This window comes from Hetaerina americana, unplaced genomic scaffold, assembly GCF_022747635.1.
Source record: "Hetaerina americana unplaced genomic scaffold, ioHetAmer1.1.p SCAF_2, whole genome shotgun sequence".
Lineage (NCBI taxonomy): Eukaryota > Metazoa > Arthropoda > Insecta > Odonata > Calopterygidae > Hetaerina > Hetaerina americana.
In genome coordinates this window covers 53,118,167-53,262,345 of record NW_027286763.1, presented here as the reverse complement: position 1 = coordinate 53,262,345, position 144,179 = coordinate 53,118,167, and the positions used below count along the sequence as shown (strand labels likewise).

Genomic DNA, 144,179 nt, shown 5'->3' with positions numbered 1-144,179 from the left:
TCTTTGTTAGCCGGAAGTTTTTTTTCATGTTCACGGGCATATTTATCTTTATAGTTATCTGTTTTCACGTTTATAGTAAAGGTACAGAGACTGTTATTCTTATCACCTGTTAGGTATGGCTGTTGATAAAAATTTGTATTTAAAAATTTATTATTTTAAGTGACAGTAAGAAAATATTTAAGAATTCTGTGATCATTAGAATTTTAAGAAGAAATGGTAAAGGTATTCCTTATTTTTAAAAGAGGCAAACATTCTTAAGAGTGTACTATAAAAACTGGGAATACTAGATGATGATTCAGAAGCAGGAATGTGATTCATTCCCCGATTGTGCAAAATTAATTTAATTGAATAAATAATTTTATTAATTTTCATGAGATTAATTCGGTTACTCGGTGATGAAGAAGCATACAATTACGATCGTCAAAGCTTAAATCTAGCATGAAAGAACGGGACTGGTATGAGAGGTGTACATGTGCCTTATTCCTTGAGTTTCTATCTACTCTATTTTACAAAAACGCACCCATTCCTCTTCATTTACTGAAATTGGATATTTATGTGGTGGCCATTTAACTATTTTTACCATAATACCATCATTTTAGCACATTGACATCTGGCATTTTAGGAAACGCCAAATACCGAATTAAAATAATATTGATGCAAAACATTAGTCAAAACATACGTCTTTGTGTTTTTCCTTCATGATTCCTGATTAAAATCATAAATAAACATCCAAAAATAAATGTATTATATGAATTCATGTTCTCCCGATCTTAATGCAAAAATATAATTATAGAAATATACGAGTAGCCACTTGATTAAGAGGAAATCAATTTACAGGCCTCCCCAGAGAGTTGTAACGATGCAGGGAATTCACTCATTCAATTTTGTATTATCGTATTGGAAGCACGGTATTTTATTTTTTAGCTCAAAAATGTTACATATTTTTGTTTTTTCCCATGTATCTACTTTTTTCTACGTGGCTGAAGAAAGAGTGGTGTGAATTGGCCGATATATTGGACTCCCAGATCGTAAAATTAGGCATCTTCCTATTCACCAACCTCTACACCTAAATTCCTAATTCGGGAGGGGTATTAAAATAAATCTCCTGACAAAACGTTTTCGCTATAATAACTCTGACATAGTCCTCTTCCTTTTTTATTTCCAAATTGTTTGAGTATTTCAGAAGGTACAGTTTTTTTATTTGGTGTGCCTTTTGAAATTTAAGTTAAAATTATTTAATCATATCATGATGAATTGTAGTTGAAACCAAGTTCTCCTTCATACTGCAGTCCCTATTTAATACCGAGCAAAGCAAGCTTGCCTAAGTTAATCACCAATGGTTTCTTCTTCATATTCTCACCACTTTACTTAAATCTGTTTTGTCCTCATCGAGAAATTTCGGGTCCTGATTCTTATAACTGGTTTTAATTTTCCTTTTTACTTGTAGCCATTTTTTCACCATCTTGTTAATGGATTCTTCCATTTGGTGTCTCTTTTATTTCACCTAATTTTATTGCTCTCTTTAATATGTTTCCTTCACCTTATTGATTTCTCGCGTAAATATTTTAGTTTTGTGTATATAATTGTCTCCAGATACGTATTTCCTTCCTTCTCCTCCTAATAAAACTTCCTTTCACCCGACTCACTTCCCATGTTGACCTCTGAATCTATTTTTATTCCATTGTTAAGTTCTTTCCACTTTTTGACTACTATTCTGATAATCTTATTCTTGCATAGAATTTGATTTTCACTACCCCTTAACTAGCTTTTAACTGATTCTTTCTATTTCTTACTTTATATTTTCATCAAAGATTCTCATTCTGCTGCTTCCTCTTTCCACATTTTCCATTCGCTTAAATTTTATTTTGCATTCCATGACCAATAAGTTATAATTTTAACTCTTGTCCACCCCCAAGGAACTAGGCGAATTGAATACATTCCTAAATTCTCCTAGTTGATATGCAGTCCATCACATGTCGATCTGTATCTCTCGGCGTTTCCAATGTTTCCCTACATCTCTAATGGCATCAAAACCAGGTGTACAGGGTCACATCCAAAAGTAGTAGGACTGATTTTCTCCGGCGCGAACGGAGTGGTGGAGGGGGGTCTGCCTGGCAGGGTAAGGTGTACGGGGCTCTTAGCAACAGACCGACACCAACCTCAGTCGCCTGCGGGCTGTCGTTGAGTGAGGACACCGTTTTTAGTGAAGCAAGTTTTTTGTCCGCGTCGAAAAACAAAATGAATCTGATTTAGAGCAACGTTATTCCGTGAAGTTTTGTGCGAAACTCGGGAAGATGGCAACTGAGACCCTCTATATGATCAAGCAGGCTTATGGGGACACTGCCTTAAGTCGTTCCACAGTATTTGAGTGGCACAAGTTGTTTAAAGAGGGTAGGGAGCTCGTTGAAGGCGACCATCGCTCCGGACGGCCGTCGACGGCAAGAACCGGCACGAATGTGGACAGAGTGAGGACACTTCTGAACACAGACCGACGCTTAACCAGTGAAGAAATTGCAGACCCGTTGGGTCTGTCTGCATCCAACGTCCAACGCATTATTTCACAGGATTTGGCCATGCGCAAGGTGTGCGCCAAGATGGTGCCGAAAATCGTGCCATGGCGCGCTCGTCGTCAGACAGCTCCTGGCCAAATACGGCTTTGCCACGTTGCCGCACCCGCCCTATTCTCCCGATCTGGCACCACCGGACTTCTTCTTCCCCCTGATGAAAAGACAGCTCAAGGGACGACGTTTTGACTCGATAAAGGCCATTCAATAAGGGCCTGTAAGTCAATATTAGCCTAACCTTGGTTCTACAAGAATAATTTGTTTTCTCAGCGCGTTCATTCTTTGTTCCTTAACTTTCCTATATCAATCCGTTCTATCAATATTCTCATCAGCGCGTTCAATCCCCCATCACTATCAAGTGTGTTCATTTAGGTTTATGTAAAGTAGTCTCAATTATTTTATGAAAGGGATAATAGGCCATATCAAGTAGCCACTACTACCCTGGTACTACCTGTCAGCATAAAATATGCAACTGGATATCTAATACATTGAGTGGATCGTGTTTTTATTCCCTAAGGATTAATGCTACAACTCATCTAGTCTATGTATACAACACTCTCACCATCACCAACCCATATTAACTTTCCCTCCCCACACTATAAGTAACTTTCCAACTAATTTTACGCAGTTCTGGTATATCAACACTTCCTTTCTCTTGCATTTTTCAAGTTATCTAAACTGTGCCATTAAGATCATTCAAATGTCCAGTGACCCTGTTCAAATAGTTATAGCCGTCATCAGTATACTCTTTTCGACTGCTATCATCACAGCTGTTTGAGAAGAATAGATATCTTGTATCAAAATCTGCAATACCCGATACATTAGTGAATAGATTCCGGTGGGAGCTGCGGCGCGTGGCACACTGCTTACTTCAATGTGAGTTCTTTGAGAAACAATTAGTTCTTTATGCTGCAGTGAATTGAGTTCGGTGGCAGCCAGAATTCATTATGCTCTTATTGGCATCAATCGTGATTTTCTTGGAAGGTACATGAGGTAGTTTGCCATTGTCCACTTCAAATTTCTTTTCGCGTGACGCCAAAATACTGTTTCAATGGGTACAGGAGTATGTGTAGTCAGTTTCCTTCAGTGCCAATTGACACTGCGTGTATGACATTTCGTCTGGCTCCTCGTTGTTGATCTATTCGACATGAGTTGCCCGGTTAGGAGTAGTCGTCATTTCTCTCAGCAGAAAGTTTCTAGGTGAAGCATGTGGTCGTGCATGACTAAGTAAATGGGAAACCCAGAGTGAAGTCTCTAACAGCTAGGTGGCATTAAAAAAGTATAAGTGTCCACGTGTGTTTAACGTCTCCTCAAAATCCATTCGAAAGAGTTCAACATCGACATTCAATGAAGGCTTTTTATCTCCGTCGGAGGAAGTTTCGCCGGATAGTTCTTTGAAATGTCACGTTTTATAATGGTGTGGGAGGTAAAAATGGTGCCTTTCCGAGATACTTCCTTCATGATGCGATATAAGTTTCTCGCAATACTTAAAGCACAGTCGCAAAATTAATTACAACGGTTCACTTGAAGATGAATTTTAGCGACGTTTTTCCACCTTCTTTATAGATCGCAGCAATCATAGAATGATTACAACACAGCGCATTTGCTGCGATAATATTTTTCTAAGCAATGGAGAACGGTGCTCGGATTTCGCGAACTCCTTGTGGAGTAAGTTAAGGGCTAAACTAGAATAAGCGCAGTGCAAGAGCATGGTGAGTTAACAAAAGGAGGATGAAATTGGTGCACTGTACAAAAATGTAAAAGATCTATCAGGAAATGATTAGAGAAATCCGCGTAAATTATTCCGCGTACGGCCGAAAAATTATTGAATGTAACAAGAAAGATTCGAGAGAGGTGGAGGGATTACATAATATATCTTAATGGTTGAGATCTAAGGCCACTAAGATATAAATAGAAAAAGAATGTGACGTAGACTAGGATATCTTAGAATCAGATATACTTGATTGCAAGATAGAAAGGGCATTAAGGGAATTGAAATCAAATAAGGCCAAGGCCATCGGGGTATTTCCGCGGAACTGCTTAAGGGTTTAGAGAAACGTGGAAGGAAGAGTTTTTATGGGCTTATTCATTTATGAGGGAGGAATTCGGCCGGAAGATTTCGCCAGATCAGTGTTAGTTCCCATCCCAAAAAAGGTAAAGGCAGCCATACGTGAGGACCATAGAGCAATTAGTATGATTTTTCAAGCAACTAAAGTGGTACCCATAATCATCAATGAGAGGATGAAAAGGGCGGCGAATAATTACTAAGGGGATGATCAGTTTGGGTTCAGAAAGGGGTGAGGCACGCATGATGCCATAGAAGTAATAAGATCACTAAGCGAAAGGGGCATAGAATTAATTCAAGATGTATATGTTTGTTTCATAGATGTCGAGAAGGCGTTCGATTGGGTAGATTGGGTATAATTAATGAATGTATTACAGAAGATATAGAGTATATTTGGAAGGATAGGCGGCTTATTGGTAACCTGTACTGGTCTCCGACTCTTTAGATGCGGTTGACGGATGGAGAGTCGGGACGGGGAGTGTTGAATAAAGAAATAAGGGAGAGACGTCCATTATAACCCGTGCTTTTGAACGCACATGTTGAGTAAATGGTAAAAGAGGCGTGGGAAGAACTGGGGATTTAATGAAATTCGGCGGGAAATTGAAAAAAATCAGTTATCTTTGTTGATGATCAACCTTTAGTTAGCCAGTCAGCCAAGGGATTACAGTCATTGCTAGATGCATTATAAAATGGCGTGATAGTAACGGAATTAAAATAAATATAAGCAAAACAAACTTTTGAAGTTTTCTAAAAGGAGAAAGGTTACATTAAACGTTAAAATAGCAGGGCAAAAACTAGAGCTGATGGAAAAGTTGACATACTTATGAAGTGTCTTGGACCAAGATGGCCTTAGCAGTAGGGCTATAAGAAGAAGAGGGATTCCTTATGGCAAAGAATCTTTCACAAGGAGAGAATTGATAACTGTGACGTTAAATAAGGAGGTTAAGAAAAGCCTCGTTTTATTTAAAGTGTGGTTTTGTACTGTGATAAAACATGGTTGTTGAAGCAGGATAATAGAAGAAGATTGGAGTCATTTGAAATGTGTCTGTGGAGAAGGCCGGAAAATATAACATAGAAGAATAGGAAATCAAATGAAGAAGTACCAGGCATAGTAGACAGATGATTGTTGGAAGAAATTCAAAGAAGTCGGGAAATAAGGGTGCAGAGCATTTAAATTGGCAACAGAATGCTGAAGACTGATAGAGGGGAGAATGCTAGGCATGCAAGGTAAGAGGAGGAAAAGAAGGAGCATGTTTGGTGAAAAGAAGGGATGTAGACAGCATGCGGAATTAAAGAATAGTATTTGCAGTTTGTGTCGTCAGGTTTTGTTTTGTTAGTTGAGGCTGAGAAATGAAGGAGTGTACAGTCTGTGTCTATTCAAAATCTACCTTTAAAGAAAATGGTATTCTACCAAATATAATCGAAGAATTCAAGTATAGAGTGGGTATTGGAAAAAATCATGCAAAAATTTTGTAACTTATGTAATGCGTTATGCTACACCTTCCTGCACATAGCATTTATTGTTTCTAATATTTCAGAACTTCAAATTTCCCAACCCTTTCCATATAAATCCCTAGAATAGCATGTCTATAACCTAAAAATGTATCTCGGTCACGTAATAAGAGACTATAAGGAAACGAAAATTGGGGATCGCAAGAAAATATTATATACAATCAATCGCGGCTGAGTGCATTAATTCACTAACTTGCGTAAAATATACGTGAATATATCATTTCAGCTGACGGATTTCAAATTCACCTGCCAACTACCGTTGACGCACGACTTTTCAAACTGTAAACAGCCGCGTAAGTCAAAACTGACCAGAAACTGAAAGAGCTGTATCCTTATTATAAACTCCTAAACCATTATATGAAACATTAAATTGTACCTTTCTTGCTGCGCATTCTCAAAAGATCATTAAAATATTGGTCATAATTACATCGGTCGCTTGTCGTTCGGGAATTTCACAGTTAAAAGGCACCTTCCTTTAGCTCGAGTGCCTGCTTAAACTCCTTATTATCATTATCTCCTCGCACTCTTACGGTGACTCGAATTAATGAACACATTTGCACCTCTTACGAACTATTATCCAACAAATACACATAATCTGTAAAAAAAATCTTCATCCCACTAAAATATATCATCGCAATTGTCCAGTAGCATGGCTGGTTATAATGAGAGCACACGCACAGCGATTCAATATGCACAATATGTTATTGAAGCTAAGCTCCTATGTTCCCAATACCGTAAGACATCTTACGAGTATTCCTTTGCACCAATATAATCTACATTCATGTGTACTTGTATACGCATGCATGCAATAAGATTACATGTCGTCATAGCACCTAACTTCATTACCTTCTAATAAAATGTACGTCCTGGAGAAAACTAGTTTGAAGAACTTGATTTTGCGTTTAGGAAAATTTTGAAAACGGAGCTTTCTTTTTAAATATATAAAATAAAACATTATCAATACATAACCTAAATTTATGCTGGCGAATAATGCTTTTATCTACAAGGATACTCGGATTCACTAAGCAATACTCAGTAGCTCGAGAAAGACGTTGGAGTAATCAATACCCAAGAGGTAAGTTACCAGAAAAAGCTCGTAGTACCTGTAGATATAAGAATTGCCAACTGTCAGACCCTCTACATAACCTAAAAAGGGGTTGACAGGAATTAAAATTTTGTGAAGTGCTGAAAGCCATAGTTTTGAGCAATAGTTTCAAAGATATTGTAACAAAAAATGTAATTCTAACAAAAGACTTCTCGATGATTTAGTCAAATTTTGAGAACATGGATTTTTAGTAAAGATACATTAATAATCCTCAGCCATAGGTTTTAGCTCCAAGATCTTCATTGATGACTGTGCTTGAATAATTAAAAGGTGTTAATCTTTATTCAGTAAAATGTTAACATCATTGAGTAAAGATAGAAATTTTCATGCAGTGAAATATTCATCCTATCCCAATTATTATAACGTGATCGATTTCACAAAAGAGTGTGAAATGTGGGCTGAATTATGGGTAAATATTTAGAATTTAAAATTTAAAGTAACAATTTGTGTGCCTGTGTAATCGAATCTCAGTTTAAATGATGAAATATTTTGTTCAAACATGAATTGTGAGCATTTAAATCGTGTCATTTCTTGTGATCTGCACATACTCAGCTAATTGTGACTCTCAGTAAATGCCCCGGCATTGAATAGGATAGGCTAATTGGTTCAGAATATTAATTTTGAGCATTTTTAAAATTTCGTGGTCTTTCAAATTGAATGAAAGAAACATTGATCATCTATCATCATTTTGTGAAAGAGATTAATTGCAAATGACGCCGAATATTAAAAGATAGTAATCTTTACTGATTCAAAATCAAAATATGGGTGCAGCCCAGTGCCCATTCAATCCACTAACTCATTTGGGAACCGAAAGAACATTTAATTAAATTGAATTGAAGGGCATATCAAATGATTTAGTGTCAATTTCAATGGGCTAATTACCTGTTATCAATGCATAAGGACGCTATCTGAAAAGCATGCGAGCTCATAATCCCATCACAATTCCAGTAATACTGCAGTAACTGGAAAGCCTGTTTTCGTCATTATGATTTCCTTAACTATCGAAACATTTTATAACCTGACTTTGACCTTTTTATAGATTGCATTACCCTGGATTGAAGCGAATGTTTTTTTCCAAAATTTACCCATTCACAAGGGTTTTATTACAGAGTTTTGAGTACCAACTCCGAAATTTCACGTTTTATGATAGTGCATTGACGTAATCACTAAAAATGAACTACGTTATAGTCAGATTCGGAGATAGAGTTTGATAGAAATCCTGCGCATTCAACGTCCGTTAAATGAAAGAGTAATCGACGTAATATGGTAATAAATACCAACCGCAATATTTGTATCACTGAAAAATAGCCAAATTTGTAAAAATACAATACTTTCTTGTTTCTCATTTCGTCGATGCGACTATAAACCACTGGTGATTAGCGCTTAAAACCAGTGGTGGCGCTTAAAACAAATCTTCATCTTTAAAACAATAATACTTCGACTTTTTTGGAATATTTATATTATAAGTCATAAAATTAGTTGTAATTTTGTGAGCGATTGGATTCTATACGTACCTAACAGGGTTTTTGCGCCTCATTATGCGATTGTGTTCAAGATTTTCATTAGTTGAAAACAAGTAAATAATGTTTGTGATTATGTTTGAAAATATTGTGTGCGATACACGACATCGCCCTTTTAGGCCATGTCTGAACGTCTTCCCATACCGAGCATATGGCCTTTGTATGACAGAGTAATTATTGTTAAAACGTGTGCACCAATTTTGTGCGATCATAATTTTTGTATAAAAAATAATCTACCTATCTATAATACCAGTATCTCGTACTACTATATTTCTTGCTGCCTACTACTTATAATCTGGCAAACATTAATCGCTGCTGTTTTCACTTAAGGACTCAGCTCGGAAGCATACACATATATTATTCCAGTGCTGCTTTTTGGAGATGATTTTATGAAAAATACTAAAAGTTGGAAGAAAGTACGTAGAAACCATAATGTGGTTCACAACCAGTCTTTGCATAATAATTTAAGGACAGAAAAATTTATCCAGAAATTAACGATCCGGAAACTTTTAGGAAATAAAAAGATACGCCATTTTAATGACATGTCCTTTGTCCTACGATTACATCTATCATCACGGTAGTAACTGTTGTAAATAAAAACCCTAGTCATGAAATGAAGTGGCATTGATCATGTTTTTGTAATTCTCTAAACTGTCATGATGTTTTCATACCACGTATGAACACAACGGCCAATAGACAAGTTCAAGGCCTCGTAGCATTCCCCTCCCTTTTCCACTCAGGTAGCATTCACCATGTTGCCCTCATAGTGAACACATCTTAAACAAGTCAAAAAAGACTAAGGTGCATCTCCCGTTTTCAGATTATAACTCTTGCCTCACTTCTCCATCATTGTTTGTGGAACCCCTACCAGGAGCCGTTTCTGAGTTTTTCTGGGCATAATGTACACTTAAATGTAAAATAATATCATATGTTTAATAAATATTGAATCAATTATTTATTCGCATAATGCATTGTACAAAAGTTTAATATTATATTATATTATTAGCTTAATTTATATTGTATATGTCGCACAAGTTTCCTTGATTTGACTTCAGCACTGCTGCAGTGGAAAATTGAAACATGTTCAGTTCACCTACGCCTGCTTTTGATGATGAAAATCTCTTTCAACGAAGGTGTTTCAATTAATACTTATGAAGCAGGAAAAATTCACATGTGGCTATGTCTAGACCGCGGAGGTTAAGAACCTTTACACTGCATAATCTGGACTATGAGGAGGCTGATGAGCGCACTTTATATTGATTTTCGCGAAATATTCAGCAACAACCTTTGTGATGCGCGACCGTGCATGATCTTGGTGCAGTATCCAGCCTGTTTCTTTGAAATTTGACCTTTTACGATTGATATGGCCTCGGAGAATTTTCAATATATTGCTACATTATGCTCCATTTACAGTATTCTTTGCTGGTACGACATGCTGATTCACCATTTGCTGAAATTCGGAAAACGTTATGACCTTAACTTTCCCAATAATGGCAACAACTTTTTTACTCTCGCAATTTATTATGTAAAACTTTAATTTACGGTTTTAATATTATCTCAATACTTTTTGGATTATTTTTGCCGTTGGTGATACCTGAAATTTTCGCACAGACCTTTGCTATTTGCTTCTTGGGGTCAAAATGATATAGCCAGGTTTTATCTGTACACAATTTTCAACTAAGAAGAAACCTGCACGCAAAAGTTCTCTTGTTCGGGTATGAGCAGTGTTCGAACCCACCGTGCATAAAAACGTCTTAGGTGCAATTTTGGTGTTGCCAACATGTAGTTTGTACCGGTGGAATTTCTAGCATATTTCATATTCCATAGTGTTGTGACATAGTATATTTTATGTCACAATAAGAGCAGCGGTGTTAATGTTTACTTCCGTAAGAGCAGTTACTGGAGCCTCGGGTCCACCTTCCTTTGAAATTGAATAACCTCCCTACTTATATATTTTTACCATCTTCAAGCTACGTCATATAGAAGAACACACTTGACATAAACCTCCTAGAGCATTACACGTGCCTCGGCTGACGATTTTTTCAGGCGAGCGCAAAACTTCAATGCCGTGTATTGCTCGTTGCGGGTGCCCTTCATTGCAACCATAACGCAAACTGAACATTTTTCAACTATCCACGGCTGCTGCTGACTCCATGTAGGAGTTAAATCACGGAAACTTGTAAGACCTATGCGTCAGAAATTCAGATAACATTATAATAACAAATTAAATTTTTACTCGATAAACAATTCGAATAAAAATATGTGATTACTCTTTATTAAACAGCCTTCATAGTTTGCTTTCCAGAACCTAATTCAAGCAATTCTCAGTAGAGGAAACCACCAACCAGAAAAATCAACTCAAAGTTTGATCTGACAGGTGAGGTTTGATTTCACTTCGCACTTCAAGGAGAGTAACCTTCATACATCAGGATAGGGAGGTCAGATCCTTCCCATATACTACTTGCGTTATCCCAGAAAGATTCGGTACCCAAACCATCAAAGAGGTTAAACACTCTCTCCACTAGACTACCAAGCCCCATAGAGAAATCATACAATATGTATGATCGCCTTATATACATAATTGCATCTTACAATGAAGATTGAGCATGAACCTCAAAAGCAAGATAATAACCTTCTGTCGTAACAAATTACGAACGTCAACTATTCAAATATTAGGTATAAGTGAAAGAAATTTAATAAATAAACCTCATGAAATTTTATGTTTATATGCGGTACACTTTCTTTAGATAGTGTGAATCCTTACTGGCAGGCCTCGCCAGTGATTTTTCATAGTTTCCTCATCTTCTCTACTTGTCTTCAAAAATCGTTAGAAAAATGGAATAAGCACATAAAACATACTATCCGTGGTAATGAGACTTTGTTAGAAAACTTTATCCGTTACGTGAGCGCTTTCCTTGGAGCGAGAGGGTTAAACAAATGCCAAATTAATTCATAAAAATATTCATGGCATACGACAGCGATTTCCTTTGAAAACAAAATGTAAATTACGGAGAAAGTTCAAAGATGATATTCAGGGATATGGTATTCCAGTGGGTATAGGGTTGAATTACTGACCGCAGCCTGGACCCTCAGCCACTCCCAAATTTGTGATTTTACGGGAACCAGATCTTCACGGGAAACCATAGTTTTTCCCTGCCCTGATGTGTAAATTTCATACGCCGTCGGGCTTAGCACTAGGCAAGGTCTACCCTTAACGATCAAACCGACCTTCTTGATCACTGTGGTTATACTGAATTCTGATATTAGATCACACGATAATATTCCCAACCCTAGCGATAAGACTTGCATATACTTACGTTTTCAAAATGTGCAGGTTAATGTCCCTAACATATTCTAGTAAACAATACCCTGTATTCATGCGGCCATTTCACTTTAATAGTAACTGCATGAATATGTTATGTAATATAGAAGTTTTACATTTCTCACCTCTACTTCTCTTATGTATCTGTTATGGTATAAAAATGTACTAAATTTAATTATGCCAACGCGTTTAGTAACTGTGTGGACATGCACATTTTTTAAAGATCACTTTTGAACTTTGTTAAAATTATGGATATACGTATACTAGTACAATTTTCTCTTTTGGTCTTACCTTTAGATTGACAACACGAGAATTCACAGCTCTCAAAGACCATTTCGCCACTTCCGTAGTGAAAGCATCTGAAAACATAAAGAATTATGCATCAGGAAAATTTAACGTTCAAAAGAATGTGATGATAACATTATATAGTAAATACTATTTATAATAGTTATAGTAGTCCCGTGTTAAAAACTTAAGTAATGAATTTGGAGCTGCATATTTGAATATGCATAACATTCTACATTTAAATGAAAGTACCATACTTTTAATGATCCACACAACATCCGATTCCATAATATCCGTATTACACAAATTATATAATGAAGCATCTAACGTAACTTTCAAATCCTTACATTCAATTACACTTAAATCTTTTTTTATTTTGGTTATAAAATATCTATACTTATTTATATACCAACAATAATCCATTTAAAACCACATCATTCAAACAAAATTCACATAGTCTAGAACGTAATAGGTAACTTCAATGTACAACTGGAGCTAGGTAAAATATGACTTCTAGCACAATATTTCCCAAAGAGACCGACCGATTATTAAAAATGCGGTGTATGCGGCAATAAACCCATTTTTTTGAGAGTCAATCGGTAGTTTCAAGTATATTTTGCTTAAATGAATGTGATTTATTTAAAATCAATGAAAAATTCTCATTTTATTTTCCATGTTTCAATTTTGTTTTTAATTGTTCATATTTGCCTCTGCGGGTGCAAATACATCTCATTGAAAAGCCTTACTTTCTTTGATTGGTCGATGATTACATTCTCTGTATGGCTAATATGTACAAAATTATTAACTAAATTCAATTATAAGAACAAGGTTCAAGTCATAAAGCTGATTTAACATTTTAATTTTAAAAGTCCGAAAATCATCGTCACATACAATTTTTATTCTTGCAGTGCAAGAATGTGTATGATGCCTTTCCCTTAGTATATTCAAAAAATATTTATCACCAAGAAAAGATAAACGCAGGTTTTCCCTGACTACACAGTAAGTGTTCTGTATTAAACCCGCTACCCCTATGAAACTAAATCTTTTAAAAACTATCATTATGTTAAATATATGTCAAATTCACAGGTATCCATTACTAATGAAAATAATAGTCGAGTTTTCTTATATCACCGATAAACAATAGGAGTCTGATTGACTTGTAAAAAAAATATTTTAAATTCCCATTGCAAATATGACTTCCTTCCCAGACGGTACCGTGAACTCGGTAATTTATCCAAATCAAAACGAAATAATGAAAATTTATGTCTGACCTGAAGTTATACCTCACCCAACATTCATCTTGGTCATCAGTATGACCTTACTAGAACCATATTTTTAAATAAAGATCAGTCGTATCACCTTATATGTGAGTGCATTTCAAGATCAGGAAAGCTGCTAAGTGTTCTTATCATTATAGGAAATAATTCAATCTCTGGTATTCCATCAGTTAGTTTTGTCCTCATTACATCCTCTCACAAAGCAGATAAATGATATCGACGCCCTCTTTCACTCGAGAGTCGCATGTCATCTCCCCAGGGTAGTCTATGGAAAATTATATGTGGCGTGGGGTCCCAAAATTTTGGGTAGAGGAATATATCCCATTTTCCAAAGCGTCCATCTCTACTATCTCCACGACAACAAGACCAATGCATTTTGTTGAAAGCGTTACACGAAAAAAAGGGCGAAACAACTTACCAATACGCAACACAGGGAAATTTTGACACATAAACTGTCTCTTCCCAAATATATGCTTGTACAGCCATAAATAAATAACTTGTTAATGTGTCAGTTAGAGTATTATTCTGACTAGATCATTGCCAACATAGCCCTCGGATCCTAAATAGACCTTAATCAAAATGGGTTCAGTACCTTGAAGAATGTTTCTCACTTATTGAATCTAATGCTGCATTCAAGATTTCACCAAAATGCCTTATTTATCAGTTGAATTAAGCATGATTACACTTTCAGCATAGTTTTAGGATAACTGCAGCAGCTAATATGAGTTGTTTGGTAACCGTTTACAGTGAAAGAGCAGCAATTCATTTGCGGGAGTTAAATTCACTCAAAATAATGCAATTCTCCCACATGAATCAAGGAGTCATAACGATTATCGCGTTCAACACAGCATATTGAGTGCAAATATTCCATTGAGTCAGCCTTTTAGTCTCTTCGGTTTGCTGTAGAAATATACCATTTCTGTATCTAAACTCGTCGATCGGCGGACTCGTGTATTTTTCTTAAAGTCGTTGGCATTTAAAATCCTAATATCAATTTTTTTATCCATCAATTCATCATTTAATTATCAATATTTATCTCCTTTAATTTCTAACGCCCCGTCCTAATTATCACCTGGTGAAATGTATCTTAAAATAACGATAGCTTCCTGGGATACAGTTAATGTATTCTTTAATGATTTTCGTCAAATGAACATCACATTTTTTTAAAATTAATATCTAAAACAAACTCCCGGTGAAACCGATGCTATGAATGCAAAAATAATAATCAAACGTTGAATGAGAGACTAAAGGTCCATAATTTAACAACCAATGCGTTGTTTAATACGCATGTGCGTGCAATACCCAAGAAACATCACCGCAAATTTCCATTTACCAAGCGATGAATATTCGTTTGAATGTATATTGGTTTAGAACTCAGGCATAACTAGCAACTCACTAATTGCGTCGCACGAAAATTGAATTGACACTTCATTGCCGTTAATGCTATTTCATTTCAGCTGTTTCCATTAGTGCACTATTAATCGAACGTTTTAGTAAAATTACAAACGCCTATCAGTCATGGACGCCCAGGGAGTGAGGGTGAAAAGCATCGCATTGCAGCAATTTCAATATCACCTCAAACATCAATAAAATCGTGTAGGATGCTATGTGTATAAATACCCGGGAGTTGAAAGAAATGTATTACGATTGGATTGCGTTACGGCCTTTTAAGAGAATTAGTGGCAAAATAGTGCACTCACAATAGCTTGAAAATATTATTTTGCAACTAATTAATATTTCAAAAATTAATATTTAATCGGAATGAATTTTTAAAAAGAATATTTAATTGTAAACGAAGCGTATTTCACTTAGTTTTTCTCTGTCCCGTTTTTTCTTGTCCATTCCTTTTTCGATTACAAAAATAGTCCCAAACTGTATATTTAGGTATTTCCATTTTGATTATTATATGTGTACATTAACAGTGATGCACGCATATTCATCCGCTCTTCAAATCAATTTATAACAGTAGTCGATTATAAATTTACTTTACTTTGAAATTTGCAAGCCATCTATCGTAGTACTATGGGATTCAATCATTGCTAAAATATTGGATGATATTAATCACTTTAGTAGCATATTTAATATATGTTGTCCTGTTTTCACCAACGTTAAGCAAAATATTTTTCCTTGATTAATTAATTTTATTAAAGGATATTTTGAAAAATTATGTAGGAGTCAGGATATTCAGTTCAATGTGTCAACAACGATGTGCTTTTTTACTGTTCTTTTATTAACTGGGAAACTTGGCTCTCAAACTATTATTTGAAAAATATTCTTCTTTCTGAAATATTCCAAAAACTCTCTCTCCTATAAGTGTGATCAAATTTTTCCTTAACAATATTTCTGTAGAAGGTAAATAAAAGTTCAAACAATACTACGGAAAGAACAGTAACTGGACACAAATATGCAGCGTTCCTGCCTCCGGTAGTGGCTGTAAAAAGAGCAACAGCCAGCAGATTCCACATGCAAGTCGTCAAAGAAACGAGCACTCTCCTATGCTTAGGGATATATTTAAAATTGAATATTACGCAAAAATTGGAGATATCACGCCTAATATCTGACAAAACAAATGCCTATTCATTGAAAATATTTTACAGTGAAAACACTCATTCCCTGCAAAGTGCAAGAACAAAGTCACTTGGTAGAGTGTGCGCAAAAATGCTTTTCAAATTCGATCATTTTCTATTTCCATAGCCAAATTTCATTGTAGACGATTCAGATTCAAATGTAAATCAAATAATATTCGACGAACCAAAAATGTAGCGTTGGGGCCTTGTAAGTAGAGCGTTTTGCTTCTGAACGGAGGGTCTAGGATTCAAATCCTAGGTGATGCCATTGTACTACTTAATCAGAAAGTCCAAGCGATCCCATAATTTTATTACTCAATTTCCATGAGAAATCGAATGCTGACATTAAATGAAACCGGGCCCAGTATCGTGAATACGAATGGAATTTAATATGCCGGCTTAGTTCGGGGTGAGCTCTACTCCCTGCTGTCGAAAGCAGCCTTCAGTATGATTAATGTAATAAATGCATAATGCCTTGTGTGATCATAAATATTTTTTAAATATATTAAATTCAATCGTAAATTATCTTCAATATCAAAACTGATGTTTACGTGAAAGAGTGTAAGAAATAAATAACCGAGTATTAAACGAATCTTTAAAACTTTCTGAAGATAAATAGTCTGTGATTCTTCATTTGACATTTTGATTCATATCCTTATTGCTTCATGAAATTCGGATTACGATACGAAACCAACTCTGAAATGGATTTTAAGCAGAATTGTTCTTCGTAGTGTAAAATGGTCATGGGTCAATGTCATATGCATTCTGTGACAGAGTGACAAGAATTTCATTCTCAAACAATCAGTAATACATTGTGGAAATAGAGAGAAACCTTAATAAATAAAGAAACACTAAATAAAATGTATGAAATCAACACTGCATCAGCCAAGGAGCGTATAAATAATTAGTATCAGAAATTTAGATCGTGAGCCCCAATGAAGCAGGTTGCCTATTGCATGTCTCGTTTTATTACCCTATAATTTATTCTGTGGTGTACAGCTCTTCTAGTTTTCCTTTCAAAGCCATTTCATCTTAAATTTCGTGTAATTCCATTGAGGCGCTACATAAATTTGAAGAGAAAACAAGATGTACTTCCTGATGATCGTGAATCCATGCCATTTTTCATAGTGCACTTACGGGGATGACGTCAAACACCACTCTTTGGAGCCCCCCAGAGAGATCCCCCAAATGACTCCACATATTCATCTTCCCAGAAGCTCCTTCCACCATCTCCACCCCCTCGCCCACTTCAATCACAACCGCAACCAATAGAGACTGGAATTGCGTAATAAGCCAAAATGGCGGTACGTTCTCACCTGTTCGATGCGGCCCATGCAGCCGCGTAGCAGTCCTCTCTTTCGTATTTTATTTCCTTTCCTCTTTTCCTCTCTTTCTCGCCCGAGTCAATTAATCCTGAAGGGCGGCACTGCTGCAAGGGAAGCCGACATGACAACCGACGGTTCACTCGCTTCCCCGTCGTCGCCGGAACCGAATAACACAGCCGATGCGACGGGTCCTCCCTCCTCCCCCCCCTCCCCCTGGGCCCCCACACTTTCCTCTCTCCTATCACGGAGCCGAGGCCCAACTCGTTCCGAATTATTTTTCTGCACCCCCTCCCCGTACCCCCTTTCCCGGCGAATGACACCCCCGTTCCCCTTCCTCCTCCTTCACTCGCGGTGGTCTTCCCCCGCGGTCACCATCCGTTTCGACTGGGATCCCCCGTGTGTTATGTTTGCTGGTGTGTGTGAAAGTATATATATATATATACGTGTGTTCGTCCGTCTCTCTCTCTCTGTCCACCTCGCTTCCCGGTCCGGAGAGAGGGTCGCACCCGGGATTTTCACATCCGGAATACAAAACAAGAACAGAAATCACTCACTTTCCCGTCGCTCGATCGCCTACGCGATCCGACGGGACGGGTTCGGTCGAAAAAAAAACCCTTGCTGGGAGTATGGGAAGAGCAAAGGTGGAGTTGACTGGCGTATGGTGGGCGATGGGGGATGAGGAGGGATGAAAGGGGGGGGAGAAAAGATCACCCGAACGTAACACGCAGCGCGAAGATGTCGGTGGCAGTTCCCCGGCACACCGGCGCTCCTTCCCGTGTTTGTGGGGGAGACAGAGGGTGGGGAAGTGGGGATGCTGTGAGGAGGGAATTAAGGGGGCAGAGAAACTATTGACTCGCCTCCGAAAAGCGAGTTGCACACTGAGATGTCGATCTCACGCCCGCCCTAGGGGGCCCGGAGAGATCCGTACTCCAATCCACACTTCACACGCTTCCCGCAGGAGCATCCATGACCCAGCTGTGGATATCTCTCCGGGAAGGCCGGTTCTTTATGGGGGAGGGGGAGGCGGAGATGGTGCGAGTCGTTTCGATATATGGTTTGGGGGGGGAGGAATTTCGTCCTATGCGTGCCGACACTCAGAGACGGCAAACCCTGCGGACTCGGTGGGCACCACTATTATCACCTTCGTCGTTATTTTTGTTTGTATTTTGTTTTAATATGTAGCGACGAACGGATCAAAGCGGGAATCGTTCCACAGCACGGGGGAATCGAGAATCTCAATGTTCTCGTCGGCACTGGTCACCGGTGAGCCGTCAGTAGAAAGAACAAGAATAAAGAAGCCCTTTTTTCCCTTTCCTCCTCCGCTGATGAGCCGGTGGGTTTTTGCTTCCCTTTTGCAAGGTGTTCCTATGGGATTAAGATCGACACGAACAATCTTGGGTTATCCCACCACCGGTCACTTAAATCTGCAGCACTCACTCTCTTCTTCTCTCGAGCCGCCGCGGTACAAAGCAGGTCGGCAAGGTGGTAGGAGAAAAGATTCGTCCGTACGCGGAAAAGTAAACGGGTTGAGGACGAACCGTGGGAACGAATCTTATTATAAGCGTGGGAGCGGTTGCAAACTGACTTCAAACTATCATCTATTCACTTGAGCTCCAGAGTTTCGCGCGCCCCAGTGAGGCGAAAAACAAGTGAGGAACACAGCGCACTGCGATCCTCTTTCTCTTTATTTCTATATCTCTCTCTCTCAAAAAAAACCTTGCTTCCTTAACCCCTCTCGCGCTTCCTTCTCTCCCTCTCTCCGCCGGAGAAATGCCGCATAGAGAGAGAGAGAGAGACAAGTAGCTCTCACGGACGCGGCTGAAATCACATCTGGAGCATTCCAAAAAAGACTCCCGCACGCCGGAAACGGAAGCTATCAAAAAAACCTCTAAGACTCCTTTTCCACTATTCCCGCACACTATCTTCCTCTACCTCTCTTTCTCCTTGTCTCCACCAAACTCTTCCTCTTCTCTCTTCTATTCCTTCACCGTACTTCTCTGCTTCACTGCCTCGAACTCACACGGATCTTCCGATTCGCGGCGACGGTCGCGGGGATACGAGGGTTGGAAAAAATGTGCGTCGCGTGGATGCAAAACGGTCACAAGACCCTCTTCGGACATTCGCCGCTTCCACGGTGAGGTGCGTGGGTCCAGGAGGTGGCGGTGGTGTCGCCGGAGCTCTGCCGGTCGCGGAGACGGGATTTGCAGGGCCGCTCCATCGCCACGGAGGCGCCCCGGTGTCCGCGCGGGGGATGTCTGCGGCAGGCGACGACGGCCTGGGGAACGGAGGCTTCCTCTTCCACTTCACCCGAGGAGGCGGCGAGCGCATGGCCCGGTGACCCTCGCGGTCGCCCTCTCCACCTCCATGGCCCCCGAGGGAGGTCTCCAGAGAGACGATCAACCCACCTCCTCGCCCGTCACTCTTCGACCCTCGGACCACGGCACTCGCGGGGGTATTCGAGAACACCGGTCATATTATTTCCGCTCACTTATCTTTCTGTCCGACTCCCCTCTCTCTTACCCGAACCTTTTTCCCTTACATGTATGGTCCGGGAAATCACCCCTCACAGCCTTTCTTTTCCTTCTGTTTCTTTCTTTCCTTTTCCCTACCAAGTCCGCGTCACGACTAAAACTCTCAAGTCTCGCATAGCGCCGCCGACACCGGTCCTAACCCCTTTCTCCCCTCCATTTCCCCACCACTCTCTCCCTTCGCCCCCTCTCCTTCCCCTGTGACTCCCCCCACGAAACCCTCGTAGCCTCCACGTCCTCGAACCCCCTCACCGCCAGGCATTCGATTCCCTCGACCCCACCCCTCCCACCCAACATCTCCCCTCCATAACCCCCCTCCCGCAAATCAACCCCCCCTCTTCCCCTACCTTAACCCTCCCCCGCATTCGACCTTCTCCCCACTCCTTTCCCCTCCGTCCCCTCCATTCCCCCCACCCCTCCTTCCTTTCTCCCCGCACACACACACCCCCCACTCCTTCCCCCCAGAGCCTCCCTCCCGACGCCACCCCACCCTCGCCCACCTGCAAGCATCGACCAAGAGACCAGCCGTCGGACAGACCGAGCTGCGCTGAATTATTCACGCCCCCTCCACCTATCCTACTCCCTACGCAACAAACCCACCCTCCCACCCCCCGCGCTTCCAACCCCCTCACGCCTCCTTTCACCTACTATTCTTACTATTCACTATCTACCCTTCTACCAATTCTCCCACCCCCCCACCCCCGGACCTAAATATCCTTCACGCCCCTGAACCCACACCTTTCCCCGCCCCTTAACGGTGCCGCGTTCGCATCATTTTTTTGGACGCCTTACCACCCCGCCGTCATACCTACTACCCTCAACGCCCTTCCGCCTCGCGTCATAACCACCTCCACCTCTTTAAGATACCGCCTTCCCCAAAACATCCCTCCCCTCTCGTAGAAGTTGCATTCGCGCATACGACCCTGCTGTCGAAGTGCTTGTCCCTCGACACTGAGAAGGAGTGCTTCGCTACCATGCGATGGGAATGCTCTCCTCTCATCCAACTCCGAACCTGAGTTCCCCCACCCGCATTGAAATAGTTTACCTCCCGTGGTCCTGCATCTCATCGCATCCCTGAGGAAACTACGAAAAACACTTTTATGCCAGAGGATAAGTGATTGCATGCAATAAATAACATGAAATTCCATGCATGGCCCGCGATATAATTATTTTAAAAGGAAACAATCATCTTTAAATTCCTTGATTTGACTTGTTCAAGAAACTTTAAATCGATTGTGTTACAGTTGCGACCTATGAAACATACTTGTTTGTTATTAAGAAAAATCTCGATGCACATAAGCCGTATTTTTTTATTTAATCTTAAGGAACGTCGTACCATTGTTTCTCGCGTGACAGCAGTGGCACTCGCCAATAAATGAGATTTAAACTGCAACGGGTAACTGTGAGCTTTAGGCACGCGTGAAATCAAAGGAGACTTCTCTTCGCAAATTGATCGATCGATAACTATCAATCATCTCATTCATTTACCTTTAAAGAAGGCAAATAAATTCCATTAAGCATAATTTCAAGAGATTTTTCTCTCAAGACCCGAGTCACACACGCGAAATGAAAATTTGAGTTCTCTCTAACATCTAGGAATCATATGTTTGGCATTTTAAAGACGAATGGCGTTTACCGAAACATCACCCTTTCAAGATAGCACCTAAGGTGAAAAAGATTTGCAATCATTGCCCTGCACTAAACTCCCCTCAACCTCCTCATTCGCCTCTCTCTGTCCCACCTCGCCAATCACTTCCCTGCTTCCTATCACACCTTGTCACTCATTTTTTGTTTAGTTTGACTTTCTCTCAAACACTCACGTCCATGTTGTCCCACCGGCGGCCCTCTCCCCCGTCTCTTCGAACCCTCCTCCCCTCACGCCGCCCCCGCCCCCTCTCCTCGACCTCCAACCTCTCCCTCCCTCTCTCTCCACCTCCATTCCCTCCCACCCTTCCCCATCCCTTCACCTCCCTTCGCAACCCCCCTCCTCTGCAGCTTGCCCTTCCCCTTCTCCCTACTCTACCCCCCTCTCGTGCCCTTTTATCCCACCGACACCCATCTCCCCGCACCGCACCCGTCCATCAAACCCCCCTCCAGTATACACCCCGCCCCCTGATGACTTCAATGCCACACTCTGCGCGTGCGTAAGGGGATAACGAGTAGGTACTGTGCGATTTACTCGGATGCCGCCGGGGGACTTAAAAAAAAATAAAGGAATAAAACCCTTACCTGTGAGCCCACGCGGTGTACAGGGGGAGGTCCGGGATTCGAGCGGTGAGGGAGGGTCGGGGTGTGGGGGATTTAGGGCGAGAGAGGAGGAGAGGGAGAGAAAGATGGAGGGAGAGATCAACGTAGACGAGAGGGTAAGGGTGCCGTAATGGCTGAAATGGAATGCCCTCTTTCCTCCACTCGCCCTATTCACTCTTCTCTCGATTGGGATTTCCTTTTTTTTCGCATCTCCTCACCTCCCCTTTCCTCACCTCTCTCTTTCTCTTTGTCTCTTGCTCTTTTAATACACCCGTAACCAAATCCGTGCGCGATCGCGGTGGTTCGGAATTTTGATTGCGGGCGTCGGAAGAGAGGGGGGGGAAGGGCGGTGAGTAACCGAAAATGTGTCCGTTCCTTCTTGCCCAACGACTCCCGTGGACGGCACAAAACACGACAAGCCCCGCGCTCCCCTACTGGCTCGGGGGGATCCTCCCCGAGGACGTTTCCACGGTGACAGGTTAACACTCCTGCGCAAGGGCGACTTTTCACCGAGCACGAATTCCTCCGCATTTTACGTCACTGGAACGGAAGGCGCTACCGTCTGGGGAGACGGTCGTGTAAATGTACCCTCCGGGCGAAGTTTAGTTTCAATATAACAGATAACTCTCAACGAATTAGGTATTTATGTGGGAAAAACATCCAAAATCATTTAAAAGACATTGAAGTTAAAATCCTTGGAATTTCTAATGTCTTCATGTCCGCTTATGACCCCTTAATTTCAAGGCTGAAAAGGTTAGAAGTCGGGGTAGGGAGATTCTAGCGAATCTTCAGATATGGCTAACCGAACCTAATTAATTACTTGGCTAGTTTTGTTGAAATACAGGTGATATATGATAAGTTTTCATAAAAAAGGATGAGAACGATTTTTTTCCATTAATAAAGTAAGAAGATAATCAATAATGAAGAAGTAATCTCTAAAACCAAGCCTAGCTCTTTCAATGGACCAATGCAAATAAACTAATAAATGAATATGGTTATGAATAATATTCATTTAAATTTAAAAAATGAAATTATAAAATTTAGTGAGCTGTAAGACTAGGAGAAACCTCAGGGTACTCGTGTATTTGCTATTTTATTATTTTATTTTTTATTTGCAGACATTTCCCTCCCTTTTTCAGATGGAATACACGAATTAATTTTGCAGCGCAATAATGGAATCACTTTTACGTCCTACTTATTAGGAACCGACAAAGCAGTTTACATATCGTTATTTCCAAAAGTATTTCAGTATTATGCGGCACTGTTAAATATTCTCGCAGAGCCGTGGTAAAGTGTATAAGGTATATGAATCTGAATTTATTTACATTAAAAATATAAATCATGAAACCTATATTATCTATGAATCATTAATCCATATGATGCACTTCAATGCCCTATAACATAAATTATCCTTCAGAGTAAAATGTTAGGCTGAAATTAGAATTTTAAAAAATTCTTATGCAATAGGACAGGGTTTCTCACTCTGTTAATAATTGTACGTATAATCATTTCCAAAAGCTGCAGAAAAGTATTCTTCTAGCGATAGAATTCCTTAGCTCCCATTTTAGTTTAAAAATTGAATCAACATCTTTAAAATGTCAATAACACCGAATTTCCGCTAGTTAAAAATTACATTGGAATCTATATTTTAACTGTTAGCGTTTTATAAAAATATGATATGCAATATTTAGACTCCGAAAATTAGATAGTTAGGAAGACATAATAGACGTAAGAAAGAATTTCCATTTCAAAGCTCCAAATTTTATTCAGTAAAAGATATTTTACATGTTTTTCATGTTTACTTTTATTCACGTCCTTGCAAAGTCTATCATACTAGGCGACATTCAATCGACCAAGTCTTTCACATAAAAGAAAGCATTCTCGATTACCTAAATCCAGACAACTTAACATCTATGAATTCCAACTTCAAAAGTTTGCATTTCACTGGCATATCTCCACTTCTTTGCATTCAAAAGGTGCAAAGATTTAATTTTCGTTTATTATTCATTAAGAAAAAGAAGAGTTAAATTGTTTGCATTATTTTTAGTGAAGAAGTGTATTTTATTTGAAGAGAGAAATGAAAACAAAAATTACTAAAACGATACTTTCAGCTGAAAACGGACAAAGTTGAGTTTTGCTTGACTCTGCGAATCAAATCGGTGCCCTAAATGCCATTTACCTAATTCCGTTAGAGTTAGACATCACATGTGACGGGGCTAAATCATAAATGCCATCCTCCAAGTTGTTAATGTAAAATGGTTTATAAAAGATGAACACTCTTTTAAAAAATTTAATATTGGGAAAATGTTTCGACTCTTTTATTTGCAACTTGAGATTTTTTCCATGCTAAATGTACATAGCGTCTAAAATAATGTAAATCTACAGATTTCCGCCTTCGAGTGTCACAATACTCAAAGCTGAAACGTTGCTCATAATAATCACGCCCAAAAACTACTCTTAGATCAATCTTTCGACATTGTGATCTCAAATTTTATCATTTCTCATAAAATTCACCTTTTGTAAAAGAATCAGTAGTGACAGCTTTATAATCTACATAATTAAATATGTTAGTTTGAATACGTTCAATTGCTATCAAGGTTATGATCATCAATCCGTACACTAACGTAGCGATAATATTAATAATGCCTAAATTATTCAGTTTCAATTTTTAATTTTAGAAAATATTAATGCATTAATTTTTTAAATATTGGATGAGATTTCATATGAACTAATACAATAGGAGAACAATAATGACACAATTGGTTGAAGGAATATTAATATATACTGTTATTTTTTATAGAGAAAGAATTTTACATACTGCAATGAATCCAATATGTATTTTACTTTTAGGCTTGCCACTATTTTTTCCTCGTGTACACAAAATCTGCGAGATCTTTATAAAAGATATTGTAACGGTCAAATTTCACTTCCTTTCCTATTTTTCAGTCTTGAAGTTTAAAACATCAAAGTAATATCTTCCAAAGATTATCTTTCTAAAGTATGACGATTGATTCAGTGCATCATACAAAACCAAGAAAAATAAAACAAAGGGAAATTCTGTATAGAAACAATATTTTCCGTAATAATTCGAGAAATTCGATATAAAATCTGAATCTCTATCTCTAATATCTTTTCGCGTGACTAATTTTCATGAATTGTTGCCTAAGTTAATCCTTGAAAGTCCTTTTCTTATGTCTGCATATTTGAGCGCATTATTTAAAAGTCAAATGAATCATTTTATAAAAAAACGACGAAGAATATCAAAAATTTGTATGAAATATATTTTTTTAATAAGTACATTAAGTTATAAAAACAAATTTTAACGCGACCTACCAACTTTCATTTCATTGCATGTTCTCAACTGCTGAAATATAATTTGTTTCCAAATTTGATAAGATTATTGGTTTTTTCACTGAGTGTTCATCTTTTTAAAAGTAAACTTTTAGAATGTACGAGGGTCATCCGGAAAGTAGTACCCGTTCGTGCCGCATGAAGTGCTGACGACGCGAGTAGCCGCTGGACGAGGTCAGATAGCTTCAGTGGCTTGTCTGCCTTCTCTGAGCCAAGTTGCGTGACGCTAGCATTGCCTGTGTTGTTTCTGTGATTGTTTACAATGTTTAAAAAAATTGAGAACGCCGCCAGTTGTGAAGTGAGGGCAGTGATTAAATTCCTCAATGCAAGAAACGTTCGCCCATGTGATATTCATCGCCAATTAAAGGAGGTGTATGGAGACAATGTAATGGACGAGTCGTCTGTTCGGCGGTGGTGTCGCAACTTCAACATGGGGAGGGGGAACACACACGACGATGAGCGTTCGGAGAGACCGTCTGTCATTACAGACCAACTGGTGAGCTCAGTTGACGAATTCGTGAGGAACGATCGGCGCGTCACAATTGATGACATCTGTGAGCATTTTCCCAATGTTTCTCGAACAATTGTTCATGAAATTGTTAAACACCATCTGCATTATGCAAAAATTTGTGCAAGATGGGTCCCTCGCGTATCTCAATGAGCTGGCGGCGAAGGACTATGCAGCAGGAATACAGAAACTTGTCACACGTTATGACAAATGCCTTAATTTGCTTGGAGATTATGTTGAGAAGTAGTTTAAAGTATCCTCTTTCAAATAAAATTTTTTATGTTTGTTAATATTTACTTTTGTGTCTTTATTTCACGAACGGGTACTACTTTCCGGATGACCCTCGTATCATTATGTAGTTTTCCAGATTGGTATCATTTTTATTTTATGCTAATAGATATATTTAATAGCATATAAAAAGCAGTGTGATAAAAAAAATTCGGGGAAAATTATTTTATAGATGTCAATGCATAATGAAAGTGCTTATCTATTTGATTGGTAAACAGAAAATTAATATGAGTAAATAGACAGATTTTCTCAGATATTACTATCTAACTTCAGAATAACAAGGAGGGACATAAGAAGCAAGTAGTAAGAACAAAATTGGTGCATCGAACTCACTTTTTTGCATCTCAACTTTTTGTACTATCATTCTTAAATGTATAAACGAACGCTATGACTTTCAAGCACAGATACAAGCAAATCTGGATTATGAAAATGTCAATACTGATTAGTAAACAGTAAAAGTATGCATCAATATAACAACCCTTGAAATAAGGTGTAACAAATTCACTGGTTCATTGGCGTTCGAACTCTCACATTTCCATAATTTTCTCCGATTCATCAATAGGTCCGGGTATGCTAAGTAAGCTCCGTCAAGGGCAAGGATGGATCACCACGTGATTTCCCGATTAAATACTGAGAAGATCTTTTTAAATATAGCATTCTCTTTTCATTTAAATGTTTACATACTTCACGAAAGCACTTATGGAAAAATATTTTAATTTTTCCACTATGTTGCCAAGTATGCAAATGTAAGGGAAATACGTTCTTAATTTCAATGTGTTCAATGTATATTCAATAAACTTTCACAAATTCACGACCGACTATCTTAGTTTTCTAGGTATACGTAACCTCATCATCCCTATCCCTCGTATAACCACTTCAAAATTGTTTTGCTAGATAATGTGATTCGCAAATAAATATGTCCATGTATATCGCATATTACTATCAAGAGGCCCAAGAAAGATGGTCTGGTCCACATAAAATGGAGACGAGAAGTAAATATTACCAAGTAAACGTATAATCCGACCTAGGTCATTCATCAGCATTCTAATGGGTCATTTTAAAGAAAAATAACAAGAAAAATCTTTGATTACCGAGGAGGGATTGAAATGGTCGTTTCCGGATCCTTAAAGTAACACCATCGCTCGAGAGTTTATGAAAGAAAATGTACGTATTGTATCTGGTCCAGTTTTTAATAAAAAGCATTCGTCAAAGCATAATTTGAAAATACACGGGTGTAAAAGTAAAGTAAGCTTTCTATTTCTCATTTGTTGGTCATGTCACGAGAATTTTCGATCAATCTCAGAAAAAATTGATCAAATAATTGGGTACAGCACAAGCTTCCCGGTTCGTGATACTTACAGGGCATTGGATTAACGTATCTAGAAACGCGAAGGCCAAACACTTTACGAACGGAACACGAAGGCTGGAATAAAATTATTGAGAAGTACGAGTATAAATATGTAACGTCCGAAAAACATTTGGTTCTTCCTTTATATTTCCCTCTGCTCTAATTCCAACGATCTGTATGCGTGGATTGATATGATACTATATTGAAATAGTAAGTAATTATGAAAAAAATATGAATCTGTCAAGGCTATTCAACCATAACGATGTAACATCTGTAGATATGTACGACTTTATAATTAAACAATAACATGTTTTAGTATCGCCATAAATACCTCGATATCTTATCGACATATGTATCTCGATCTATTCCAGCAAAGAGCCGAGTAACTATGTTGAAATAATCAATAATTAGATATGTAATCCGTTTTTGAAAGAATACAATAAAACTTGCGTTTGCAGCTCATTGCCAAATTCTTCGTGAGCGAGGGTTTCTTCTAATTGCCTAACCTGATAAACGAGAGTCTTTCGGACGTTCCTACTGTGAAGTTTGGACGCTTCAACGTCCTGCAAAATTTCATTACGGCACAGAGCTTTAAATGCATCCCCAAGTTAACCCTACTTCATGATTTTACCAAATTTACCCGCTAAAATTTCAGCTTGAGGAAAAGTTAACAAATACAAGGTGAGTTCAATAAATAATGGAAATTTGAGTTATTTGGAAAGAATGTTATTTATTAGTTTATATTATATTACACCCTTCGAAGTAATCCCCATTAAGATATTATACCCATACGCCAGCGCTTTTTTCAATCCTCGAAACTCGGGACTCGATATATGTTAAATCTTTTACTCTCTCATCGGTGCGTTTTTAATCTCATCTACATCAATATGTATGTAAAACGACGGCTATTTAAGGTGCTCTATATTTTGGAGCAGAAAAAAAGACACACAGGGCCATGTCTAACGAATATGGAGTCTGGGACATCATTACAGTGCTGTTTTTGGCCCAAAATTCACGCACAAGCAGTAAATCGAGTGCAGGAGTTCTAACGTCGTGCAAAAGCTTTAATTATTGCACCATAAATACAGGCGTTTTTTCGTGTATCTTCACGCAAACAGCGTTGAAATTGTAAGTAGAACTCTTTAATGATCGTTTGACCTTGTGACAAGAACTCATGGTGAACTATGCACCATGCAAAATTACAAAATTCCCGTTATATTTTAACACTCCTCGTATTGATCGAGCTTTTTAAATTTTATTTGTTTCTCGGTTATTTATTCTTAATGTCCAAACAAAATAGACGCTCTGGTATTGCGTTCGCTTGAATTTTGTTTGCCAGAATACTTCGAAGGAATTTTTCCTGAATTGTATTTTCTCCTGGCTCTTGATGTGGTACAATACTCAAAAACGTTTGATCTAAAAGTTTAATTGAAAAAATTGACCGTGATAGATCGGCCTGACCCTCGAAAACAGAGTGATGAACTAGAATGATGATTGGGGGTCCCCGATCTCGCGACCAGAATGTCAGGGACTGATGAGTGAGCGAGTGGCAATGAGATAAAATGAGTACGATCTCCCATTCCATCCCTGAAGGCTTGATATAAGCGAGCGTACGGGAGAGGTGTAGTGGAAGGATTTGGGCGTGAGAGAAGACGAACGAGAAGGTGGTACGGAGAAGAAGGGTGGATCTCACGCACGTGTGAGAAGATGACGATCAGGGAACGGTTGGCGGGGCGTGATGGGAGGGATGGCCGGAGTAGCGAGAGCATGACGGCCACTTCCACCACGACCCAACCAATGGACTGGAAATAATTCTCTCCTCGTGTTTACCTGAACTTGCTCCACACACAAATACCTAATGCTGCTCCTGACTCTTGAAATCAGCCTTTTCGTAAAGCAAAAGAGATCCTCGCAAGAACAGATAACAAGCGTCGAAAAACACTACCAGGAAGATTTCAACTCTCATGCGAGTAGGAACTGTATTATAACCTCATGGCATGACAATTTTTCTGGATCTCTGTGGGCGTCGAAATCATTTTCGATTCATTATTAATGAATAAATACTTGCAGAGCTCAGAGTTGCGGGAAAAATTGAAAAATTCAATTTAATGTCCTCGAATACTGTGCTACTTCTGTACTAACTTTCATTCACTTCTATTATCATAATCAATAAAATACTGAGCCACTGAATGTGCTCAATTTATTTAAATATCCTTCTTTCCATTGTCATCATAAATACCGTATTCGAATAATACTTACTATCTCGCTTCCTAAACAAAAGCTATCGAGTAATTGTGATGATTTATTGAATACGGACTTGAAACTTATGAAATGTGTATTTAGCAAATGTGGAATTGCTTCAATTTCAAATTTTTCGAAGCTTCATATTTTGGAAAACTCAGAAATGAAATGTAAAAACAAAGGAATTAAGATCTTGACGGAGATTACATCGTTACGTAGTTCAGGAACTACATGTATTTCTGTGGTGAAAGAGGATGATCGTAAATTAGAGATATTTTATATGTGGGTATAGAAAAGGACTGAAAATGTTAACGGAAGGGGAATGAAGATAAACAGTAAATGGAAGGGAAAGGAAGTAGGGGTAAGAAAAAGGAAGTTGGGGAAATTCGAAGAAGACATAAAGTTGATGGAGGATATAAAAGATAACCGGATACTCAATGCTGTGACAGAATGGAGAATGCTAAGAAAGGGGAGGAGAAAATGATTCATATTAAATGAGGGGTGGGCAGAAGTTAGAAGGATTTGAAGAAGGCAATCGTGTAGGGAAAAGGCTATTTTTATACTTTCAAAAGTTTTCCAGAAAAAATCTTAAGTTGTCAGACCTACCTCTATACACGGTAGACCACGAGTAATAACCTATAGTAAAGTTGTTCTTGTCGTTCACTCGAACTTAGGCAGTTATGTGGCGAGATTAAGGATGTGCTCATCCTCTGAGTGTATACTTATCATACATCCAACTTGCAGGTTGAACCATATAGGCACTTAGAGAACTATTTAACTTTAATGCCCAAAGTTCTTCCCTCGAACCTTATTCACTGTTTTTAAAATATCCAAGCTGAGTAAACAATAATCCTTGTCCATGCTAAAATTATTTACTCGAATTCCCGATGTTTTGATTCACTCCAAAGAATTAACCAACAAACTACATGCGTGAAAACATATGCAGAGAGTTGACGCTGAAGTTCTCTATCGAGCATACAACTGTTACCTCTCTTTCGTAGATTATTTTCAATGTCTTTCACCGCCAAGGAAAAATTTAACTTTGCCTTTGGTTTATGAATTCTATCAAGTCACTTGCTGACTGTAACTGCCTCTAATCGATCACCAACAAAAGAGGAAGATATGTATTAAATCGTAGAGAAATTCAGATTAAATACGTTCGTAAATTTAAAAAACATTTATGCTAGTTAATCATCTCGAATGAAAATGGTTGATGATAGATAAAATAATAAATAATCGAGTAGTTTTCTCATTACTTGCGTATTTTTGTGCGCTATACACTGTGCTATTTATATGCTTATACGTGAGACGAATGACCACAAAAGCTAATCCAAGCAATATAATATTATCAAAAGTTAATTTTAAAAACTATTTGATTTTTCCTCAAAAACAGTTGGCTCTTACATTGATTCGTAGTCTAGATTTTCAAAATTTGTTGGGATTAAAAAAATTTTAAATAACTAAAATAACGAACCGAAACCGAAATTTGGGATTAAAATACCGAACGAAAATTTGGGATTAAAACGCTAACCAAGATATCTCACTTTCCCAGAAACAAATCCATTGTGGTATATTAACTCCAAAATGACATCTCATTGAAAGCGAGGGTTGTAAATGAGATTTAATGCTTGGATAATCATCTCATTTGAAATAAATATCGGTTATACTTTAACTTTTAGTGTCATGGTATCGTAGATAACATTTAAATCATCCTGGAAAATTCTTACTTTTTATAGAATGAGTAATTGTTGCTTATTGGCAGGTACTTTCTATGACCCGGCGTCAATATTTTCAGAGTATTTCAAATTAAATGCCCATATGCTATCAGGGATGCGTACCCTTTAGTATAAGATGCTAATGACTGCGTTTTAGTGTTCAGGTGTGTATTCACACTATAACTTCCCGCGCCTTCTTTCCCTAACTTTCCTCTTCATTTTTTCCTTCTTCCACCTTGATATTATCTAAGATCTAGCGCCTGCATCCCCTGTTTCCTCTCAAAGCCATTCCTCCTCGGGCACTCAACCCTAATCATGTCTACCTTAGCCAGTACCCACCTATCCAATACCTCAATCTTTTCTAAAACATTTAGCTCAGTAGGCAAGTACCTTACACTCCGGGTTTCTTGGTCATGTCCTTGTTCGATTGCTCTTAGTCTCCGTGGGCATTTCTCGACTTTTCAGATGCATTCTTTCATTAATAACTAACTCCTCATGGACATCCAATTCTCTTTATTACATGAGTCGAGAGAAAAAATTGAAACAATAGGCCAGGCATCATAAGGAGGCTGTTTTCATGCAATAAGGAATTAACCATGCCCCGCACTGAGTCTCATTGCAAGTGTACTCACGGAATGAACGCAGGCAATTCCTTTCCTTATGCATCGTACAATTAGTATAATATTCGAGCTACTTGTTAACTGCTGAATAAACTAACCATTAGGTTCAAGCCATTTCCAAAGACCGCAAATATTAGTAGGTTAGCTTAATCGATAATATTATGTGTCACAGCTGGCCAAGTGAACTAATGTAAGGCCTTACGAAAAATGTATGTGGCTATTTTGAGCAAAGGGGTTATTTGTAATGCTTCTCATTTTTTCCGATTGTGATTCCATTTGTAATGTATAAATATCGTCCAAACTATCCAATTCATTATATATATGAACGTGTGTGGGCCCAGCGGAGGGGATTCGTGATGTAATTAAACAAATATTCTTGAAAACTCAAGCGTTTTTATTGAAGCAAACGGAAATATTTCATTCCGAAGTGGAATTCCGTAGAAAAATCTACATGATCATTTTGAAAATATTAAACCTTTCATAATAAAGTCTGGTTTTATTAGTGACCAGTTACCTATTGATATTTCGGTCTCTTTGGTAATGAATCCTTTCTCGTAAAAAGATTCTGTTTCCATTAGTTAGGACGGGTGATGTGGAACAAAGTCATATTAAATGTTTCTATGACTATAAACTTCTCCAAATAGTATTATGGCATAATTTGAGGAATCAGACGATCTATATGTTTACGTATTTCTTTGTGCCGGTTTCACTAAGTTACAAGTGGCGATTTAGTTTTCCAGGAGGATGCCGAGGGAAACGATTAGGTGCAATTCTTCTCAACAGTTTCTCTAATTTTGTAATTTTGAAGAGCGATACAATCCCAAAATATTTTTACAGGGCACCATTATAAATTTTTAGAGAAAATAAGTAGTAAAAAGTATTTTGAACCGAATACTTTGAGTACATATTCTCGCAGCAAACCCTATACATTATGCCTAAGAAATATATAGATGTGTAATTTTCATTTTAACCTTGTCTCTTGCTTAGCATTTGAATTGAACGAAGTATAAAATAAAATTCGACAACCGAGACCTTATCACAATTGCAAATTGCGTATGGAAGGCGAAATCTAATTTATTTTTTTAATAAACTTGTCTTGCAAAATAAAATCGTATTTAAAAAAACATCAGGCGGCCGAAGATAGATAAATCCCCTCTATCCCACGCCATCGTGAGGAAGGCCAAAGGGGGGCAGAGGGCTTAGAAGAGCGGGGAAGTTTCGAGGAGGGCCATCGAGGGCGGGAGAACGAGTCGGAGACGACGGAGAGGGGCAAGGAACAGCTGGAACGATGGGTGTAGGGAAGCGAATGATGGGAGGGAAGTGGTGGGCATTGAGGAACGAAGTAACAGGGGGAAGGGAGGAGAAGGAAGAGGAATGGAGAAGGGGAGTGAAAGAGGACTGAGAGGGAAGGGAGGGGTCAGGCTCCGGAATCCGCGACGCAGTGGGAGGGGTGAACGAGGCGAGGGAAAGAAGCCCCCACCGCGGGGGGGATGATGGCATGGAGGAGAAAAAAGGGTTGAGGAGCGGCGAGAGTGGAACGGGGGAAGGGAAGGGCAAGAGAGGGTGTTCGGAGAAGGGGAAAGGAGGAGGAAGAGGGGTGGGGGGCCAAAAGACGGGGTCGTCACTGAGGGGGTCTGGCGCCACCGGGTTCCGGCAGGGGGGCAGCAGCAATGAGGCGAGAGGAGACGGGGGTGGGGCACAGGGGATGGGTGAGCGTGACGTGGGAGGAGTGACGGAAACAGAAAGGGAGTGAGTCGAGGAAAAGACGAACAAAATTCGACGGCTGGAACGAGGGGAGAGGGGAGCGACAGGGTTCTCTTTTAATGGGAAGTGGGAAATGTAAGCGCCACTCGATTTATTTGCTCTACCATTTCTGTGTCACGCAATGATATACCCTACACCCTCTCCACCCGCAGAGTTGGCAATTGAATGTACATGCTTCTTAAAGACCCGTTTTACTTTTGAGAGGTATTCATAACTAGTCAATCATAATCACCTTCATTTGTCCTCCCTCCGCAAATTGAATTATCTTCTGCTTAACATACAACTAATGAACGATGATTCTTAGAAGTCGGCCGCCGTACTTCACTGGAGAAACTTCTTATTGATTTCTCATGAGTTTAATTCTCTATATAAAACAACTAGTGGCCTCCGTCCAGATTTGTCTTCTATTTTCCTTCTTTCATTTTTCCAACCAAAAGTGTTTTCTTAATGTGCGGCTAATCCATTAGTTTGTTGTTTTCAGATTAAAACTCCAGCTTTTTCTTCTCCTTATTTGCTCTTCTTTTGCTTTCATTATTAACCTTAACAGTTCACTTTCTCTTCACCATCCATCTCAGCAACGCTTCGAAAGGTTCTTGTCCTTTATGTTTTCATTTCCAATGACACAATTGTCTCATTCATACGAGTTCCTGACACCACTAGGATATTGGGAAAATTTTAATGGTCTACTTAGATGAACAGATACCATATTCTGAAGCTAAGCTTACTTCAATTGATGATGTTAGATGAGAAAATGTAAGTGAAGAACAGAGAAGGATCTAAGACTAACACGTATGAAAGAGGTGCGCATCACAAATACAAAGTATTCCAAAGAAATCGATTGGGTAGTAGGGGAAAGGATTTCAACTGACAGCTGCAAGAAACCAAACCTCTTGTTGACCAAGATGATCACTACGAAGATGTTCACAACATCATTGGCCCTTTTCATTAATATCCTGCCAACGGTTAATTAAAATTTCATCATTCCCATACAGAATGTTAAACCATTGGCTTGCAAATATCTACTCTATACTTTGCAATACATTACTTTTTCTACAGCGGGTTATAAACCGACGACACGCCGCACTTCGATGGCATCCGAGGCATCTTCCGAATGTCTTCTCTTCCAGTCTTCATCCTCTAATCCTGTTCACTCGGGGTGGCATCATAATGGTAAATAAAATGTTTCGAACATTGAATATTGTTGTAAGACGTCTCCTAACCTCAAAAAATATCTAATCAAGAAATATTACTCAGCCAGTCATATTATTGTCGTGACAATTCCAGCTGCTGCAATTAATCAAGCCAATTAAATTAAAAGGAAGGAAAATTTCTTTATTTCAGTTTCCTTGTTTTCCCACTGAAAATTCAACCATACCGTCAAATTCTATTCTGAGTCAATAGGTCCTCATCCAAACAACCCTCTAATTCAAGAGAGTATTTATACATTTTTTTAGTAATGGTTCAAGAGATAATATGGTCAGAATCAGTTTCAGCCAGAAAAGGTAATTACTAATTACGAACAGAGAGAGTATATTTTTTTTAATTGTAGCAGTCAAAGCTGCCCTAGAGTTTTGTGATATGCAGGACCTGTACATGTTTTTATTTTTTTCAGTTTTACTTAAAAATTTCATTGACAATACCATGACACCATAGTGCGTTTGCCTCCAACAAGTTGGTTCATAAATAATTTGGATTTTAGCACTGCTTTTAATTTTTTTTGTGGAAAACTTTGCCAAATCATCCAGAAAAACATTTAATGTGAACAAAAAATCGGCAGAGAGGCAGATTAACATGCTTTTTCACGACACTAATTCACCTTTATCCGCTGCTGGGGAAAGAGAATGTTACAGAGTTCAAAGGGATGAACCAGGTGAATAGCAGAATGGTTATTATTTTATCTGCAAAAGTATTCATGCCTGTGGCCAGTCAAGAGGTCATGCATATTTATGTGAGACTCCATGCATATCCGAGCGAAATTGAGCTCGAACGAGTTCACGTAAATCGATGACAGTATAGTTTCTTTAATTTATTCTGGGGCATGCTTGAATATTTCCATTGTTCACGCACGGTTACGTCGCTCACTTGCGGAGGGTCAAAGCAATTTTCCCGCTGAATGTGCACATGAGTCTTAACGTGGCCTAAGGCCATGCACAAACTGATGACCAGTCGTGTGAGATATTTGGCGAGAAATGCGAGAGTAAACCGTAAATAAATGGAATAAAATGGGCTGTCAACACTGAATCCAAGAGAAAGGTGTTCTACACCACAGCAACTGCTCATTTAGGATCTCACGTAACGCCTCATCGCGGATTTTCAGTTTTTAATCAAACCTTAGAGTTATTCCAATAGCTCTTGATCGTGCATTGTATTTCCTTTTAATAATATTTAATACTGATGTAATCACAACAAATTTTATTTGTTAATACTTCCAGTGTCGTTGGTGGGAAGAATTTTTTAATAATTCAGTGGTCAATTTTTGGCTTGAAAATTAATGCTATAACATAGGAAACAATGTCTGAGATTACTTATTGAACGACAAAATCAAAAAATTGTAGAATCTTTTTTAAAAAGTTATCTCAAGCAATTCACATCGTAATTTGCATATCTCTCATGCGTTGACTCGGGGAAATTTCAATAACCGGCAAGATGCCCTGAATTCCAGGATTAGGCAATACTTTTAGCGCTGAAACTAAAATTTGATACTAAAACTTGATTGAATTTGCAAAAATATAAACAAAAGGTAGGAAAGATACTAGAAATTCTACAGTCGGCAAACATCAATGGCCAGTATAGGATGTAGTCCAAGTGAATGTGAGAAGTTACTGACTTTGTCTTTAGAAAAATCTTCAAATATGGAAAACTTCCTGATTGTGAGATATTAGAAAGGATCCGGCATCGGAGAAGGGAAACCGCAAAATAAAAACACCATCTTTTACCCAAGGAATGATGTTATTGATTACGCCTTATTCATACATCCCAGATACCACTTTGGCTGAGCATTTCCTGAGAAATGATGGCTGTTTATGGAAATGATAGCCCGTCATATGACACAGTGGTGAAGTGGAAAAGGAATTGTCAAACTGACCACATGTCCCTCATAGTCGATCCAAGAAGTGGAAGACCATCATTCACATGGCCACGATGCCGCCACGGTGAAGAAAGTGGAGGAATATACTATTAGACCGAAAGGTAACCATACAAATGATTATGAATGAGACTGATCTTATTTATGGCAGTGTGTGGAAAATTATTCAAGAAGAACTGCAATTATCAAAGGTATCAGCACCCTGGGTTCCACGACTACTGACTCCTTTTCTGAAGCAGGCACGGCGCGACCTGTCAAGGGATATGTTGAATCATTTGGTGCAAGACGAAGGAGATTTTTCTGATCACATGGTAACTATGGATGACTCTTGTATCTATCAATATGATAAATAGACCAAAGACATGAGCAAAGAGAAGAACCACAGTAACTCACCTCCCCCCAAGAAGAGTAAGGTACAAAAGTCTGTAGGGTAGGTCATACTGTCCGTTTATTGGGACTGCCATGGAGTCATCTTAACGCACTACCTGGAGAAGGGTTCAGCCATCACTGGTGCTTGTTACTGCACACTGCTGAAAAAAATGTGTGGTGCTCTGAAAAAAATACGACGCGGTATTATCACCAAAGGTGTCCGTCTTCTTCCCGACATAACACCTGCTCACTCATCTCGAGGTGCGGTTTTAGAATACATATTATGCGGAATTGAAATTTTGCCACATCCGCCCTATTCCCCCGCTCTATCGCCCCAAGTGACTTTTTCTTATTCTCAGAACTAAAAAAACCATTGGAGGTTCGGAGATTTGACAAGCAAATGGCTCATTCGAGAGGTGGGACAATAGTTTTCGACGTAATCTGCTATATTCTACTACATGTATGACGGTCTTCGAAGTGGGAGAAAGCAATAACTCTGGATGGTGACAATGTAGAGAAGTGTTGAGAATAACAAAATAAAAATTGTTTCTATCTGGATTATTTTTTAGAAATAAATTTGATGTCCGCCCTTGTCTATTTATGTTGACATTGTGGAATCGCATGGTCACGAATTACCGTCACTACGTAAAGTATGACGTCCATCATAAGTTGCCATTTGTTTCTATCCTTCTAGCGAAATTGCGAAAATTCCTGGTTGAGGGATTTAAATTGCTAATAATCACTAGCTGCTCGTAACAATTGGGATTACCTAGAAAAAACGTTTCAGAGACATTGGTGACCCAATTTATTTAACTTACAAGCTTTTGTGGCAATAAACGTCTCTGTGGTGGAATTATACTGAATTCATGGGTAACTTAGTATAAAATTTATTTGAAGGGTTCCATAAAACAATTTCAATCGCAGTCAAGTTGATTTCAATAGAAGTCATCATAATTTATTAACAGTTCACTTCAGGAAACGTGGTGAACAGCGTTCAAATTAATTATAGAATCAACTTCGAATTAAACTCTTAGTTAATTTATGCGACTAGATTTTTCATTAATTTAGCCTTCAACTCAAAGTTATGGGTTGGTTCTTAAGTTTCCGCGGTTTTCGGATGCATTACCATTTAAATATCAGAGCGTAAATGGAAATATTTCCAAAAATAAATTTAGATCAGGAAATATCTGGTGCTAGTAAATCTGCGCATCTTGGATTCACCTATCGATGCCCATAAGCATCAAATGGTATTTAATCAGTGCTCCTTAAAGTGAACGCTTTACGCCAACCGAGTCACCGTATTTCGATGATGCTGGCGTTTGCCCCGTGAAATATTATGGTATGACACTACTTGGCATATTAACGAAATATACTTATCCTATTTTTTGCGCAAAATTTCTCTTAAGATGTGCAGCAAATAGGCAGATATATCTTATATGTTTCATTACTTTAGTCGAATAAATGTATCAGCTGAATTTTAAAGCTGAACTCATTCTGCTGAAAGGCGAAAAATGTATTTTTATGAATTAATTGAAAACTTGTAATCTGCAACGACAGGAAAACTCAACGGGGAACTGGGAATGGTGGAGAGGTAGTCCGAGTATCAGGATCGAGTGCTTCTGATACGTTACTAAGCTTCTTTCTCTCCCTCCGGTGAAACACACTCCAAGGATTTTGTTAAAACGCTTAAGGTGAAACTATGATTTAAACTTTGGAGAAAAACTGCTGTAACACTTTGATTTTCCCCAAGTGAGTTATTTTGAAAATATGTGCGCTACTCTTTATTATACATTAAAATCACCTAGTAAATTTTCATCCTTTTATTAACCAACACTGGCTTAGCCAACGGGTTTCATTGTCGTATTAATTAATTGTAGAATCAAAGAAGCTTCTATAGAGGGGAGTCGAGATAGTAGGGACCCTAAATATAAATGTAAAGAAGAGATTATAAATACTTTAATATGTAGCATAGTTTAGTGCTGCTCGGAAACTTCGGGCTTGAGCCAAGAGGATAATCGATGATAGAGGCTTCTGAGATGTGAGTAGGGATAAAAATGGAAAAAGTAAAATGGACGGAAAGGAAGCAAAAGTATAGGCATGTTGAAGAAAATGGTGGGAGGCAAAAAGTATATGAAATCGAATAGTTTAATGCATTATGGGGTTTTCATTCATGCCATGCTATCCGAGGCTTTGAAGTGTATTATTCATGTCCAGCCAATGTTTCCAATCCAAAGTTAGCCCCAAGTCTGCCAGAAACAGAGCTTCCATCTTTATATCCTCTTTCTTATCATTTTTGCACAAAAGTAATCAAAATGGAATTTGATCACATCCTCTTTTTTAACCTTTGACATAAATACCTGCACCTTTGGCATCAATATTGTTCCTTCAACAGGCTGGTATCATTCATCACTCAATTTGAACTCATCTCCCATGGCTGAGATCAGAATCATCATCATTTTCACCTCTTCAGTGAGTTACTGAGTTGTCCTCTGAGCATGCTATCATTCAATTCACCAGTTCTCTTATGTAGCTATTATTCAGGAGGTGGGTCATTGAAATCAACTTTTTTGAGCTGCAGCTAGATCCATTAGGATTCTCATCACTTACACTGTTTTCTTGTGGTCCAACTTTCTGAGAAAATCGTACCAACAGCCCTAGTCATATAAATAGCATTCTAGGGTAGTAATAGTACCAACTCAGGTTTTCTATAATGGCAAGCATTGGATTTCACATGTATAAAGTGAATAATTAAGATCAGATCACAAATTTTGGTTGACTTTCACTTGGATTCATTAATAAAATGTTTTGTGACATACCTGTATAGCTTAGCACATTGATTTTCAGGATAAAAATTAACATATATCATCTGCATCATCAGGGTGATGGTCATGTTAATGCTTAAAGAGAGCTAGAGCTGTAGCTTTAAATGATATCGGGTTCAAATCAATTGAAACATTCAAATAAATTAATGATAATTTAATATATCATGAAGGGATAATCACAGTATTTGTCTGAAAATTTCATTATTTCAAGCATATTTTGTTAAAGACTTTCCAGAAAGGTTCATCTTCTAGTGCAGGGGATGGCAACTAGCATCAATCGGTTACATTTGTTATTGTTAAGCTTTCTAACTTAACAATAAATCCCTATTGTTCCTTAAAAATGCCATATATTTCCTTATGATTCCCAAATTCAATATGTGCAATACAAGAAATATCAAGTGTCGCAGGCTATACTCAGAAGTGTTATCAAATGCTGTTGCTCAAATTCCTCTGGTAATAAAATATACCATATGTGAGGATGATGAACTGGTTGTTTAAATGAAAATACTTTGTAACTTCCACACAATTTTTATTCGTACTACCGGTTTCAATGCTTCGGCGTCATCATCAGGTACGAATGAACGAACATGAACCTCCACAAAGTTGAGCCCGAGACCATAGAATTCATGATGAACTGGATTTACTGTGTACCCTTTTTTAATTTATTGCCTCACAATTAAAAAAATATCAAAATTAATTATGTCTAACTTTAACATCCAATTGGTGTTTCTAGGAGAATTTCTTAGTGTGGTAAGATTTGCTAATATTCTGTTCATTTCCAGATGCAACTCATTCACCTCTTTATTAATTCACAAATGTTACTGTTTATTCCTGCATCATAATAGTAAATGAACAAGTATTACCTTTCACCTTACATGCAACCGAAGTTATCAGATAAATTGGTAAAAATTATTCAAAATCTTATGAAAGAGGAATAACAGTATTCCCTAAAAATTTCAATATTTACTTGTATTACATATTTTACTTGCAAAGCATTGTGATAACAATTAAACAGTTTCATTGTGGTCACTTCAGAATTAACTTTAAGAAAGTGTAAATTATAATGCAACTGATTTCATTGGAAGAATACCATAACTGCTAGTTTTATTAATGGTAATGGATAACAAATCATAATTATGTTATTCTCTCAAAGATATTTATGCTAGTTTGATAGAGATTAGGATATTTTGCTTGCATACATTAGTAATTGAGGCTGGTATTAATGAACCAAAGAATTAATTGATAAACCTAGCACAAGGACTTGACTTTTTTGGTTTCTTCTGACCACTATTTTCATTAATTTTACTGGAAACTTGTACAGCAGGCATGTCCTGCTCCAGTGTCATTTCCCTGAAATAAAAAAAAATTGGAAACATGAAAGCTTACATGGATAAAGTATTATGAGAGTTATTCTACATTGCGCTTGAAAGTTACTGAAAACATTCTATAAATCACATTGTTCCATAAGATAAATAATTACTTACCATCCATCATCATTTTAGTAATTATACTAACATGTCAAAGATACTTTTCAAGGTTAAATAAAGGAAGAATTTTTTTAAGCTAAATGTGAATTAATCTCATGGTTCATTTGGAAAAATGGAGTGTGTCCAGAGGTAGATCACCAGAGGTAATAGGACTATAGGGCTCACAACACTGGCAGTACCTGATTTTCTGAACTCTGCATTCTCTCCATACACATACGTATCTTGGAGAAGTACACAATGCATATCATGCTGCACAATATTGTCCAATGTTGAATATTGGGGTAAGATAAAAATTATGTTTGTAAAATAAACCATGTCACTTTCTTGAAATACCATAGAATTTTTCAGATCCTATCACTAGCATTGGAAATCATCAGAAAGTGTTTGATACCCCCGTATCAATCATCTGGAACCACTAAAAATCAGATATGTATAATAACTCAAAAATGCTCAAGGCGCCAGCACATGTTATTTATGTTTTATGTTAATATACTGGCATATTCATTAATGAAAATCATTTACAGAAAATATTTATTTGGCCTTAAATTTTAGGCTATGCCCTGGGTTAAATAATAAAGCCAAAATAGAAAAATCATAGTGACTTAAAATGGTTGATTTTTTATTGCTAATATCTAATGATAATGAGCATATTTTTATTTTAGTGTTGTTATTAATATCATAATTTAAAATAATATGTCATATTACCTTTGCTTTTGAATCCTTACTACACTCAAAGGGGTGGTCAGTTCTAATTTTCCAGGATGTGGACAATGTATGTGCTCATAAGCTGGCACAAGCTGGAATATAAGACCAGCAAAAAAATGAAACTCTAATCAAAGTACTTATTAATTTGTTTCACCCTGGTATTTACTCTCACTCATAACTGATATATTTGAGTAAGCTTTAACCAGTTAACCAGAGAAACTACAGGTAAACATTGATGTATCACCAGGGGTCTTAGACAAAGGTGATCAACTCAATGAGTCTATTGTCTCCACAAGGCCATTGCATTTTGTGATATAATGAGACATAGGTTCAGAAGATAATCAATTATCCAGAGCAAAAGGGAAATATTTATCCCAGTTTTTCTGTTCCCCTCAGAAAAAATGCAGGTTTGCTACATTTGTACAATTTATTTTTACATCCTGGGAAAATTGTTTTTTTATAATGTTAGGAATGGAATTATTCACTAGCATAATGCAGAAGTTGCACTTCAACTTGTGAGCATTTTACGTGGCAAACCTTTGGAAATATAAATGTATATCAAACATCACATGTATATAATACGAGGGTTGTCCATAAAGTAGCCTCGGTTATGCTATAAAAATACACTGGAGTAGAATCAGAAAATTTATTATTTTCACCTCATAACTACATATCTTTACTATTTTATATTTATTTTCTAAACAGATGTAAGCATTTGTCATATCTCTGAACTAGTTTTCAAATTCCTTCCACATAAAATTCTGCCACCTGAGATTGCAGCCGACCAATGATGACATCTTGAAGTTCCTAGTCAAGATAAGCAGAAAACAAGTACCAGCCTAACTTTTCAGTTGGTTTTCTTTCCAAAAGAGTCGTAGAAATCCGTGGAAAACTTTCTAAAGATTTCAGATATTGTAAAACGCCGTTTTTCACAAACTTTTCGTCAATTTTCAGGTGCAGTTCATGGTTCACCATCGGCCCCTTCTGTCAACATCATGGACATTTATGTTCACTTTTGAACGAATGACAACACTGACGCACAACTCTGTCACTCACAACATTTGGTCCATACAGAGCATAAATTTCCCAATGAATGTCAGCAGCTTTAAAGTTTTTTATCAGTAAAACTCTTATCATTGAACAAACATCATATTTGGGGGGTATTTCAATTGTATTTTTCAATTTGACTCACTATTGTAAGCATAAAACAGGTGGCACGACCTTCCAACCCCTGCAGCTTGAGGCATACTGATCTACTGCATGCGTCAATACAGCGACCATTTGGCTCACTTCACTTGTTCTCACAGTACACGAAAATGGAGGTTACACTCTGGACAGCCCTCGTATATTGAAAAATACATTATGGTAGTTATCTATACTGAAGGAAACTGATTTTCTTATAATTACTTACTTCCTCCCTTCATTCCATCCAACATGCCTATTCTTTCCCTATACCATTATATTCCAATCCCTATACTATTTTATCCCTCCCCTTCCTCATTTGCCTAATGCTTCCTCCACCATCATAGTCTACAACAGCCCATGGCCAATCAAAATGCTTTGTAAAGATGGATGGAGTTAATGACTAAAAATAACACTGAAAAATAAGGCATTGCTCTCAGAATCATTCAAATTCATTCACCTCAAATGGAAGTCAGAAACAGCTGTGTAGTACAGAAGAATGACAATGATAAGAAAGAGTTGAATAACTATCATCTAGAATGGGAAAAAGAAATATGAGTAAAACTAACTAAAATAAGCTAATAAAAGCATGGGTAAAAAAATGATCGCAAGCTTTGCTTTCCAGCTCTTATCTTTATGAAAGAATGGAATTTCCTGGAATTTTTTAATGCCTTGAAAGAAAGTCTCAGTGGTCCCCCTCCATGTCAGCAGAGGGATTCGAGTGATTCCGAATGTTAAGGGGTGCAAAGAGTAGAATGTCACTGCACTCCTAATTGTTCTACCACCTTAAAGGATAGAGAGTGTGAGAAATGAACTCGTGAAATTATTCCCACTAGTGCACCAGTGGGAAAGTCTTGAGTCCTTGAGAGAATTTGCCATTGAGAAATCCGTGAATAAGGATATCCAACCAAAAATTTAGTTTAATTTTCATCTAAATAAGTTTAATTGGATTTATTTCCTGAGAAGTGAAAAATCTTTTCAAGTTTGTCATTTTCTCATAACTGAATTAATTGCACTGAAAACTATCGGAGCCAGATCAGACCGCACTTGCATGTCATGTTAATGTATTCGTTGTTCTTTCCATTTTCATGTGAATTGGGTCCTCCGTATCGGTGTACTTTTTCCACCAGAACTACTTATTGAAATCCGTATTTATTATTGCTCTACTTTAGGCAATGATTGCAGTTAGGTTGGCATCCATAATGTTTGTCAGGGAAGACTACATGCACCACGGTATCTTGTGTATTTTGATTACCAGAAACAAATTATGGTGCTATTTTTTTGCTAATTCTGGGTATCCTATCTGTTTAAAGGTGGAAAAATGAGGGATCTTGTTTTGGGATAGGTATTTTGTTTTTTTTTCAAATTTTGCTCCAAATATAGCAAAACTTTCGCTCAAAAACAAATTCATTAATTTAGCACCCAGTGAAATCCTCTGAAATAAATGTGGACAATCCACCAAAATCACAGTTATCAACCCAAAAGTCAGTTTGATAGGTGAGAGTAGGGCTCACTCCATACTAAACAAAATGGCACATGAAATTCACATATCATGGTAGGAGAGACAGTTCCTTTCCCTGTGCCACCTATGGTTTTTTTCAGGATAATCTGGAACCCAAAAATCACATAGGTTGGATGAAGCTGAGGGTGTCCAAGGGCATCCTTGGAAATTGAATCTGGGCCCTCTGGTCAGTAGCCCAGCATTTTACCCACTGGAGTGCCATTCCCCAACATGCACAATATCTCATTTAATTTCATAGTAGATTTTGTTTACATAATATTTATTGACTTAACCAGTGAACCAGTCTTATTAAATAACACTTTTAGAGAGTTTTGTGAAAAATAATCATAACAATCATTTAAAGAATATCATAAAAAATACATTCACACAGGCATATGTGTGTATCATAGTTTGTCCAGCTGAAACTATAAACAATGCTTGTTCCTTGATCATAATATAATACTCATCCAAAATACTTACAAAGCCATATGATCGATCTATTTTTGGTGGAGGATGGACTTTTCCACTACGTTTGGGCAACTTAAAATATGTCCCCAATGGATGATCTTTGTTGGCCCTTCGGCCATATACTCTTGTCTTCAAATCATAATCTGTAATGGCATCTTCTGATTGGATGATATCACAACATGAATGGCTTCTGTGGCCTATATTTGCTCCATTGAGCACCTGCATCAAGTGAAATTTGTTTGTCGTATAATCACTACATTGTAATAAGGCATTAATTTGATTTTGAGTTTGTTTATCATATTTTTCCCTATTTAAACTGTGAAATGAGTAACTTTAATAAAATAATATTTAAATTCGACAAATGACTTTTCATGAAGTTATTTTGAAAATTGATAAATTTGGGCACAGGTACATCATATATACAAATATAGTCCCTCTCTGAACATGGCCCCCCACCCTCAATTCCTGATGTATAATGCTTTTAAACATGCTATTATGCAAAGCAGTCCTTGCATGTGCTTTTCTACTATAATTTAAACCAAAAAAGGAGGAATACACATTTATGCTAAGAGTGTAGTTGATATCATAATACCATAACATAATATCCATTCCAGATGAAGGCCTTGAATCTCCAGGACATCAGTTGAAAAGAATTTTCCCACTAATTTACTCTCTACTCTACTTTTGTCATGTCATGTATGTCATGGGAGATTGCCAAAGTATTTCTCTAAACTCAAATATCAGCACTAACACATGGATTATTCTAACTACAAGAACATTTTTACAATTTTATTTTTTCCATTATTCAGGGCTGTTTGTGACAGTTTGAGGAAAAGAAGTTAATTATAAAATATATAATTTTATCCCAGGGAAATCAAGTATCTTTAATGGCTAGATTAACTTAAATTGATTGTGAGTGTGATGAAATGAGATGCTATTCTTCCTCACCTTCATAGTGGTGAATGATGCAACTTTAGCCACATCATATGGAGTTCGTAATGGCATATTATCCACCTCTTTTCCATGCTCTAAGTCAGGCCATGGTCGGTTCTGTCCTAGTGTCCCAATATATCTACCACCAAGGGTCCACACCCTCACAGAGCAGTCTGAACTGCAACTGAAAATTCCTCTAATCATCATTCATTTCATTAGCTTGATTGCAAAGTTCAATCTATCATTTTTGGTGTGAAATTTTTGCTTTAATATTTGATTTCATATTATTATTTTTTTAAACATGGCATAAAAATGTTTTATGGTTAAAAAATATGGGTATGCATATTGATGAATGAAAAAAGATCCATCTGGTTTTGACATAATGTGCAGAAGTATGAACCATAACAAAGAAAACTAAACAATAATTATAACAGTTAAATTGAAGAATCCTCAGGAATATATCATGTAAGAGGAGATCTGTGAAATCTAAGACTCAATGATGGGTTTTAAAGCCATGGTTGAAAAAATAGATATGTACCTCTCTTGATCACTACCTTCAACCAATAGCTCATTCCCTATCGTCCTTCTTCGAAGATATTTACCATTTCTTCAAACTCATTAACTCAAACTTCCATCCCCAAGATATCCCAATTACAATGGCAACTATAGACATCACCTCCCTTTTCACCTGCATACCGCACACTAAAGGTATCTCCTCCCTCCTTCACTTTCCTTCAAATATCCAACCCCATGCATCCCTGGTACAGAATTTCTCATTAATCTTTACCACTTCATCTTCACCTAAAATTCCTTCTCCTTTAACGAACAATCCTACCTCCAGGAAAAAGGATGTGTCATGGGATGATGCCGTAGTGCGTTCCACACCAACCTAAATCTTGGTCATCTTGAACAACAATTATTACCCAATTATCCTTTAAAATGATTCATATAACTCTGGATTATCAATGACATTTTCTTCTGTAGTCACATGGTAAAGAATCACTTAACTCCTTCATCTACACCCCCAATACCTCCTCTTTCCTACAACTCCACTACTTCCTCCTCTAAAATATGAATAACTTTTCTTGATGTGGACGTTTATTTCAATAAAAATAATAAATTTCACATTTATGTCTAGGAAAAGCATACAAACAAATAACAACACCTCCATTACAGCAGCTGCCATCCCTCCCACACGAAACATTCACTCCTAATCTCCCTATCATTTTGTTGCCATATTCCTGTTTTTCATGCATACGAGGTATTCACAGAATGAATTGTTACTTCTATTGCTTTGTCTATAAATGCATACGTCCTCAGTCAAGTATGAGTTCAAATTCTCTGAGCCCATTGATCTCCACTATCACTTTCACACAACAACTAGTCACAGCAAATCCAGAGTTCTTTCTAGTGCCTGATTGTGCCACCAAGGAATTATGGAATAAATCAATTGGATGGAAAATATTCTATCCTTCTGGCCGTGCTTGAGCTATCAAGAATTTTAGGAATAGCTGCAAGAAAATTCTGTATAAACTAATTATTATTGTTTTTCTAATGCAATATAGGCACTATGAATCATTTTTAAATGATTTTGTCATTACATGTGCTTTGAATTTATGGCCTAACATATCAAGTAATGGCTGGTGACACTAGAAATATGATATATGCCACTGATATTCTATGACTATTGAGAGAAATTTTGTAAGAATGGCACTGATGCTAAACATAAAATTGGTCAAAGTCATCCTTATTTTTCAAATTCAAATTTAAGTATCATTACATATAGAGAGAAGTTTTTATGCCTTGATGGATCACATACCTGACAATGATTTTTCCTTCACTTATGTATTCAATATGGGTAATAGCTCTCAAATGGGCTTGATGACTTGACAAAAGTATTGGTAGGTCTTGGCCTTTAATTGCACGCTTTGCCTTGCCATTCCATCGATCTCGTAATAAAAAAGGGAACTGTAGCCTATACATTGGCATAACTATTTTAGGTTGAGGATTTGAAGCAAAGTAATTTTTTAAAAGCCACACTTTAAGGTAACCTGCTGAATCTCCTGAAAAAAAGACCAGTTGTACATTTGTTAAATATTGCCACAGAAAATTTTTAATTAGATGACTTTGATCATAAAATGTCTTTGGGCTTTGGCTCACTGATTGCATTATCATGGAATAAAATAAGTTTAGAAATTGCCCAGTTTTTACACACTTAAGAAACAGAATTTATGAACTTGTTTCAAGATATTTATCCCATTTCTTGACCTCTTCTTATAGTTAAATTTATCATAGGTGCACCACGTGATGTATTTTTGGTAAGATGAACTAAAAATGATTTTGTAACATTCGGGACAAATTTAAATGAAACCTTGACTGGTTCAGCATATTCAGGTATTCATCTACACCCCCAATACCTCCTCTTTCCTATAACTCCACTACTTCCTCCTCTAAAATATGAGTAACTTTTCTTGATGTGGACGTTTATTTCAAAAATAATAATAAACTTCACGTTTCTGTCTAGGAAAAGCATACAAACAAATAACAACACCTCCATTACAGCAGCTGCCATCCCATAAAATGTCTTTGGGCTTTGGCTCACTGATTGCATTATCATGGAATAAAATAAGTTTAGAAATTGCCCAGTTTTTACACACTTAAGAAACAGAATTTATGAACTTGTTTCGAGATATTTATCCCATTTCTTGACCTCTTCTTATAGTTAAATTTATCATAGGTGTACCACCTGATGTATTTATGGTAAGATGAACTAAAAATGATTTTGTAACATTCTGGACAAATTTAAATGAAACCTTGACTGGTTCAGCATATTCAGGTCTTTATCAAGATCAAAATAACTGATAAGAAGACATTGAAAGATATAGCAATGTTGCAACCATTTGAGGTTTAAAAAAAAAATTGCATGGAATATTGCTAATTTTTTCTTTTTGTCTCCTTTCATAATTTCTATTATTTTAAATGGCTCCAGAATTTTTTCCATGTGACTAAATCTTTGAGTTGTTTTTCTGCAAGAATATGAAGCCAATAAGATCCCAAGTGAAAATATCTATATGAAAATCAGGATGAAAAAATGGAAAATAATGATGCAAAAAATTCAAGGTGCTCTTAAGATTTTTCTTTATTGGAAAATAAATGAGAAATGTTGCCAAATCCCTCCAGTTCTCAGATTTTTTAGGAAAGCATAAAGCATTTTCAACTTAAATTTCAGAAGTGTTTTTTCCCTGAGAATTTTATGAGAAACTTTGAGGTGCTTAAAGGTCCTTTGCAGACAAGTTGATTGGATAAGGCAAAAAGGTACGTCCCTCACCCTTCCTATTATCTTTGTTTCCACATGATGATTGGCTGTAGAAAACAACATGATAGCTCACAAGTTGGCAGTCAATTCAAATTGTCTCATGCTATTACTTTATTCATTAAAAACATCACCTTAAGCTTTAATAATGCACCCCTTGATTTTATTGGTCCAACAATGAAATAATTAGGTAATAATTTAAACATGTCTCATATATCATGTTCTGCAGTAAATTTACACTTTTCTTAGCTTGTAGTGAAATAGATCAATTTGAATCTTAATTCTTACCATATTGACTTTTTTCAAATTTAGAAGACAGAGTCAGTTTTCATTTATCTAGACCTACCTGTAAAAAGATATTCATTATTTTGATCTGTGGTCATTGTTACAACATAATCTCCAACAGAATGGATTGCCAAAAAAGATCCTAGAAAGCCATAATCAGAAATACTCTCCTTTTGGTTATCAGTTTCTTGCTTCATCTGGCCTTGTGGGGGATTGTGTGAGATGCAATGGCACCAGACCTGTTGGCAGTATCAAAATGTCAAAAGCATCATTAGGCTTTTGGCCATCACATTTAAGCTGTTTTTAAAGTTTCTTGAATTTACAAATCAGTTATTTTTCAGTGAAATTAGAGGTCCTGTGTTGGCATGAGAAGCTTTAGATTACATTGATTACTGTACATTCCTGCACAGTTTGAATTTCATCAAATGGCTACCAAACTATCAGCTGATTTTCTATACCTTCATAATATTATGACAGCTATCGTGTAGAAATACAAGTGCTAAACACTTTAAATAATGAAGACCTTTTAAGGTTGATTAATTTTTCCTAAGATTTATGCTCAAAAACTAAGAATTCATAAGTTTACCGGAATAAATAGTTTTTCAGGAAAATTTTAATCATTATATTCTGAATATACATTTCCATCATCTAAGACCTCTTACACGCTAAAAGAGTAGGAAACTGTTTACTGATTTGAGGATGAAATACCTTGGACATACTTTTTGTATTATTCACCCCCATTAGACTAAAATAATACCAGCATAATGGCGTTAATTAATGAAATTTCAACTGTCATCACTAATAAATGAGTAACCACAGCAGAAATTGTACTTAAGTAAATGAAACTTTTATATGTTTTGTTTTATTGAACACCAAATATATTCTGTGTCCACTGAGATGTATTATAATGTAAATCAATGGCCAATTTTAAGCAAGAAAAGTTTTGGCTGGTGGTACTTATTCATTTTATCCCAAAATCATTATTTCAGACCTTTTGTCATGGCATGCTTGGCATTGAGTCTACGCTATGGCCATCCCATACCACATTGGTCATGATTTGAGTCAACTCAAAGGTATGTCACAGTTCTTTAATGTGAGCTGTGATGCAGTTTGTTTTCATTCTCTAAATTACGGTGTTTCTCTCATTGGAGGGGAAGATATGTGAGAGAGAATAGGAGAACCCAGAAAAAAGAAACAAAATAAACATATGAGAAAAATTTTTTACCACCATTTAATTAATGTTCTCATTGCTGATGGCCATATAGGAGTGGTGAAAGGGATGATCAATGGTTTAATCATAGTGACTGATACCGCATGACCAGTTATGGTCACTTAATGCATAGTGAGTGAATTTGTCAAAATCTTCCCTATGAAAACATAGGAAACATATTAAAGAAATGGTCCTGACAGTATATTTTGCAAATACATGTGCATATTCATTGAAATAAAAAACAGGAGATTTGCTCACTTCTAAAAACTATTTTAGTGTTTATGCTAAAATATGCACAATTAATTTTTTAAAGTAAAGACTACTCTTAGCAAACCTGGATATTGCCATCTTCCAAGGATACTAAAAGAGTACCAACATTTGGGAGGCATTGGCGTGCATTGAGGAAAATAAGGCTGTGAATGACGACAGGCCTAATAGAAGCTTGTTCTGGTGGTAGATCAATTGGCATCAAAGTTTTTTTCCTTGTTGACTGAGGATAAGGGACATGTTTTGAAGACTTCAAGGTTGAAGGCACTGAAGCTTCAGAGTCACTTGGTTTCAAAATGCCTTCAGATTCAGTTTTGGACAACCCTTTTGAAGATGCGCTCTGCCAAATTCAAATTAGTATATTCTGTTATTCAAGTGTCAAAATGCATGAAAAAGTTTGGCATTAATATCTAGAAAATTTCTCAATCAAGAAATATTTTAACACACAAAAGGTGGCTATGTTGAGTGAAAATAGAAATAAAACAATATTATTGTGCATTGCTTCAAAAGTGCTAAAGGAATAAGAGAGTATTTAAGAAAAAATATCATTTCAGCAAAAAGGGGATTTTCTTTGCACCTATGCATCCACAATTAATATATTAATTTCAATTATTTTTAATATTTCTTGATTTTTAGTCGCCATTCATTCCTTTTATATTTAAAAGCTTAACATGATTTCTAATAGGAAAATGTTAGCCTCCTGGATAATTTAGTGTTTTGCCATCCATCTGTATAGATCATAGAAGTGTAATTAATGCCATTAACTGTACATATTTAAATTAGTAATCCTGGCTGGTATGGTAGTCTGCACATTCCTTTGACAGAGAAGATTGTACGATTTTGATTTCCAGTTTAGTTCCAATCAAATTTGGACATAATAATTAACATTTTCTTCTTCTTAATAATCAACAAAAATATCACTGCATGGTTTCTTAGCTGTAATCAAATCGTTGATTTCCCTTTTAAGTACAAAACAGGAATGCTTTTCTTTCAGAATGTTTATTAAGTTGTCTACCATTAGGTTCACTTACCATTGTGGTCATTCGAGATGATATATGTGATGATGATTTTTTTGAATTTGTAGTGCCAAATCGAGGGCTTCTTGCAGTTGATTTTGAGGTCTCGTTTGTGTAAAGATTGTCCATAATTTCATTGTCTGTGGGCCTTGTCTTCTTGAAATCCAGTTTCACTCTTGATTAAAATAAGATATTATTCACTTATATGGTGATTATAATATATCGATTGAACCTACTGCAAATATTGAATATTCATTGAATAATTGATTAACATTATGCTCAAACCATATATTATTATAGAATGAAACAAATTATACATTCTCCCCAGATGGCTCCAATGAAACATGCCAAATTTCTTAATGAGGAAAATTAAACCATGATGAAACATTGTAGTTAATAATGCTTGAAAACAATTTTTATTAGTTTTAGAAAAAATATTTTTGTTGAGGAAAATCTGAAAATAATTTCCTTCCACCAAATTCTTTGATATGGTCCTTGACAAACCCTGTGTGTCTGAGTATATGATCAATCCATGTGTTACTTCTCTTATTTAACATTCCAAGCAAGCACATCCTTTCTTCATTCCTTCCTCAGCACTTCTTCATTCGTGATTCTATACATCCATGGCATTTTCAGCACTTGGTTGTAACATTATATTTGAAAAACATCTCTAATTTTCTCTCTCTGAGTATCCAGGTCTCATAGTAGTAGAAGTATTATGGGAGGCGACTTACTGCTGAGGTCATTTGCACCATAGGGGATGGACAGGAAAGGATGAAGGGTGGAGAGAAACCCGGCATCGGCATTAGTCTACTCTTTACAAAAGGCGCCAAGGGGTCCGCAGCTTAACGTCCCATCCGACGGACAGCGTACTCACTCAAAGTGCCCTCCACAAAGCACCTCAAGTAGGGATCGAGATACCTCTGAAAAATATTCAACAACACCGGGACTTGAACCCGGGCCCTTCGGGTGGGAAGCCAGTACGTTAGCCCCACACCATCTCGATCCCCTCCAGGTCTCATTTCCTTAAATAAGTACACTCCATAAAAAGTCACTTAATCTTTGCTTCCTTAGCTGTATATTGATTTGGCCAGAGGTGAAGAGTTTGGACCTCTCATTGAATGCTGTCTTGGCTCGGTTGATGCAGCTTATTAGTTCCCTCTTACTATGTCCATCGGATGTTATCCTAATCCCTGGGTAGGTGAACTTATCAACAGTTTCCAGTGTCTTTCCTCCTAAAGCTAGCTCAGGTCTTGTTCCATGCCTGCTCACCACCACCACTTTTGTCTTCCCCTTTTTCATGTTTATATTATACCTGTTGAAGACTATTGCTTCAATTTCTTACAGTGCTTCTCACTGAAATTCTTCCTCATTGCCGGCCAGGATTTCGATTTCTTCAGTGAACCTTATCATATCATCCATCTCATCTTGTACCTCTATACCTGTTCTGTTGTTGGACCCCAGTTGTTCCAACATTTAATGCCAGTCAGGCATACACACAGTCAGGCATACACACAGTCACCCTACTTAGTAGAGGTAAGCTAGCAATGTGTATATTGAACATTAGGTGTGAAAGGTGATGAAGAATTGTAATGCAAAACTGCAAATGAGTAAACTGATTGATGTAGAATCAATCTAAGCATAATATTTTAGGATTATGAAACAAATTTCTTTAATTAAACTCCTGCATAAATAGTTGGTTGAACACCGGCTTATGCCCTTGTCAGTCCCTGAGGAAAGGGTTTAGGGGCCCACTGAATTGGATCCGAATAGATAGAATCATACTCCTAGGATCTTAACTTTTGCACTTTTTTCTCCTTCTAACTCTCACATATTCATGGCATTCATATTATTATGTATAAAAAGATAAGTAGTTTATACATGATATTCACCATTAGTAGAGGTAGGCTTGTGGTGTGTATAGTTGGTATCAGTTGTGAAAGAAGGATGAAGGATTACAATTTAAAACTATAAAAATGTGTGTATCAAATTATTCTAAGTAAAATTCAATTCATATTTTTAAGTTTAATAATGAATTATACAGTAGTAATTTACATTCTCAGCATGTGGTGATTTTTGGTACTTCTAACTATTGGTCAATCAAATTATATCCAGAATTATGTACATATACACATGCTATCAATGTTGCATTCATACATGTAGGCCCTTCACAAAAGGTTTTTCTTAATGAGCATATTTAATTCCTGAGTGATGAAAATAACAGAGAAAGATCTAGTGATCAAGTCATGATTACTAACGGAGAATGCTTATGATAAATCATTTCACCCTCCTCCCCTATTCATCCGAAGCTGTTAATAACTTATTCTTCTGATACATGAAAATACATGTGCAAGTTCACATACCTCTATCTGATGTTGATAGTGGCTTTTTTCAAAATTATCAATATTTTAAATTTTTTTATGAGATTAATTCTTGCAAAAACTAAGGTTTTAGCATGGTCCAGGTTTATGGAAGGATTTGAAAGACCATCTAATAGAGGTGATCTAGTGTTTCTAAGTGGCCTGAACCATGATGAATTAGAGCATAGTACATTAAGTTGCTTTTCTCTTACTATTTTAATGACTTACCCAAGTGATTGTAATATTATGGCATTGGTAGCTGTTAGTTGAATAATGCACAAATAAACTTTCCATTAGGTACCTGTCAAGTGGATTTCCCACATGATATTGTCTGTATGGCTGTGCTGTTTCAAGGCGCCATAATATGAGCTCCCCATTATAAGATCCAGTGGCAAGTGACTGTGGTGGATTTGCAACTGCACATACCACATCTTCTGAATGTCTTGTCTCCCATTGCTTTCCATCAAACTTCTCAGCTAAATTTGAGCCTGCATATTTTGCTGCGCATCTATTAACACAGGAAACATTCAAGTAATTTGTATTAATTTATTCTTCTGAACTCTTGCTTAGAAGAGATTCTAAAGTGCAAGTGTAAATACATTTGGGTGATGGGTGTAGGGAGGAATAATATCCTTACCATTTCAAGAACAAAATAGGTGAAAGAGTCAACTTTAGGTAGAGGCCAGTAGAGGGAGGTACGTCAGGTTTTTTGGAAAATAAATTGGTTAATTGGCATCATTTTACGTAATCATTTGTATCACTCCCTAGAATCATCTTAGAAAAATGAAACAAAATCAGATATTTGTTTGGCCCTTTTTTGCTATTGTCAGAGGAAGATAGGTAGCCTTCTTCTAATGAAAAATTATGCCATGTGTATTAAGAAATACTGTGGAAAAGTACCATGTCCATCACCTCTAAATATACAGCATTTCCACCAAGTTATGTCTGAAACTACTATGCTTCTATATGATTTAAAAGTGTTTCATAAACTTACAGGATTTGCAATAGTTGTTGGAGACAACTATCCAAAGCCTATATTTTCCTATTCTGTTCCTGGATATCAAATTTTTTTTTGATAGGGAATAAGAGAACAGAATTCTAGTGTGACTACAGAACAAGCAACGCATGAAGATGAAAATTTTAGCTCATTCAATCCATTTATGAATTTCTAATGAATTAAATTTTCCAATTCTCCCCATTGATGATACCTTCATTCAGATTTTAACTTTCAATGTCTTACATTTCAAAGTTTGTTGAGGAAGATGAAATAAAAATGAAACCCTTAGTGAATGACCCTCCTTAATGTAAACTTACCGTGGTATTGTAGGCCATGTAGAACCCAAGGATCCACGCCTATTTTCATCTGGAACTAGTTCTGTTGAATCCAGATCAGCAAATTCTGTTATGTGCCTATTCCAACCAACTGCCAAAATACGATTTTGCAGCCAGAGGACAGATGTAACTTCACTAAATAAAACAATTTTTTTAAGTCTTTAAAAGTATTTCAATCCTCATAAATACTTTTGCATGCATTTCAATCACCTCAGGCTTGGCTTATATTTTATTAACCCAGCAGTCTAATTTAGCCTTGTCTATAAATTATAATTATTCATTATCATGTACTGTACTTCAACCATCCTATGCCCCCACATAAGGATATAATATGAAGAAAAAGAGGGGAGCATTTTGAAGAGGTGGAGTTTCTGCATGCAATATCATTATTATTTTAGTTAGTTTACTATTTATAGGAGGGTTTTGAATTGACAAAGAAAGCTATTATGCCATTTCAAAAACTTTTAAATAATTTTAAACTTATATACCATCACATTACATGAGTAAATACTTTCGGTCTTACATTATTTCATTCTTTAGATCACATATTTCCTACTTCCCTTTGTACTATGCACATATTATTTATTTAAGTGACCCTTTCTCAAATCTAATTCAGTTTCTAAGTCCTTATTACTATCCCCATTTTTGTCTACCGTACTGCATACTCAATTGAAGCATTGTACTTACTCTAATTTTGTCCTCTTATGATGATATTTGACCAGCTAGATGCTGTGAAAATAGGTGGACCAATATTTTTTGTAATCATTATGACACCATTTAGTCCTTAGAACCTAAATATTACTGAGTATTAATTTGAAATAGTGTAAGCATTTGCTTGACTGTATTTTTTCAAAATGCTAAGATGTTCAATTCAAAAAGTCATAATCAATGTAAAATATTTGAAGTCAGGTCTCAATGTCATCTAGCCTTCTGCTTTGCTTGCATTAAGATTCATTATTCTCTAATTTAATGCATGGCTACAAAAGATAGCAGCCTTAAATGAATGTTGAAAAATACAAAATACAATCATAAAAGGATGCTTAAGAATCAAATCGCATAACAATCATAAAACAAATGTGAAATTATTTTCATTAATTGATAGAAAGAAATTAGAATCTTTATAGAATTTATGCTCAACAAAATTATAATATAGTTTTCATTTACCTAAGTATATATTAACTATATTCTTATTTATTTTGTTCAAGCTCTTGGGGAAACAATGGGCTCGCTCTATCCTCTGTGTAAATCCAATTGATATTGAATAATTAGTATGCTTAATTCCCAAAACCAAAATAAAAAATTGCATTGGGGGTAACATTTTTTTATTTGTTCATTTTAACCAGTTAAACTAAATGTTTAGAATAAAATTTTAAAAAACAGGATAGTAATTGCAGCTTAATTGAGAAAATTAAAAAATACATCAGAATCATAATGTATTTCACAAATGTGCCCTTCAATGACAGAGGAAATAAAAATCAAAGGGAAGTGTTTCTAATCCTCTCTACAGTCCAGACCCAACCCCATGTGACTTTTTCCTGTTCCCCAATGTGAAGAAAGTTCTTTTTGGAAATATTTGCACCAGAAGCAGCCATAGATAAATTGAACATGTTTCAACTTGCAAAGGCTACCTCTACTGCAATGCTAAAGTCAAATCAATTAAACTTGTAGCAAGTGTGCATTACAAATTATGCCAACAATATAATATAAAATTCCATTTCTGTAGAATAAGCTGTGAGAATTAAAATCTATGATCAGTATTTATCAAACAACCCACGTCAAATCTGCAAAAGTCATTTTATGTTGACTCTTATGCATTTAATTTGATAAAGCATTGTGTTTGGAAAAATTGCAATAAATGTGGTCAAAAAATATTTTTAATTCAATAAGTCAAATTATAACTTACCAGTTCCTTTCAATGCTCATATGCCTGATACATAAACCTGAATTGAAATTCCAGATTTTAAGAGTTCCATCTCGAGCTCCAGTTATCAGAAGCTGCTGTGAAATTGGATCAAATGCTGCAGCTGTGATTTCTATAGGCACCTGTAAACCATACTCCATACGAGTATGGGCTTCAGTAAGTATTGAAGAGCATTTTCCTGTCCAAACATCCCAAATCATTATAGCAGAATCATTACCCACCGTAACAAGCTGTGGACAGGTTGAAAGAAAAATATTTTACTTCAAGTTTTGCTCAGAGTAATAAAATGTTGAAGTATTTCCTTGGTGCTGATAGCAAATTGTCTTCACACTAGGATGTTGTAAATATGAGATCCCTATTATAACAAAGCCAAAATCCATACACAAATTAAATTACTTGGAAATTTATATTAAATCTATTATGTATTACAAAAAATACATGATAAATGGATATCAACAATGTAATATATCTCACTTTCAAATTTTAATGAAAATCATTTCTATAATTTCATTTTAATATCCAGTCATCAGGAGTACACCAGTTTTACAAGAAATGGGCTAAGTAGATAACAATGTATACTGCCTGCACCATAGGACAGCTCTTCAACACCTTGACTGTAGTATGGAATCCAAAAGATCATAGAACAACAAAAGTGCAGCACTATCACAGGAAATCAAGGCGAATGATTTTTACACTCTGAAATTGTTGCATTGAAAATTTGAAATTTTGACACCAAATCTTTGCATGTTATCCAATGGCATAATTCACCAAATCCCAAATCAATGCTTCAAATGTTTGTTGACATAAAAGCAGCCTATTTTCCTTATACCTAAATATGACAAATGAAGCCTGCATTTTGAAAGCTGGAAAAAGACTGCTAGCTGAAGAACACATTTGATGGAAATGTTAGTATATGGACCTAATAGAAGAGAGGAGAAGGTATAAAACTCAAGTGCTGAGCATTGCCCTTAAATTTAAATGTGTGCATCGAGAAAGCAATTAATTAGATCAAAGAAAACATGATATGTAAATACTCAGAGAAAGGAAAAGTATGCTGTGATCCATGAATGATATTGATATAATAATGCAATGTAATGAACCTGAATTTTTAGTGCCAGTAAAAAATACAAGTTCCTATCAAAAGAACTTATCCTCACATTTGACCTTGACATGCTGATGGTTTGCGCAATAATTGTTCATATCTAGAAAACTCACTCAAGATCTTGCTGTTCATGATGCATTTGCTTTGTCCATCCTTGTTTATTGTTTTATCTACCAAAGAATTCTTGTAAAAATGTAATACTCGAATTATGATGGATTACTGTGGTTCTCTATTCCCTGAACTGCAGCTTGATTTTAATAAATCCATTCCCAGCAGTATTGCCAAAAATAGTCAGGTATGGGTGCATATGAAATGGAACTGAGCATCAAAAGTTAACAAAATTCTTCCTAATATTTCCAATAAGTTCAACAATATGAGAAATGTCAATCAGTTGGCTGTGCAGAAGGAAGACTAGGCTTATTGCTACTGCTATCACAATAATTCAAATAAGCCAGCTATCCTGAAGTTCTTGACAAGGGTAGGGCTGCAAATGGAGAAAGAGGAGGGAAAAGAATCTGAATTTTCTGCTCAGAAGTGTATAGGAAAAGTTGCATTACATTAACAAGATAAGACTTCCCCAATTCCACACATTGTAATCCAGTTCCTCTCATTGTTACTATCTGGTACTTTGCTCTCTCTCTCCTATCTATTACACCTCTAAAAAGTTATAGTATACATGGCCTGCATAAACAATATCGGGAAACTTTTGTAAAAATAGTTTTATTTCAGATGTTCCTACAATGACTCAAAAATCTTCAAAGCACCTCCCTTGAGCATCGACATACTTTTTCCCATGGCTTTCCCATAGCTCGAAGGCTCCCTAGTCTAGGTAGGCAGATTCCGGAAGGACCCTAAGGGCATGCAAGCAAGCTTCTTTGATGGCACTTAGGGCCCCATGTTGGTGTCCTTTGAGGGAGGATTTCTTATTTGGAAATAGGAAATAGTCTATTGGTGCCAAGTCAGGACTGTAAGAGAGTCGGGGAATTATGGTGATGCCGTTGCAGAAGGTCTTTGCAAGCTCTACTCAACTCGACTCTGCTTTTAGTCATCCGTCAAGACTTTTGGGATGAGGAAGTGCAGATCTTTTGCATCGCTAAATTTTCACTGATAATGGTGTGGACTGTCACCTTATCAATGCAAACATGATCTGGGATCATACACACACATAACCAACCATCTGAATTCAGCACTCCATGTACACATCAGGAAAAAAATTGTAACAAATACTTTTTATAGAAACCTTGTATTATGCTAATGTACTTACACATTTAAATAGAGTGTTATATAATGCTTTTGTCACTGATTGAAAATGTGTTGTTCCATCTTTGTTGGATTCATCTTCTTGAGGCCCATATGGTATAAATGCAATTTTTGATGACCCTACAATTAGCTTCTTGAAGCCATGATGGAAATATACTGCCAGTCTAGTGTGCTCGCCTATTTCAGATGTCAACTGGTTGTAAGTCTGAAAATGATAAAATTTATATAAGAAAACTTTAAAATCATTCACATTTCAAACATTTCATGATAAAGTTAATTTAAAATAATGTCTGTACTAAAACATGATTGAACATATTGAGGCATGTTAAATTAAAACATTGAATTACATCTGAAATCTGTATGTGTAAAATTACTTAGGGATCTCTGAAAATTTCAATTTCAGTCATATTTCTATTAATTTTGTCCATAAAATTGCTTGTTCCATGGCACAAAGTGGCCGCAATTATTGAACAGCATCCTGAACACGTGTGTGACAATTGAGCCATTGCGTAGATGTAATGAAATACTAAGTAGGCTATTTTTTCCAGTATAGTTTAATTTGATTGCATGCAACCACTTCTTCTCACATGTAAATTACAATTCACAAAATTGGTATTTTATCCAAGTAGATATCTATTTCTTGGTGAAGTCTCAGATTTGTGCAAAAATCTCATGCACTAACTAGCCACAAACCAGTTTATAATCTTCTTCATTGTTGCATTGTAGATATTTATATATCGATTGTCTAGTCAATGACAGTCTTCAAGGTCCTTATTCATATAATAGCCCATATTTTGCTCAGGAATTTCAAAGAATGCTAGAATTTGGGCCCAAAACTGTTCTTGCAGCAGCCCTGAAAGGGCTCATTTATTTCAACCATCCAATTGGTTACATCTCCATTTATAGAGAAGAATCCATGGCACTTCCAAGCTAGCAATCCACCAAAGCATACTTATGAACAGGGATTTACTTTCCAGTGAAACATACCAACTGTCATGAATTAAATATAGGTACATACATAGTTGATCTTAGGTTATAATGTCTTTTTCTAAAAAAATAAAACTTCAGAAGAGTCTGATCACTAAGTTCAAGAATATAACTTTCATTAAACTAAATGAGAATATTGCACAAAAGAATTTCATCCAGTAAAACACAAATATTTAATTGACCACAATTTTGTGGGGTGACCCCATTGAGAGGTATCCCCTATTTAGAAAATTACAAAGAGAAGTTTCCTGTCATGTCATGGCTTTCATTTGGAACATGACAACTTTTCTATCAACCTTATTCAAAAATATTATTAACATGGTTACACTTTTGAATTACATTATGTAAATTCAATTTTCCATTATTTACTCTTAACCCTCCCTGCAGAATCATTGGGAATAAGTCTCATCTGTCCTTGGAATATGTTCATCCAACCCAGCATCAGCTTTATGCTGATCTTTTTTCCTTTAATTTCATTTATTTTGGCAGGTTTTACAGGAGTGGACACGAAAGCTGGCAGCACTTTAATGGCCAGCATTGGTGGCATAGAGTCAGTCTATGAGATGAAAGCAAGAGAACGAGTGGAACTCATACCTTACTAGTGTAAGTGATGGTTGATAAACTGTCCTTTAAACACACAACAAAAAAACCCTAAATTGCTCCAGCCTAGCATCTTACTTTTTCAATAGGAGTATAGGGCATTAATCAATCAGCATATTTCAAAAAATACTAAGATTTTTCATTTCCTTAGGAAAAAAATAAGTCATCCATTGAGTGATCAATTCAGCCACATTGTACATCACACATACAATTATGGTATGAATGCCAAAATGCTAAAAACAAACAGATTTATGACTGTGGATTGAATTTCTCTATGTATCTACCCCAAACTTGAATTTTCAATGGATTATATACTTTGAGGTAGCTACTACATACTCATAGCTCTTTATTATCAATTAATAGCCCATTTCTAACACCTAACTTTTGGGAACTGAAAGCTATTAAAATGGCAAACCTGAATGCAGCTGGCATCTCCAATACCCCATATTTTGATGCACTTATCACTTGACATAGAAAGAATGCGATATCCTTCCATAAACTCAACACCACAGATTGCTGCATGGTGACCAGTAAATGCTATAACGGCTTTGTTGGGCACATATGCATTCCATATACGAACTGCACAATCAGATCCTCCAGTAGCCAGCATGAATCGAGCTGTATGATAAAATTATGGAAAAATTTGTTAAAATTTTGAGAGTTATATTCCATAGGGGCCAAACTTAAGTGTTTTCTAGATTTTATGCATTACTATCCACATTTTAGAGTAATACTTCTGTAAATTAGTCAAAACTTTACCTTCATTGACTGCAAAGCAATGCACTCCATGTGGAACATTGAATACATAATCAACCTTTATAGAGGTGCGGACATCTCGCAATACAAGTGACTTTTCAGAGGAACTGCCACAGCATGATATAAATGAACGTAAAATTGGGCAAAATGCAACCTGCTTCACCCATTCTCCTCCTGGATGACTTTCCAAATACTCTGTCACAAGTAGAAGAGGAAGTATCCCCTATGAAGAGAATAACAAAGGCTCAATTATCATTTAACTTCAGATTAGCATGAAATTTGGGGAATCTTGGCCGTCCAAGAGAGCGGCGTGTGTTTTTCACAGCTTTCCTCTTGAATACCCAATTTACCCTATTTTTTAAACTTTGTAAAATGATAGAGATCCATATTGCCTAAAACTTATGCGTAGGGAAGCTTTCATAATGCTGAGTTATGAAAAGTTTTATTTCCAAGAACTCATAAGAATCTAAGTTTTCCGTAGATTCTTTTGAGTTCTAGTTCCTAGATATATTTTTTAACTCTACCAAGGATATTAACTTTTGGATATGAGTCATTGGAAAATAAGCAAGATTTTGAAAGACAGTGTCTTTGATGTTAGTGTAATGACAATGGCATCAGTTTCTGCCACTTTTGTTCATCTTATACAATGCTCTAACTAGGTGCTAATATAAACTGATAATGGTTTAACTGATAAATTTATGTCATTTATTTGTTAATCATTGAACTGATTTCAAAAAGCAGAATATGCGTGCATGATCATGGAAAACATTTTTGTCTGTATTAGGGCAACTAATGATTCAAGGAGGTGCAACAATTTGCTTCTGCCAATTTTTTTTAAATATAGTCAAATTAAAAAATGCACTCACAGAATAAGATAAGTATTTCCCTGCACCCAGTTAATTGTATTTTGTCTGAGTAAGAACAATTATTTATATTTTGAGCACATGAGCATTTAAGGGATAAATTGTATTATTTAATTAAAATTTAAAAAATATTTTATGAGTGTTTACCATTATTTTTTTAAATGTCAATCTTATTTAGCAAAAATCTTATCACCTTATCAAAATATGAATTCATCAAAGAAATCTAATATTTACTTTTTCATTATGATTAAATTATGTGTTGGCTTTTTTCAATGGGTGGATAGTATAATCATTTCAGTTAATAAAGCTCAAGATTTTGATTTTTTGCTTATACTCACCTACCTTTTTGATTGCTTTGTAATGATAGACTTTTACATCATCCCCTGCTGTGAAGGAAAATGGTCCTCGGGCTCCTGCCTTGACCTCTGCTCTTCCTTCAATAATTAAACCTTTGCCAAAAGAGAATATTCTAACATGGCCGCCCATGTCTCCAGTCACTATGTGTGAAATTCCATCTGAGGTACTTCCCATATGATAGGCCATACACGTTACAGCTTTCTCAAAGCTTGTGATCTGCGTTAAATACATCACAGTGTAATTATTATCTAGAATAATATTATTTTTGTAATTTAAGATTTTTAGTTCATTTATTCTATAAAATACTGAGCGATAAATAAAAATGTATGTGGGTGCAAAGTTACAATGAGTGATGTTTCCATTGACCCTTTTTCAAGGTTTAGGCATCTTGGATCATTGGCTCACCCTGTGTTTAATGTGTATTCACTTGACCTTGTCACTCACTATTCAGTTTAGCAAAACAGTTGGTATTACAGACTTCATTATTATTTTAATAAAAGGCAACAAACCTGAGGGGATTTTTTACTGCAGTACCTCAAGTGCAAAACATTTTAATCACCAACCAGAGTAGGAAAATAAAATATCCAACTTAATTTGGCCTTGGCCAAAATATTCTGACATAGTAACCATGGGGAGTGTTAAAAAAAATTTCAAATTAAATCACCTGATTCACCTTCAATTCAAATTTTTCCAAAGACAGGCATGAACTTGGAAGTACTTAATTAATCAAAACTTTCAAAAGTAGCATCTTAACGAAACCCAAAGCCTTAATACTACTTTTACTGATGAAACTAACCATTATATAACATAGAATTTCATGTTAAAATAAATGGTGGTGAAAACTGAGTGTAACCATCAACAATTTTGAAATATATCATGGCATAAATTCTGTACTTTACCAAAATAAACCATGCTGCCAATGCTGTTGAAATCTAAATGGCCAAATCATAGTCCAACATACTCAAGGCACACAAGGCAATAGTGATTATAGACACTTCCATGACTTCCACTGTTATATTTCCATATATCTTTATTGAATCGACTAAATAAACACTTATTGCATGGCTCTTTGAGTTTACAGTAATGTATTGTAGTACATATTTCTATTATTTTGAAATTGATTCCTTCTAGAAATAATTTCAACTACTTCTGCTTAGTTTAAATGAAATGAAATTATTTTTATTACACTTACCACAATCCTTAGTTCAAATCTCATCGCCATCGTATCATAAAATCTCAAATTTCTTTCAGTAGAAGAAATTCCTATCATATTTATATCTGGGAGGCAAACCATATCTGTTACCCAAGTTGGGTGAACTCGTTTTTCATCTGGAAATTATCAGACCATTACATTTTTTCCTTATAAATAGGATATATCAGGTTTATCTGCATTTAAATTCTTTCAAATGTTATTAAACTGATGGTTTATATGCATGTGTTATATTGTATATAAACTCAAGGATGGCTCTATAAAAATCGTAAAAGATCCACAAATTTGATCGATTGCCAGGTTCAAAATTTCATCCATTTGGAATACTTTATGCAATATAAATGAAAATAAACCCATAAAGTTTTGAAAAAGGGTCACGTAAGATATAAATTTGTTATTTATCTTCAAGTACCATACTTAGAAATTCAGAGAATTTTCTGCTGAAATGTAGCAATTGAGAATTTCCTATATGACTCAATCCATGTACGGCAGAGCTACAGCATATATTGAATTCATCCTCAGGAGGATTTTGTATTAACAAGAATATACTATTTGTGGGAAACAAAGGTTGGTCACAAAAAGTGCTAGCTCTTTTAGCTAACCTATTATCTATTATGGATATTTAAAAGATAGGTTCCTCTGAAATGTAGAAAGAAATTAACCTCTGGTTGAAAAGTTGATGATATCATAAAAAGATATGACATTGGACCCCTACTATTTCTAATGTGATGGGCTATTAAATATACACTATTCTTATACCAAATGATAGAAAACCCAACCAAAACCAATTCCTGGCTCTTCATGATTCATTGTAACTGAGTCACAAGATCCATAAATGCAAGCTGCACTAGAAAATGTTGTAATTGGCGATAATAGTGATGGCATGATGTCATGTACACATGTCAACAGCAATGATAAATGATCTGTGCTCACACCCTTGCTGTCAATAGTCTATAATTCCCCACCTAATATAGGGTTTCTGTTCTTATTAAACTCTTGAATTCATAAATTATTGAGTATGCCTGCACTACTGAAAATATATTAGGCTTTCTATTTTCTCCTCTCAGGTGCTCTGAGACTGATGCTGAGAGAAAGGTTAGCACCACTCCTTGTCACTTCCAAATACAAATTGTATCTCCCCTTATCCATTTCTTTCTACTCCTTCCATCTCTATATTCCCCATTCCCCTGCCCATCTCAGAGTGCCACAAGTTTTTTTTTTGCCCACATCTATATGGTTGCTGAATGTTGGTGGCATAGATATGATCATGAACACCAATACAGCTTATAAATTAAAGAAATCTGAGTTCCCAAAATACTACATTATGTATTTTTTCTAAAAATGTGGAAATCATCACTAGTCCTGTTCATATATTTTTATAAATTAAACAATGAGCAACATTTTTTTAACTTTTTAGATGTGACTTGGTTATGCTGCACCCTTACCTCTATGTGAGTGTGATTTTTATCACCACTAGTCCCATGCTAGACAAAATCAAGTTCAGACCAATTGATAAGTGGTGTAAGAAATGCAGAGGTAGTTCTCGGGCTGGACTGCGTGAGAGACATTTTTGGCTCAACGTTTCTCTCCCGTTGCAGGGAGCATCTTCAGGAGCGAAGTAATTTTATGCTAGCTGATCCGCCGGTATTTATACCCGGTTCTCGGTCCTTTCACTTTTTGACCGTTAACTGAAGACGCTCCCTGCAACGGGAGAGAAACGTTGAGCCAAAAATGTCTCTCACGCAGTCCAGTCCGAGAACTACCTCTGCATCTCTCAACAGCTGCGAAAGCCTATGATCTACGATGGTGTAAGAAATGCTTAATAATGGCAGGCAATTGGTCTTGGTGGGTTGGTTAATTTAAAATTAGTCTTCCCCAAGGAGGGCCCAAGTTCAACTACCAGAAATTTGATATGTGGCATATAGCACTTCATATACAGCACCCTCATTGTTGGGATAGGCACCAGATTTTAGATTCCTTGGTGCCCTTCATTTAAGAAAGTGTGAGACAATACTGCATTTCTCTCTCTATACCCACCAAAATCCCTATCTATATTATGTGACTTCCTTTTCATAGCATAGAATGGTCCAAAAAAGTGTTTTTTTCCTAGAAAGAACATGGCTCCCACTAGATACTCACTCATGAGTCCAGAAAAAAATTAATTAATACAAACATTTCTAGCTGTGCATGATGTATTTCTATTGCTCATAAGAATAGCATGATATGGAGTTAAACCTTCCTCTAGAGCACACTCCAAGTCACCTGATTCACCATACCATGTTCATTGGTATCCAGTTGCAGTCTTTTGATGGGAGAATGTTCTAAAACAATTTTTTTAACCTTGTTTTCCTTGGAACAAATTTATTGGAATGTAGAAAAAAACAAAAAAGAATTAGGGTAGTGAAGTTACCAAAGTGATGGTATTTGGGTTAAAATTGGCTGCAACATACAGATGGTGGTGTCGCACATTAGTGCAGGTAAAATCACATCTCTCTTCTCTTGTGGAGTACATTTGATACCAAGAGCAGTGGACAGATGTTTAATTTAGTTCTCAAGACCCACCTTGCTGTTTGGAGGTCTGGTGTACCCTGCTGTCAGGATATAGAAGTGCTCTGCACTGTACAGTATGAGCTGTAGACTTTTGAGAGCATTGTAGATAGATTATGGACTACTGCCCCACGAAATGATTTGGAGCTTGTGCAAAGACAATTATTACACATCAGTGAATGAGGAATGGACAGTCTCAGCTCCAGAGTAAATATTAGGTCACCAATAGTACCTGAGTGAGGAACTTCTGCCTCAAGCCTTTTTTTACTGGTTGGAGTCGTTAAGTGGGGAAAGATACAATGTGAGGACTAAAGATGGGCGCACATCAGAGAATAAAATAACATCATTAAATATAGACACATGCAAAGTGAAGAAAATTTGCGGCAACAAAATCACTAACTGAATATGGTAGTGGCAAAGACCCTCAAAGTAACAAATAATGCTGCTGGCAGAGCTGTTGAGCTAATGCAGGATTTTCATGTAAAGTCCATTAATGATAAAGACAAAAACAAGATGAATTCAAGATGGTAAGCTAGTTCTAATAAAACTATCCATCAATTAGCAAAGTATCTGGAATAGCTCACACTTAAACTATGTACAGGAAGAGAAATATTATGTATATGTATCCTCACCTAAGATTGTGAGTGTTTTAATATGTGTGAATCATGTCTAGAAATAAATAGCATTCAAGGCAATAGATGATAAAACACCTATTTTAAGACACTATTGATCTGGCTTACAAATGGATTCTAGAGAACATACAGGGACAGCGTTGGCACCTGGTGTTTAGCCAGGAACTCACAGACTCGTAGCGCATTGTTGTGATGGAATTGCCAGATAGCGGAGATGTCTTTTCTTGTCCTGATGACCCTTTTTTGGAGTCTTTCCAGCACATCCACATAGTAGGTGGCATTAATTGCCTGCCCTTGATGAACAAACTCCTTATGGACCACTCCTTTTCTGTCAAAAAAGACAATGAGCATTGTTTTCACTTTTGATTTGCCCATTCCAGCCTTTTTGGGCTTGGGGGACTGGTCGGTGTGCCAGTCAGAGCTTTGGCGTTTTGTTTCTGGGTCGTCAAAAACCCAGGTTTCATCATCGGTGATGAACTTGTCCAAATAATCAGGTTCATTTAAATGCATTGGAAAAGTTCACTTGAAATTTCCACTTGGTTGGTCTTTCGTGACATGGTCGACGCACAGAGGTTTACAATAAGTGACATCCTGCTACTTCCACAGCTTGAAGAGTATTGAGACCGGTTTTGCGGCAAAGCTTAGCGTCCCCTCCACCTACTCGAAGTGGTTCGATCCCACTCTGACCAAAAGGAGCGGCACTGGAAATTCAATTGCATTACTTTTGGAACGAACCCTTTAGTGTGGTGCACCATCTGATTGGAAGCAGATCCATGAGTTCATCTATCTCTTCCAGGTATGCTATTCTAAGGGAAAATATAATAATTCATCAACCACAGGTGGATATGTTTGTATTGAATCCATTCTTTTTTAAGTCATTTTTACATTAATTGGCAACCAACAAGGGGGTGTTGTGCTCTCACCAATGACAACACTTAGTTTGGGACCACCCCAAGAGGATCTTTGCTGTTGGCCATACCTGAGAAAATTATCTCATATGCTGTCAACCACTCAAAATAAAAATGATAGTACATGCTACCATGAAAATCACATATGATCACCCACATGTTTTTCATTACAGTATGTGTAGTCGCTCTGGTGAATTAATTATGTTCACAATGGGAGGAGCAAAGAGAGATTAGTTCATCCAACTTTGATCTTGAAGACAGTGTTGATGATGTACAACTCAATGATTCAACAGCACTTACCAATGTTTTTTAATGCATAGAAAACATTCTAGTAAAGTTTAATGCCCTCTGATTGAAGAATTACCATTCAAAAGTTAGAAATTTTGTGGAGGAAATGGTTAGAGAGACATGGGAAGGACTGGGGATAAGAATGAAAGTGTGTGGGCAATTCATTAAATCAGGTTTGTGGTTGGTCAAGCTTTAGTTTGCTAATCAGCAAATGGCTTGCAAACATTGCTGAGTACATTTGAAAGTTAGTGCAATAGGTAAGGGATGAGAAGAAATGTAAACAAAACAAAGGTTAAACAGGTTTCAAGAAAGAAATAAGCGAAATTAAATATTAAAATAGGAATTGATATGTCTGAGCAAGTAGAACAGTTTACCAATCTTGAAAGTGTTTTGGATCAAAATGGTCAAAGAAGTATGGTACTAAGAAGATTTGCCCTGCACAAAGAAGCTAGTACAAGGGGGAAGGAATGGATGACAGGGACTTTGAGGGATGTTAAGAAAAGGCTTGTCAAATTTTTTATGTAGAGTATGATTTTGTATGTTGTGGAAAAATGATCATTGAAGCAGGATGATAGGCATAGATTGGAGGCTTTTGAAGTGTAAGTGTGGAGGAGGATGGCTAAAAATTAAATGGGCAGAAAGGAAAACAAGCAAGGAATAGATAGGCATGATGGGGTAAGAGGAGATCATTGGGAGAAATACTAAGGAGACAGGAAAAATGGACGCAGATAATTTTGATTGGCAATGGGATGTTGAAGACTTTGATGGAGGGGCAAATGTTGAGTAAGTGAGGAAGAGGTAGGAATAGGGTAGGCAAGTTGGATGGAATGAAAGGAGGAAGGAAGAATACAGTATTTGAAGAAAAGTTTAGGGTACTATCGTAGGTTATGTTTTGTTAGGAGAGCCAAGGGAATATATTGTAGTACCATTGTATAGTCTGTGTCTATCCAAACCTACCTTAACTGGGTTAATACCAGATAATGATATACCTGGCTAAAACTACTTCCACAACAATAAAAAAGCTTTCCAGAGTTTTATAATACATACTTGATTTACAATAGCATGTTTTTTCATGCTCAAATGATGGCGACCAGAAATTAATGGTCCCATCTTTGCTGAGGGTGACAAATCTTCCATCAGCTGATTCTGGAGTTTTATCCTGCAAAACCAATCAATATCAACCCCAGTAAATAAACAGCAACTTGATTTTAACTGATAATTAATGCAAAATATTTATATTGTCATGTATATTTTTAAAATGTAGCACTCTGCTTATAAAGCGGATAATCTTACTCTCACATAATTTAATTTAAATCATTGCTGCTTGAGGTTTTTCATTAGTCTAGATTTTACTATCTGTAAGTGCCTCTTGTATGCAGTAGATAAGTGAGTCATATCATGGATATGAACAAATATGAGATTAGATTCTCTAGTGAAAATAAGAGATATTCAAAAAATTAAAATCTAAATATTTTGGTTTGTTACTCCAAAAATATTTTTTTATTTCTTGGCATCACTGAGAAACATGGATTGTTGTAATTATCCTGCTACACATTTTTTTTAAGTTAATGATACCCCTATCAATTCTAATTGAACATATCCATCATCATCATGGGTTATGGGTCAAGAATTGGTGAGCTCATCAACCTAGCCTGTCATCTGCCAATTCCTTCATTTCCTCATATCTCTTTGCACTAACACATTTTATCTGCTTTTCTCATTATTTAACTTGGCCTTCCTCAGCCTATTTGTTTCTTCTCATTATTTTTCTTTTAAATATGGTCAACAGTAAACTATATTGCCTCAGGATCTGACCTATTCATTTCTCTTTACTTCTCATGTCTTCTTAATCCTTTTCATTGAGAACTCACCCTTCAGAGTTGGTACTTAATTCACTGAATAAATAAACTAGGTATTTTTTCATGCAAAAAATGTTTTTTTTTAAATACCAAGTTCATTTATCCAGTGATCATGAGTTTCCACAAAGAAGGGCCTCAAACCATCAAATTAGGTACTTCATTTGTTACCCTGTCCATTCATTTCATTTTTATCATTCTTTGGTGCTTTAATATCCTTCATATTCTATCTTCTTTTTTCTTCTGATTCTATGTCTATATCCCATTTTCATGAAAAGTACACTTCGTGTATAAGTTCTTATTAATTGGTTTCTCATATCTATACTAGGATTGCTTGCCATTAGAAGTTGTTTCTTTTTCCAGAAAACCCACTTTACCATTTTTAAAAACCTACTTCCCTATTCTGCTTACTCTATCCCAAATGTTTCTTCTCTTGAATGATTGAGATAGAAACTTAATTTTTATTTGTTGTTCTTAAGACTTCTCCACATAATCAATGCCCACAGTTATACATTTTCCAATATTTCTTGACATTTGAAATGCCATAATTGTAGAACTTGGCAGATTGTGTCGAAAATCATTGTTCTACCTCTTGAATGATGTAATTTGTGTTGCTAAATCTCTGACTCCGTAATGGTTTTTTCAGCTCTGGGAATTAAAAAAAGTTACTTGGGGCGAGATTGGGAGAATAGGGCAGATGCGGCAAATTTTCAAAGCCAAAAATAGCTTTGATTACTCAACCACACCTCGAAATGAGTGAGCAGGTGCATTTTCAGCAAGAAGAGAGATGCATTTGGTGATCATACTTCATTGTTTCTTTTCTTGAGCATCATGAAACTTGTTCAGCGGTGAGCAGTAATTGGCACTAGTTATGGTTGAACCCTTTTCCATGTAGTGTGTTTAGATAACTCCTCAACAATCCCAAAAAACAAGCAGGATGACCTTCCCTGCAGACTTCTACACCTGAGGGAGGTGAGTTACTGTGCTCTCCATCTTCGCTAATCTCTTTGATCTCCGGACCATATTGGTAGGTCTAAGGTTCATCCATTGTTACCAGGCTACCAAAAATGCTCTTTGTCTTGCTCCAAAAGATTCAACATCTCCCTTGACAGGTCGTGCTGTGTTTGCTTCCAAAAAGGAGTCATAGAACCCAGAGAGCTGAGACCTTTGACATGCGTAGTCATTCATGAATAATTTTTCCACACACTGCCATAGCTAAGGTCAGCCTCATTCATGAATTTTGATGGCTGCTCTTCACAGTAAAATCCCTCTACTCTCTTCAATGTGGCAGTATCATATATGAGTGATGTTCTTTCAATTCTTGGATCATCTGTGAGGGGTATGTGGCCAGTTTGGAAATTCTTTTTCTAACTCACAATTATGTCATATAATGGGCCATTATTTCCATTAAACCCATCATTTCATCATGGATTTGCCAAGCACTGTAGCCTTTCAAATGAAGGAATTTAATCACACCACAAGCCTCTTCTTTTCTTTTCCATCTAATCCATTCTGTGAGTTACTTACATCTAACCTATGGCTTCCTGGAACAAAACAAATCAACATTAATAGCTGTAATTTACAACATTATGTACATAAAGATCAATGAATATGCAAAATAAATGTTATCTATATATCTTGTATGTTTCTTAGTAATAATCAAAACTTTATGATACCTCCTCTTATTCCGGAAATGTCTATGAGAGGTTTCCTTAGCAAAGATTAGGATTTTGAAGCTTGGTTGGTCATAAGTTTGTTTGTAGAGCACGGTCATATTCTATACAGCAAAATGTTAATTTTGCAAATGATTTTGCCATTTCCCCAGAGTCTAGAGATTTTTTGTAGCCACTAATTGAGTTGAACTGTACTTTGCTGTTTGTTGTTAATATGTTTTGTTTAACTTATCATCTTTGGTAGGTACTCACCTATTTGCTTCAACTTCATCCAACTCAAGAGCATTTTCAGTGAGTTGAAAGAAAAATTCCTAATATGCTTAAATATTCATTAAAAATTTTATGATATGGATTCATATCCAAATTGTCAATTCCATGGAGAGTTTAGTTAACTGAGAATAATTGCTTCAGAAGTCCCAAAATCATACCTACCTGTTTAACTGCTGGAAAAAACAGTATTCTTGTAATAGGATGCCTATGCCCAGAAGATTGAAAAAGAGGTGGGTGATTTATAGGAGGTTGTCGCATTTCTTTGGTTAATACTGCGTCCTCTCCATGGAGTTCAATTATCATTCGTGAAACAAATTCATCCCAATCAACTGCACTATTCCTTTTTTCATCCATCTGTAAATATGAATGAAATAATAGAAGACATTTTATTCATTAACTATGTAAAGTCCCCCAAACAGAACAATCATGGGGTAGACATTGGTGATCTTTTGCTTCCTCTTCTGAAACACTAGCCCAGACCGTTAAACTAAGAAAGCCATAACAGAATGGTCTACTGCAAAGTTGCGAGTATTGCAGCGGTTTCCCTTACTCAGAATGCCTGTGTTCAAAATCCAAACTACACAGACTCCCAGGAATTTGGTCACAATTGTTCCAATCCCTTTCCACCCCATTATCACCATTTGCTCAAGACACCTTCAAAATTACATATTCCAAAACTCGGTCACTCTTTCTGAATGGGAATGTTGAAGGATCAAAGTAAAGATTTACTTGTAAGCCTGGGAAAAAAGGCTTAACAAGGCAATTCAGGCATGAAAGTATCCTATATTTGCTAAGAAATTTCTGGAAAAGGCTCATATCAACTGTTTGTCTCTGGTGCTTAGACCACACTTAGCATAGACTGATTGCATATGAGGTAGGTGGTTACAGGGTGAGAAAACCATAACTGCATTGATATGAATTCAAATGCAAGGTGACCCAAGATGTTAACAGCTTATCCGAGGTTTCTCGTATTACCTAGAATTTTTTTAAGGGTATTTATTTAACAGCTTACTGTAATTATTCATCCTTTAATCAGGAATTTAGCACTTGTAATTATTATAATATTTAACCTATATTTCTATGAGTACTTTTGGGCAAAGAAAAAAATTTCTCTAGTCCTTGAGTATATACTTGTATAAAGAAGCAGGCAATGGAGCAGTAGAGATAGAGAAATGGCATGAATCATTTGACATAAATGTCTCCCCACAACTCATTTCCGAAATTCATTTTGGGTATTATAAAAATTTTCCAAATTATTACAATGATATTTCAAATCAAGAAGTGAAGAGTGAAATTGAATATAGCAAAAATCAATATAATATTCCTTAGTAAATATAATTTTACTCATTCAAATATACTATGTTCATGCAATGTAACAAGTAAGTTACCCAAGAGAATGAATATTTTGTATGAAAAAACAAAAGAGCAATATGTTAGCTCAATCCATTTATTCCATGATTGTACTTGAGCTTTGAATTATTGCTTTGCTGTTTGAAAATAGTTATTTTATCTTTCAATTCCTAACCTCTTTGGTCATCCCATGAAGCAACTACAATAAGGATATCTTGACCCTTTTACAGTGCTTTTCTTTTTAAACTACATTATAAAAAAATACCTTTTCAAAAAAATCAGCATTTTTTTATTACATTGGGACAGATTAACTTTGATACACAACTTCTATATGCATGTGTTACTCAATGGCATACTTTAAATTTAGAGAGATATTCCAAATTGACAATAGAACAAACTGGTGATACTCAGTACACATGCACACAAACCATTAGCTTTGCATCATCATGACTGACAAGGTGTCCCTAAGCAGACATACGTATCATCTTGTCTTGATAAAGGTTCATGAGAGAAACAGAGCAATGTGATAGGCAGAGTGCCACCACCACCACCCCTGCCTCATCCCTTCCATCTTCAGGGCACTGATGTCATCACCATTCTACCATGGAAGCTTGCTATTATTATTGAAGAAATAGGGGTAAAAAAGTGTTTGCGGAGATATTTTACCTCTAGAAATAGTTTTGAATATATCCTTGCACTAGATGACTGATTCAATGGCACTTTGTTCACATCAGTAAGTTGGTGGCAACAAGAAGTTAAGCATCACCATCATGATTTTGGGCCATTGAAATTTTGATTGTATTCATTTTTAATGTCCACGAAGGTTGAAATTCATATGGAAACTAAAGATTTGGATAATTGCAGTAGACCTTTACAGGGTAATAGACTTACATAAGGGGATAAAGAAACATCAACTGTCCTATGTGGCATTCCTTGATCTGGAATGAGCTTTTGACAGTGTGAACTGGAATGTGATGTCATATATCCTAAAGGAAATTGAAATGAGCTATGACGACAGGAGATAGGTACATTCTCTATGTAGAGAGCAGGCACCAGTGATCGGATGAAATGAAAGGGGAGTAAAAGTTAAAATAAAGGAGTAAGACAAGGTTTCTCATTTTTACCATTGATATTTTAATGTGTGTATTGAGTAGACAGCTAAGGAAATCTAGGAAAAGATAAGACATGTTGCATGAACTCAAGGAGAAAGGATATGTACACTACAATTTGCAAGCATCATAACTTTGAATACTTGCAGAGAAAAATAAGACCATGTAAGGATATTAGCCAGTATAGAGAAGGGGGTGAAAAAGTGTAGCCTCAAGATTAAAACTAACGTAATGGTCTGCAAATGGTGAAAAATGCAAATGGTCGGAAAATGTGAACAAAGTTCTACCTATGGAATTCTTTCTATGAAAATAAATTTGATCATAGTTTCTTATACGCTATTAATTTAAATCTGATTCAAATGTGTGCATGGGATGGTTAAAAAACCGGACTTATGATGTGGTGTTCGGGGTATGCTGCAGGCCTCTGTGGAGGCTTGGTGTGGGACTTGGACTATCAGTCTGCCGACCGAGGTCGTCACGTTTTGTCCTTAACCAAGCTAGTGAATATGAATGGCGACGTACATTTGACAATTTTTGCAATGACAGATATGCGGGAACAGTGGACAGCTATTGAATTTTGTTTTCTGTTGGAAAAGTCTGGTACTCAAATTGCCGAAATTATGCAAAAAGCTAACTAAGATGGAACTATGAAGATAACGCGAGTATTTTAGTGGTTTCCCCGTTTCAAAAAAGATGTAATGCCGTTTGAAGACCATCCTTCCTTAAGACGTTCCTCAGTCTCAAAATAGATGAGAACATCTTGAGAAGTCCTAGAGTGGTGATGGAGGACCGACGGAGAACTATCGGCGTGCTATTGTTTGGAGCTACGCATATTGTTTGATTTATTGGAGAGAAGGGGAGTGTTAGTGGAATGTGCATCGGCTTCTCACAGATGGAGGAAAATTGGTCCGTTCAAATGCGTGACTTGAATTGAAAGATCAGTAGGAAATTGTCCCAAACTTTCTTTCCAAAGTCGTTACAGGCGATGAAAGCAGGTGCTACGGGTATGACTCCGAAACGAAATGGCAATTTAGTCTGTGGATGTCTGTTGTTTCACCTCAACCCAAGAAAGCACAGCTAGTGAAACAAACATCAAGACAATGCTTTTTGGTTTTTCCCCGACATTTGATTTTCCTTTTCTGAATTATTGTAATTGTGTATGATATTCCATAAATTAAAAAATCATGAATACTAAACCTCTTCGAACCTTGTGCATTGCTTTTATTTAATTTTTCGCTGTATTGACACATTTTCCCTATCAAAATGCTATCCTGAGTACTCAGTGCAAAATTATAAATGATCTCAACCATAAAACGCTGATTGTCAATTTAGATTAGTTTGGCTCGAACCAGATATTATGTAGTTCAAATATGAGTTAATGAGTTCGAATATGGCCGAGGATATCGCGTGATAAATCGAAGTAAAAGAAGATAAGTTGCACATTATTTCAGTTTTTCTCTACAGATTACCCAGCATTGAAAGTTCTCTTAACAGTAGGAGGTCTCCGGAGACCCGAGAAATAAATTTTCGAAAATAATTCTGTCAATTCTTTTTGCTGTAATTGATACTTCACGTATTCCTAGAGAATCCTATTTGTAGTTTAAAATCTACAACAAACGTGTACCTCAATTTAAATAATAGGAATCACCGGACTTGATAGCACTGAGGGTCTTCGGGGATCCGGCTCCGTATTCTACGCATTGTAACTTTTATCGCTATTATGACGGGCCAGTTCATGATGCAGACAAAGTCAGCTCGCCACTAAAATGTATTGTAGTTGTTCTCGAAGTCTAGACGCCTCGATAGCAAGGGAGATCGAGATGGCGCGGGGGCTTACGTACTGTCTTCCCACCCTGAGGGCGCGGGTTCAAATCCCGGCGGTGTTGAATATTTTTCAGAGGTATCTCGATCCCTACTTGAGGTGCTTTTTGGAGGGCACTTTGAGTGAGTACGCCGTCCGTCGGATGGGACGTTAAACGGCGGACCCCTTGGCGCCTTTCGTAAAGAGTAGGCTAATGACGACGCCGGGTTTCTCTCCACCCTTCATCCTTTCCTGTCCATCCCCTATGGCGCAAATGACCTTAGCTGTCGGTCGCCTCCCCTAAAAATTACTACTACTCGATATCCAGTTGTATCGTTGTGTCTCGGCCATTCACATCGTTTTTTTCCTCCCGGATCTTATTTAAATATAATTTTTTACTGTTTGTGGCCCTAGTTATTCTGAAATGAGAGATAGAATATTTACAAGTGAAAAAGAAATTTTTGCCTACTTTTTCCGTCAAGAAATGGAAGAAAAAGCTTTTGAGGATTTTGGAAGCAATCATGATGGAAGTGATTAAGGACCAGATAATGTCGAAATTGAAGTGGGTGACACGGAGGACGAATTCGACTTGGATGTGATCTCTGCATGTGAAAGGTATGCATATGTGACCGTGGGCCGAAAGGAAGAAGTAAGGCTTTGGAGGTACGTTGCCTTGTTTGTAACTTGCAAGAACTAGACCCGAAAAATTTGTTCTTAATATTAGTAGAGTAAATGGCTCGCCATGATAGGAAAGTGAGCGTAAACTATAAACGTCCCAATGTAGTGTGGATTTCTCGGAAACCCCCACTAACGATTATCTTTCCCAAGGAGGAGTACACCCCAGCATACCAGACAATGTATGGTGATGTAGGGTGGGTTTCTCGGAAACCCCCACTAATGATCCGCGCTATTTCGATGCCTTATAAAGCGAGATGATCCTGGATCAGCGACCATTCCCTTCCCCATTCCTCTCCTGATACACCCTGCCTCCTGGGTCCGTCGATCGAGCCTACGACCACACCAATAGCACGACCCTTGTCCTTCACCTTTCCCGACGTCCCGTGCCGCCTCCGAGTCCGTCGGTCGAACCTACGATCACACCAGAGATGCCCAGTCTGGCCCCACTCCCTCATCCCTACTCCCGGGTGCCTGAACTTCATTGTTTGAAAAGGGTTTAATAAAGACTCATAAACCGAATACGACTCTCTCATTCTTTTCAACGCTCCCACCAATGTTGTCGCGGCCGCCAACCATGCGACACCATGTCCCTTATCCCCACATCCCACAATATTAATATAACAACATTTACTCCCTACTCTATAGCTCTGAAGCCATAATTGATCACATTACTTTCCATATTAGGCCGAGGAGTTCAATCCTTCATTTGGCTATGTAATTACATGCCAAAGATGGGTGAAGACGCAATTCATAATTGATTAGGACCTTGTCAAGAAAGCTCACGCTCTTATTCCTTCGTCTCCAATGCAGCGAATAACAAAGAAATAATTCTTGGTAAATCGCAAGGATTTGAGAAATTTCTTTTATCTAAGTGTGATCACAATGCAACACTTACCCTCATGAAAAATATATTATACTCATCATCCGGGAAAGGCGTCTTCATTATCTTTTCAATAACTTCTTTAAACTGTGCTTTGGTCATGATATTATTTTTACTGTTCTGAAAATCAAACAGGTTTAATTAACCACGAGGTACTATGTGTTTTGTGAAATTTAATCAATAATAATGCTATAGTTTCAAACTATAATCAGAAAGAAACAGAAAAACTCAGGTTCTTAATCAGTATGTAAACCCTATTTTCATTTTCGTCCGTGGTATTTATATTTTAAAACACAGTCTCATGTTTGACTCCCAACCTGAAAGGCATCGTGTATTTTCTTAATTTCTTCTATCCCCAAATCCATTAACTTTATGTTCCTAGAGTGTTTGGTCCTTTCAGTTTCGCCGAGTTCATCTTCAGCGTTCGGAATGATGCTGTATTTATGGAATGCATATTATCGCCATTAACTAAAATAAATCACAATACGAAAATTATTTTTTATACTAAATTTTAACCTCATCATCGTCATGTGGCGATAGACTATTTCCTATTCGTTTGCATATGTAAGGTCTGATCAATATGGATGATAACTATAAAAGATAATTCATTCATGTAAAAGATAATATATTACTTCCGGAAGTCATCGAGATAATTGACTTGTTTGTTTTCGGGGTAACTATGACAAAATAATCAATCAATCATGTGGTAGTTTTTTTATGTACCTTGTTCCACCTTTTGTGAAAATTACTAATTAGCATTCAACACTGATCTTCAAGAGCTGTCGCACTTTCATCGAAATACGCTGAAGAAGTGAATTTCATTCGGCCGTCATATGCAGCTGACTTCCGCCATGACGCAAATGGTAAGGGCTGTAGAAGTACTTATATCTCCTCTCATTTCCTCTTGCGGCTTGTCTTGGCGTCGTGTCATTTTTTGCCTAAAGATACCACAGGCGATTAAGGATTTGAGCATGTATCCTTCAAATGAAGCCTGTTCATAAATTGTGTCTCTCCCTGAGAAAGATGGTTAGGGTCAGGTGAGGTTAAATTTGAGGAGGTTTTGGTGACGTGAAAATACTTTGGTTGTGTGTTTACGTAAAGGCGTCTACTCACGTTTATGGCCGCGGGTAGCAGACGGTATCGTTACCCGTCCACTTGTCCGGCTTCGTCCGATTTCAATAAATACACCTCCGACCTAAACCTCTTTTACTCATTTGAATAACTTTTCCTGTTTCGAAACAATTCCACTAACAATCAGAGCGAATGAATGAATGAAGGGATAGGAATCATTATTTGTCACAACAGTCAGTGTTTTGATATTTATAGAAGAATTATTGATGACGGTTGTGATAAATTTCTAAATTCTGCTTGTAAGAAACAAAGTTATATAGAAGAAGGGCATTTATTGGATAAAGTGGCTTCTCCGCAACGCTTAATATCTACAAGAGATGGCCGTTAAGGGCTTAGGGCGCTGTATCCGAAAATCACGTTAATGTCTTTAAAGGCGGCACCATTAGTTCACGCATGAAGAGTCATCATGAAAAACTAAGTGCATCTGAATTCTCCTAGCCTGGAAACCAAAGCATTTCCGTTGAGCTCGATTCGAGAATATTCTGTCTAACGATTCAGGGTTATTTGCAGCCATTACATCTTTTGCCTATACATTCTTGTAGGGTTAAAGTCTTTGCTGGCACAAATAGATACCCAAATTGAAATCTCATGTAATTGAATACAACATTTGCTGAAAAATATTTAGCCTAATAAATCCTCCGGACCCGGTGAACTACCTGCTCATATATTTAAGGATCTAGCTTCGGATCTTGCGCCGTATCTAGAAATAATATTTAAGAAGTCGCTGGTAGATCGCAAGGTTCCAAGAGGTCAGAAAACGCTAACGTAACAATTTAAAAACGGAGACAAGGAGGAACCGACCCATTTACCTCGCTTCCATTTCGTGCAAGGTTATCAAACATATAGTTGCTATGAGGGCAAAAAAAAGAAACTTTACACTTCCACAATAAACTTTATTGTGGAAGTGTAAAGTTTCTTTTATACCCTCATAATGAAGGAATTCCACAGAGTTTAACCTGAAACTGTTATATTCATATAGTTGCTAGTTCGATCGTGAGACACCTCGATAATCGGAAGTTATTAATGAAAAATCAGCACGGTTTCCGAAAAGGTAGATCCTGCGAGACACCACTTCGCTTTTTGTTCATGATATTTTTATTTTGGCAGAGAGAAATGTTCCAGTGGTGGCGATTTTTCTAGATTTTAAGAAAGCCTTCGATAAAGTACCTCATAGTAAACTACTCGAAAAACTAGTAGCATAAGGCATTGATAAAAATATCCGCGGTTGGATTAGGCTTTTTGAATGGTCGGGTACAGAGAATAGTGATAGATGGAGTTAGCTCAAATGTAGTAGAATTTACTTCATGTGTTCCCCAGGGAAGTGTTATCGGACATCTTTTATTCCTACTTAACGTTAACGTTGACACCGTAGTGGTAACATGCGTTCCTTTTTCGAAAAATGCAATGGTTTACCGTGATATCCGTGATCCTGAGGATACAACAGTTTATCAAATGACCTAATGAAACACAACGCTGGTGCGACACTTGGAAATTAGAATAAAACTTAAAAAAGTGCGTAGGCATACATTTTTGGAAAAAAGATCAATACCCCCCCGAACGCCTACTGCATTGGGAACACCGAAATGGAATGCGTAGACTTGATTAAATACGTAGGCGTTACCCTCACTCACGATCTCTCCTGGGTGAAACACGTACGGGGAATATGTGGACAAGCTAATAAAAAATTAGAATTAATTAGAAGAGTACTTGGTAAATGTGATGAAAATATCAAAAAGAAATCTTATCCGTTGTTGGTTTGGCCTCATTTAGAATATGCTGCAAGTATACGGGATCCTGACGAAGTTGGATTAATTGCCGAAATAGATCGCGAACAGCGTAGAGGAGCTAAATTTGTAAAACGTTGTTATGATAAACTAAGCAGCGTATCCAAAATATTAGAGCAGCTTGGCTGGGAATCACTCACGGAGCCAAGGTTATATTGCAGATGAAATCTCTTGCATACATTTGAAGGACGTCTCTTTAGCAGTGAGTGTAGAACAGATGGATTTAAGATATCATTTTTTCCACGAAAGATAGGGGATCAGAATAACATTGTTCGACCGCGGTAGGGTCATGTTCAGGTCAAAATTATTCTGGTGTGTATTCACCCCCTGCCATACACCCTAGCGGTGGCTTGCAGGGTACTGAAATAAATAAATAAGCAAAACAGTAACTTACTACATCAAATTGATCCTCTTTCTTATCAAGCATCTCAGTTAAAGCATTTACGAGGCACAAGCACTGACATCCCAATCTTCGCGGAAACCTGCTCTCAATTTCTTCTTGTTCGGATTTTTTAATATTATAACTTTGGATAAATATTTTATTCCAAAATCTTCAGCCTTTCAAGCCCATATCACAACTTCTCCAGCCCACTCGGCGCCAAGGACTTGGGTGTATTTTATTGATGTCAATCCAATAAACAGTAATTCAATATTGACCGTGACCGCAAGACTTTACCTTGGTGAAAGAATTCCGCTGAGCGTAGAGGCGCAGTTGTAGAGCGGATGATGTACGATAGCACATTCTTGTGAACTTGATAGCACACGCGCGTGATAAGGAATCAGAAGTGGAAGTAGAGCGGAGTGAAGTGCAGTTGCAGATTTGTTCGAGCATTGGAACTTCATAGTCTCTTTCAAAACCTCTTCGCTTTCATCTCACGAAAACGCACACAGCCGACATCGTCTGGATCTGGGAAATCGATACAGCTGCAAGTTGAACTTCAAATACGATTACCGTCAATATGGAAGAAGAAGATTATTTTCTCTCACAGGTAAAAAGTGTTTTACTTCCTAGTTTTGGGTGAACATGAAATCGGACAGTACTTTAAGACTAAGGGAGTTGTGGCGCGCCCAAAATGAGTGTCAACACGCTACATTATTGAGGACAGAATAGGTCACGGTATATCTTTCTGAGTGGCGAGATGATTTCATGTATTTAATTCTCTATCCAAACACGCTAATGCGGTCGCATTTTTTTAAACTGTTGATAAGATAATCCTTTTTTCTATTTGTCGAGCTCTTATTTGTTTAAACCTGCGTACCATTGCCAAAAATTCTTTTGGCCGTGGGCATCTTCAGTGCCTTTGGACGGACTTATACTGGTGGCATTCCCTTTCACTTACAGCGAGCAAAGAATTAACCTCGATTAACCTTTCTTCTCCCATGCTAATAAATTCATTTTAGATACCCCAAATACGAGTACATTCTACCCGACCCCTTTTATTCGTTGGCCCCGTTCTCTTCCTTGACGGGACTCGTCGTGGTAACTGGTGAGTTATGTCATGACTCACTCCTTATCTTTCTCATTCCAGTTATAAATAGGCTCGTAAAAATTTGAGTGATTGATATACATGCACTATGGTTTCAATTCCAGGAGCTCCGTTTTTTGAGGTCATAGCACGTAGAATATTGGCTTTTAAACAATCTTTTTTGGCCGTTGGATGCCTTTGGTGACCGTATTTTGGTTTGCCATCAGGTGTCTCAGGGGCCAAGCAACCCGATTTTTCACAGCATCCTAGCCGGGAACCGGCGAGCTTTGGGATATCCCGGCTCCTGACGGAGCGTTTACATATGTATGTATACAAATGTATATGTTCATGTATGTATATGCAACATAATCTCGTATGTTTCGCAATTTATGATTTCAAAGCTTCTTTGTAGTGTTCAAGATCGTACAAGTTAAGCACTGTTTCAGGTCTCTCTTAAATAGCTGATGAAACTTCGTAAATTCCATTAGCAACTTGTTATTATTTCATTCATTACTCATTGGCTAGATTGAAAACCATTTACCATGTCGAATAAAACCCAAAGAATCTGCTCACGGAAGGAATCTTGTCATTTTCTGCTCTTTTTCCATAGAACTACTCAAAAGCAATAGTCACTCTTTCTCAATGTCATGCTCCTTCCTGGCTTTTAACTCATTCCCGCCCTCAGGCCATTAAGTCTCAATCTTTACCAATTCCATCCTATTGTTTCTTTCTGTTATTGAGTGACCACGCCGTGGCTTCACTCCCTCGTCTCTGTTTCTAAAATTCCCTCTGATAGCAGTTCTTGTTAGCATAGTTTTTTTTGATTCGTCGTCTCCAGGTCTGTAATCGTGTTTCAAGCAAGATTAGTACACTCCATTTGGGCGTAATAAGGAAAGAAATTTTATTTTTATCCCAGCAGTACAACGAAAGCATGAGTGATGTATGAACGCAGCTAATTTTATTTTTCCTGCCGTGAAGAATTCAGATTTTCAATTCTTTTTTTTCCTCATTATTACTACCGCGTGTATTAGTTCAACGTACTAGAAGCAAACGACCTCCCTCCTGCAGAAATTTAGGAGTTGAGCATATTTTTAGCGTCGAGGTTTTGCCGACGCTCACTGGCCAATTCTCAAGTTTTTTGTTCCTATCAGAATTTGAAAATAGTTCCTCGACCCCATTTAGAGATCTTCAGGCTGGAATTTATTGATTATTAGCAACATAACGTTTTAACAGCATCGCTCGCCAGCGAAAGCAATGCAGAAAGAGTTTTTGCGCTACAAATAAACTATTGTCATACAACATGGCAAGGCATTTACAGGCATTTGATTATTTTTCTAATTATAGTTTTTGCTGAAAACCCGAAGGTAAAGACTAGGGCCAAACGCATTAATAAGAAGAAAACATAGAAATCATGCAACACTCAAACCTACGTAAAACCCAGAGCACTTAACAGTTAAAAAATGAATATATAGTATTCACAAAATACAATAAAATGTGTCAGCACAACTCGTAAAATAGTCAACATTGATAAATTTTGTGTACCGATAATTCGCGTTTAGTCCATCCATCAATTCTAATTTTCTAGAAATTATTTTCACTATCACGAGTTAATTTATTTTACAACAAGGTCATATTTCAGAGATTTTCGCCAAAATCTATTTGATAGGATAAGATTTCGTGTTGCCAACGTCTCGTCAACTCATTAGAATTCTATTCGCCCTTTCCGCATGGATATGGTGCCCAGTCCTTTTTCATGGCCGGCTGCCAAAATAAGGAAGCCGGTTTTCGCCACCATCCGATATGAGATTTTTGTAATCCTACTTTTGGAGCATATTGTCTGCCACTTAATATTTAAATTATTTTACTTTTTATTTTTCTTTATTTACTGTCGTTCTTCTTGCATTCTGTTTTTGTCAGTATTGGAACGATAACGGATCAGAGTAACATTGTCCGACCGCGGTAGGGTCATATTCAGATCAAAATTATTTCGTCACTTGAGTGAGAGAAACAGTTTCGATAACATGGTAAAAATCACTGTGGTTAGTAAAGCCGATGTCAATGATAATTGAAAAGTAAATCAATTCTAAATGGATAAAATTTATAAGAAAAGATCAATGAGTGAAATTGTGGTGCACTTAAATAATCAATGATAAAATTAAATGAAACATTTCCTATTAATAATCAAGAAATATCTATAACTAATTGCGAATTGTTAAGTCTAAAATCGTTCAACTCATTGAAGTAGAATGTTAAAGTTCAAGTAGGGTTAATTCCTTATTTATTTATCGGCCGTTCTTTTAGACATTCTATCTATTTCGTATGAATTTTAGGACGGCAAATTGTAATTAATACAGCTCCGCGATCAACGTAAATTAATTAGATTCAATGAATGTTCACCGGAATCAGAAAGATTAGAGAGAAACCTTAATCATCTTTTGGGCTCTTTTCATGACTTAAGTAGCAGTTCTTCGGAGGGAAACAACGAACAGCCGAGGTCATTTGCACCATTAGAGAGAAGAGGGTGTTAGTTTGGTTTTGATTTAAGTTGCACATGTCATCCTACGTTTAATTGTGATTTATTTTAGCCTCGTGCTGTAATTTAAAAGGATATGCGAGTGCATATTGACATCGTACATCAATGGATTTGACCTTCTGTTGTGGGTTTTAGACCATTATTTGTCCGTACTTGTGCCAGGTTTCAATTGTATAGATATTGTATTAGTATCTTTAAATTTCCTGATTGGCAGAAAAAGCCCATTGTCTTCATTTCCCAAGGTACATAAGTGAAAACAAAAGAACTTCATAAGTCTCTGTATCCAATCCATTCCTTTCTTATTAAGTTAAAACGAAACGGGGTTGAGTAAAAAAAATTAAATATATTGCATTGAAGGACTTACTACTATATTGTTTGTGACTGGGTATCAAATTTTAATTATTTAGCTCGTCTATAAACTTTCCGAAAAAAAGTTGGGACTGAATGAAAGGCAGGCCAGAGAGAAGGTATACATCTTGATTTATTTGCTGTTCTATTGGACTTTTATACGAAATATAGCTTAAGTATTGGAAAAAATATCTAAAAGTAAATCTCCGCGTTGACTCATGCTCTTTTATTCACGGATTTTAAAACATACGAATAATTATACGATGCCTTTAATTTCACATTTATATTCGTATTTTTCCTATTGGTCGTGGCCCAAAACAAATGGAAAAAACGTACAGAAATATACCACATTTTTCGATCCAAATATTAATATTAAGGCTAGTTTAAAAGGCCTGACTGACTCATATAGAGCAAATATTTTTGCAGAGAAATAATTCATAGAAAATCAGAAATTATGGGGCAAAAATATAAATCATTTGGCGGTGTAAACATCTGGATATTAGCGCAACAATTTCAACCTGACGCACTCGTGAGTTTGCCGACGCTTAGGGAGAATCGTCTTACTAGTGAGACTAAAATGCTCTTGTGATCATAGTGTGTAAGCTTAAGGGGGAAGGTATCACAAATTACACGCTGTTTCTGAATCTAGATTTAGTTACTAGAAATCTGCTGTCACACTTGGAGCGAAATATCCCTTCCTTCTGATACGATCATTTACCCCCAAATAGCATTCTGAAACATTCGGAAAAGATAGACTGATTGGATTTGGATGCCAATCTTAACTGTCGTCCGCTCCTTAAAATCAACCATCCCCGACCAATCGTCTTCCAGGGAACATTCCGTAGTGACGTACATGGTTATGGGATAAATGGAAACCCTTTCAGTAACTCGAAGGTCATAACCCAAACACCAAGGCAGTTTTCTCGCGAATCCATCTGGAACTAATTAAGGCCTCGTGAGTACATGTAAACCCATAGGTACCAACACGAAGGGCGAAGGTGAGGGAGCATTTTCCCATGTAGAAACTATTTTGAAGAATTATGACCTACTGCCAGCGAACTTTCACTTCTAGGTGTGAACAAAAGTATGGGTCTCACGAATTATCAGCAAGAGAGGGGCCGAATTCCGATGATAAGTCTTTCGCAACCCCTCCAGCATAATAGAGGCAGCCACAATCCCCCATGATAGTGGAATTAGGCTTCCGGTCCTCGATTATTTTTAAGGGCTTCTACTTTCGTTAGCACTTGTTTCTGTAATATCTCTACTCTAATGGATGAGCTGATACGATTGGTTCAGTGGGTACAGTGATACTTTATTTGATCGTTTTCGAATAAGAAGGACGCTCTACGCACTCTAGTCATCACCCTAAGCTTTGCGATTTTTTTTGTACAAGATTTTTCCAGGATAATACAGGCAGCACCGTAAAAAGTGTGTGAACTTCACTCGCCGTTGGACCTAGCATTAGGTGAGTCACCCATCAAACCAACCCCCTGGTTGATTACTGGTCTATTCTGGTGTAGTAATTATTTGACCATCAATAATTGTCTGATTCAGTAGATTGGGCCACCGTGATGTCAATTCATTAACATTAGCAGGTAGGAAACTAGGTCGACATTGTTTATTCTTTGCCTTGAGAACACTGATCTAGCTTTCATCAATCCTTGGGTGAATTCGTTGATAATGGAAAGGTTCTAAGTTGCTGATGATTTCTAAGCCGTCATCCTAAACTGAAATTGAAAAAAAATACATTTATTAGAAATAATAGTGTTTTTGTTGAATTTTGTAGTTTTAATGCATTAATTAATGATTACTTTGGTGTTAATTGTATTATATATACTGCGGATTTGTAACTATTTAATTACTTAATTACAAAATATCAATATTCTTCTTAGTCAATGATCAACCAATCGGTCAGTGATTTGTTGCAATTGATCAACCGACCTCAATTAATATCAAAAATGTCTAAATTTTAAAACGAATCTTTGTTAGTTATTGCTTTAGAGTCCATTGAACATAGTTTTAGTGTGGATCCTATTGAATTTCGGAAGTGGTCAAGTTATTCTATCACTTGAAATTCCCGCTTGCAAAAGTAGTGCTCTGACATTCCTGTAGGTGGCCTAACTAGTGAAACAAAAGACAACTTGGAGGTCACCTTGACCGCAAGCTTTGACTTCTGCGAGAGGTTACTTATTCGACCTCTGAAAGTTAGCACCTCCGGGAGTTGGAACTGTAGCACTTATATGTGACAAACTCCTTGAAACGATTCTATTGTTATCCCATTTACGTTCATAACTATTTTGTAAGTGTTGTTATTGTTATATTCTTCCAGTGATTAAGTTTTTGTGGTTGTACGTGACTTATTCAGCGTATTGCAACATTTGTCTCTGTTTTGATTCAGTACGCACCGAAGGTACGACCCAAATACACGATGAATGAAGAGAAGAAGCGTTTCATCGAGAGAGGATCCCACAAGGGGAAGGGGATAGCAGTGTTTACTAGTGGAGGAGATTCTCAGGGTCAGTTCAAAATGTTTCCGTATGATTCCTGTAGTTATAATGACCATTATAAGAAATATACCGAGTTTTAAGTTTTTGCATTTATTTCCTTAAGGATAAGTTTATAAAATAATCGGTGCATAAGCACTCTACAAATTCACTGTCTACTATTATAGGTATGAATGCTGCCGTCAGAGCGGTAGTTCGTATGGGAATATATTTAGGTTGCAAAGTGTACTTCATAAAAGAGGGTTACCAAGGAATGGTGGATGGAGAAGAATATATCGTTGAAGCTTCTTGGTCGTCGGTGTCCTCAATTATTCATAAGGTAAGCATATTCATTTGGTAATTTTTACATATTGGTATTTGCGTATAGGTCTTAGACACTAAAATCCCCACGGTGTACATAGGTTTCTGTATGTCCCTAAATTACTCGCGTTGCATTATTCAAGTGCACAATTGGGCTCATGTATCCTTTGGATGTCTGTCCTAGTCTATTTTGGGGCATTTTCAATTGGAATAATCAGTGAAGTAATCAGAATGGGATACGAATGCTATTTCTGTACATCCAGCCGGTCATCAAATCCATATGACCAAATGGTCCATGAAATTGTTGTCATTTGGTGCATTTTTTGAGATATCATATGTATAACCATGGAAAATTAAGGTAATGGTGTAATGAGTTTTCAATATAAGGCATGTGACATCTCGGTAAGATCTTGAAAGATATCATGCTCTTAAACATTATTAAGATCAATACCTTCTAGTAACTTCGAGGAAGGAATGCAATTTAATTGGGTCTAATGCAGTCAACAAAAATATTTTGAAATCATTAAGTCCTTGTGTCTTAGTGTATTTTGAATAAGTCTTGAAAGAATGAAAATATGGTGACCTCATGTAGTTTTCTGAGATACTGCTTAGTGTTCTGTGCACGTTCTGTCGGAGGATATAAACTATTATGCCTGATAAACCTCTTGCAATAATATTAGTACTAATAATACTTACTTAATATAAAAAAGATGTATTGGTAAATGTCTTCATTGTTTTGATTTCTCAATTCTGTTAAAATATTAGCAAACAATCAAAAAAGTAAATACATATTCCTATGTATACATTTTGTGCTTAGGAAAGATTCAAATCTTTCCTATGAAACATACATCTTAAGGGGTTAACCAGTGATGTCCAATAGGCTATTGTGTGTTACTACCATTGGTTGTCTTCCAAGAAGATTGTATTTGTACCAAATTCAATCATGTAAATGTTGTGATAAACAAGTGGCCATGTTGGCCCTGGAAGTGAAGTTTTTCTGAAAACAATTGGGTTCCTGTTTTTGTTTTTACGATATTAAAAATTATTTCAAAGGATCTGCTTATTGAAAAATAGTACAATATTATCTGGCAAAAAAATATTCTTTATTGGTACAAAAATTCACCAGCTTTTCTACATCACCCTCCAACTTATCATACTGAATGACTATGGCAACAACTCATTATCATCTTGAATTATTTGATAAGACATCAAAGTGACATTTGAATATGCAATATTCTCTACACAATGGGCATCAATGAATGGGGTGTTCTTTCAAAGTGAACTTGGTTATATTCCCTGAAAGTAATGAAATTCTGTGTATTTGTGGGAATTGGTTGGTAGTTTTATGCAAAGTGATGGTTTTCATTACTTTTTTATCTCTTCAAACATGGTACATGTATATTATGTATGATATATTGGTGTAATTTGAAGATAAAATATTGCATAATTTTTGAATTAATTGTTTGAACTAGTTTTTATGGGAATTAATCCCTCTCTTTAACTTCTACAGGGAGGAACTGTAATAGGCTCAGCTCGCTGTTCTGATTTTCGAGAGCGTGCCGGGCGCTTGAAAGCTGCCAGAAACTTGGTTAATAAAGGAATTACCAACCTGGTGGTAATAGGTGGTGATGGATCTCTAACTGGTGCTAATCTGTTCAAACTAGAATGGTCCAGCCTTCTTGATGAATTGGTCTCTCAGAGTTAGTAGTAAATTTATTTATGCTTAAAAAAATTACATTCATGCATGATTTATTTTCTCAAACAGTAGTTTCAAGAGAGAGTATGTCTCCTCCATGGGTATTTTATTAGTAGGGACATATTGAAGATTCAAATGGGATGAATTCTTTTCTCAAATTGTATTTGCTAGGGAGAGTTTTTCTCTTCAATATGTATTTCACCGAAGGACATGAATGTGTCAGTCTTGCCACATGAATTTTGAAGATTTTTTATGATTAGTGAAAGGTTGTTAGAACCCTGAGCTAAGTCTTACAGGCACAAAATTGAAAAAAAATTACAAACATTTCGCATTTTAAAGTATGTGCACACAACCCTCATTTGATGTAGTTTTGATGGATGAGTTTTTGGACTTATGTGAATGGTAGGTTTATGTTCAATAATGCTGCATTAACACTAATGATTTTTTTACACAAATGAAAAAATTTTAGAATTCTACAAACCTGTTGTTGCTGCTTTCTTATATACTGAAAACTTGTACGGATTGCTCCTGACATTAAAACATCCAGGTTTCCCCGAATTTCTGGTTACCTCAGGTTTTCAATTTACTCGCACCATCTGTATTCATGCTGTTGTGCAGTCAGCTTGTATTTACTCAGTTTTCCATGTAGCAATTTTAATTGTTGCAGAGATATAAATCTTTCCTGCCGAAATGCAGCTGAATCAAATATAATATAAAAATCTCCAGCATGCTTTAGCTACACTAGGGTAATGAAATTCCAGCATTTGGCATCAGATTCTTTGCAAATTTTGATTAAGAGGCCAGTTTTTAAACCTGTTTAATATAGCTTTTATTCATCAAACGATTTAGTCTTCCTCTTCTACCATCATGGTAATTTCTGCTACCTTTTCCTTCTCAATATCCCTTGATGAGGAAGATTACAGGACCTTGTTTAGTAAGACACTTAACCTGGAGTCTGTTTCAGTTTTTATGTTTTCTTTGAAGGTCACTCTTGCATCTGTAATAATTTTAAATTTGTAGATGACATTGAAGATAGATCAAGGGAATACAGAAACTATTGCTGAGCATGGATAGGAGGCTTGTGATCATACTTGGAAGAATATTTTTTTAAATAAAGTGCTTTTCTTTGTAATTCCAACTTATATATTCTTTGCTCAACTGCAAATCAGTAGAGGCAAGAAAGAATTAATAGTGAAGTGTTTAATAGACTTCTACTTAAGATGTGGCACAGCTGGAGATAGTAGGGAATGGAATGAAGCTGCAGATAATGTAATCTGTTTTCAATCTGTAGTCTAATTTCTGCCAATTGAGATAAGTGGATAATCATGTAGGTAGAATTGTAGATTCACCAGAGATAGAAAACAAATTACCATTACAGTTGGTTAACAGCATATCTTAATTACCTTTATGAGAAAGCTCTAGGGATAGGATACACCGTGTGTTGTAGATAATAGCATCATAACCAGATACATTTTAATGTGTTACACTGACTTTTCACTTAGGAATACTTTTATTGTCCATAATCTCCTTTATTTTGTTCAAAATTAATATTGAACTTGGAAAAAGGATTGCCTAAATTACCTCAAAAAAAGGCATCAGCACATTGAAATTGAGACTAGTGTCCCAGCAATACTTTATTGCTCATCATTTACATATTTGATTGGCCCAGTATTTAAACTTAAGAACTATTTTAGCTTTAAAATGGTTATACCTACTTCATGGAAGTGTCAAAAATTTATTTCAGGGCTTAAATGCAGAAATGTTTTTGTTAATTGTAGGCATATGTAAATTTTTTATTTTTCACCAGTGTTTTCTTACTAGCTCTGTTTTAACTGATGGCATTCTATCATGCATCTTGATTTTCTACCAAATGAAACAGGCATGTTTTTCATTTTTGAAATCTTATGTTTATGTATTGTATTTGTATTTATAATGATATATGTATGTATATAATTGAAGGCACATGCGTGAGTCTGATTTTCATGTGGTATTTTTTTGTGAATCATTAACAAGTGATTCTCTGAACTTTTAGCACATGTATGATTTCGTCAAATATAACTTAAATTCATTTCACAAATAGAATTTATTTTCAATTTTAGGTCTCATTACAAAAGAAGCTCGAGACAAATACAGCCATCTTCATATAGCAGGAATGGTAGGGTCAATTGACAATGACTTCTGTGGTACTGACATGACCATTGGCACTGACTCTGCCTTGCATCGTATCATTGAGGCTACTGATGCCATTGTGTCAACTGCATATTCTCATCAGCGTACATTCATTATGGAAGTCATGGGAAGGCACTGTGGGTAAGATGTCTACTCATCATTGTACTTTGTTTTTACATTTATGTTTATGGCACTATACTGTTTCAGTTAATTAGCTCCATATTCCATTATTTGTGGTACTTACTCTGAAACTAAAAAAAAAATAATTTAATATTCTAAAAATTAAATTTGAGATTTAGATGTGACATAAAATCATTTTTGTGTTTTCTGTTGCATAGCATGCAAAAGTAACTTTCTTTGAATTTAAATCGCATAGCAATCGTTGATAGAAATGTAATATAGCTTCATAATGGGTTGATTTTGGTATTATTTGCTGACCCACAATCAGACATCCGAATATTCAGAATTTATATATGAGATATGAGGAATGTTAACCCTCATAAATCCTTGAACATCTATGGTAAATAATATGCAGAATGGGAGATACATATTTTCATGGTTTGATTCAATTTTGAAAGCCTAAAAATCTTTTTGAGGATCATATAATGTTTATTAACATGTACCATGCACTTCATATAAAATCTGTCCTTCATTTCGAACATCAAGATGCAAAGGGAGAAAAATATTTTCTAAATTTTCTGTTAAATGTTATTATGACATCAAACTTTTTAAGATGCCAACAAAATAATTTTCACCAGAGGTCATTGCAGAAAGAGACTTATTCCAGGAAATTAAATAGAGAATGCATCCATAAGCAAAGATGGCTAGCAATTATTGTGATAAGCTGCCACCGTCCATGGTTCATTACTAATTGTGGCGTACCGCATGTGAGGAAATGTCAAATTATTTGTAGATGCTGGCCAGTTTCAGATGGTGTTTACAACTTTAAGCCTATTTAAATTTAAAATTTATGTTTTTGACAGTATGCTAAGTTTGCTAATAGTCAGGCAAAAATAAATGTGTACGAGGAGGGACCCAAAATTAACGGGAATTAGGCTGCGGTGGGGAGCAAGAGTGGGGGGAAGCCCTTGTTCAGCCAGTCGTACGTCAGGCTCACACCTTCTGCATCAGTATACATGGCGCCGTTGCTGTGACTGGATCAGTCCGTCAGTGAAACAACGTTTTACATTTCGGCAAAAAATATGATGGCAGATTATCAAGAGCAATGCGCTGTAGTGAAATTTTGTTTCCTGTAGGGGAAATCGGCCACGGAAACTATTTTAATGCTCAAGACTGCTCATAGGGAAGTATTCACAGCATTGTGAGTCATGGTGAAGCAGCGAGCTCTGACTCGGGAAGCAGAGAACGTCATCAGTGAATATAAGAAGTTCATAGATTCTGAGGGTTACCTACTGCAACAGGTTTTTAATTTTGACGAGGTGAATCTCTTTTGGAAAAAGATGCCAAAGCAAACCTATATAATAGCAGAGGAGAATGCATTCTCCGGCAACAAGCCCATGAAAGATTGTCTCACCCTGCTATTTTGTACCAATACAAGTGGCAATTTGAAAATTAAACCTATGCTTGTTTACCATTCAGAAACCTAATGACCCTGCCAAGGAGTGAAAGTTCAGAAGAGCAGGCTGAATGTGATGTGGAGGTCCAACAACAAAGCTTAGGTGACACCTGACCTGTTTACTGCATGGATAAATGAAGTGTTTGATCCTTCTGTGAAAAAGTATTTGCTTGAGATGATTCTGCCATTCCATGTCTTGCTTGTTATGGGCAATGCCCCTGCCCACCCTCCTGGTCTACAAGATGAATTCCTTGAGGAATTTAAATTCATCAAGCTTCAGTTTCTTCCTCTCAGCACCACTCCATTACTCCAGCCTATAGACCAGCAAGTTATTTCTAACTTTAAGAAGCTCTACACTAAAGCACTTTTCGACCATTGGTATGAGGTGACTCAAAGGTCCTATCTCATTCCGGGAGAGTTTTGGAAATATTATTTCAACATCGTTGCCTCCCTAAAGGTGATCAATAAGGCATGGGAAGGAATTACCAAGAAAACTATAGCTTCTGCTTGGAAGAAGCTTTAGTTGCAGAGCATTGACAAAATTGACTTTGAGGAGGAGCACGGCCAGGAGTTGACTACCGAAGAGCTTATGGAGCATTGTGTTTCACAGGAAGAAGTTGTGGGGGAGAGTTGGTCTGAGGAGGAGGTAACAGCAAAGCAACAATCATTTAGGGCACTAAGAGAAATGCTCATAGCATGGGAAACTGTTGCATCATCATACATTAAGAAACATTGCCTTAATACGGCAGTTATGACATACTATAAATCTAATTTGTAGTCCAGGTTGGTTCATTCTGCAATAGAGTAAGAGATGAAGACTATAGTTCTCTGTTGCATCATATATTGAAAAGCATCACCCTAATAAGATTGGCAGTGCATGCTAAATATTTACATAATGATAATGCCATGTTGCATTTTCAAAAAACTTGAAGAGTCAGACAAACAAATGTCTCCTAAGTGGTTTCTTAGATAAATGAACTATGATTGTATCACAAATTAATTAATTATTTCTAATCTTTTTTGTTTTCTACCGATCAAATTTGCATTCCCTGTGGTTTCATTCCAAAATAGAAGAAAAGTTGAACATGAACCAGGATACTAAATAATGTCTATATGATTTTCTTTGCTTAAAATATGGACAAAATTTAATTTTTTTGTTATGAGTGCAGTATCGCATTTTACATTTACTTTAAATGGAAAAAAATGATTCACCGAACGAGTGTTTTGTTTTATGAGAGAGGTCGCCGAACGAATCATGCTCGTATTTGAGATTCCATTATATTTTTTATACCTTGGAATTGGGTCAATTCTAGGTGAGAAATACCCAAGAGTAATTTATTTTAGTTTTAATTGATCCCAACTATTTTTCATATTTTCATGGGTATGTCAATAATTTAGCCCTACTAATCATTAAGTTAATAATTAACTGAAAACATTCTTGTGTACTGCCTGAAAACTCGATTAACTAAAAAATTGTGAAATTTTTCCATTGAGAAAATAAAAGCTCAGACAAAGAAGTCTGCCTCAGATATGCTTAAAAAATAAAGTTTGTCAAAATTAGTGATTATAATTTTTTTGACAAAATGTTATTGTTTCTAAAAAAGCTAAAAATTTTATCTTGTGCGGCAATCTTGCCCTGTTGTAAATGAATCTCATCTCTTGGACTTGAAAACCACTTTGTAAATCAGCTGGGGAGGCTGCTTATTCATGTAATGTTTGCAGAATTTATAAGAATGCATCAACCTTGTTTCAAAGGAATCTCTAAGTTTCAAAAGCATCTTTTAGTATTTTCACTCGTACATTCCTCCTCCTTATCCAGAAACTGCAGGTTCTGGATAAGAATGTATTTGTCTCAGACTGTACATGGGTGGATAGCAAATGAAAAGCTGAGATGGATTGTACTTAGTAGAGGAGTAAGACCTGGATGCCCATCATCACTTGTTCTTGTCATTATATATGCTGAGGAAATGTTTGGGGAGGTATCGAAAGAGCTGGAGTGAAAGTAGGTGGAGAACTCTTCAAATTAGATTTTTGGATGTTCAGGTGTTAGTAAGTCAGTTTGCCAAAGGGTTACAATTGTTACTTACTGCATTGCAGAATCAGTGTGATAGATAAGAGATGAGAATTAATCATAAGAAAATGAAGATGGTGGGTTTATAAAGAATTAGGAAGGTTAAGATAAACATTCAAGTTAGGGGACATAACGTATGAAGTAGAATAGTTAAGGTGGTTCACCTATTTAGGAGCTGTTTTGGAGACGTGGGTTTAGTAATGGGGACATTGAAAGAAGAATTGTGTTAGGTAAAGAAGGGAGTTTTTGGCAGGCATCTTAAATAAAGTTTTAAAGAAAAGACAAGGAAAAGTTTTTATATGGAAAGTTGTTGTTTAGGCAAGAGGATAAGCAGCATCGTAGATTGGAAGTTTTTGATATGTCAGAAAGGGGAAAAGTATAAAATAAAATGGAAATACTTGTGGTGAAGTTTCTAGGAATGGTAGTCGAAAAGAGATGATGCTGTTAGCAGAAATTTGAAGGAAGTGGAACAAGTGGATGCTGATGATGATTTCAAGGGAGAAATGGTAGTAAAGGGAGGAAAATAATAGGAATTTGTGTGTTGTGGGTTTTAAGCTTTTTGCATTACATTAATTAGAGCTTACGAGTAGTGTTTAGTGTCAGGATCCATCAAAAACTTACTCTAAGCCGGCAGGCTAGTGCTAATAATATTACTATTTGGTAGTCAAAATGACCTTTCTTCCTCCCTCTTCCTCATGAAATATACACTCAAATACCTTCATGCCCTATTTGCATTCTCTTTTTCCATCATTTTTCATACAGACACACTCATTTTCTGTTTATGTACCTCGTTATTGTGTAGAAAACTTGGTACCTGAAGATTTCACCTATATGATGAAACTTGGTCACATGTTATTGCATTTTTTATTGAAATCCTCAGTGTTTTTTTTTTTTTAATTTTATGTGCAAGATGAGATTTTATACAGTTGAGCCTGAAACCATTGATTTCACCATTCTATTGGTCTAAAAAAATGCAGCCATGTAAAGATTCATCTTTATTTAAGATGCAAAAGTTTTCTGATGTATTTAATTATTCAATATATTCACAATAACTTCTCAGTTTAGGTTAATGTGGTGTGTAATGAATTTCTAATGAGTGGGAAGATAAAATGTTTAACTAAATGTAAAGCAAGGAAAAGTTTTATTCTTGCTGCTGCTTTTTGCATGTACATGGCAAATAATGTTGGATATTTTGTATTGTTGTTCATTCAGTGGAAAAATTTTGGTATTTCAGGGATATTTCAGCACTTTTTTTCCCCCAAGGCTATGAACACTGAGCATTGTGTATTTCTGTTTTGATGATTCAATGAAATTGTCTTGATGTGAATCATAACCGAATTTCTCCTATGAAGATGCTGGTGCATGTTGGCAATGGGAAATCATTCATAACACAATATGTATTGGATGGGACCTGGCAGACTGCTCTTCCCTGGTGTAGGCTAATAAAGTTCATGCCTATTGACAGGTTCCTACTTGAGAATGAAATGGATTTTTAGCCATGAGGAAAGAAATGTCACTCATACTTCATCACTTGAATAGAATTACTATCCGTTATGCACGTAATAGCAGTTTGTATAAACATTTTTATCAAAGAATAGAACAGAAAGCGAGATAAAAGCCAACTAACTCTTTTAATTATAGATAGATTTCATTGGGACCTAGGAAAATAATGGAAACCTTTTTTATCGTTTCCAAGAACCCATCAAATTAATACCTCTTAATCAACCCCCCCCCCCCCCCCAAATAAATCTGAACTGTATTTCACACTTTCAGGTTTCACTTCATGTTATTGTTTGATGTCCATATTAAAAGTGTTGGTAATAGATTGTTCCCAATACAACACTTTGTAATGAGTAATGCTGCACCCATCCCTCCTCTCCTTTCCGAAAAATTGACCTCGAGGGTAAACAAACCCAACAGTTCAACGTACTCAGTTGCATCTACACAATGACCAGACCCTATGAAATGTCATAACTAAAACAACACCATTCTTCCATTTTGTTTTCTCTTTCCTCGACCACTGATTTTCACTTCCGAAAAATCCCCCGACCCTACACAGCCACCCCTATCCTCGAGGGTAAACGAGTCCAATGGTTCTAAGAAACCGTCCGCTCCTAGTCCCCCCCCCAGTAAGCCCGGACCAGACCCAATGCTTAGTCATAACTAAGGCATCACCACCTCTTGTTCCTTTAACTGAAAAAGCCACGACCACCAACTTTGAAGTCCCAGCAAACCCGCCCCCCCACCTTCAAATTTCCCCCCCTCTCCTCTGTCCCATGGGTATATATTCAGCAGCTGTGTGTGTCACTTGTACCTGATGATGCCTTAAGTCAGTGAAACACGATGCACTGTGAAATAAAGTCTGTGGGAAAGTACCAACTCTTTTAATATTGAAATCTGAACTGGTTTCACTGTCGAGGTTAGAACTCACCTTAGCCATATAGTGTGTAAAATATACACTTTTAAGGTGCCACCAGCATTTTTTCACAAAATTTTGTCACTCGGGAATTCTCACTGCTTGAATATGATCTCTAGGTTTCCTGTGGCATAGACTGTAACCCAAGACCCTCATCAATGACCAAACACTGTATAAGACTTACTAGTTTGGCTGCCAGATGAAATTCTTTATGCCTAGTGACATATCTTTTATTTCATACAAAATGGGGTCTAATGTCTTCTCAAAAATGTTAATTTCCCTTCTCTCCATATCGCCTGCATCAACTTCATTTTTGTATATTTCTGATGGATTTCCATGAAGTGCATACGTGATCACTATTTGTAGTGGTGCAAGGTTGGCTTTTATTTTGCTTCATTTGTGTTCTCTATCTTTTGTTCCCTTTGGCATTTCGTTTACCAAATCTTGATACTTCACCCATACTTTTCCTCTCACTCCAGTTATTCATTAGAAAGGGTTTCTCTTTCCCTTTGGCTGCATTTCCTCCTTCAACATCTAAGCTCAATATCATTTAAATTCAACATAAGATTGATATCCACCTTAAATTTGTTACATACTAATTTGAAATGGTCAGAAATTTGTCCTTAAAAGGAACACTGAAATGACTTTATATTGCTATTCTGCCAGGTGTGTATTGATTGCATATTTTTGGTTGATTTTACATTGATGTGTGATAACCTTCTCAAAAATTAATTTTCAGTTGAAATTAAATTACAATATGTATGTGTTATTGAGCGATTCGAGGATTAATATGAGTTTGACAGAAGTCTAATTCTCGGTATGAATAGCAAAATTAAATCTCCTTTTTCTCATGGGTTATTGAAGAAATGTACTTTTTTTTCAAGGATATGGGTCAAAGGGTGTATGGTTTACAAAATGTGTCCCATATAACATTTGGAATAAAGGCTATGAAGCTGATACTTCCACATGCAAATGAGTTTGCTTTGGTGCTTTTTGGGAGTCTATGCTTTCCATTCCCTCATTCCTTTGCCCCTGACTTGCTACCTTGGAACAGGTACCTCTCCATAGTGGCGGCACTCACCAGTGAGGCAGACTACGTGTTCTGTCCCGAGAGCCCACCTCCTCATGACTGGCCGGAAAAGCTGTGCAACAAGCTGGAGCAGGCAAGGGCGAAACTCATAACCATATTTTTTCAGGATACCCCCTTCGAAGTCCCATAACTTCGCTTTCTTTCCTTGCTTTCCTGCATTATGTGTATTTTTGTGGTAAAGTAAAATGTGATTAACATTTTTTTTAATGCCAGATAAATGCTGCTAATGATTGTGTGTTGAACTGAACTCTAAAAAATTCTACAATTCCTTCCCCATCAAGGGTTATGTTAGTGCTTTTTAGTGATTTTTTTTCAGTGTGCCAGCTTTTTCATGCTTAGTGAATTCATGAAAGATTTTTGCCCAAGCTTAATTCATAGGCTTAGAAATATGTATCTATTCATCTTTATCTTGTTACATTAATTTGAAAGGTGTTCATTGAATCTGGGCTTCTCTACAGTCAAATCATTTGCATTCTTGGGCCTTTTTGTGTACAAATATTGTATTGAAATTAGTTTCAATTTCTGCCAGAGAATGGCCCAACAAGCCCTGTACCTGTTGAAATTTCCGCAAAGGAGTAACGTGGGGAAAGAATTATTATTTAGGAAGCTTTCAAATCTGATCTGCGATAGTTCTATTGCATCTCATGGGGTTACAAGGCCTATGGGGAATTGGGTAGATGATGCTTGATAGAATGGAGTGTTATTTCAAAATTTGTAGTGGACAATTCATTATCAAGAGGGAGCCACATTTTCAAGGTTTGGACACAATGGAGAATCCTAAAAAGCTTATAGTATTCAGAAAATTGATGCAATGAAATTGAAATTGCAAATTGAAGAAATATAAATGAATAGGTGTAAAATCAAGAATTGCCGATAAACTTCCTTATGCTGTATGTTCAATTGTAGTTGGCACAGGTTCAAAAAGTGATTTTGAAAATTGATCATTCAATCCTGTTTTTATATTTTTAATCAATTTTCTAATGTGATACCAAATGTCATGTTTTTGACTGGCTTCTGTGAGACGAATTGCTTTTATAAAAATGCAATCTATTTAGGTTGCTTGTAAACTAAGCTTACAAAATTACAGGACAATAAAAGCTTATCTTGTCAAGAGTATATTTCACCGAAGTTTTCAAATTTTAGGAAGGTGGTGTAGTTGCATAATTTTTTCTGAGGGGATAGTTGCTCATATTAAATTTTGGTAATGTATATTTACCTATCTTGGGCAAGACACACTTTCTTAAATAATGAATAAATCAACCCAAATAGATACAATGGCACTGCTTGGCTTTCTGGTGTAGTTGAAAATTCATTTTGAAATCAGATAATGCACTGCTCGATTAAAAACTGCACTAATTCATGAATCATATGTTTTATCTTGGGAAACACACTTTTGTAATTGTTAAAAATGCATTTTTAAATCAGAGTATACACAGCTCAACCAAAAATGCACCAATTTATGAATCTGTTTTTTTTTATAATATTTTCTGGAGGATTGATGTCACTGCCAATACAGGTCCATTAAATTCTTCTGTGAATTCATATGTTTGTTACATGACAGACATTTCTTGAATGACTGAACTGTGAGGAATATAATGTCCCAAATTTATTATCTGTAATTTTAGTGTAAATATAGGAGTTAATAATTTAAGAAATTAGAAACACACCTTTTGATATTCAGGATCAAATACAGGGTGAGGCAATATAACTTCCTTTTATGAAAGTGTTTTGCATTTGAAAAAAGGAAGTTATGTTGCCGCGCCCCTTACATGGGGTAATTAACTGCCCCAAGAATATGTAATGCCAAATAAATGTGGTAGAATGTAGTGAGCCTCACACTTACATTGCCACTGTGCTCCAGCTAAAAAAAGAAATGGAAGAAATGTGTATGCTAATATATTCAATGGTATTAATTAAATGTAACATTTATAAAATCAAGGACCTGCAGAAGCAGATTGAGTTGTCTGAATCATTCCATGAGTCAAATAAATGGGTGGAAAATACTATGCTCTGTGTAAAATTTAAGTTTCTGATGTATAGGTACGTTATTTAGTTTTTGAAAGTTGTGGATACTACTGAACAATTTCTGTACATTCATGTGATTTGTTCATCCTTATCTAATCCATCAATTCAACTTTTAATGAATGGGAAATCGTCTTTTTTGTGATCTTTGAGGCTTAGAAAATTCTTATGGGTGTTTTATTGCATTTCCAACTACTGTCTTTAATCTGTCCTGATCTGTATTATTAAAACAAATTTTAGGTAATTTACACAATCGGAAGCAGTTTTGCCAAAATAATATCTAAGATAAAGGTTATGTAAAATGAAAGTCTTAAAATCAATCAGCTTTAATGAAATATTTGTCTCAAAAGATGATTATATTCTTAGTGTTCTCAGTGTTACTTGAAAGAAAATCAAAACTTCATTCTCTTTTTTGGCATCATCATACATTTCCTTATGAACTTTTCATGAATTGTCTTTTCTGCCTTTGGCCGTTAATTCAAGAGGCTATAAAGAGACATTTCAGATATTCGGACCCTGTAAGGATCATTTTTGCTGTTGCTTAATTTATGTAATGAATTGTACAAGCCAGAATAGTTTTCATATTCTATTTCTTGATAAAGTTTATTTTATGTTTGCTCTTGTTACTAATGTCTGGTTTCTATCAACCAGCATGCAGTAGGACATACCGCTCCAATGTGCATTATATATCCTGACGTTCTCTATATTTCCCTAGCTTTAGTAATCATATCAAGATAGTTCTTTGACTTATCATGATTATTTTTCACTTCTGGTAATTACTTATATTATCAGTTCTATTATTTGTTCATTGCTAGTCTCTTCAAAAAAATTTAAATTCAATACATTACCAATTTAAAAATTTCGATGATTTACAAAAGATGATTGAAGATGTGGTGCTATAATTTCTTTTCCTTCAGGTGTCTTATGAAATTAGCTCCCTAATTAGTAACAAATGTATTATAAGTTTGCAGATGGATAAATGTGGCTTTGGCAGTTGATTTATTGCTTGTATTATATAGATTTAATCAGATCATTTGCAATGCTGTCAACACAGCATAGCCTATTTGAGGAACCTTAATGTTGTGATTTGTGGGAGAACTTTGAAATTTATAATTTTTCAAACCACTAACTTTTCAAAATTTCAGGTCATAATTCTTTTTTTTTCTCCATTCCATATAGATTGTCACATTCAGACGATTCGTCTCCATTCATATGTACATAAATGTATACTGTGCATCAATAACCAAAGTGCTGCTAACCAGATCATCCAGATTTCACTTAACTAATCATTTTTGTCAACGTTTCTACTTGAAAAAACACCTTTTCATGCATGTTTAAATCAATTTATAGTTGTGATATGTTTTGATAATATTGTCCGACTTGTGCCCTCTCCATATATAAGCTTGTATGGCCTGTTTCTTGATTGTGGATCCCACAGCTTGAGATTAACTGACTCGATCACTGTCTTTGCATGTTTATATATGTGGTTGTTACCCCATCCTCTAAGCCTTTATGCTTCTTGCCTCATTGCATTGATTTCTCTTGGGTTGACTGCGGGAAAATCAGCTACCTGGCTCTAGTGGCATCGCTGACAAGTGAGGCTGACTTTGTCTTTGTACCAGAATGGCCTCCAGAGAGTGATTGGCCCAGCAAGATGTGTAAGAAGTTGTTGCAGGCAAGCTATCTGTCCAGTTAGGAAGTTTGAGGTTGAAGTTATTATGGATTCATTGGTTAATAGGGTTGTATGCTTTGAATTGGTAGTCTTAAGAGGGAATTATCCGTAAAATAAAAATAGTTTTGGGATTGGGAAACTTAACTAATTTTGTAATTTGCCATTTTTATTTTGAAAATATGAATTAGTCAATCTGAAAGAAAACAAAGGGTATGTAATCCTTTGATTGAGAAAGTCATTGGCTATCCTCAGTATTCACTAACAAAATACAATGTGAGTGGAACCTCTGATTTTCATTTAATTTGAATATACCTTTATAAACTTCTGTAACATCCTAACCCCTCAGCCAGTGCAAAGTTATCTTTTTTGTTAAAATCAGTGCATAAAATAAAGGGAGACTACATAATTACTACAGTTCATAACTTTTTAAATGAATCTATTGTCATTCTAATTAATAATTAATGTATAACTGGATTTTTTGGTGAAACAAAAATGTTTTTAACTGCTTGGAATTATATTAACGCTATTATTATGCTAAAAAAATAGATCTGTATTTCACCATACATGCAGCTATCCAGTGTGTGCAATATGGATCCCAGTAATTTTCATTTCAAATGGTTTCAAGATCCCATTATAGACCTCTTTGAAGAAATTTACCTGATTGGATAACATCAAATGTCAATGTATGTGTAATTAAAATTTTTTTGCCTGTTTCTTGCATACTAATGCCTAGAATAGGGCTAGTGTTAAATGTCTGCATTTTTTTGTTTTGCTAGTGCTTCGGAAGTGGCTAAGTATATATTTCAGCACTAATTGCACCTTACAATCAGCACTAATACATTTGTATTAATATGGTGAGGAATCAATTATGTGTTTGTAGCATACATTAAGAATCTAATAATTTTTATAAACAGTTGGTTGAAAGTTTATCATCTCACAGTAATTAAGATTTGCTGAGAAAGTTAATTCCAAATTATTTAGATGAGTTGGAATTCATAATGTGTCCATTGTAATTTTAATGTCTTAAGGATTAGTGGCAATCCAATATTGTCATGTAGTTCAAAGAATTTTTTTAATTAATTTTTTTTGAAAATGTAACTTAAGGAATTCTAATCTGTTTTGTATGCCAGTCTGTGACTTGTTTAAATATTTTTGCATATAAATTTAGGAAAGAGCTGCTGGACAGCGGTTGAACATTATTATTGTTGCTGAGGGTGCAATCGATCGTGAAGGTGAGCCCATAACTGCAGAAAAAGTCCGTCAAGTAGTCGTCGATAACATTGGCCAGGATACAAGGATTACTGTGTTGGGACATGTACAGCGTGGTGGAAGCCCTTCTGCTTTTGACAGAGTGCTTGTGAGTAATCTAGAATTACCTATAAAATATTCTTAAAAAGATGGTTTTGTTGAATATTCCACTCATTGTATTTGTTGGCTAAAAAAGCGATAAAATTAAATAACTACTCATATAACAGACAATTTTACTCAATTAGTTGTTGTTTTTCATTCGCTTTTTACAAAGACATAAAAAAATGTTGCAAATTCTAAGAAAGTTTAGTAAAACCCTTTTTTGAAATTTTATGTTATATTACTATGTTGTATTTACTAAAAGTGGGAAAAGGAAAATTTTCACTTTAACATGCTTCATGACAGAAGTCATTGTCTACAGTATCATCATCATCATGAATAACTTCAACTGAAAACCTAAATAAAGGAGCAATTATATTAATATCTTTTGTATTATACTTAAAATAAATTCTCTGTGATGGATATTAATTATTTTTTTCAGGGGTGTCGCATGGGAGCTGAGGCTGTAATGGCCCTAATGGAAGCAACAAATGATACAGAAGCCTGTGTGGTATCATTGGATGGAAATCAAGCCGTACGCCTGCCTCTGATGGAATGTGTGGAGAAGACTAAAGCAGTCTCAAAAGCCTTGGCTGATAAGCAATGGGAATTAGCTGTGCAACTCAGAGGAAGGTGTGTTACTAGAGGATTTTCAATTCAGTATACTGTGACTTCTTATAACTTCTATCTTATGTTTGTTAAGGGGCTGCCATAAATAAGTGTAAATTGAGTAAAGTAATGAAATGAAAATGTTTGATAACATAGTAAAGTGAAAGTATTTGGTAACAATGATAAGTTTTTTCAATTTATAAAACTATCATTGATGTAGAGTTTTTCCCCAAAAGTATAGAGTTAATGCTGTCCCTGTTTTTGCAACATCAATATTTTACCATTTTTCAAAATAATTTTGGATATATGTTGAATTTCCACTCTCTCACAAATCATTATTTAACTTTATGCTATACCTGTCAACATCACTTGTAAATTTGTTTCTCATATGTTCATTTGTCTCTTGTTTTACTGTAGGAGTTTTGCCCGGAATCTAGAAACTTATAAGATGCTTACGAGGCTCAAACCACCAAAGTCAGCTTTTAATGAGGCTGGACAAGGAATAGTAAGTATTATTTAGTAATTTTCAATGTAATATATTACTCATCTCTCTATTACTACTGTTTACCGTTTCATTTTTTATTCTGAGCCCTTTTATTTTGTATGGCTTTCCCTCGTAATGCCCATTAGTTTCGAAGTTTTATTTTATAGCGACTACATGATAACATGTGATATGGTAACATATCATGCATATTAAGTTGCCACTAAAGGCTTTTTAACCCATTTTAATTCAGTTAATCAAATTTGCTAAGTGATAATTAACTTTTTGACCATGAGAAGAAGGATGTAATTTTAAAATGAGATTTTGGTGATGGTTTCATAAATTTCCTAAACTAGTGAATGTTATTTATGGGGCAAAATATTTTCTTTCTATTTTTTTATTTTTTCTTAGTTACTTATGCATTTTGTCTTAGCTTGAATTGATTATTTTTTTACTTTTGGTGATTGCAAAAGTAATTTATGAGTTAAGCTGTTATAATCTGCTGTGTGGGAAACAAATAAGGAATGTTTTTTGGTGTTCTTGGATACCTTGCTGGTAAAATCTTTAGCATGGTAGGGGTATCTCAACTTCTATTTGTAAATCCACCTGAAATGTGCACTAAAATTGAAGCTCGGGCTTGACCACCCCTATCACAGTAATGAAAACTCTAAAGTTCAATAGAGCAACATATTTTTTTAAGACCTAGTAGACAGGAAAGGTGAATGTTTAACAAAATGCCAGGAGTTTAGTCTCTGTAAAACCAACTAGGAGCTGTCAAAAATTACAAGACATCCATTTAGAACTCTCAAAGCCAAGTATTTCAGACAGATTGTTAATAAAATTTCCATCATTGGAGATTCTCATGCGAAAGTCAAATTGTAGTAAAGGAGATATTCTATTTAAAAGATTTTAAATAAATGTCAATTGATGAATACCAGTTTTATTATCATAATATTGATGGAGTAGATTAAAAGTTGTAAAAAGATGATTATAGATGAAAATGCATTTTTTCGTTTGAACACATGTGATGTTATGGTAGCTCTTAGAGAATGCCTTTTAAGTATGTGCTTCGATGAAATTAGGGAATGGATTTCCTTGCAATAAAGCATGCAAAGTATTGTGTACTGACAATCCCATACTTGGCTAATCTAATTGATTTCATTTTCTCCAAAGACCCTAGTATTGACACCTAAATTGGCAGAAATAAGATGGCAGTTCACTGCATTATAGTCAATGATATTTTCAATGTCAAATAGTTTTTTTAACTGAACAGTAATAATTGCAGTCACGTAATGGTGAGAGAGAGACATTTACGGTGAGCTTGTCATTTTCCTTGATCTCTCCAGCTTAGGCATAGCATAGGGATTTTATACAAATGAGATGCTAAGAAAAGTTACATCAAGTAAGCAGTGCATTTGTAGGTCCAGTGTACAAGAATAAAGTAAACTTTTAACACTCAGGTTTCTTAGATATTTTGATTGAATGAAAACTGCTGTCAATATGATAGCAGTAATTTAAGCATAGCTGCTGGTAATAGGCATTCACCTAGAAATACACAGATAGAGGATATTTTGGCAGTTCATATCCTTGAAAGTCTCTGAAATAAATCAATGTATTTTGGTGCAAATCCTGTTAAGGTTCATAGTTTTTAACTCTGAATTCTTCACATTCATTATATGGTTGGTTCAGTTACACTCATGATGCTTCTAAGATAATTATATATGCATAAAATTTAGACAACACTTCATTTAGCAAATTCCAATGGATGAGATCTTATTCCTCATTAATCATGCCTGCATGGATGTATTTATCAAAGGCCAGTATATGGATAGTTAATAAATGTATCAAAGAGTCTTATAGCGCAGGAGATAGCGCAGGAGTTCCCACATGTTGATACTGCCCTAAACTTTTTGTTTAATGATTTTAATGATACACCACCTCAAAAGTACTCTGTTAGGGGAACAAGAGACTAACTCAATGAATGAATTTTGCTAATAAGAAAATAAAATGTTTTTTTAAAATCTTGTATTATTAGTTAGGAGATTTAATAAGATAAACATGGATAGATTGAAAGTTTTTGATTTTATTAATTTAAAATGTTCAAAGAATAGCACCACTCACCAAGGACTTATCCTGCAAAGTAGCCCAGGAATTGGAATTTATCATTTAGAGTCTGAATTTAGGGTTTTTTTCCATTCCTTTTCTGATTTTTTCGAAAGCTCCTCATCGTTATTTCACTCTTCTCGTGCGGTTATGACATGAGATGAAGTTTTGGAACTCTTCTGTATTGCGTGTAGAAATTAAAATCACAGTCCAAGAAAAGCATAAATCGGCAACGTTGTCTTGGCAAGGACATGATGTCATTGCCCCTTATTATTCATAATTATTCCAAATTATTATGAAAAAGTATTAGTTGTTTAAATTTAATGAAATGGACATAACTTTCAACGTAATGTACCATAGTTTCCAATCAGCCATTTTACTTTATTTTTATATACATTTTGTTTAATTTGTGAACATGTGTCACTGGAACTGGTCCATAATCTTGCTTATTATGAGCAATTAATTGATGTTAATTTCTGAATAAATTCAATGATATAGTTATGAACTCGAGGTTTTTTTTATCTCAAAAGCTACATATTTACTTAAAAAGGACATCCTTCTTATTTTACCACCCTGTTAACTGTGTTTGATACAACACATCTGTAGAGCTAAATTATTAATTCAATTATTCTTTCCTCTATGCAATCCAACTGAAGAATAAGCTCACTAAGGTATGAACAATTTTGTTATTTGAGATGCAGCTGTGTCACTGCATGAAATGTCACGTAGACGTTGTGCTTCTTCTTAGGAGCTAAAACACTTTTTAGTTGTATTAAGAAAATGTACTTCAAAAAGTAAAACTAACATTATTAACTTTTGCAAATGCATTTTGAATGCTATTAAGTAGTGAATTGCCTTGAAAATTAACAATTTAATATTTTGATTAATGCTGATGAAAATAGTATAATGCCTTTTATTTGCACTTATAATGGCACTCTGTTTGCAACTTTTGAGCTCCAAATTAGTTTTAATTTAATAATGTTAATTTATCAAAGATGCTTCTACTAAAAAGAATGATCTGTGTACATTCTTTTAAAGTTTAAATGGCCCTTTGGCGTAAACAAGTATACACCTATTGTTTCTTTTCTTCTTCAGCAAGATACCATGTGGGGTCAGGTAAGAAACTGATTACTATTTCAACAAATATTGGATGTTTTCTTTTAATAATCATCAATATTTAAACCTTAATTATTCATTGTAGAGGGATATTTACTTTGTAATCCATAATTTATATATTGCTGCCTTTGAATATAATTCTCATGCAACCATAAGATATTTGTTGATGCAGATTAGAAAATACATACTATTTTTCTGTAAAACAACGATAGAATTATAATCATCATATATCATGTTTACACCTCCCCCATATAGGCTAAGAGTGATGGATTGTGGTGTGTTTGAAGTATGTAATCTAGTTTTAGTAGGTATGAATGCAAATTTACTAAAAATTATGGATCATCAAATTATATCATTTAAGATTTTAAATTTTAATTCGTAACTTTTCAGTTATTTTTGGTAATTTACTCTCTATGGAGTGGGGAAACCAAGTGTAGAATTTATGAATGTAGCTTAGATGTTCACACATTCTTCCCAATTATCATATAATCGGCTTATGGTAATATAGATTGCTCATTTGATATCCTGAAGTAGTTACAAAAACTTTATTTTTAGTGATGATCATAAGTACAGGAACAACACTTAATGGGAGTGCTGCACAAAAAGTAGAATCCTAATTACGAGCATATGGATGATGTAAAATTTTAGAAGTGAACCTACTGGCCTTAGTCAATGGTAGCAAACAGAACTCCTATGGCTGTAATTAAGGATTGTTGCTAGACATGATGATGCCTTTGCTCAGCTCCTCTGGGAACACATTCATACAGTACACAGCAACACAGTAAGAATCACTGCTAAGAACAACACTAGGACCTGAGCACTCTATAAGACTAGGTCTTTTGGTCATGATTTAAAAAAACTAGTGCGTAGTGCAGAAGATGATAGGTGCGGGGTTACTCATAAATAAAAGGGAGGAGGGTACAAGTAAAAGTTGAAACCAATAATTAATTTCATCCTTTGATGCTGTGGGGGGGTAAAGGATGGTAGTCTCACAAAGGACTGAGTGGATTAAATATGGGGCTTACATAATTTTGACTACTGACCATGTTGTGGAAGGGGCTATGGAGGGTCCGAGAAGTAAAGGAAAGAAAGGAATAGAGGGAGGAGAAAGTCTTGAGATTATAAAACCTGTTTTTCTTAATGTGTAGGTGTGATATCCAAGGAAAAAAACAAGAAGTAAGGAATAGATCCTGAATTTTTTATTAGGAATATATTTTTCTTCAAAAATTACTTGACTTTCACATGCATCCAGTAAATAATGTGGTAAATGTTTTTGGGGTTTTGAGTTGTCTTGTTTAATGTAATGTCTTTTAGTAATTAAGTTGCTTGACCTCTTGGGTACTGTTATGCAGTAAGAATTATGTTTTGTCTGTACTCGTAAATATTGGTTTTGATTGAAAGATTTATTTGTAAAAAAGTTTTTTCTACATTTTACTGTGTATTAAAATTCTTCAAAACCTATCTCTAGTGGTAGTCAAATGTTTCCATCAATTCATAATTATCGTCAGTTTTCACCTAATTATTTAAAGAGATAATTTTATGTTCATTCTGGCAATTTTGAAAGCTTTGAATTTTTAATAATCAGTCATTAGTAATTGTGATATTATGATACATGTTGTGAATCATTGAATACATGCATTCAAATGTATTGTTGAATCTTAAATCACATAGTGCAAAGTTTATTATACCAATGAGTGTTCATTTGATGTAGTTTTTAATGATACACAAAATGAATCAGTTGCCTTTTTTATTTATGTTTTCAAATGCATTTCATTAATATTGTTCAAATTATTCATGTTGTCTTTGAAAGTTTGCCTCGCATTCTTAACATTGAAAACAAAGATTATTAATATAGCCTGTATTTTTGTTTGATACATATTTTTTCTTAGGGTAAGTATCTGAGCACCTTTTGTTGGTTACAATCATTCATGTGTCAGTGTGAATTGTATGTATAAATTCATGTGCTCTTAATATTTGATTTATGTGAAGCTTAAGGGTTTCATTTTGCTGGTTGAATTTGATTTTTTCGCTATTTATACTCTGTTTAAAAATTCATTCTGCATTCACACTACTGTGAATTAAATGAGCTTGAAATCAAGAGTAAACCACTATCTTTTCAACAAAAAAATGCTATAATTAAATGAAAAATGTTAATTTGCCTAGTAAAATGGTTCCACCATGCATCCTAAAATACATCTGTTAACTTAGAAATATTGGAGCCAAAAGAGATTCTGAAAAATTTAACCATTTGACACTCTAATGCCGGAGCAGATTTACATCTTTTAAAGGCCCACTCAACAGTGATGTGCAAAAAAATAATGTTTGATGGTATGCCAGAAATTAGATGGGATAAAGAAGACAATGGAATCATTATATCCACAGACTTCAACTTATTTCCTCTAAGCTGTGACAGTGAAATTTTATTATTATCAATTTCCTCTTGTTAGATATTATGTGTATAGATATAACCATTGTCTAACAACTTATTTTCAATAGCCAGCACCTGCTTAAAATATTCTGCATAAAATTTTGATCTTGCATAATATGGCTACATATGCTTACATCTTCATTTAGATTCTAAAGTACCTGCATGACATGGGACATTACATTTTGCAGTTTATTATTCAATCACTATGTATGTGTACATTATCATTCCACTCTGTTCGCTGTATCCATGGAGGCTAAAGATGAGGGAAAATCTTGATAACTAGGAAAAGTTTCATAATTTGGCTTGTTTTGCTGATCAGAAATCATAATTAATGCTTTAGTAGTTATTTTCATTTCCAAAAAATGCATCTTGTTTCAATAAAAATTGCAATATTTTTTGTATTGTTAGTTGTGGCATATATTTCTTTGGCACTAAACTGAATGACTTCAGTTGTATGTTGCTTTGAAATTGAATTCTTGATCCACAAAGAAATGATCATCAGCTTATGAATGGAAGTAGACTGTTAATATTTTTAAACTGCAAAGCGATTGGTGTTAGTAAAAGCACATCATCAAATCTTGCCATTAATATTTTTCTATAAGTTGTTTCAGGTTTCTGCTATTTATCATTGTCCAATACTGAACGGTATAAAAAAGAGACTTGGAAATGTTCTGAGGCGTAAAAAGAGTGGGGGCATTTGAAATAAAAAATTTTTAGCCTCACCATTATTTTTGTTATTTATATTGTAGTTGGACTTGTGAACAATTTAATTCTTGAAAGAATTAAGATAAAGCAAAATTCAAAAGTTATCTCAATATTTTCAGCCTCAACTTTGTGGAAGTTCATTTTAATAAATGAAAAAGAAAAACTTTGTTCCAATCCACCACTCATGTAAAACAATTTTAAGACCCAGAACACATTAATTAATTCTACATTTTTTGTTAAATTAGGAAGGCTATACATTGGCAGTAATGCATATTGGTGCTCCTGCTTGTGGAATGAATGCTGCAGTTCGGTCTTTTGTCAGAAATTGTATCTACCGAGGAGACACAGTCTATGGAATCCATGATGGAATTGAAGGATTGATTGTTGGTAATGTAAGTATATATTTCTATAAATTATACCATTTTTTTTATCGGTGCCATGTTTCCCTCTTGTACAGTCATTGGGAACATCTTCACTATCTTATTGATAAGTGGAAAGAGATTTATTTCCATGGTAGAACTGTTAAAATTATTTCTGTTCAAATGGAATAAAAAACCTAGAATCAGTGATTAACAAGTGAATGTTAGCCAAAAGATGTTGTAAGAAAGTCTTTCCTGAAACATTTAGTAATCTTGCATGCATCACATATTCATGTTACAAAATTAATTAATTACTGAATGTAGTAATTGAATCACTCCTGTAACTTTTAAACTTGAACCACCTTCCGATTGGAGCGTATTGTAGCCCTCCATTACAATGTATAATACTCATTCAGACTAGGTGCTGAAAGCAATTAAATTGGAGCAACTTTTCACAATTTTCTATTGATGCAGTTGGACAAAACGTGTCCCATGTTGTTTAGGTATCCCTACTGAATGAGTTCCTTATTATACTTTATATTTCAAAAAAATGTTAGCCATATCAGTGTATCAATCACATTAGCTTTTAGCATTAGGAAGAGTTCATCAAAAAAAGGTTTTTATTATAAATTATCAAAATCGCCAAGTAGAATACTTTTAAATATGAAATATTGTATTACAGCGAAACCTCGAATTTGTTTGTGAAAGGACCAAAGAAAAACTTTTTACTAAACTATGTAAATTCAAGTTTTATGTTAAATTGAGGGTGATAGGGGAATTAAAAAGAGGATATTTATGTTTTTAATTAAGTACTTCTCAGGATTGTGAAACAGTAAGAATTTAACAAACAATTATTACTATCAGGTGCAATAAAATAGACTTCACACTGAAAATTTTGAAATATGACTTCTTAGATAGGAAGGTTTCCCATGCTTGCATATAAGTACTTCTGACAAAATTTCCCATTTCCTCTTGATTCCTCAAAACCTTTTTAATGGGAGATAAATCAGTATTAAAATTAAATGGCATGCAACTAAGGGCAGTCTACGTTAACACGTGATGTTATTATAAGTGACTAAAAGAACTGTGATAAAAAAGGAATGCATAACAAATCAGGTTACCACATAGGCCCACAATTATTCTGATGGACATTTTTAGAAATTCATTAGCATAGACTTAAATAATCTATTTATTAGCAAAAACTAGTTTTAATTCACCTTTATACGTTATATAAATGTGAAAATTTGCGATGTGAATAAAACCTGGGGAAAAAATAAAAATCGGATTATCATCTCTGTCAGGTGGTGAGATTTTATGCGAATTCCAATTTTCAGAAATGTGTAATTGAGGTTTTGATTGCATTTATTTATATGATGAGCTCTTGAAGCTATAAAAGAAGCCATAAATTCTTGGTTAATGATTTACAGGTTTCTTTGTATTAATGTGTAAGAAAAATATTGAATGTTCCTCAGTTAACATAATTGTATATCTCTTCTTAATGCTAAATATCCCTAATATCTCCTCTTAATTGACTTCTTTAATTTTATATAGATCAAATCCATGGGCTGGTCTGATGTAACTGGCTGGGTAGGCCAAGGTGGAGCATTTTTGGGCACGAAAAGGACACTACCTGGGCAGAGGTTAGACAAGATAGCAGCTCGCTTGGCAGAATTTAAAATACAAGCATTGTTAATTATTGGTGGATTTGAGGTAAGCATTACTTAAATCATTACGTATTGTTTCGTTAATGTTTATGTTATCTTACTTGCTCCCAGCTATCAAGCTATAATTGTGCCAGTCTAGCATTTCAATTTGTTCTTTAGCAGATATTTCAAAACTTTACGGGTGCACTGACATTTTGTGCATTTTATGGTATGAAGGTACTCATTATATTCCTTCTAAATTTGGATCTATGTTTTAAACATTTTATTTCCTCTTTAATGATAAAATATTCATAAAAACATAACTTTTTCAATCTTTTGTATTCCATGTGTCCTGGAAAACATATGATAGCTCTTGATTTGCGGTGTTCTGCTAATATTTCTGGTCTATCTCTACAAAATTTTAAAATCTAAATTGTATTTCATTAAATTTAGATGTAATTTTTTTCAGGCATATCAAGCAGGGCTACAATTATTTGAAGCACGAGATAAATATAAGGAGTTCTGTATACCATTAGCTGTTATACCATCGACAATTAGCAACAATGTTCCTGGCACAGAATTTTCCTTGGGTTGTGACACAGCTTTAAATGAAATAACAGAGGTCAGTATTTATTTTGCTTAATTGTATCCCAAAGTAGATTTCTTAAGGGGTAGAAATAAATCATATATGCATGCATAGAGTGCAGCATTGTAAATTCAATTTGCATTTTTCTGATACATAATGCAAACAGGCTCAGTTAATGTATTTTCATCGCCTATCACTTATACCATCTTTAATTCTAAAATACCATCACCTTTAATGAATGTCTTGCTTTGTCTTTGGCTTAGATATGTGACAGAATTCGCCAATCAGCACAAGGAACTAAAAGGCGTGTCTTTGTTATTGAAACTATGGGAGGATACTGTGGATATTTGTCTACTGTTGCTGGTAAGATCTTTTTACTATGAGCATTTACTGTTTCATGATAAATAATATACACAATAATCAACCTGAAGGTCGGTTTGGTAGGTGATGATAGAGTTCATCCATCCATCAGCACTAAGCCCGACGATATTGCTGTGAATTTCTTTTTCGTGTGTTTTAAAAGGATCATTGTTTGGTATTAGATGTCTTTTATGATATTATAACCAGTGATTTGAATGGCATATAATACATGTGTACTGTGAAATGGCCGTACATGTTTGTTTAATGCTCTGATTTAATGTAAGAGCGTGCAAAATAGATCTGTCTTATCATTATACTTGTTGCCATGTGTGTCACTGCTGTGAGGCAAGTTTTTTGTATGTTCCAAAAATCACTAAAATTCTTTCATATGCACACTTTCTTTTTTAACTTAAATATCCATTATATCAGTTTTATAAATCCATTGGCTTAAGGCTCCAACATTTTACTATTGAAAATTCTTCTCAGTTTTATGAGGCCATTACTTCATGATGAATTATGATTTATATTTATTCTACACAAATTTGGTAAGAGCGAGGAACTTGAATTATGATACTTTAGTAACTCTTACTATTGATTTGTTACGTGAAGAGTTTCGATTACATTTTAAGTCACTATTTATTCATAGAAAGGCAGCATCAATGTAAAGCAATATATTATTGTGAATAATTGTTTTGCTAGGACTGGCGGGTGGTGCTGATGCAGCATATATTTATGAAGAGAAATTCTCTATAAAAGATCTCCAGCAGGATGTTTATCACATGGCTGCTAAGATGGGTGATGGTGTTCAGAGAGGCCTCATTTTACGGTAATCACCAATAATAAGCAAATTAAATAGTGGTTGCATGTTTTATTTTTCTCTGCGTGTACTACCAGCAATTGCTGATTATTATTCTCCATGTTTTTGTTGATAATATCAGTAGAAATGTTCTGGGGACTACATGTTTTCACACCCACAACATTATCATATGAGAAAATTGAGTTTTGGAAATTGGGAGGGATTCATTTCAAACCAATGCTATAATGCTAGATAACAGATGACATGTCTTTGTGATTACTTATTAAATGATTTAGTACCAGTTCTTACTAATTCTTTGTGATCCTTGGCTGCTGGTGTAGAAACTTTGTTCTTAGCAAGTGTGCAGTTAGCAAAATGATTTCTTTTAATAATGTGGGAGAAGAATAATAAAATTTTGTGGGAAGAATGGACTATTGGGTGCCTGGTTTAACTGGTGACCATGATGCCTTTTGAGATCCTCATAAATTAAAGGGTTCTCTTATGTTTCATTATCCTTAAGACTAATCAACTAAAGGTGGTTTCTTCAATCAATGTGATTGACCGTGAATGTGCAAGTAAAAGTCTAAAATACATTTATTCAGTGCAAGCTTAACTGATTGGGGATGGAGTGTTGAGAAACCCAAGTGTTACAGTAGGTGTAAGTGTTTATCTTATAATGAGCTTTCCATCAGTAGATAGTTATATTACCAGGACTGCAGTTATCAGTATCTTCATACTATTTTTATTCATGTAATCCCTATACTTTCTTCCCAGCCATACCATTTTAAAATCTAATATTAATCTTTTATCATGAGTGAACTTAGTAATTCTATAAAATTAATTTTTTCTCAAAATGCTATATTATAAATACTTTTGTAATTTCTTTTCATTTGAATCATTGAAACATATTTTTGGGTATTATATATATTTTTTGCATGCACAAAAATCTGTCTGTTATAATCGGGCAAGATGGAACCTAGGTATAAGTGTTCACAAACAGTTTTGTCCAGAGCAAAACAGCTTTGTACCATTGAGACGCTTGACATCCTGCAATACACAAACTTAAGTTTTTCATGTATTAGGCACACTTTGCACTTATCATAGTGCAGTTTTACATCTAAGGTGCTAGCTACAATGGCTTTGCTGGCACTTGCCTGATGAAATCAGAAATAAGTGAAAGCAGAGTTAAGTTATTATTTCCATGTAAAATTATCATTTTCCATTGAAGGCTTGCATGATCCCTTGAGACAAAAATGTATTAGTTTGTATGTGTGTGTACTATCACTACAGACTGATTGTTTATTTACAGGAATGAGAAGGCTAATGACAACTACACAACAGATTTTATTTTCCGCCTCTATTCAGAGGAAGGAAAAGGACTCTTCAGTGCTCGGCAAAATGTGTTAGGTAAGTTTGGCAGTTAGTTAATTTGGCAGATGGGATCATTGAGAGTGTCAACTCTCTTAATTTTATATGCCCATTATGGAATCAGAGTGCATGAGATGTCCTTTGGAGTCTGTTGCCATATATACATTCCCTCTATATAGAATAATAATGGCAGACTCTCTTAATTATGTTTAGTTATTGAAAATTGAATGATATTTGCAAGACCAAATTTTGCACTCCGTTTAATTCTGTGTAGGCTTTGGATTTGGTTATCTCATTCTGCTATATCCAAAATCCATTTGCCCACCTTGGTATTGTAGTAGCACTTACTACTCTTAGAAAACTTAAAAAACGTAAAACTAGGTTTGCCAATAGAGAAAAAAATATTGTTTGTACCAATAATTAAGGATATGTCCATTACACTAGAATCAAATTTCAACTTTTTAGTTTACTTAAATTTAGGCTCAAGATTTTTTCTGTGTCTGTAAACCCATTAGTTTTTACCGTGATTTAACTTAGTCAGATGCTTTATAATTTATTCTTATATTAATATCCAACTATTAAAAGTTGCTGTATGTGTGTGGGCATGCGTGTGTGTGTGTGCGCATGTGTGTGTATATGTGTATAACAAACATGGACAGCAACAAACAATATAAAAACACATTAAAAGAACACTCGCACGTTATTTCTTAATAATTTCGATGGAATTTAGCTCCGTCTTCATCAGAAGAAATAGAAGTTATATATATTGCACCTAAGCAATAGCAAATTATATATGCCATATATTTTATCGAATGTTGTGGTACCTTAAATTATGTAAATAATATGATTTCCATTTCTGTATAACAGTATGTAGTTGTCATTAAACATTGAATAAAAGTTTTGTTTTTGGAAGGATAATATGGGTAGAGAAATGTCAATGGTAACATTGTGACATTTGATGGTGTAGATAATTTTCTCTTTGACTGACTGTTCCTTAAAACTTATATTTTCACATTAGACCGAAAGCAGATAAATTAAAATTTCCTCACTGGAAAAATGTTTGATTCAATGAATTTAATGAACTACTTGTTAATCAAGAATAATGTAATATTAATTTCAATTCATTGAGTAAATAACCTTGCTATATACACTCCTTTAATAAATGAAAGATATTAAATCTTAACTCTCTTGATTAGTGATGAGACATGATATGATCTTATTGGTTTGACAGATCATTGTGATGTCTACTATGACTTAGTTGTTCAATTAGTTTTTTTCCCAGTGTAACTTTCTTGTAGGTAATGCATGAATTTACTTCTTTGCAGTCATCATTGATGCAGAGAAGAGAAATGTAGCTTTGTGTTGTCTTTACTTAAACCATATTTCACTTAGTATATTTATAAAAAAATTCAGGTAGTTCATACAAATTTATTTTTTAATGAAAAATATTTTTTAATGAAATTTTCGGAAAAATGATGTCATCTACAAATTTATAAATATATTTTGATCATTGTATTATTAGTTTTTTTCAACCCAAGGTAACTTTGAGCACTATAAGCTTCACCCTATTGGTGTAATTTTGGGTACTTGTAGTTCTTTCTGGGAAACTTCAGGTAACACAGGGAAATGAACTGACCTCTTTGCCTTGATGTGTGAATTACACATGCTGTAGGGTTTAGCATCCTATGTGTGAACTTTACCCTCATCTACAAAATCAGTATCCAGATTAATTATTGTGGTTATTAAATTGGGTTTAATTAAGATTTTAAAATAATAAATGTTAAAAATTTATAATTCAATTTGTGCTTATTGTTACTTATTACTGTTCTGGCATTTCATTGGGGAGTTTGGCAAAACATCTCCGAGTATTCCTTAGTTAATTAGCCTTAAAAACATCTTTGGCATAATAGTAAAATTGACATGACAAATTGTTTTATTTTGGCTCATAATTCATATTTTAGGAAATGCATCCATTGAAAGATTGGTTAAAAGTGATTTAAAAATTCCGAGTGACACTTTGTGATTACAAATGGTTCCCTATTGTATTTAGGTCACATGCAGCAAGGTGGTTCTCCTACTCCATTTGACCGAAACATGGGAACAAAGATGGCAGCCAAGGCAGTGGAATGGATGATAGAGCAGCTCATTAAAAATACTCAGCCTGATGGAACAGTCCTTGCTAAATCTCTTGAATCAACAGCAATGATTGGTATTGTTCGCAGGCAATACTGCTTTACACCTTTTGAAGATCTTAAGGCAGAAACTGACTTTGAGTGAGTACAGCTTTTTACTTCCAAGATTATTTTTTCAGTGTTGTAGATGTTATCAGAGCAACATTTTTATTGGTAAGTTTTTAAAATTCTTTTCATGAATCCCTGCTAATTTTATATTTTAGCTTTTGAAACATTTGCAAAATATGCAGAGTTATTGATGAATATCATTTTTACTTCCATGGTGTAATGTTAAAAATGCATTTTCATTCATCTAATTTGAATGCATGCGTTATATTCTTCCAAAGATTTTTTTCTTCCCAACCAAATTATCAATTATGAAATTAACCTGAGATTTTTGATTTGAACTTAACCTGATTAATTTTGTAAATATTTTAAAGAATCTTGTATCAAAAGTGCATATGCTTATTCTGTTACTTGCATCTGCCAAAAGTATATGCATCTACAGTTATTATGGTAATTGGAAACAAAATGCAATCATACGGCTAGAAGAAATGACCAGCAAATAATGTTCTTCTTTGAGTTGTGTACATTTTGTCACTTGAAAAGAAATTTGTGGCACTTGACAGAATTTAACAAAATATAAAAACTGAAATCGGAAGTGTGAACCAAAATTTGCATAAAACTACTAGTAAAACTTTAAAAGATGCCCCTCTGATAAATAAATACCTAGATTCATGTGAAAATGATCACTGTCACAGGAAGTATTTCATTGGTATAGTAGAAACAACTTTACCACCTACATATAATAGATATACTCACCTACATATACTAATTGACAGTTAAAATATAAAGGCAAATAAATTAATGTATCCACTTGGCAAATGGTATATTATCAAGTATGATGAAAATTCATATATACTTGCCGTGAATGTACATGGTCCTCAATTTCTGTAAATTTTTATTGTCCAATTTTGTCTTCATATAATTCTAATCAATAAGAACCACAAATTTAAATAAATTATCCCAAGATGACAAGCCAATTTTTATCATATTCCTTATTATGGAGGATCGAGATGGTGTGGGGGCTAACGTACTGGCTTCCCACCCAGAGGGCCCAGGTTCAAATCCCGGCGGTGTTGAATATTTTTCAGAGGTATCTCGATCCCTACTTGAGGTGCTTTGTGGAGGACACTTTGAGTGAGTATGCCGTCCGTCGGATGGGACATTAAGCTATGGACCCCTTGGCGACTTTCGTAAAGAGCAGGCTAATACCAATACTGGGTTTCTCTCCACCCTTCATCCTTTCCCGTCCATCCCCTATGGCACAAATGACCTCAGCTGTTGGTCGCCTCCCCTAAATAGTACTACTACTCCTTATTATGGTTCCTCTATAGATGCTCAATAAATGTTAAGTGTGCATCCATATATTTTGTATATTGGTAATTATAATTAATTATTTACTATTATTTAGGTTATTGAGGCAAATGTTCATCAATTTCTAAAATTACTACCAAAGGAGGTATCTGTAAGCACACAATGCGAGCAGCACAAAATATTATTTGCTTGTTTTCTGGCCAGAGAAGTTTTATTAATCGCTTACAAGAGCATCGTAGCTGTCAACCTACCTTAGCACACAATTCCATTTTAATATTGACTTTTTATTACTTTAAAAAGGTCACAGTAAACAAAGACTAAAATATGAAGTGGAAGCTGTAAATTCAGGAGGAAGATGTGGTGACGACAGGTAGCTTACCAGAAGTAGACTATTCAAATTTAAATCTAAGCATATTAGAAAAACTTGAGGAAATAACTAGGAATGCTGTTTTTTCACATTATATTGCTATTACTTCAGACCTAAAAAATAGTCATTAAAACATTATTAATCTCATAGAGCCTCTCAGAAATGAGTGACAATGAGAAGGCAATGTGTACGTCTTCATCATTTCATTGAAGTCTTCGATGGCTTGGTAACTACCAGTAGATATGTGTTCTTGGCCAATACACTTGCCATTGACAGTTAACGATGAATATAATGGTAGTTGATATTTTCAACTTAAATTCTTCTAAAACACTGATTTCCTTATGAGGAGTTGTTATTCAAATGGTTCATGTTAAAGACTCTATATTTTCTGTACCTATTAGCATAAGCCATTTCCTGGTGTCTACTATTTTATATTATTATCTTGGGAGACCTAATTACCTGGATAGGAAAATATGGTTTTGAAATATATTTCCTTCTCAATCTCAAATTTACATCTTTTTCACTGGTCCCCTTGGGAACATAAATGTGAGGTTTTACTGCTCTAAAAATGGAAAGTGAAACATTATACAATACTTCTCCTTTAGGAGACTTAGAAGTAAGATTGCATAGTGAACGTGAACGGCTAACTTTTTTAACAAGTTTTGTATGTTTTCATGTAATGCTTGCAAAATGTGGTAGGATAGTTAGAGAGGTAAGGATATGCAAATTCTCGTCGAAATATTGTTAGTTGTATGTGAAGTGTACAATAAACTGAATGTTTTGTATAAGGCTGTAAAAATGGCCTTGCATAAAAGTGTATTCCCCCTGCCGTATGCCTGGTAAAAAATAAGTGTCAACTGAATTTGTCACCCTTAAATTCTTGAGAAGTGTTTTTTTTTGTAATAGGAAAACCTAGAGTGAGTATTGAGTGGGTGATACAATGGTGGGGTTTATGTGTAGATGTAACAAACGAGTATGAAATAAGTATGACAATGTGGTCTTATTGAGAGAATATGTGAGAGTCAGATTATGAAATAGATATTAGTTAGAATACTAAGTGGAAGAATAGTAATAGGGTAATACAGGGTAAGATATAGACTTATTGACTCTTGTAGTGTAAGACGTCTGTATTCTCTCAAGGAATATTATGAGTTCCAGGAACGTCAGGGCAAGCATAAATAATGAATGAGTCTGATGATGAAGAAAGTCATATGCCAGTGTAGAATACAATGGATGATTCATTTGAATATAACGTTGTAATTTGAATATTTCCAAAATATTTTTTTTTTAATATTCTTACACAATCTTGTTTTCATCAAAACCATGGTCGTGTAAGATTATAAAAAAATTATTGTGGAAATATAGGGTCTGTCCCAAAAGTAGTAGGACTGAGTCAATTATAAAAAATTTATTGCCAGAATTGATGCAATCACTCAAAAGTCTTCAAAGTAGCGCCCTTGTGCATCCACTTACCACTGCCAGCAGTTTTCTATGCCTTGTTTGCCTTCTGGTAGGCAGCACCTGGAATGCTGCTAAGCTCCCTTGTCACGGCCTGTTGTAATGCTTCCAATGAGCCATTGTGACATCCTTTCACCTTGGATTTGAGGCAGGGGAAGAAGTAGTAGTCTCGTGGGGCATTGTATAAAAAATTAAGATCCTCACTCACCTGGTTGAGAAGCTCTTGGCAGACCCACGGGGGAGTTTCTTTTTATTCATCCAAGAGCAATTGCTGCACCAACTTCACTCGCACCTTCCTCATGCCCATGTTTTCAGTCACAAGTCTATGCACATCACTTTTAGGGTTGCCAAGTTCATCATACACCTTGCAAACACTTAACTCTGCAATCCCTGTCCAACAAAGCCTTCACTCTTGCATGATTTTCAATACTATTTGAGTTTGAAGTGTGTTTTGAATGTGCGGCTTCTTCAACATTTTCTCTACCCTCCCAAAACAACTTGTGCCACTCAAAAACACTCTATCTATCCATGGTGTTATCACCACAAACTGCCTTGAGCTCATCATGAGTCGCTTTCCTGGTTTTTCCTAGTTTCATGCAAAATTTGATGGCATAGCACTGTTCCAATAACCGGTTAATGACGGAGCATAATAAGATCATGTCATAGAGGTTACACAAACAAACAATCTGCGCTCCACAAAGGTAGGGAGCCAACTGCCTCTGACCTCCAGCCTTTCCTGAGACTCCTCTCCCTCGAACCCAGCCAAAGAAACCGCCACCCGTCTGTCCTTCTATCCTGGAAAAAATAAGTTGTACTTCATTTGGGACTGACCTTGTATGCAAATTGTGAAGTTTTATTCAAAATGAATTGTAGCAAGTACCATAAAGATATGCTGGAAATCATTGACTTTACAACGGAAGAATTTAGTCATAGGAATTTTTTGTGGTAAAACCTAAAATCGGGATTTTTTTTACTCCACCTTCCCTAAAATGAAATGATGTGAAGGATATGAATGTCTGATGATTATTTGCACACTGCTGACACAGACACACTTTGATAGTGTGGGGACTACGCAGCTGTATGGTGAATTCTCAGGATTTTAATGTCACTGTACATACGGTCTACTTTGAAAATAAGAACTTTTTAAGTGTGAGAGTATTTTTATTGCTGTGGGTTATAATTATTTTCTTTCCTACTGCCATATTTCAGGCATCGTATACCAAAAACCCAGTGGTGGCTCAAACTTAGGCCATTACTTCGTATATTGGCCAAGCATGACAGCACCTACGAGGAGGAAGGACTTTATATCACTGTGGAGGAAAATGTGGAGGCGGACTCAAGCATCATCTAAATGTGTTATGAGGCTTTTTAGAGTACTTCTGTGTTGAGTGTTCATATAGCTCCATGATACACATAAGTAACTACATTTATTTATCACTGCCACATGCCCTGAAATTCACTTGTTTAGAATTTGTGACACAAGAGACTGTTGTGAGCCAATATACATCATGTTCCTACACACCATTCATTGATCAATCAGATAACTTGTCTAAATAATTGACAAACGTTTTTTTTATCATTTCTTTAGTATTTATTTTTTAAGAAGAGAAAAGTCTTCCGAAAACATTTAGTAACCAATTTTGAAGTTGCAGTCTTCGTACATTTTCTTCGTGCACCATTTCTTTCATAAGAAATCCAAAGCGCTCATTAACTTTTGAGAAGTTATGAATCTTTTTACTGTGATTAACTTATGTATTTAAATGCTTTCCTTTGTGAAATGCAGTTAAACCAAATGTTCTGTGGGCAATGTTGAATATTTATTGTATTTAAAATCTGCCATCATGTTTAAGTGTATCTCTCCAATACTTCTGTTGTAAGGAATTAAAGAGGTAAGAGATATGCATTGTTACCCATCAAGGCATCCTTTGGTTTGCCAATGTTATATTATTTCTAAATTAACACTCAGTATTTTATGAATCACTACTAAATTGTTGTGTAGTTGATTTTGCTTTAAAGTACCACCTCAGCAGTATCATTGTGTAAATTGTGATGTTTGTTGAATTTTAAAATGTCTATTTAGAATGTTGTTTTTGACATTTAATTGTTCATGTTAAATGAATATTGACATAATGTGTCATAAACTTGTAAGTTATGATATCAATGGAGTTGGATAGTTTCTTGAACAAATGAGTTCATCATAATTTTTTTATATCCTGTAGAGTTCAAATAGTATCTCAAAATTACTGCATGAAGTCCTTGAATTTCAGTACAATCAGAAAAGACTAATTGAAATTGAAATATTTGTATCCTCTTTCATTCCAGTTAAAAGTACTAAAATAAATTAATTTTGCCAATGAAATCCAGATTTCGTCCTATTGTCTGTCACATTCCTCAGTTACTTCAATGACTGCTACACAGTAATTCATTTGTCAGTGGTTATCATCCTAATAACTCTTTGAAATTGTTAGAAGTTCTCCATTTTTGTGTGAAATGATGCAAAAAAACTTGACGAGAAACCCTACCTGTTTTGTTATGAGTGCCTTTTTGTTTCCGTATTTATTATTATTTCAAGTGCCAGCTGTGAGGGTTGCTGAAATTAAGATGTTATTTATGGGTACAACTCAAGGGATGTGAATAGTTATGAATATGTAGTTCTTATTAGCTGCTTTTTGAGGTTTACTGAATACAAAATTATTTATCCTCATTTGTGTTTTATTTAAACTTGCCAATGTCTCCCAGAAATAAAAGGGAACGACATTTGTAAAAAATTGTTTTTAGTTAGCATCAAGTCAAAGGGCCATTGAAGTGCTTTGGGAAAACTACACAGCACTCGGCAAACATTTTAGTGAGGTCAAACATGCCAGCCTGAGAGACCTGAAAAGAATAAGTCAAGTTGAAAATGCGGTCATGGCTGTCCAATTACTGAATAATTTAGTGATAAAGTAGAGTTCTCTTAATGAATTAACTGACTTGTCATTAGAGTTACAGAAAAGAAACATAATGCTGACAGAGGCCTAAAATGCTATGAATTTGTGCTAGTGTTTGAATCTATGTGCAAATCTGCTTCAGGTGAGTACCGCAAGAAAGCTGAATGCCGCAGAAGACAAAGAATTTAGTTACATTCATTTGCATGATCATAAAGAGGTTGTGAAAAATGTGTTTACAACATTCTACCCAAGTACCAGTTTTTCAGAATAATGGCGACAATTTAAAAAAATAATCAGTAATTCATGGGTAGGTATCTATACTGTAGAAATAATTGGCCTACCTCCACTTTGAATATTAATACACTCTGGTGATGAGAGTATATATTGACAGTGTTTGTTGCTTTCCCCACATTTCAGGCAAGATTAAATTTAAAAATACTAAAAGCATAAACACCGGAGAAATTACAGTTGATTTGGTGAATTTAATCATAACTGTTGAAACCATTCACATCTCAACTGCAGAATCTGGAAGAAGCTGCAGTAGAAGGAATGAGATCCACACCCAAAAGATATGGGTGTTTATGATTTCAAGATCAAGTGGACTTGTTCTTATAAGCAGTGGTAGATATCCAATACAGATATTTAATCCATTGTCGTACATATGTGAAGTCAAGGTTGTGAAAGAAGAGGCATTCAGTTGATGAAATAGCATGCTGGAAACATTAGGAAACCCAACAACACCCAGAAGGAGCCATTTGGTGATTTCCTGGTTGATAAGGTAAGTTCCTGTAATTTTCTTCCGACTTAATCTCTGAATAAGACTAACATTCGAATGTATTGTGTATGTCCTCATTTATCAAAGACCTATTTGTAAATATGCCATGACACTAGTCCTGATCAAATTATCACCTGATATGATTGAAAAATGTAAAACGTACTCTGATTAGTCCAGAGCAGACCCATGAAAGAAAGTGTGCTTTAACTAGGGGATATTAAGTTTGCAAAAATTTGGGAAAGATGAAGGATTTTCAAGGAGGAAGCTAGAAGGAATGGAACCAACCATTTAGTGTAGTTGAGTCTTACCTCAATCAGATCACATTTGCTTCAATGGCTGCAGTGATATAGAAATTATTGCAGATGGGTCACAAGTACCTACAATACTACAGGGTGTGGCGCTTAAACCCAGACAAGCCCTCGTGATGTGATTCCTCTAATGAGATTTCCTTGACAGGTTAGCAAAACCTTCCCCAGACTTCTCTGAAGCATTAACCTTAGCCACAATGTCAGAAAGAGTTGATCTGGGGTACCGGAAGAATCGAAATGTAATGCCCAGCGTGAACACTTACGATAATAGCAGCTCTTTGATTGTACTCCACACTTGTATGTAACATCCCGGCAATTATGAGGTCATGACTAGATGCCTATAGATTTCAAGAATGTCAATCGCCCTCCAGTGGAGCTAAGATATGGCGGGAAATTCACATTGAAATTTGTCTGGATTTAAGCATCGCACCCTGTATATTACTTGAACCTATTGCTTCTTCACTTTCAAAAAGCCTATGGGCATGTGTATCCAAGATAGGTAACCAATTGTAAACACAAGGCTTGAGGAGACATGATTGTAGTAAAAAGATTTTAATTAACAGTAGACGGGTTAATACTTTTCCTAATGGTTTATTTTATTCGTAGGTATATCACTATGCAATGTTTTTAAGTAAAATGATCATTTACAACACCTGTTTTCTCAATTTTAAGATCCGTGTCTGAAATAAACTTCAATCGTCAATGTAATTTTGTAAATTAAGGATTAATTGCAAAACATTCATTTTTTTAAATTTTTCCATCATCACGAACTTATTTACACAATTAGGTTTTATATGTAGAGGTATTTGAGTGAAAAATAATAATTCATATCAATGCAATGTTTCTATATTTTGGGAAATAAGAATTTACAAAATTTCCGAGAACTTTGTCATCTCTTACATTGGTGTTTTAGTTTTTTGAACAAATTTTTACAGAAAGTAGCATTACAAATTTTGTCAATTGTGGGACAATTATGTACATGTTGCATGAGGTTTTATGATAAAAATGAGATAGTAGATATAAATATATAATAATACTTGATAATACTTCATTTAATACATGTAACTTTGAGTTACAATATGATGAAAATATTCTTGGAAAGTTTTCTTATTGAGCATTTCCCACTTACACATTCCATTATCTTTTTCAGTACACAGTTAAACAATATCAGTCACCTAATAATTAATAGGTAATAGACAAGGACTAGTTTCTGGTTCCTCCAGAAAGCAATCACTCAATAAATACAATAAATATATCGACCAAACCATGAATGCATAAGACAATATTAGTCATAGACGGCAAAACCTTAAGTAACATTTATACTGGAAGTATTAAATGTTTATGACACTAATTACAATCATGTAAGAAATAATATAGTAATGGGCATGACAGTTAGAAATTTGTTTAAACATCAAGGTTCGATTCCCCACAGGTCTTAATAAGTAAATGTTACACGTGAACTCTGTTTTAGATCAGAATAATGAATTTATTCATATCCTTGCAACTAATTTTCTAAAAAATCTGATTCAGGAGAAGTATAAAGCATTTCAGATCATTCTACGAAAAGATCTCCAACTTTGCAACAAAAATCACATAAGAGTGCCAACAAATGTTGCAGTATTTTTGCTTAAATTCAATTATATGTGTTGAATTAAATTTCAACACCTAAATCAGCATAGAATTACTGAAGCGTCATACTTAATTGCCTCAAGTTTTTTCCTTCCTCAAGGGCAAGACCCTATTGAATAACAATATTAAGTAATAAAATTCATCATAAAATTTGCTTTGTCATTCATTTTGGGAATGCATTATTATTTTGTTCCAAGGGACATCCAAATGCCTTCAGCTCAGTGAAGACAACTCAAAATTTAATAATACATTTTTGTATAATAATGTTAAATAAATACATAATACTGCACAAAGATAGGAGCAACAAATTGAGCTTGCACCCCATGTAAAGTGGGATGCATGCTTATCACATAAAAAGATGATGCAAGTGACATATGAAAACAATGAAGTTACATAAATATGGAAGTGTGCATTTTTTCTATTCTAGGTAAATTCAACCATTGTAAGAAAAGTCCTTATCCCCCCATTTTCTGCTCAAGTAGGCTACTATAAAACCTCATTAATTTGAATTTCAAGGAACCCAAAAAATTGGACTCTGAAATGTTAAAATAAATAACTTCCAAAAAATTTTCTTCAGATTCCATATTTGTCTGGTGAAAGAGCAATGATATTTCATCTGTCCAATTTACTAGGTAAATTGACCTTCCAACTTTAGAATTCATTTTCTATTTAGGAAGGTAGCACCTACTGCCAGGAGTATGTAGTGAATATGAGAAAAATGCGTGACTATGGATGAGAAAGTGGAGTTCCATCCACTTACCCAACCCATAAAATCAACACAGTTTGTTCTTGGAGAATGTTTCATCTCCTCAACATTGAAAATCTTGCACCAATTTATTTTTCATTCACCACTCTCACTTTCATTGGCGTGGGCCAGCTAAACCATGCTAATCAAAATAATGAGGTTTCACTAAACTTCATATAAATTATATAAAAGCAATTATTATTAACTAATAAATTAATTAATGTTATCTATTGATCATTATTGGCTCTGTTGTTTGATGAATTTCTTCTTGTTCTCCAATGAAGCCTTCAACTTCTCTCCTCCTCCTTCCTCTGAAAATATTTTTAAAAATCTACCTGTAAATTTTTATATTCTGCAGATAAAAATATGCTTAAAAGGAACATAGACTATGAATTTGCAGTCAAATTAAAAAATTTGGGAGGGTTCTATTAGTTGAAAGAACGGTATAAAACATTCTAAATCATAAGATATTTAATATGCACTATTCATCAATGCCATTTTTTATTTTGAAAGTAATCTCTCAGAAATAATTGTTTTAAATTTAAACTATTTTGGTCGAGATATATCCAGAAGTGTATAACAGAATTTTTTTCCTCTGCAAGAAAAGGATGATGTACTTGCTTAACCAATTATAGTGATTTAGTATTAAATAATTATATCTATGAATAATAATGTCCATATGCATTACTTATGGACTTATGTCCACATGCAGAAGGTCTTTGTGAAAGATTTTGTTATTCTTATCCCTTCTCTGAAATGGATCCATAAATGAGGGATTACCTAGAATCAAAGTCATACCTCCTAGTCTCCTGTTTGACCTAAGAAATGAATTCCTTTCAGTTCTTGGTCAATGTAAGCAGGGCATATTTTCCACATTCAAATCCTTCCCTATGAAAGGCTCACTCCTGAATCATTTCACTTAATCATGATGCACTAAACCCACTCGTGAACTGTTTCTTTCACTTTATCAGCAATAAGTTTCCATCATGGTTCTAATTTTGCTCCCAGTGCTTTAAAATATGTATCATTCTTTGTGTTCAAGTTTTGATTCCATCCTTTTATGTTTAAAAACTTCAATAAATTTTCCTCACTAAAATACCCCACTCACTCACTAGGATCACTTCCCTCCTGAGTCCGTAAAAAATTGTTCTTGCTTTCACTTTTTGCACTCTACAATACAAACACTTTACTATTGGACACAGAGTGCAAGGGGAAACCAGCATAGAATAGAAACAAATCAGGTTCCCCCATGGAGAAAAAATTTCCATAAGCCATCAGCATTTGCCTACAGAGCCGAGGTCCTAGCCTCAATACTGTGCTTCCTACAAACGTCTCACTTCTAGGATTAAGCTCTGCATAAGCCAGGGGCAATAAGGCCATGACATGTATTGCTCCATAGAATCTTTGGCTGGCTCTCTACCAATTCACCCAAAGAGGGATGTGATTTTTGGTCCTCCACATTTAATATGCTGGCACGGATAATTTCATTAGTAAAATCCTACCAACCTATTAATGTTGAAATTGGCTCTGTTTAAAGCAAAGTGCTGAAGGAGTTATTCTGCCATACTTGTTTTTTTCTTTGAGATAGCACTGCTAAGTTCCATTCTAAGCTCGGGTTGCACAGAACGTTTAATTTTATTACTGGTGTTCCATATTCTGGAATTTCTTGAATCAGGAACACTCTCATCCAAATGTGCCAATTACCAGCCCATTCCCACAGTGAATGTACTTTTCTAATACAATTAGTTGCCTCATATGCATTCCTTATTCTAAATTGTGACAATTTCAATCTTTCTTAGTTGAATTTTTCAATGTGAAATTTTTATGATAAGAACAATTTAAGTATATGCCTTATTAACCAGGTTTCTGATATCTTCTCATGAATTCGGGATATTTTATCTCCCAATTTGAATTCATTAATTTATTTTTTTATGTCACTAATTGAAAAATATATTGAATCCTACTTCTCTATGCCCATAGTCTCCTCCAATCTCCATAGTCTCATACATCCAAGTATTTTAAAATATGAAATTGATAATTTTTCCTCTAATTATTAAGAAGGTAGTTGTAACCCAAGTCTCAATTTAAAATGTAGTACTACTCCACATAAATATAGTAAATAGTGAAAACAGTATGTACTATGCGCTATACATAGTGCAAATATAGTGTGTATGTACTATACATATGATGGATCCTGCCCAATCCAAATTCCCATTCATAGAATATATCCATATTAAAGTGACAAAAGAAATTTTTCAAATATCCTCTAAAATTGTCAACCATGTTATTGTATGATTTACCCATGAAAATATAGATAACAACAGAAATATATCATCCATTAAAATTCCACAACAAACAAATCGGTTTATTTGGCATTATTATTCATGCTCTGCCAATTAATAACTCTGTAATATGAGCCCCAAAATGTCTCTTTAACTACTTAGAATGTATTTGAAGACATATGCGAGGAAATTCTCTAATTTAAAATATCACCAGAGCTCTAGATACACCACTAGCAACACTAATTTTAGTCCTATGTCACTTAATGCAGTACTTACAGTTTGTGAGGATCTACTCGTCCAAATGCAATGGGAACTGTTACTAGTTTTTCTTTCATTTTGGATATTGCCAGTAGAGTTTCCAGCTCAGCTAACCGTTGATCAGAAACTCTTTTATGCCTGAAAAGTAAACTTTTATGATAAGTGGCCGGCATTGGTTTCCCTAGAGCTTGTTTTAGGCATGCAATGAAAATGCTTAAGTTTCCATGCAGAGTATTTTATGTGAAAAAATAATCCTGGGAAAGAAGCACACAACCTTGGTGTTTCATGGCTTGATATACCCCCACCTCTCTGTTACTGATCTGCCATTTGCTCACTTTTTGGATTTCTTTGCCTTTCTCTTTTCTTTAATTTGATAGTTATTCTCCCTCATTTTTACTATACGTTTCTATGATTCTTTTCCAATTCAGATTCATCCTTTTCTTTCCCCACTAAGAGTCAGCCCATTAGCCACATGGGAAAATTAAAATCTCAGTTGTGTTTTAATGTTCTATGTTCAAAATATAGATATTTTGATTTGATAAATCAAAACGTAAATATCTCCAAGTTAATTGGATACAAAAATGTATTCAAATTTCATTTGATATTTTACCATTATCAAAAAAATAACAAATTCATTTTCAAGGAGGAAAAAATTTTAAAGGAAGAGAACAATACCAGCAGGTCTGTATCTGTACATCTAATTCTAAATGAACAACATATTTCACGATTATGTTTTGAGATTGAGATAAATAAGTGAAAATAAACCAATGCTTGAAATAAGCACTTGCATAAGGTGGACTTGAGCACATGCCTCTTCTCCGATCACTATGTTTATATGCAGTAACAAATTAGGCGATTAAAATAAACAAATGAATAACCTGTTTTGGAATATAGTTTAATTAAGTTCAAAATGCTTGCTTTATAAATTAATTTAGAAAGCTCACTATTGGATTAAGGGTAAAATGTTATTTGCATGAGTTCAGCTTAATGATCAATATATTTTGGGTAACCAGTTATTTGAAAGGGTGTGAACTTGTAATGGGCCTCAAAGATCTCGATCTACACATTGAAGTGTAATTACAACGGCCCAAACTTTCCTTTGAATAAGGGCATAGAACGAAGATGTTTTAAATGACTTCTCTCAATTTAACTTGACTCCGTGCCTTCTTTGGTTCGGGAATAGAGAAATGTCTTGGGGTAATGCGGCTCCGTCGGTCGCTGGCCGTAAATGACCAGCCTTCCGTGGGGTCGACTAGATGCAGACGGGAATGAGAGGGAGCGTGTAACATTTTAGTACTATTAGGTTCATATACATTTATCTGACTCCCCCGGCTCTGGCGAATAATGAGATCACACCAATAAATTGTCTTATAGCGCCACACAATAAAAAATCTTCGGTATCCTCGCATGAATCACTGCATTATTAATTTAGAATCTTAGAGTTTACTCTCAGCAGGTGCCTTATACGCTACCAAGCGATCAAATATTTTTTCCGAGGTTATTGCTGCCGATCAAACACAAGACAGGAAATGGACCGCAGACCCGTCCCAATTTAATGGCCCCGATATGCGGTAACACCATCAAAAAGGGGATTGAACCGATGCAATTTCTAGACTACCAATTAATTCCTCATAAGTACGAGATCAGACTCATTTTATAGCGGAAAAAAACTATGAAATGAATAGACGGTAAAGTTTGTAGGTACATATCGATTAAAATTTTCTGCGCTGCGAGATTTAATTTTTCAAAATGGTCTGCCTCAGCGAAAAAATGCCGACAACATGGGAATTTTTATTCTAAATTTTTCGTTGGGATAATACCACTTGACTTAGGCATTTAATAAATTTCTGGAAATCTTTTACAGTCGTCGAAATTAATTGATACCCTTAAAATATTTCGCACCCTTGAAGCAACTTTTGCATATTTGTGTTAAAAAGTGGATGGAGTCAACCTATGTGCATTTTATTGCCAGTTCCTGCGAAGCGTATCGCCTGAGATTTCAAGGTAATCAGGTTTTTTCGCAAGATCACCGCAATTAACTGGATAAGTGAACTTTATTCACAACAAAAAGTGGTCGCTAGAAAAGTAACTCTTATGCCCATAATTTATTGACTCCGCAACCCATTATCACCGCGTCAAGCTTCGCAGGAGGAAGTCAATTTATGTAATGATGCTCGTTGGTTGAAAGACTTTTACAACAGTACAGAATTCCCCCGGAAGAATTATTAACATATTGACTTAAAAGCACCGCGTAAGCGGAAACTCCTGAATGGGGTGTTTACGATTGCACACATGGGAGAGGGGCGGGAAGTAAACGACGCAGTGTAAAGGTCGCTAACCCGAATCCGAAAGTAAATTGCAACGAAAACCATTCACCCTGCATTAGGTAAATGCTTGAATTTTTTTTTACTTAATTTAGTAGCCAACAATGTGGATAGTGCGAAAGTTTCATTGAAAAATATTCTCTTTGGAGATTAGTTTTCCATTCAAATATTTTATCAAAATGTATAGTATTTGATCTTCTCCATCTCCTAAGTCAGTCTTTTTCAAGATACTGACAGCTAACAGTAGATACATGAGATTATAATTGGGAAACCTAAGTGTAGTAAGTACCTCATCTGACAGCGCCTGCGAGTTTAAGGATTGTAAATTATAGAACATGGGATGATATGAGGGGTGAAAAATGCGATTACCATCATAACGTAGAAGTTTTCGCGCCGGATAGGACAAGTGTATCCCTGCATCCAACCGAATTTAATTTAAGTATATTGAGTGAATGGAAAATGCAATAACAATAACAAATTCTATTATAAATCTTGAATCAATCACAAATCATAAAGAACAATAACGCTGAACGGTTTATAAGAAGATGAGGTGGCTAGAGAAAAACTAGTGAAAACAGTTATGCCTGGAAGAACTGTAGAAGTAGCTGTAAAGGGTCAGAACGCCTGATGCAATCGACACATGATGTTACGGCGCCGAGAGTGACAGGCCAGTGCGGTGAAAGCATGCTGTGAGAGGACAAGAGAAAATGCAATTCCTCAGAAGCTTACCGAATAATGGGCTTTGCTCCGCTTTCATCTGCCGACAGGAGTAGGATCAACAGGATAAGGACTGAGAGAGTCTTCGAAATTTCCCCGCTCGCGTGCATCTTGACTTCGCACTCTACCTACTTCTTCCGCCCTGCCTTCACTGGCGTCTGAGCTCCAGTCCACCCTCGTGGTTAACTTATATACGGCCCGAAAAAACCTTGAGGCCTAAGAGAAAGTAGGGTGGGAAGGGGAGAGACTCCTGGAAAGGATCGAACGTCATCCCCTGCAGCCAATGGTATGCGTCTGGAAAAGGAGGGGAGAAGAAGCGGGGTCGGTCAAACTTTCCGAGCGGTTTTCATATTGTCCTTAAATCCCCGGAAATTCCCATTCCAGTTTATCCTTTGAGTAACGTAATTTGGTTGAGATTTATAATTGCTCTGCGGTAATATCTGCGATGGAAAAGTGGAAGCGTTGTCTGAAACATGATTAATGAATATGACATTCTCTTTGGATTCGAATTGCGTTAATTGTTCTTAGGATATAATTGCGTTTCCTTTTATCGATATAGAGAAGGTTTTTCCGAATAACGTAAGGTCCATTATTTTATGCATGGAACATCCTTTGTTGACGTAAAGTATCCATCCATTCTAAACAAAGGATGACGCAATATTTTCGAGAATGACGATGCAGCGTGAATTTTTCTTGGGAATATCTGTCGGTGTATAGATTCAGAGTGTCTTTCAGGGAAAGTTTCCGCAAACTTCAAGTATTTTGCTGATAGGTAGGTATAGTTGATTTAACAAGAAAAATCCCTCAAAAATGCTGGCTACACAAATTTCTTTTTTATAGGCCTGGTTAAATGTTTATGTAGATGCTTATCTCATTCCATTCTGATAGTGATGGAAATATTTTCCTTTCGGTATCTATATGAAGTGAAAAATATACTACTCATAAATGTTTTGCGGGACACTTTTACTTGTATCAGTGAAGTAGACGGCTAATTGAAATCCCAAATTTTGAAAATAGTTGTATACATTCGTCAAAGTAAATGTTTTATATATGATAAAACTGAAATGGACCATGGCTACTAAATTAAACCTTTCTTATTCTAAAATGAAATGATAATTTATTCTTTTGAGCGTTTCTTTTCCGCTCATATGAATCGGGGCAATCCAACGGTCGCATTCCCCGCGTTCCCTAACGTCCACCGCTCCCACCACTTCGTGGAACGGCCCTATGCAGGGATGGTAACCTTCCAAGACATTTTCCCCGTACCAACCGTGAAAAATTCTTGTCCTTTGTATAAAATATTTGAATATGTATACAATATTTTACAGGAACAATTTAAATCAATAGGATTGTAACATATTCATGGAACTAAGGGGAAAAGATTAATTCTATTTTTTGTCAGCTTCGAGTCAGTACAAATTAAGTTTTCTTTTTGGCATATTTGCAGGGAAATTATTTACTCATATAGCGCCAAAATTCGAATAGACTACCAATAGAAATGGGAATATCGTTATGAAATCTATTGGAGTCCGAGTAAATAAATGAGTATGCTTCTTGAAAGGCATATTTATATTTTCAAGATATTTCTCACAAAACATTCACAAATTCTTTCCATAGTAAATCATTCTATTTCCCTCGACTTATGGCATTTTTTGCTAAATATTAGTACAACTGTAAGATATTTTTTAGTGATTTTTTCTATTTTAATTTCAATATAATTCCATTTTTGTGGAAAAAATATGAAATTAAAAATCTTCAAAGTAAAATGACTCATCATCTATTCCATTGCCATTATCTCCCGATGCTCCTTTTTTGCATGTTCCTAATCAAACTGCGCAAACTTAGTTGGTGGCTTAAAAATTGCTCAAAATATTTTTTTAGTCGCTCTAACTAAACTGCGTATATTTACAATGGGTAGCTTAAAAATTGCCCAGAAATATTTTTTTATTTTCCGAAGTGAAATATCAAAAGTGATGTTTCTTCACAAAATTTCTCCTTGCCTCTTTCCTATAATTCTAGTACGTAGTCAAATTCTGAGATAGAACCATTCTGAGACTCGGGAAGGAATTTCGTACTAGGTACTAGCAATAGCACGATGCTATTGTACTCCAAATGAATTTTTCCGCGTTAGTAAGTTAAATATATTTTCTTAATAATTTAAAATGCCGATATGAAATCTTAATTAATGAAGAACCAACATTCGATAGGTGAATCTATAAACATCTGAACGATGCGTCCACCAGAATCCAAAACTTAATTTTTTTGGGTACCAGAACTTTCAGGGAAAGTGCATTCGAAAGATACTGGACCCCCAAGTTTTATTTGGACACCCTAAGATTAGCCCATGTGGTATGACTTTCTGGGGACCAGCAATTCCCAGAAAATTGCATCCGAAAGATTGTGGACCCCCAGGTATGATTTGGACAACCCCAGATTAATCCATTCTGTATGATTTTCTGGGTACCAAAACTTTCTGGGAAACTACATCGGAAAGGAATTACCGACCCTGGGGTGAATGATCATCTGAGTTTCAACCAAACTGTGTGACTTTTCTGAGTACTAGGGCTTCTGGGAAATTGCAGACGCCACCTGAGAAGGACTTAGACCCCACAGTCTGAATTTATAGAGTTAATACAGTGCGGTTATGGTACTACTCATATTCAATTATGAGTGTTTGTGCTAGCGGGTTTACGAGGAATATTTAATTCGTACCATCCTCAACTCGCTAAGTAACTCGTTTCAATATCGTGAGCTCTCGGTTCTAACTGAGTTGATTGCACATTCAATATATGGGATTATGTCGCTGCCATTGACTGTATCTATTAAACAATTCATTTGATGAATAGTTGTTATGATTAAAATTGTACGCTTTGACTTATTATTACTATTTCACACGTAGTTAAAAGTATTAAAATAATGAAATGATAAAAGAGTAACGAAATGAATTGCCGAAAGGGAACACTTGGCAACATGGCCATTATTTCTCCTCGCGCCCAGAACATAAAACTTCGTATGCATACAATTCGTGTTACAATGAAATATTTTTTCGCTAGGTGATCTGGGAAACGAAAATTCGTGTGATTTACTATTGCAGATGTATTGGCATCTAAGACTGCTTGCTTCTCGACTCAACATTTCAAACCAGGTCTGGCGAAATTATTTTCAATGCCTAAATGTTACCTGAAATATTCGACTCCGTTCCACATGTTTTACTGTAAACCACGACGATTATGGAAATGATGTATCATAATTAATTGAATTCATTTTTATATATCATTGTAGCGCTAGTTGTGAGGGTAATACTATCTAGTGTGCTTTAGAAAGAAGAAATTGAGTCATAACGATGCGTCGGAAAGATAAGATAAATGTTCCTGCGATTGCACTTGAAGGAGTTAGTCATCCGCTTGTGTTTGGCTTTATGTTCGAACTAGGAAGAAGTAATCACTACTACTTGAGAAGTTAACTGTCAACCGTAGATAAACATTTTTATTTGTAACTTCGGTCAAATGAAAACATTTCTTCTTTTGTGGTTATTCATTTTGGCCCTTTATTTTGGACCCGCACAAAGTGCAAAATGCCCAGCATTCTGCGTTTGTTATATTTGGCAGAGGCGCCTCAGGGTAGATTGTGTCAACCAAGGCCTTCTTGAAGTTTCTATCGGTTTGGAAAACGAAGGTGGAGGTGGAAACAAAGGTACATAATAGTAAAAGATAAATACGCAATTTCATATGCTATTGTGGGGCTTCACACACTCATTTTCGAAAAAGAAATATTTTAAGAACACTAGAAATGTATTAAGGGTAACTTTCAAATACTTATGAGTATTTGTAAGTTACCCCAAAAATACTTATTTGTTCTAAAAATTCGTTGAGATTTTTTCCCCAAAAGTTCTTATGTTAGCAGTTGCAGAAAAGGTTTGATTTAAAATGAGTACTTGCATTTGCATCCATATCCATAGAATGAAATTCAAATCACTGAATTTTCCGGTACGTATTTTTTAAATATTTTTTTCCCATACGTGATCACCGTATTATAGATTATTGAGTGTACAGGAAGTTTGGGAGTGCCCATGGACGTAGATTGATTGTGGAGCTAAAACCTGCACCAGATGAAAATGTGTACTGATGTAGTTAACTTATTTATAATATTCTTTGAATTATATTGACTAGTGATCATGAAAGTATCCTTATGACTATACATTCATCAAAATATCATTGTAAGTGGAAATTATTTCTGCATTACTGGCACAAAGATAAATCTATATTCAAAATCATAATGCATATTTATCAGATATTCTGTCATGAAAAGCTTAGTTTTGGCCCCAAAATAAATATAAAGTTATTTGTTTAGTCACCGTTGGCAAACTTGTGTGAGAAACTTTATTTTTTATGTGGAGGATAACTTCCTCAAACATTTTAACCCATTTTGCTGGCCCATCTCATTTGGATACAGTTTGTGAGATAAATAGCCACTACTTCAGCAGCTTCAGTTGAGTGCATCATGTGAATCAGAACTGACTCTTCAATGTACTTGTTATATAAACAACTTTTATGCTTTTTTATCGTTGATCTGGTGAAGCTTTCCTGACTGAGTCCAGTTTAGGAAAGCCTATAATTTTGAGTGAGAGGTCAAAGCTGAACATTTCATTGTAAAATAGGGAAATGGGAAGAGAATTTCAAAAGTACATAATTTGTATGAGAAATATTTCTTATATGTATGTACTGCAATACTTAATGTATAATGCTATATTTGTCAAAGGAAAATGATTTCTTGAAGTGAAGTTGAGTCAGTTTAGGATGGGAAGGGTTACAATAAGAGAGGCATAGGGGAAGGAATGGTGGCTACTGGATGATAGTATCATTGGTTTAGCCCCAGTGATGCAAAAACACCTTTGCAGTAAAATAGGTGCCAATGACTGGGGCCTCACCTTAATATTCCCTGCAGATTCTTAAAAGGTTTCTATTTTAGTGAAGTGAAGCAAGTATCAAATAATTGACTGTAGAAAGCAGTATGTTTAGGAATGGGATGATTGAGGAATGCATGAGATTTTTTAGGACTGGTAGATATTGTTGATACAGATTGAGAGAGTGTGATGGTGCATTCACCAATGTAGAAAGAGGAACAGAAGTTACAGGAAAGTTGGTGTGGCATATGACATTTTTAGAAGTGCGAGTGAGGTTTGAGATTCGTTTGGAAGGAGAAACTGTGGAGCAGAAGAGGGCAGCCACACCTTAGGCGGTTGTCAGGGGAAGGGGGTTAGCAGGACATTTGAATAAGATGGAGGGGCATGTTGGAGGGATGTGGATTCATTATTTTTTATTATGGGTTAAAGTACCTTAAAAATCTGATGGATTTTGTGTGACAGGGAAGTAGGTGGTTATAAGGTTGAGGCTAGCAGGGTGGTACATTTAGGTCCAAGGGATGCATCTGGTAAAGTGGGGTAATGTTTTGCTCTGGAGTGGCACACACAAACCTTCAAACAACTCTTTCATCCACCTTGCTAGATTAGTATAAATGAAAAATGCCTTTACCATTCAACCGACCAACAAATTATTCTTTCAGATAAAAGACACCTCCGAAAGTACCTGCATGACCATTTCTAATGTCAACCTTCTTCATGTGTCACCTGTAAAATACACTCCTTCAAAAACAAAATATCAAACCTCCCTTCTAGAGCAGTTAAGTTGTTGACATCTTCCTTCTTTGGTTCCGTGGACATGAAATTCTATCCACTTTTATCACAATTCTCAGTTCTTCTTCCTTGATTTCTTTCACAGATTCCATCTTGGACTCCTCAGGAGCATTCTTAGGCTGACATCCTCTTTCACTTAAATATATTTATCCCTTCTAGCCATAAAAAAACCAACGATACTTCCATTTCTGCAGTTATCACCCCTACGGCACTAAATTTTCCATGCCATTTTCTATCTCTGTTCACAGCCTCTGCGTATGCAATAATGCTACCTCCTTGCAGCTATACATAGAAGGCATCCACTACTTTCTTAAGGAGATACTGAAACCCAGAAAAATTACTCATTAGCAAAAATCTACTGCATACTGTCAGATACATTCCTCGGACTGAAATACACCACCTAAACCAATCAGCCTAGCATCCAGTAGCCACCATTTTCTACAAGCTTGTTGAAAAAGTATGTTTAGGAACATCTTGCGCTGAAGGGGTTTTTTTGGGCTCTGACAATCCTGCACAAAGGCCTTACAGGCAATTGTAAGATACCTTATTGTAGACAAAATTTGCTTTTCTTAATAAATCATTCCTCCAAGTTATCTTGCTGGAAAAGGTACTGGGGTTATCACAAGCAGCATACTGATTGCTACTAGAAATTAACTACCTTTGTGATAAGAGTGTAAAAATCGTGACTAGTTTTAAGCTTCCACAACCATGAAATTATAAATGTAGTTTCTAATGTCCATATAAGTATACCATATCATTTATGTGATGATTTAACATAAATATTAAGTAACACTATGGCTTGACGAACCAAAAAAACTTAGTTACACATGGAGTTAATTATTTACCCCAATTGGGATAAATAATTAACTCTACGTGTAAATGAGTGTAAATACGTGCAACTAAGTCGCCTAGGCCTTCATTTACAATGTGTAAATCCATGAAGTTCATTTGAAATCTTCAACTACTTACTATAGGTATATGTTTGACCACAATTAAGGCCAATCTCCAAAGGGCTGCTTGCTTGATTTATCATATAGTGATTTAGAGAGAGGATGAAGATGGCAATATTTGATCTCTCTCCTTACCTAACTGAGAAATTGAGACTAGCTGTGAAGTTAACTTTATGATTATGGATCTCCATGATTCTAATGCTGTCATTGTTCAAATAATTGCTAATGAAAATGCTATCATTGGTCTTAAAGTTTGTTCAACCCAACATACCATGATCCCTGGCTCTACATTTGTCGTTTTAATCATTGTAGCTGGGTGGCAAGAACCATGATCATAAACCATAAGCCATTGAAAAATTGCACTATGGATGGTAATAGCAGTTAAATACAGTAAAAGATCCATAGTCATGCCTGCTAATCTTCTAATTATGGATCATTCAATTATATTTTTGTACATTTGTTTTTAAGGTCATGGAAATGGAGATGTAACAAATCCTGTTCAAGTATTAGACCTGTCCCAAAATGCGATATCATTTCTGAATGGAGGAGCGTTCTACTTTGACATCTTTGCACGATTGGAAGCTCTCCACCTTTCCCGCAACTCAATTGCTCACATATCTGCATCAGCTCTCCAGGGGCTTGGGCACCTTAAACTTTTGGACCTTTCATACAATCGTTTGAGGAGAAATCAAATAGTTTTGCCCGGAAGTTTTGGGCCTCAATCTACTCTTCTTGTACCCCAATTATTCGAGGATGCGCCTAATTTAAGGTATTGTTTCATCCAGTCAATTAGAAATATGAGAATTAAGTAAATATTACATGTTTGTGTATATTTTAATTTATCTGAAAATTAGGGGTTTCAACTGAATCAAACCTCACTTATTTAATAAAATGGCAATATAATGTCTGGGAGAAGTAAAGAGACTAATTTTGATGCTGTATAAACTTGCTGTTTTCTCTTTAAGTCATCTCCTATAGAGTATTTGTGATAAAAATATTGGATCTCCTAAAATGTGTGCTTCTTCCTTAAGTGTTGTATCTGGCCAATGTTGCCCTCAGGCTGTTGGTTATCCCATGCAAATGATCATTTAGGTATGCAATAGGTTTTCCATTTATTTTTCATAACTAAAAAACTGTCCTGACTTATTTTCACTTTGAAGTTTGATAAGTATCATTTTCTATAGCATGCTCCAGTTTCTATACAGTTTTTATTATTCACTGAAATGAGATTATATTTATTGTGACATTGCATATCACTCATTGCATTCACTACTCAACCCCTTGCAATTCTTGCCCTATCCAAATGAGTTCATACATGTTTAATGGATAGTTTCAGCGAATGCCCAGTAGGCTGTGGGAGCCACAGGCCAAAAATTTGGGAACCAATGCATCAGATGCGCATAATTGATGCATTATCTGCTTTTAATGTGATGGCACTCATAGGTATTATATTCAATTATAGGGCATTGCGCCTAGGGTTTAACCCACTTGAAAATGAGGATTTTTATGGAAAGACAAGTATTCAAGATGGTGAGCCATTGCTCACAGCACCAAAGCTTGAATATCTGGACCTCGGAAGCTGTCGTCTAGGCCATGTTGGCCCAAAATCTTTCATTGGCCTTGAGGCCTTGAAGGTACTGAACCTCTCTGACAATCAGCTTATATCTCTTAGTCCACTAGCATTGGACAAAATGGAAAGTCTTGAGGTGCTTTTAGTAAGTATCCTTTGCTTTATATACTGTACTTTAAGATATGTAAGAGTTTGGTTTCCTATATAGTGAAGCATTATGAGGGTTACATCATGGAAGGGGAATATTTTCTTAGTAGGTGTACATGGAGTTAGTTACTTCTCAAAATCTCTGATTTTATTCATGCAATTCTTCCATTATTTGATTAGCTTACTGATATCAACGTAGAATACTGTGTCCAAACCTATTAACCGGTTACCTAATGAATTCATTCACCTGTCATAATGTGCTACCTCA

At 35.8% G+C, this 144,179-nt stretch overlaps 4 protein-coding genes across 19 annotated transcripts in view; 2 read left to right on the top strand and 2 right to left on the bottom strand.

Moving 5' to 3' along the window:
* Positions 1 to 17,732, bottom strand: part of eag (ether a go-go) — a 604,077-nt gene extending 586,345 nt beyond the window's left edge. For all 9 annotated transcript variants that reach the window (XM_071584540.1, XM_071584544.1, XM_071584541.1 and 6 more), the window contains exons 1-2: positions 17,534 to 17,732; positions 12,380 to 12,447 (exon numbers count right to left, since the gene is read on the bottom strand). The gene's annotated coding sequence lies outside the window, so the exon portion shown is untranslated. The remainder of the gene's footprint in view (positions 1 to 12,379; positions 12,448 to 17,533) is intronic.
* A 23,850-nt stretch (positions 17,733 to 41,582) lies between these two features.
* On the bottom strand, positions 41,583 to 83,282 carry WDY (WD repeat-containing protein WDY). 5 transcript variants are annotated; one of them, XM_071586011.1, is made up of 19 exons: positions 82,845 to 83,038; positions 79,551 to 79,655; positions 73,880 to 74,071; positions 70,966 to 71,077; positions 65,526 to 65,662; positions 64,319 to 64,549; positions 63,117 to 63,336; positions 62,773 to 62,975; positions 60,775 to 60,975; positions 58,391 to 58,638; positions 56,470 to 56,622; positions 55,457 to 55,663; positions 52,811 to 52,970; positions 50,364 to 50,541; positions 48,524 to 48,767; positions 46,720 to 46,888; positions 45,784 to 45,990; positions 42,621 to 42,712; positions 41,583 to 41,778 (listed from the first exon to the last, which is right to left on the bottom strand). In XM_071586011.1, exons 1-19 carry the CDS (start codon positions 82,875 to 82,877, stop codon positions 41,664 to 41,666), a joined length of 3,207 nt encoding a protein of 1,068 aa, XP_071442112.1. In that variant the 5' UTR covers positions 82,878 to 83,038; the 3' UTR covers positions 41,583 to 41,663. The 5 variants fall into 5 exon arrangements, with proteins under 5 accessions (XP_071442112.1, XP_071442111.1, XP_071442114.1 ...); XM_071586010.1 differs by lacking the exons at positions 79,551 to 79,655; positions 82,845 to 83,038 and adding an exon at positions 83,127 to 83,282; XM_071586013.1 differs by lacking the exon at positions 79,551 to 79,655.
* A 15-nt stretch (positions 83,283 to 83,297) lies between these two features.
* Pfk (ATP-dependent 6-phosphofructokinase) lies at positions 83,298 to 126,291 on the top strand. 4 transcript variants are annotated; one of them, XM_071586016.1, is made up of 19 exons: positions 83,298 to 83,439; positions 89,196 to 89,313; positions 89,469 to 89,620; positions 91,112 to 91,301; positions 93,397 to 93,607; positions 100,584 to 100,692; positions 105,482 to 105,670; positions 106,103 to 106,293; positions 106,687 to 106,774; positions 109,510 to 109,524; positions 109,949 to 109,969; positions 113,348 to 113,494; positions 115,013 to 115,171; positions 115,574 to 115,726; positions 115,954 to 116,053; positions 116,750 to 116,876; positions 118,156 to 118,253; positions 120,265 to 120,487; positions 124,797 to 126,291. In XM_071586016.1, the coding sequence occupies exons 1-19, from the start codon at positions 83,410 to 83,412 to the stop codon at positions 124,936 to 124,938; spliced, it is 2,463 nt and encodes an 820-aa protein (XP_071442117.1). In that variant the 5' UTR covers positions 83,298 to 83,409; the 3' UTR covers positions 124,939 to 126,291. The 4 variants fall into 4 exon arrangements, with proteins under 4 accessions (XP_071442117.1, XP_071442118.1, XP_071442119.1 ...); XM_071586019.1 differs by lacking the exon at positions 83,298 to 83,439 and adding an exon at positions 88,944 to 89,096; XM_071586017.1 differs by lacking the exon at positions 109,949 to 109,969.
* Positions 126,292 to 138,895: 12,604 nt separating this feature from the next.
* LOC139688099 (transforming growth factor beta activator LRRC32-like) overlaps positions 138,896 to 144,179 on the top strand; it is a 9,359-nt gene continuing 4,075 nt past the window's right edge. Inside the window, exons 1-4 of the mRNA XM_071585525.1 lie at positions 138,896 to 138,943; positions 139,161 to 139,245; positions 142,663 to 142,963; positions 143,657 to 143,909. Coding sequence (XP_071441626.1) covers positions 138,896 to 138,943; positions 139,161 to 139,245; positions 142,663 to 142,963; positions 143,657 to 143,909 — 687 coding nt within the window. The remainder of the gene's footprint in view (positions 138,944 to 139,160; positions 139,246 to 142,662; positions 142,964 to 143,656; positions 143,910 to 144,179) is intronic.

What these genes read in the sequence shown, in the direction of transcription:
- WDY (XM_071586010.1), bottom strand. Translation starts at nt 83,282, where the DNA reads ATGCTCGAACAAATCTGCAACTGCACTTCACTCCGCTCTACTTCCACT. An exon ending in ACATGGCCTACAATACCACG is followed by an intron (nt 55,664 to 56,469) that starts GTAAGTTTACAT and finishes CTGTGTTAATAG; the next exon opens with ATGCGCAGCAAAATATGCAG. An exon ending in TAGATCGATCATATGGCTTT is followed by an intron (nt 42,713 to 45,783) that starts GTAAGTATTTTG and finishes CTTATATTCCAG; the next exon opens with CTTGTGCCAGCTTATGAGCA.
- Pfk (XM_071586016.1), top strand. Translation starts at nt 83,410, where the DNA reads ATGGAAGAAGAAGATTATTTTCTCTCACAG. An exon ending in TGATGAATTGGTCTCTCAGA is followed by an intron (nt 91,302 to 93,396) that starts GTTAGTAGTAAA and finishes TTTCAATTTTAG; the next exon opens with GTCTCATTACAAAAGAAGCT. An exon ending in GTCATGGGAAGGCACTGTGG is followed by an intron (nt 93,608 to 100,583) that starts GTAAGATGTCTA and finishes ACCTTGGAACAG; the next exon opens with GTACCTCTCCATAGTGGCGG.